Below are 144,179 nucleotides of genomic sequence, written 5' to 3' on the forward strand. Positions count from 1 at the left end.
CCCCCATTGCAATCTCTCCTCTCTCCATTCCACATCTGGACTCCATTCCAGGTGGAATATGGTAAGAGGGGGAACGGAAGGAAGGAAAGGTGGAGGGACCAGCTGAGAAGCTGAAGATCTGAGGAGAGAAGAGTGAGATTCAGTGTTGAAAGAGGTCGGGTGGAAGTGACGTCAGGATGGAGTAGGAATTTGATGATCCCTCTTGGGCATTTCCACTGGCTCTTCCCAACCGCACATTTACACACCAGCACAACGAGCACTGTCGTATTCAAAGTGGCTAACACAATCACAGGTTTCTATAGCCGTAACAAAACAAGTTACTAGATACAGTATCTTCAAGAAAATAAGGTAGAAATTATCTTAGCATTACTAACAGTGGTAACCATTACAGTGTAAAACTAAATACAAACTACTGCTGGACTGTATCATCATGAGGTCTGATGTTGTTCCTTTCTTGAGGAAGCTATGACATCTAATGGTGGATTTAATGACAACATTGAAGCTGCTAATGGCTGACTTCCATGCAAAACCCACAGGAACCACACCCATATATCCTCAACCTAGACCACTGAATCTGTGGGATTATTCCAGTTGCTAAAAACAATACATATTAATACTTAAAATGTCTTTATAACCACTATCTATTAAACAACTTCATTGTGGACATCTCATCATTGGCTGCCTTGAAGTTATTGCACAACAAATAATGAGTAAAATAGTGTAGTACAGTAGCGTACAGTACTTGAAGGTATTGGATTGTATACATTTTTGTGAATCTGTTGGTCTTTTAACACTATTTACTTAAGAGTTTTTTTTTTACAAGTCCTACTACACAGAATCACCATACTGTGTTGTAAACCCCAGTACAATACATACCAAAGATGATATGTCGGACAGCCTCAGTATAATGCAAAACTTTAACTGTGACAACATGGCCCCCTTCTGGGAGGAAGATAAAACAGCAGTACCTGTGAAAAACAGTCTTAAGTATAAATGACCATAGTCGCAGGAAGTAGAGAGGCTGAGGGTCAAATAACATGGAAAACATCCACTTTTTACACAGTATTAATTTACCATCCTTACAAACCACTCAATGTACATTACTGTATAGTACATAGGCTGGTCATCTAGGTTTGTACCTGTAGACTTTCCATCACCATGAAGAACAACAATGCACAAGACAGTAATTGAGTACAGTGAGACATCAAGTGCTTTGTGATGGTGGCTCAGTTGGTAGAGCATGGTGCTAGGGTTTGATTCCCACAGGGGACCAGTATGAAAATGTATGCACTCACTACTGTAAATTGCTCTGGATAAGAGCGTCTACTGAAAAGGAATGAATAGACCATTTCTGTTTTCACATAGAAATAAGTCGCATTTGCAAAGTATAAATAAACAAATCTGGAAAACATATTCAACAAGTATTATCAGATGAACTATGTTGTACAGATAATACTTCCCTTATCTCTGTAAATGACAGACGGAGCACAGTGCCTAAAGGAATGCTTTAAAGCTTACTGCCTTCAAGTCATAGCCATTTTATGTGTGGGATAAAAGCCTATATTTTATTTTGATTCACTGATATTACCTTTCCTCAAATAAAAAGGTACATGTGTGTTTCTATTAGATTTGCATCACTTTTCATATATAATCACAATTACTTGGCCACATGGTTCATGCAAAAGGTCTAAGGATATTTGAGTCTACATGCATTACATATTTAAGAAATCTTACAAGCATGAGATCCATTTTAGGATCTGTAGGTAACACAAAATGACCAATTCAACTCAAAACCCAATTTCAAGAGCATCAAAGATACTATTTATTCTTACAAAACATAATGCAGAAAAAATCTGCTCATCACCAATTTACAGAGAATAGAAGACCTTCTTCCAAGCTCGTTTTATAAATTCTGAATGTTGTTCCCAGTACAGCCAGGTTATAGTACAAATGAACCTGACTGTGTGTCCACAATGATTTCGCAGGTAGACAGACAGAGGTGGGACCAGTAGGCCAAATGTACCCATCTATAGGATGATCTACAGGATGAGAAGGGGTCCACATGGTGTTTATTGTCCAGGGAGCTGGAAGGTTTAGCCTACATGACATCATTTTCAACAACACAGGCTGTTGATGGTACAATTGCATAGCTAACTATACAAAAGGCCAAGCAAGATACATGTAGTTTTATCCTTACATATTTTTCAAAAACATTGATGTGTTTTTATGACACTGTCTTTCTGTGGGTGCTGCTGTGAAGAAACAGAATATACAGCAATAGCATCAGCAAACCTCTTCACACTAAAATAGTACTACAAGTCATGCAGCCCTGTGCATACACATGTCATCAGATGTCATATGATACAGTACTATATATTGTTCTATAAAAGAAACATTCACAAAAATGTTTTTATTTATACATCACATCTTTATATTCCCTTATTTCAAATTTTAAAAAGCAATAAAGCAAATACGCATTTCATAATTCCAACTAAACTGATGTGCTACCACGAGGCAAAAACAAACCCAACAGGCTCGGCCTGACATTCTAAAGCTGAATCCACTGAAACCTTTCAATAGTGATCCCAATAGCAGGGGGAAATGGCAGCAACGCAGGCACTTAAACCATCACTTCAAAAGGAATGATCAAAACTCTTACTCAAGTTGAATTCCACAAACACACGCACGCAAGCACACACACACACACACACAAATGCACACAACCACAAATATAGTACAAATTTTGACACAGATGAAAGTTCTCCCTTTGCATATGTAGGTCTTCTGTCTTTCAAATGCCTTGGAATTCAAATGAAGAGTTTATTTCCCTTCCTCCGAACAGGTCAGCAGGAAACTCAATGCTGTTTAAAGGATTAAAATGTTACGCTCTGTCATTGATCTGATTCATATACCAGTTCTGTTTTGTAATAAGTTGGTGTAAATACGGCAGGTGTAGTAGCCCACTAAGTTGTCTGAATGAGATGTTATATTATTATATCTATTTTTTTTTAAACCTTTATTTAACTAGGCAAGTCAGTTAAGAACAAATTCTTATTTTCAATGAGGCCTAGGAACAGTGGGTTAAGTGCCTTGTTCAGGGGCAGAAAAATAGTTTTTTACCTTGTCAGCTCAGGGATTCGATCATGCAACCTTTCGGTTACTAATCCAACGCTCTAACCACTAGGCTACCTGCCGCCCGATACAGCTGTACATTAGCGATAACAATACATCTATAAGGGCTAAACCGGGAGGGCCTGGGAAAAGAAAAGTTCCATCCAAACCTCATAGTAACTGAATTAGAAACCTGGAGAGAATAGTTAAATGCTATAGAAAACGCACAACCTCTGATGTGTTGGCACTCCCACTCCCGTTCCCCAGCCCATGGTCTATTGCTCTGAGCCTCAGTGGCGGGGTGAGACGGTGGCACAGGGGGCAGTGCCAAGGCCCTGGTAATTCTCGCGGGCATGCTTCTCACAGAACATCTCCTCTCCCACCCAGAAGTGACCTCGCATCTTCAGGTTGAGTCCGCACTCTGGTGTAGAACAGGTGTAGCACTCTGGGTGGCGGAAGCGGTCGTGCATGATGCGCACCGCCTGTGTACTGCAGACAGATGGACACAGTCGTACTCAACACAAACATTGTTTCAGCAGCTTATTGTTACTTATTATTTGTCATCAGTTACGCAATTACCCCTATGGGCAGAGAGAACATGTCACAATTACCCCTGTGGGCAGAGAGAACATGTCACAATTACCCCTGTGGGCAGAGAGAACATGTCACAATTACCCCTGTGGACAGAGAGAACATGTCACAATTACCCCTATGGGCAGAGAGAACATGTCACAATTACCCCTGTGGGCAGAGAGAACATGTCACAATTACCCCTGTGGACAGAGAGAACATGTCACAATTACCCCTGTGGACAGAGAGAACATGTCACAATTACCCCTGTGGACATGGAGACAGCATGTGACATGAGGTGACTCTTACACAATGCTGGTGCCACACTTCTCACAGGTGTGGTACTTGGGGACTCCGCCCCCGGGTGATGTGGGTTTGGGAGGGGTGGGTTTGGGCGAGAGTCCTGGAAACCGCACAGTTGCCTCTGCATAGAACAAACCAGAGAGCAACAGGAGAGCAGAGTCAGACAGAGCCGACACCGTTTGTCTGAACACCACCAGTTTATGATCCGGGTCACACACTTCATGACACCAGTGACATATGCTGGTTGTTATCACTTCATAAAACTTTTATTACCATCTCCGCTTGTAAAAGTAAAAACAACAACACTCACACTCTGCTGTCCATTGAAAACAATGCTCTAAGTCAGAGTTTGTATGCAAGAGTTTCCTTATCGGACTTTATTTCTGCTCTGGACCAGGGGATGGCCTGATGTTTCTATCGATATCAAATAACTGTCTGAGTATCCAGAAAAGAATACAAGGTTGATGAAACAATTGAGTAAAACCCTTGTAAATTGTGTTGAATTTGACAATAACCGTTATCTACAAATAACCTCTATCGACCTCAGAGTTGACCCATCAAATAGGTTTCAAATGGGACAGTACATCCTAAACACCTGTTTATTAGACCAGAGAGACAGAGAGACAGTGAAGACGAGTGTGTTTATGGGAGGATCTGCTCACCCTTCTCATCGGCCTCCAGAACCTCCTGCAGCATGTGGAAGGTGTTGGACTGTCGAGGGGCCGTGCGAGACTCCTTGTTCTCCTGGATCATCTTGTAGACCTCTGAATCCCGGTCAAACCGCTGCATGGCAAAGTCCGAGCCAGAACTGCAGTGGGAGAGAGAGGGGATGTAGCTATTACCTATTACGTAACCACTCTGATAAATAGACTGATCAGTCAATCCATATCTATATACATTCCATGTACAATCTATGTTCTATGTACTGTACATGTGTACATTCCGTGTACGGTAGACGGTGTAATAATGTCCACATATGTTCAAGGCGATGTGTACATTGTGGAGAACTTATGTGGGGTTAGTTTGAGAGAATCCAGAGGAAATTAAGATAGGGGCAGCAGTCAGCTTTGTGACTGACCTTCCAGCCCAAAGTCTACATTGCATACCCCCAGGAAAGTCACCAAAGCCAGCCTCCAATCGCAGTCCAAACATTCACAACTGAACTGGATCACCTTGCTATCCACTTACAGCAGCAACTGCTCTAGTCTGAAAATGTCCCGCAGGCAAGGTAAAGAACACATATTGAAAATGCCTGTGTAGAGTAGACGGTGCCATGTTATCAACTAAGTAGCATACATTATTGGTGTAGTGTTTGGGTATTAAGGTGAAGACATTCTAGCTTATGGCTAGTAAAGTAGAACTGTGGCTAAAGCCTTCCTGATACCCACCACCACAGCAGCAATGATTGGCCAAATAAAGTGGGCAATCCGGCTGTTTGACTTTTATTTTTAATTTTTATTTCACCTTTATTTAACCAGGTAGGCTAGTTGAGAACAAGTTCTCATTTGCAACTGCGACCTGGCCAAGATAAAGCATAGCAGTGTGAACAGACAACACAGAGTTACACATGGAGTAAACAATTAACAAGTCAATAAGACAGTAGAAAAAAAGGGGGAGTCTAAAAACATTGTGTGCAAAAGGCATGAGGAGGTAGGCGAATAATTACAATTTTGCAGATTAATAACACTGGAGTGATAAATGATCAGATGGTCATGTACAGGTAGAGATATTGGTGTGCAAAAGAGCAGAAAAGTAAATAAATAAAAACAGTATGGGGATGAGGTAGGTAAAAATGGGTGGGCTATTTACCGATAGACAATGTACAGCTGCAGCGATCGGTTAGCTGCTCAGATAGCAGATGTTTGAAGTTGGTGAGGGGGATAAAAGTCTCCAACTTCAGCGATTTTTGCAATTCGTTCCAGTCACAGGCAGCAGAGAACTGGAACGAAAGGCGGCCAAATGAGGTGTTGGCTTTAGGGATGATCAGTGAGATACACCTGCTGGAGCGCGTGCTACGGATGGGTGTTGCCATCGTGACCAGTGAACTGAGATAAGGCGGAGCTTTACCTAGCATGGACTTGTAGATGACCTGGAGCCAGTGGGTCTGGCCACGAATATGTAGCGAGGGCCAGCCGACTAGAGCATACAAGTCGCAGTGGTGGGTGGTATAAGGTGCTTTAGTGACAAAACAGATGGCACTGTGATAAACTGCATCCAGTTTGCTGAGTAGAGTGTTGGAAGCAATTTTGTAGATGACATCGCCAAAGTCGAGGATCGGTAGGATAGTCAGTTTTACTAGGGTAAGTTTGGCGGCGTGAGTGAAGGAGGCTTTGTTGCGGAATAGAAAGCCGACTCTTGATTTGATTTTCGATTGGAGATGTTTAAAATGAGTCTGGAAGGAGAGTTTACAGTCTAGCCAGACACCTAGGTACTTATAGATGTCCACATATTCAGGGTCGGAACCATCCAGGGTGGTGATGCTGGTCAGGCGTGCGGGTGCAGGCAGCGAACGGTTGAAAAGCATGCATTTGGTTTTACTAGCGTTTAAGAGCAGTTGGAGGCCACGGAAGGAGTGTTGTATGGCATTGAAGCTCGTTTGGAGGTTAGATAGCACAGTGTCCAAGGACGGGCCGGAAGTATATAGAATGGTGTCGTCTGCCTAGAGGTGGATCAGGGAATCGCCCGCAGCAAGAGCAACATCATTGATATATACAGAGAAAAGAGTCATTCCTGCATTCCTGGATGGAAAATCACAGAGACGTGTCATTTCTATCATGTACCACTACCCCTCTCTCATGCCATCATTACATTTATGACCCACTGGAGCCAATGGACACCTTTTAGCTTTGAGGCAAGATAACTTACGAGGCAACTCAAGCCAATGCATGTTTTGTTGCCATTTTGGACCAATGGGAGTGCTTGTGATGGGACATAGTCTTAAGAGTAAACCCCTCAGGGTAGTTTCTCTGCTGCCTAGCTAATTAGCAGACTAGCAGGCAGCAAAGTAGCACTGCACTTACAGGTTTATGAGCACCACATTCTTAGCCACTGGGGTGGTGGATTGAAAAAGTGGTTCACTTTATTGTTCATTCAACAGCAACTGTGTGTGGTTGCCATTGTTATATTTTCATTGCCTAGCAACAACTGAAAGAGAAAAAAAATGGACAGAAAGATGACAGTCAAATGTACACACGGACCTATGCACAGAATACTGTGGTCAACATTGTTTGCCTGGAGGGAGCATTTCAGTCAGTCAGGTTGTGTGTGAAACCGGTCAGACAGACCCTCAGTCCACAGGTGCAGTGTATTGCCCTTCACCTGCAGAGAATTGAGCAGAACATCCCTGCTAAACTGTCAGTAAAAGTCTGCCAATTCTCATCAGCTGGATCTCTCTCTGTGTTATCATATGCCAGGTTACAGCACATCTGTCAAAAACACTGACTGTATAAATTCCCCCTGTGCTGATTTAATCTAAGACAATACCATGGAAAATAATAATCATTCACATGGAAAATCCTGTTTAAGGCACTATGGAAATGGAGAGATGTGTGTGTGCATGCATTCATGTGGACTGGAGTTCGTGCCTGCCTTTCATCAGCTGAAACAGGAGATGGCAAAACGATGAGACAAACCTCAATGCTTAAACTCTTTCCTTTGCATTATAGAACATGGTTTAAATTGAAAACAGACTCCAACACACCCTCCAAGACTTCATCATGCTCCACTCCACCCTGCTAAATCCATTTCCCTTTCCGCCTCATTCACATTACATCTTCAAACCAATGGGCATACTGGGTCAAATGTACTAAGAGCACAAAAGCATGGGAGCAAAGCAAACATAATGGCAGAACAGTGAACTGCAGAAACATACAGATGGAGGGAAATCTGTTACAAAAACAGCCATAACTTGCCTAAGCTATATCATAATATACTGCATGTATGCATACTCAAAAGAAGAGTACAACTGGAATAGGCTACACATAACACACAGTATCTGGAAATAATATTGTTAGTTGGCTTTCCAGTAAGTACTTTGTGGACTCCACAACAGTCAGAATGTTTTTAAGAAACCACTCGAGAAATGTGCACATGGAAAAAGCGTCCTTTTCATGTTTCCACAGCCACAGAGAACACCTGATCTTCTTCGAGTGAAAATGCATGTCTTTAAACAAGCCTCAGTCAAAACAGATGCTATCACTGCTGCCAGCTCCAACAGCATTCTCCAGTGTGAGAACAATAGGGCTGTTGGTGTTGTGTTGGTGTTGTTTGCATTGCTTCATTCAAAAACACTGCCATACTAATTAAAGCCAGTTGCCCCTAAACTCATTACCAAATACAATAAAAGTCAGAAATAACTCACCTCAAAAATAAAGAGGGAACAAAGAGGAGAATTCCTTTACAACTAGATAATCTTTGCTTTCAGATGTAACAGTTGTTCTTGGCTGCATGTCTATCCTCAGCTGTGGTAACCCAGCAAACACACAAAAACACAAGCACACACGCAGAGGCACACACCTATGTATATACACACCAAACAGGAGCAGGAGAAGATTGAGTTTCGGGGTGAAAAATGTGCCTTTCGGCTGCCACTCATTGGCCTGGAGAGAAAAGAAGTGTCTCATGGGGTGTCTCTTAGCCTGTGATTGGCTGAGTCAGGGGGGGCTTGATGTGAAGCCTGGGGACTACAGAGAGGGGGGCCAATTAAGGGAAGAATCCCTCTCATTCTTGCCAGAGACATGACCAGCAGAAAAGACACCCCCCAACCTTTCCAGAAGGGAGGAACACTGAGCACGGCTAAAAACAGACTACCTGAGAGGCTTTGTAAGGAACAGGTTTGAAAAATCTCTACTTTCTTCTTTTTGGCTGTTGAGTAAATAGCACTACAGTATGAGAGCACTGACTCTCAGAGTAAGGTACAATCAAAATGTCTAATCAATTAAGTCAATGTTTGATGAAGACAGCTGAATCCTTCAATGCACACTAAAATAGTCTGACTTGTAGCTCCAAGATCAACCACATCTGTTTTGGTTAACTAAGTGCTGCGTTATGCGTTTTTACACGTTACTGAATTGCTACAGGAGTTTGTTTCACCCTAAGCCTGTTTGTAGTAAGTCATAATCGCATATTCAAAATACACAACATCAACATACGTTAGAGTGGGTAAATTTGTACTGTACATCGTGGTAGATCTGTAGAGGAGCCGAGGATGGAGAATGTTCTTACCTGCGTCTGGGGGAGACAGACAGCTCGCGGTCAATAGGGCTGTGGGGCGAGTAATGTCCTGGAGGGGTGGGGGTTCGACTGGTCACAGAGTTAGTCCTGAAGTCCGGAGAAGAGAACTCCTGTGGAGACAAAGAGATGTACAGGTCAGACTGGTCTGATCTGCATGGATCATCTTCTTCTGCTCGGTCAAACCACCTGCAGATGCTGAAACCCAGACATGCACTTTATAGAGTGGAATGAGTTTATAGAGTTGAGAAACCTGATGAGACCATGAGAAAGAAAGCACCATGTGATGCAATATCTCAATAAAGAAGTCAGATAAAGAAATAGCTATATTCCTTTCACTTACTGGATTTTATTTAATGTTGTTTCAAAAACGTTGCTTCATCAAGGGTGGATTGGCATTGAAGAAAATGTTCTGAAAAATCACAACAACTAAAGAAAGAGATGAGCCTGGATGGGGAAAACGTTCTTTAAGCGAATAGACAGACAAAGAGCTGGACAGGTCCACATGAATAGGAACAGTCAAGGTCAGAAAGGGAGGGCTCTATGTGAACAGGTGACAGAAATGACCTCCCGGGGCCAGTTCAGTTGGGTGCAATGATCATGTACCAGTGTAAAGGTTTGAAATGATTATGTTTTTGTCAAATACAATATATTTGTGGGCGTCTTGGGTTCATTTGCAGGGTACAAATTATTTATAATTATATTCTGGCCCCCAGACCATCCGCTCAAGAAACAAATCGGCCCGCGGCTGAATCTAGTTGATGACCCCTGCCCTAGTGGCACCGACTTTAAGGACAATCCACAAAGCAGATTTACCTAACCTTGGTGGAAATTTAAGAGATCTCCAGGGTTAGCCATCCCTGAGTCCGGGTCTGGTAACGTATACATCTGAAGGTTAACAAAGCTATGGTAAAGCTATGGCAGAAGTTTACGTAAGAGGGCTTTAAAGATCAACATACGTTAGAGTGGGTAAATTTGTACTGTACATCGTGGTAGATCTGTAGAGCACAATGCATCGATCTACAAAACTCAAGGCTTACTTTCTGATAGAAAATACAATGATGAAATGTATTGTGTGGATTGGAACCAATAGGATTGTCTGTCATGTAGAATCAAGTCAGCTCTATTAATTTCATTCTACAGTATCTGTTAAGTTTTACCTTACTGAATACACCCCAGATGTTCAGAACACACACACACACACACACACACACACAGACACACCTTCACTTCCTCAACCTTATTTGTGTACAGTAATGAACCAACCGTTCTAATTCTGGTAGCCATGGCGGAAGGTTGCTACAGTCACCATGACTGGTGCTAATAAAGGCTCTGATTTGTCATGGTTTTCCTCCTGCCCTTCCCATACAATGGAGTGATCATGAGACACTCCCAGCATTCCTGTCCTTTACCTAACTCGTCCCTCCTTATCAAGCTTTCATTTATCTCCCAGCCCTAACTCCACGTGCAGGCTGCCTGCCTGCCTGCTTTTGTCAACCTTGTTAGCTTTTGATTGCTATTTATATCTAAGCTGGGACTCAGGCCCCAGGCCTGATGACGGAGATGCTGTTCGCATGGCAACAGATGTTTGGCATTGGCTCTCTTGTTTGTTTGAATAGAAGGGGAGAGCCAACGTGTACTTCCATCGTGGACGCCAGATGTCCTACAATTATGCATGGCAGTTATAAACCATTATACCGCATTGGGAAAGAGCAAATGGCAAACTTTAGCAACTTATTCACCTCGGCATGATATGGTTTACTGACAATGCTTCCTACTTCCATTACCTAACTGCTCACTGCTAGAGTACCAGCTTGGCAGGAAGCTACTGCCAATGATGGTGGATTATGAATGTGTCTCATTATGGCCGTTTACCATTGAAAGAAAATGGTCAAGGTTCCCGTCTGTGTAAGTGGTCTATCCTTCCTTCGGGTGAACATACAGTTCCTTCATAATCTCTGGCAAACTCACTAGAGAAAGGGAACACCCACTGACACAGACAGGATTTTTTTCAATGTGAAACTGCCCAATAACACCTGCCCAAAAATGAGCCTGTGAGATGTCTCGCCTTCTCTTCGGTCTCTAGCTACTGCTTTTATTAAGCCACAAGAGGGAGCTAGAGTGACATCATTGGTTACAGCCAAGCAGTAGATCCTTAGAGATCCTGAAAACATGGGACTGAATGGCTGTGTGTGTATGCATGAGTTTGAGCATGCGTTTGGTATGCACACGTGTGCAAGTTTAATGGTATTATGCGTTTCCTATGTGGTGTCGGTTCGAAGAGAATTTCACCCCAGGGACATGGGGCACCCAGAACACAGTGCACACACCTGGTCCACTTCTGAGCAACTCATAACTCAGCCCAGACACTTTTACTGTCAGGAATCCCAGAAAACAGTTTGATTTTACTACAGTGCTATGCACTGCATCTAACTGTGACCACCTGAGATCCAATTCTAAAAGTCTCTCAGACACGCAACAAAATATTTATTTTCTATTGGGTAATTCAGTTAAATCAAAAGTGAAATGAAGCTTGAAAAGTGAACACTACAAAAAAGATCAGTCACTTTATTTATGCTCTACAGATGGTCATACCATCAAACTACATGCTGATAAGCAACTGCTTGCTAAGGTTAGGGTAGGTTAGGGTTAGGGTAAGGGTTATGGTTAGGGTTAGAATAAGGATCAGGGTTCACCAAAAGGCGGCCCACGGGGTAAATTTGTCCCATGGCTGATTTTATTTGGCCCCTCAATTTTTCAGAGCAAAATAAATAAACAGTGCATTCAGAAAGTATTCAGACCCTTTGATTTTTTCCCCATTTTGTTACGTTACAGCCTTATTATAAAATGTATTAAATCGTTTGTTACCCCTCAATTTAAACATAATACCCCATAATGACAGAGCAAAAACAGTGCTTTTTTTGCAAATATATTAAAAGTCAAAAACTGAAATATTACACTTACATAAGTATACAATCCTTCACTTAGTACTTTGTTGAAACGACTTCGGCAATGATTACAGCCTGGAGTCTTCTTGGGTATGACGCTACAAACTTGGCACACCCGTATTTGAGAAGTTTCTCCCATTCTTCTCTGTATATCCTCTCAAGCTCTGTCAGGTTGGATAGGGAGCTTCGCTGCACAACTATTGTCAGGTCTCTCCAGAGATGGGGTTCAAATCCGGGCTCTGGCTGGTCCACTCAAGGACATTCAGAGACTTGTCCTGAAGCCACTCCTGTGTTGTCTTGGCTGTGTGCTTAGGGTCGTTGTCCTGTTGGAAGGTGAACCCTCGACCCATTCTGAGGTCCTGAGCGCTCTTGGAGGAGATTTTCATAAAGGGTCTCTCTGTACTTTGCTCCGGTCATCTTTCCCTCGATCCTGACTAGTCTCCCAGTGCCTGCCGCTGAAAATCATCCCCACATCATGATGCTGCCACCACCATGCTTCACCGTAGGGATGGAGCCAGATTTCCTCCAAATGTGACACTTGGCATTCAGGCCAAAGAGTTCAATCTTGGTTTTATCAGACCAGAGAATCTTGTTTCTCATAGTCTGAGAGTCCTTTAGGTGCCTGCAAACTCCAAGCAGGCTGTCATGTGCCTTTTACTGAGGAGTGGCTTCCGTCTAGCCACTCTACCATAAAGGCGCAATTGGTGGAGTGCTGCAGAGATGGTTGTCCTTCTGGAAGGTTCTCCCAACACCACAGAGGAACTCTGGAGCTCTGTCAGAATGACCATAGGGTTCTTGGTCACCTCCCTGACCAAGGCCCTTCTCCCCCGATTGCTCAGATTGGCAGGGCGGCCAGCTCTAGGAAGAATCTTGGTGGTTCCAAACATCTTCCATTTAAGAATGATGGAGGCCACTGTGTTCTTGGGGACCTTCAATGCTGCATAAATGTTTTGGTACCCTTCCCCAGATCTGTGCCCTCGACACAATCCTGTTTCTGAGCTCTACAGAGAATTCCTTCGACCTCATGGCTTGGTTTTTGCTCTGACTTGCACGGTCATCTGTGGGAACTTATATGGACAGGTGTGTGCCTTTCAAAACCATGTTCAATCAATTGAATTTACCACAGGTGGACTCTAATCAAGTTGTAGAAACATGCAAATGGTGATCAATGGAAACAGGATGCACCTGAGCTCACAGCAAAAGGTCTGAATACTTTTTTCTAAAAACCTGTTTTCACTTTGTCCTTATTGGGTATTGTGTGTAGATTAATGAGGAAAAAACAAAAAATGCGTAACATTTTAGAATAAGGCTAACATAACAAAATGTGGAAAAAGTCAAGGGGTCTGAATACTTTCTGAAAGCACTGTATAATGTGAAATAGTACAAATATAAGCGCCCACCTAATTATTATTATTTATGTGACTCCCTTTCCATCCTCGTCATCAGTTGGCATCAATGCCCCCACAAACCCATCCCAGGAAAAGCTGTGTCTCCACCCCTCTCCACTCCAGCAACAGAACAGGCCTGGGGCCTGAAGCTGACTGAGGCATGGGCACTGGTGGAGCCAGGGACTCTGTCTCCATAACCACCAGCAGCCGCTTCCAATTCAGCAGCTCTTTGAACAATGGCTCTGCTCTCAATCGGTCCAGTTTTCCATTTATTTTTCCAGTGCTTGTGCAGATCACTGCTCACTGCTCTATGCCAGGAAGCTTTTACCCGGAACGATCAGTGGCATTCCTCACTGTAATTCCTCTCAGGGTCATTATTTCCCCAGAAACAAGGGCCATATATTGTTAGTTGTCACCTTCTCCATGTCATCTTTGAAAAAGTGCAGAAAACTTCTCCCTTCTCCTCCTGCTATTGGCTACAGTAGTCAAAATGTCAGTCTTTTCCTATTGAAATCGTTTCTAACGGCTACATGTCATCTTGGGCTAACCTGTAGTTGTACTTTCATAAACATCTTGCTAATGAAGAAGTAAGAGTCCAAAATCAGGGAGCGTTACATCATAGAGAACATCGTTATTTCCTCTGAGATTCGATGAAGCCTCCTGTCAGTATCAGATACCAACTGAAGCCATGTTTTCAGAAACAAGTTTTATTTTAGCTAGTCAAGTGAGTGAGCACTTTAATTACAGCTGTGATCCATGAGGCATGAGAGGAAAGAAGGAATAAAGAAAAAAGTTCAACAAAAGCAACAAACAGGCAAGGAAAAACAAAGGTTGGACGACGACAGGGACTAAGCAGCTGTGATTGAGTTTGACCATAGATGGGCTCGGCAGCTTGGTATGGAGAAGTAGTGGAGTTTGGGCATCAACAACACCGCTCCATTCTCCTGACCTTTTATAGAAGCAGCCATGTCACCTCAGATTGCAGCGAATCCCCCTGCGGATGCCACTCACTGGCAGAGGGGTACCGCCAGCTGGGCACAATGGTCATTTGTCTTGGAGAAGGTGAATGGTTTTGGGGATGTCAAAAGCCAGGGGAACATAACATTTGGGGAGGAAGCCCTCCCTGATTACACCTGCTCTGAACTGTGATCATAAGCTCTTAACTAGCTCTGGGTCATCAAAGAGCCTGCCTGCCTGTTGCACAAAGCGAGTTGGGCACAGGACAAATTACACTTCAAAGCCAAACTTTGAACTTGAAGTTAACTTTTGAATCTACATGCCACTCAGACGATGCCACTCTCGTCTTGCTGCGATTTTTAATTTTGACACTGAAATCTGCTGTCATATTTGATTAAAGAAATCAACTACAGCGAATACAGTTATGTGCTTATTCCAAATGCTCTAGGAAAAACCTAAGGAAGAAAGACAATCCAGGTCCAAGCCATATCTCAATCCCAGGACATGGAAGGAGGATGGAGTTAGTGAGTGAATTATAATAAAGGAAAGAGAAAGAGACAGAAAGAGAGAGAGTGACAGAGAGAGGAAGAAAAAGCATGAGTGAGAGAGCACAAAAGAGAGTTCTGAATCTGACACACAAACATGCCTCAGTCTGGGATTGGAGACACAAACATGCCTCAGTCTGGGATTGGAGACACAAACAAACAGGAAATGGAGAATTGGAAGCGGGGGCAGCTGTTTCAGATCAGGGCCCATGGGAGACACGGGACATTGGCATCTCTTTTACATTTTGGGAGAGGAGAAGCTCTCTGTCTGGCTCCAATCGGGGCCACTGAGCATCGTCATCATTATTACCACCATGCAGCTTCAAATACAGGGCATGGGCCAGCAGACAGGGGTAGATGACACACAGAAGATGATACAACTATATTTTGGGGACTGCTGTATGAAAACACTTTACATGAACATAAATATGGGACAATTATCCAGGGGGTGGCAGGAGTCCCCGGGTTTGAAGGGAGATATATGCGTACTGTATATATCCTGCAGTATGTGTACTGTTTATGCATGGAGGTCTCCTGTAAACACCTGAGGCAGACTAACCTGCTCTTTATCCTCCGTCACCACTGCCTCAACTCTGTTATTACGGTTACAGTATTCAGAGGTGAACTACTGTACCAAAACACCATACTGAGCTAAATAAGATTGATGATACTCCTAAGTATTTGAAAGAAATAGATGGCAATCCATCAATCCAAGATGGCGTAGCAGTCAGACGTCTTTGTCCTGTCGTGTCCCTTGTATATATCTTTTTACATCCTTTTCTTCACATATCTTTTAAAAATATTTTCCTAAACCTCAACTTCTAAATACTCTCCTGCAACCCGCCTCACCCAATGTGGTGTGGAGCTGTTTTTCTATTTAATTCGGATCTGGAATCCCTCAACTGAAGCTAGCCAGCTAACTACCTACCAGTTATCAGTCAGCAAACCATTGCTAGCGGTCATCAGCTAACCTTTAGCTCAGAAAGCTCTCGCCAGTTCGAACAACGTGACTCAAACCAGAGCACAACGTACCTATTATTATTTTAATTTTTTTCCCCACATATCCCCGGATTCCTACCGCAAACTCTGAACATTTTCATCTGGATCTTCGAAACTAGCTAAACACAATCCCGGGTGACTACTCCTGGCTAGCATTTCCATCCTGGAGCAAGCACCAATTAGCCTGAAGCTAGCCCGGCCAGGGCTCCTGTGATACCACCGAAGCCCACTCCTGGGCTACAATATCCAGACCCCTTCTACTGCCGGTATGGGGCAGAAACGGGGCGTAACCCCGCCAATCCTCTACGACTGGAATACCGACATAATCTGCCCGAGGATTCCAACAGGCCCCTCAGGCGCGACGTCCGCTGAAGGCCCATTCTGCTTACCGCGGCCTACTAGCTACCTGGAACCCTACTAATTCCACGACTGGTCTATCGACATCACCACACGAAGAGGCAAAAACAGACTTACCACCATCGCGACGTCCCCCAAAAGGCTAACTTGCTAGCACCGGTCTGTTAACTGCTAACTCGCTTGCCCTGGTCTGCTAACTGCTAGCTTGCCTGCTCCGCTCTGCTAACTGCTGGCCCCGGTCTGCCGAAATGCTTGCTTGCTAACCCGGTCTGCTAACTGCTAGCTTGCCAGCCCCGGTCTGCTAACTGCTAGCTTGTTTAGCCCCGGCCTACTAACTGCTAGCATCGGCCTGCTAACTGTCTGAATCGCTGTGTCCACAGTCAGCCCAACCACTCACTGGACCCATATGTTCACTTGGCTACTCATGCCTCTCTCTAATATCAATATGTTTTGTCCATTACTGTCCTACTTAGTGATTGCTGTCTTATTTCACTGTAGAGCCTCTAGCCCTGCTCAATATGCCTTAACCAACCATGTTGTTCCACCTCCAACATATGCGATGACATCACCTGGTTTAAACGTCTCTAGAGACTATATCTCTCTCATCATTACTCAATGCCTAGGTTTACCTCCAATGTACTCACATCCTACCTTAATTTTGTCTGTACATAATGCCTTGAATCTATGCTATCGTGCCCAGAAACCTGCTCCTTTTACTCTCTGTTCAAAAAGTGCTAGACGGCCAGTTCGTATAGGCTTTAGCCGTACCCTTATCCTACTTCTCCTCTGGTGATGTGGAGGTTAATCCAGGTCCTGCAGTGCCAAGCTCCACTCCCATTCCCCAGGTGCTCTCATTTGTGGATTTCTGTAACCGTAAAAGCCTTGGTTTCATGCATGTTAACATTAGAAGCCTACTCCCTAAGTTTGTTTTACTCATTGCTTTAGGACACTCTGCCAACCCGGATGTCCTAGCTGTGTCTGAATCCTGGCTTAGGAAAACCACCAAAAACCCTGAAATCTCCATTGCTATTTATAACATTTTCCACCAAGATAGAACAGCCAAAGGGGGCTTTGTTGCAATCTAGCATGCAGAGTTCTGTATTACTATCCAAGTCTGTACCCAAACAATTCGAGCTTCTACTTCTAAAAATTCACCTTTCCAGAAACAACAACACTGTTGCCGCTTGCTATAGACCTCCCTCTGCCACCAGCTGTGCCCTCGATACCATATGGGAATTGATTGCCCCCCATCTATCTTCTGAGCTCGTGCTACTAGGTGACCTAAACTGGGACATGCTTAACACCCCGGCCATCCTACAATCTAAGCTTGATGCCCTCAATCTCACACAATTTATCAATGAATCTACCAGGTACAACCCCAAATCCGTAAACACGGGCACCCTCATATACGTCATCCTAACTAACTCGCCCTCCAAATACACCTCTGCTGTTTTCAATCATCAAGATCTCAGCGATCACTGCCTCATTGCCTGCATCCGTAATGGGTCTGCGACCAAACGACCACCCCTCATCACTGTCAAACGTTCCCTAAAACACTTCTGCGAGCAGGCATTTCTAAATCGACCTGGCCGGGGTATCCTGGAATGACATTGACCTCATCCCGTCAGTAGATGATGCCTGGCTATTCTTTAAAAGTGCCTTCCTCACAGTCTTAAATAAACATGCCCCACTCAAAAAAGTTAGAAGTAGGAATAGATATAGTCCTTGGTTCACTCCAGACCCGTCTGCCCTTGACCAGCACAAAAACATCCTGTGGCATTCTGCATTAGCATCGAATAGCCCCTGTGATATGCAACTTTTCAGGGAAGTTAGGAACAAATATACACAGGCAGTTAGAAAAGCTAAAGCTAGCTTTTTCAAACAGAAATTTGCATCCTGTAGTACTAACTCAAAAGGTTCTGGGACACTAAGGTCCATGGAGAATAAGAGCACCTCCCCCCCAGCTGCCCACTACTCTGAGGCTAGGAAACACTGTCACCACTGATAAATCCACTATAATTGAGAATTTCAATAAGCATTTCTCTACGGCTGGCCAAGCTTTCCACCTGGCTACCCCTACCCCGGCAACTGCCCGGCACCCTCCACAGCAAACCGCCAATGCCCCCACCATTTCTCCTTCACCCAAATCCAGATAGCGGATGTTCTGAAAGACCTGCAAAATCTGGACCCCTACAAATCAGCCGGGCTAGACAATCTGGACCCTCTCTTTCTAAAATTATCTGCCGAAATTGTTGCAACCCCTATTACTAGCCTGTTCAACCTCTCTTTCGTATTGTCTGAGATTCCCAAAGATTGGAAAGATGCCGCGGTCATCCCCCACTTCAAAAGGGGGTGACACTCTAGACCCAAACTGCTACAGACCTATATCTATTCTACCCTGTCTTTCTAAGGTCTTCGAAAGCCAAGTTAACAAACAGATTACCGACCATTTCGAATCTCACCATACCTTCTCCGCTATGCAATCTGGTTTCAGAGCTGGTCGTGGGTGCACCTCAGCCACGCTCAAGGTCCTAAATGACATCATAACCACCATCGATAAGAGACATTACTGTGCAGCAATATTCATTGACCTGGCCAAGGCTTTCGACTCTGTCAATCACCACATTCTTATTGGCAGACTCGACAGCCTTGGTTTCTCAAATGATTGCGTCGCCTGGTTTACCAACTAGGGCCTGTTCTCCGGACCTCTGGCAGTCTCTATGGGTGTTCTCGGGCCGACTCTCTTCTCTGTATACATCAATGATGTTGCTCTTGCTGCTGGTGATTCTCTGATCCACCTCTACGCAGACGACACCATTCTGTATACTTCTGGCCCCTCTTTGGACACTGTGTTAACTAACCTCCAGACAAGCTTCAATGCCATACAACTCTCCTACCGTGGCCTCCAACTGCTCTTAAACGCAAGTAAAACTAAATGCATGCTATTCAATCGATCACTGCTCGCCCTTCCAGCATCACTACTCTGGATGGCTCTGACTTAGAATACGTGGACAACTACAAATACCTGGGTGTCTGGTTAGACTGTAATCTCTCCTTCCAGACTCACATTAAGCATCTCCAATCCAAAATTAAATCTAGAATTGGCTTCCTATATCACAACAAAGCATCCTTCACTCACGCTGCCAAACATACCCTCGTAAAACTGACCATTTTACCGATCCGACTTCGGTGATGTCATCTATAAAATAGCCTCCAACACTCTACTCAACAAATGGAATTCAGTCTATCACAGTGCCATCCGTTTTGTCACCAAAGCCCCATACACTACCCACCATTGCGACCTGTACGCTCTCGTTGGTTGGCCCTCGCTTCATACTCGTCGCCAAACCCACTGGCTACAGGTTATCTACAAGTCTCTGCTAGGTAAACCCCCGCCTTATCTCAGCTCACTGGTTACCATAGCAGCACCCAGTCATACCTGCTGGAGTGCATGCTACATCTCACTGGTCACCCCCAAAGCCAATTCCTCCTTTGTTCATCTTTCCTTCCAGTTCTCTGCTGCCAATGACTGGAACAAACGGCAAAAATCTCTTAAGCTGGAGACTCATATCTCCCTCACTAGCTTGAAGCACCAGCTGTCAGAGCAGCTCACAGCTCACAGATCACTGCACATAGCCCATCTCTAAACAGCCCATCTATCTACCTCATCCCCATACTGTATTTACAGTGCCTTGCGAAAGTATGCGGCCCCCTTGAACTTTGCGACCTTTTGCCACATTTCAGGCTTCAAACATAAAGATATAAAACTGTATTTTTTGTGAAGAATCAACAACAAGTGGGACACAATCATGAAGTGGAACGACATTTATTGGATATTTCAAACTTTTTTAACAAATCAAAAACTGAAAAATTGGGCGTGCAAAATTATTCAGCCCCTTTACTTTCAGTGCAGCAAACTCTCTCCAGAAGTTCAGTGAGGATCTCTGAATGATCCAATGTTGACCTAAATGACTAATGATGATAAATACAATCCACCTGTGTGTAATCAAGTCTCCGTATAAATGCACCTGCACTGTCATAGTCTCAGAGGTCCGTTAAAAGCGCAGAGAGCATCATGAAGAACAAGGAACACACCAGGCAGGTCCGAGATACTGTTGTGAAGAAGTTTAAAGCCGGATTTGGATACAAAAAGATTTCCCAAGCTTTAAACATCCCAAGGAGCACTGTGCAAGCGATAATATCGAAATGGAAGGAGTATCAGACCACTGCAAATCTACCAAGACCTGGCCGTCCCTCTAAACTTTCAGCTCATACAAGGAGAAGACTGATCAGAGATGCAGCCAAGAGGCCCATGATCACTCTGGATGAACTGCAGAGATCTACAGCTGAGGTGGGAGACTCTGTCCATAGGACAACAATCAGTCGTATATTGCACAAATCTGGCCTTTATGGATGAGTGGCAAGAAGAAAGCCATTTCTTAAAGATATCCATAAAAAGTGTCGTTTAAAGTTTGCCACAAGCCACCTGGGAGACACACCAAACATGTGGAAGAAGGTGCTCTGGTCAGATGAAACCAAAATTGAACTTTTTGGCAACAATGCAAAATGTTATGTTTGGCGTAAAAGCAACACAGCTCATCACCTTGAACACACCATCCCCACTGTCAAACATGGTGGTGGCAGCATCATGGTTTGGGCCTGCTTTTCTTCAGCAGGGACAGGGAAGATGGTTAAAATTGATGGGACGATGGATGGAGCCAAATACAGGACCATTCTGGAAGAAAACCTGATGGAGTCTGCAAAAGACCTGAGACTGGGACGGAGATTTGTCTTCCAACAAGACAATGATCCAAAACATAAAGCAAAATCTACAATGGAATGGTTCAAAAATAAACATATCCAGGTGTTAGAATGGCCAAGTCAAAGTCCAGACCTGAATCCAATCAAGAATCTGTGGAAAGAACTGAAAACTGCTGTTCACAAATGCTCTCCATCCAACCTCACTGAGCTCGAGCTGTTTTGCAAGGAGGAATGGGAAAATTTTTCAGTCTCTCGATGTGCAAAACTGATAGAGACATACCCCAAGCGACTTACAGCTGTAATCGCAGCAAAAGGTGGCGCTACAAAGTATTAACTTAAGGGGGCTGAAAAATTTTGCACGCCTAATTTTTCAGTTTTTGATTTGTTAAAAAAGTTTGAAATATCCAATAAATGTCGTTCCACTTCATGATTGTGTCCCACTTGTTGTTGATTCTTCACAAAAAAATACAGTTTTATATCTTTATGTTTGAAGCCTGAAATGTGGCAAGGCACTGTATCTTGCTCCTTTGCACCACAGTATCTCTATCTACCATTCCAGTGTTTAATTGCTATATTGTAATTACTTCGCCACCATGGCCTATTGACTCTGGCTGTGCTCGGACACGGTGGGGTGTCAATTCCAATATCACGGTCACCATGGTGTCTTCAAAGTCTCTCAGTGGTCAATACATAGCATCAGCAATTCAGGGTAAATATACATAATTGGTTCTGACAGGACCCTGCTTAGTCACAATGCGAACATGTCTAAGAGGCTGATGGACTCAAAAGCTTAACACCCACCTGAGTGATGCACTGCAATCTCTCTGGGCCAACAAACTTTCTAGCAGAGACTGTGTGAGCTGTAGGAGTGTATGTTTTTCCATTACCACCAGCAAAGTAGCATCATTAGACTGAGGAAGAAAGGGCATTTCAGATCATAGTCACAGAGTCCTTATGGGGATGATTACTTTAAATAGGAACTTCGCCCCCAACTTTGTGGCTAGCTTCTCATACACACAGAACTTGAGCTCCCCTAAAACTCTTGTCTTTAGGCAAAGCCCACTCATGTTATTGTGAGATCATAGGTGGTCTCATATACTGTAACTGGTCTCATAAGGGGAGCAGTCCAGCCAGCCATCAGCCGGGCTGCCACCAACAGGCCCAGATACAGTGAGAAAACCGATGCCAGGCAGGCCGAGAGAGTTTATTTATCCTTGGAGGGAGCTATGAGCAACACATTTTTCAACCCTATTAAATTCCCCACAAGGCTCCAACTGAAGCTGCATATCAAACTCATCTGGAGCTCATTATGGTTTTGTTAAATCGTTGGACATTTAATTTATGATCGGCAATCAATGATCGTCAGAATCCACCCTTTCATATACAGTGCATTTGTATTCAGACCCCTTATTTCCACATTTTTACGTTACATTTTATTCTAAAATTGATTAAATAAAAAAAACATCCTCATCAATCTACACACTACCCCATAAATGCAAAGTTAAAATTATTTTTATTATTTTTTGCCCCCAAAATACTGAAATATATAAGTATTCAGTATTCTTATTTATAGAGGTATTCAGACCCTTTGCTGTGAGACTCAAACTTGAGCTCAGGTGCATCCTGTTTCCTTTGGTCATACTTGAGATGTTTCTACAACTTGATTGGAGTCCACCTGTGGAAGATTCAATTGGACATGATTTGGAAAGGCACACACCTATCTATAGAAGGTCCCACAGTTGACCGTGCATGTCAGAGCATAAACCAAGCCATGAAGTCAAAAGGAATTGTCCGTAGAGCTCTAAGACAGGATTGTGTCGAGGCACATATCTGGGGAAGGGTACAGAAAAGTTTATGCAGCATTGAAGGTCCCCAAGAACACAGTGGCCTCCATCATTCTTAAATGGAAGAAGTTTGGAATCACCAAGACTCTTACTAGAGCTGGCCTCCCGGCCAAACTGAGTAATCGGGCAAAAAGGGCCTTGGTCAGGAAGGTGATTAAGAACCTGATGGTCACTCTGACAGAGCTCCAGAGTTCCTCTGTGGAGATGGGAGAATCTTCCAGAAGGACAACCATCTCTGCAGCATTCCATCTGGTAGTGGCCAGATGGAAGCCCCTCCTTAGTAAATGGCGCATGATGGTCCGCTTGGAGTTTCCAAAACGCACCTAAAAGGACTCTCAGACCATGAGAAACAAGATTCTCTGGTCTGATGAAACCAAGATTTGGCCTGAATGCCAAGCATCACATCTGGAGGAAACCTGGCTCCATCCCTATAGTGAAGCATGGTAGTGGCAGGATCATGTTGTGGGGATGACTGGGAGACTAGTCAGGACTGGAAGACTAGTCAGGATGGAGGGAAAGATGAATGGAGCAAAGTACAGAGATCCTTGATGAAAACCTGCTCCAAGCGCTCAGGACCTCAGACTGGGGCAAAGGTTCACCTTCCAACAGGACAACAACCCTAAGCACACAGCCAAGACAACACAGGAGTGGCTTCGGACCAGTCTCTGAACGTCACTGAATGGCCCAGACAGAGCCCGGACTTGAACCTGATCGAACATCTCTGGAGAGACCTGAAAATAGCTGGGCAGTGACACTCCCCATCCAACCTGACAGAGATTGAGAGTATCTGCAGAGAAGAATGGGAGGAACTTCCCAAATACAGGTGTGCCAAGCTTGTAGCGTCATACCCAAGAAGACATGAGGCTGTAATCGCTGCAAAAGGTGCTTCGACAAAGTCCTGAGTGAAGGGTCTGAATACTTATGTAAATGTTATATTTAAAAAATTTTGCTTTGTCATTATGGGGTATTGTGTGTAGATTGATGAGGGCAAAAAAAACAATTGTACACTGCATAACAATGAGAGGCACCACTGAAGAAAAAAAACAAGATGCACATACCAATATTACATTTATTTAATATCCCATTACTTCTAAAATAACCTATTTTAATGAGTGGAGAATTTGGAGCAATCTTCATAAATCAATATTTCTGCTGTTTCCTCATTAATCCCATGGCTAGTATTCAACTGGACGGACATTTACAGTATGACTGACTACAGCAACGTTGTGCTTTACATTTGTACCTGGAGGGACACTTTTACCAGACTAACAATTATTATGATTTATGACAAACAAATGGATCCATGACAACCCTTATCCCAAATTCAAGGTGATATCCTGCGTAAACTAGAGCATATATGCTGACGTGTCAGTTTCTGCTGGAGCAAGGGGCAGTTATCCACACGGTTACCTTGACAACAACTTACGGAATGTTCACATACCATTTGAACGCCTGAGCAAACCGCACCAACTAATAAAAAGGTCCATCTCTCCTGGCCAAAATCCCCCCATAAAGCGAGTGGGGCCTGCATCGTCCCCGGCTCGGTGGAGAGTGAGCCCAGCCTAGGGGCCTGGGAGGCAGACAAGGCGAACCTGAAGTGTCCCAGTTAACTTTTCCACTTCAGGGGAAAGAAAAACAATGGTGCTGATCAATCAGTGGGGATGTGGAGAGGCATGCTGCCCGCCGAGGGGCCACAATGGACCCTGGCTTAATGGGCAGAGCGGCCAGAGCCCACGTGAAAAGGCCTGGCTCTGTCAGCTCACAGCCCTCACTCCGTGGAGAAGAGAAAACATCCCCCTCCCTCATACTCCACTCTCCTGCCTCCACCACCCCCACACTAGCTTTAGCCTGCCCGTCAGACAGCACACCCCAGGCCTGCCAAGCCAGACAGCAGCTCTGCTCATGTCAGACCTGAAATAGCACATCAGTCCCAGCGATGTCTTCTCAATCTGTTTGGATATGGTGGTGGGGAGGAAGAGCAGGGAGACTGGGGGAGATAGCAAGGAGGAGAGGGGAGACTGATTGAAGGCAAAGGTATATTTTAAACGTTGATCTGGAAGAGCGCTTTCTGAATTTATTTATTTTATTTTTTATCTCAGGCTAAAGAAAGCAGAGAGTAATTTAAAGTAAAAACCTTGGACTTGAACAACATCTAGTGACATTCCTACTGCTGTATGCCAAGCCGCCATCTCTCTGCTCCACAGCAACAACCACAACTTGCACTCCAACCTGCCACACCCCCCAAAATAGACTGGGGTGAAACCAGTGGCTTGTGTGAAGGCTGGGCTGCTGCGAGCCGGTCTGCCCATCGGGACGTACAGTATGGGTGGAAGGAGGGATAGAAAGATAGATGGAGGGATGGGAGGATGCAGGGGTTGTCCTCCCCTGGATAAAGATTTTAGTGTGGAACATGGTGAGTGTCACAGTGCAGTTGGCCATCCCCCAGTATGATGGTTTATACAGTAACCATCCCATCCCTGACACAGGATGAGGCAGCCCACCAAGGCTACCCTCAGGAACCGCAGAGTGTAGAACTGGAAACCCAGACCGGTGATCCTGCCCCTAATGGCCCAATGACGAGCCATGTCTTCTGAAAAAGAAGCTTGGTTTTGGCCTGGCTCGTCCCAACAGGGATGCTGTTGTGGTCACTTGATGTTATGAACAGACATGCTGCTTCCTACTGATTCCTGGAGGTGGCCAGCAGCGGGGCCAACTCAACAGCTCCAGGCTTGGCTCAGGGTATCCTGGGAGGAATCCGGGACCTGATCCAACTGTCGTCTTTAGTAGGCTGGTCTCTTCCTTTTGTCATGGTGTGCTGGTCCAGCAGATTGGCTAGCTAGTAGCTAGCACAGGGCAAAAGCAGTCATGCACCATGACAAAATGTGGCAAAATAAGATAGAAAGTTGTTCCTGCAATCTAAGTATGTTCTGTATTTCAATACATGGAAATTATCTCCACCCATCAATTTGGGAGCCAGGCTAATGAATCATCCAACCCAAAACAAAATGAAGCTTTTTTGTGCATTAACATAACTGTACATTTGATATCTTTATCAAGCGCATTATCTAGCTCAATGGAAGGCTATTGTCATCAGTAATGGTGGCTGAATATGGGCCTATACACAGCTACTGTGCTCTATGTTCTGGTTTCAGCAGGAGCCAGATCTCTGAATCCATTGTGCATGAGTGACGTATGATGCTGTCAACTCCGCTCAGTCTCCTCATCGTTCCAGTGTGGGTTTCTGGGTCGGGTACAATGGGTATCTCTGTGCTGGAGCTGGTTGTATCGTATAAGGGAGGGGAGTGATGGTTCTGGGGAATTGTTTGGGAATGGCAGAGGCCCTCCCATGTCCCAAGTGTCCCTCTGCCTCTCTCCACCTTCCTTGCCCATCTCCTAGAGCTCCCCAAGTGCCCAATCACACAACGGCAGGCCTTGTAAGGCTGGGGAAAGCCAACACCAGCCTCCCAGAGGCCCTGCCATCAGAGCCACTATTGTACAGGGCATTTTCTCAGGATATCCAACACTCCAGTAAATGGGTGATCCAGCACATCCCAGTTTCCTCACTTGGAGAGCCAAAACATGGGTGGAAAAGCCTTTTAGACGCTTTTCAGAGTGGCTGATCACCTGATACAGCAGTACTCTGCACCTCTCAGGCGGGACAGAGGGCCTTGTCAGGGGAGCGGAGGCCCCGCTGCTCACAGGGCTGCAGTGTTCCTGCCAGCAAGTCGAGAGTAGCACAACACTACAACACAGTGTGTCCATGCAGGCAGGGCAGTGCTCTTCCCAGCCGTATACCCATCGAGCATACTGAAAGGGCTCCACTCACTAATCCCACATCCTGGGTGGGAGGCTCGTCTCCTCTTTCAGACCAGAGAGACCTCCACTGGAGGAAGAGCCCCACCAAAATCCCCTCTCATCCACCGGTGTGGATCCTAGTTAACAGCAAGCTGTCAGGCTTTGAGGAGAGGACAGAGAGAGCTCTACAAGACAGGCTCCAGCCAAGCCACAGTGGAGATAGAGTGGGTGAAGTGGTGACTGAGGGCTCCCAGGGTACTGTCTGTAAACAGTAGGTCAGCCCTGTCAAACCACAGCAAGGAGAGGACACTAATACTGTTAACATGTGTTACATGTACAGGTCTGACAAACAACCAAAAACATGTATCTAGCATGTCATGTCTCTTCAGTTCAAAAACACAGTAACACTCCAAACATTTGGTTAAACAGGGGGACAAGTTGATGCTGGAGTGAGACAGAAGGAATGTGATGGCTCCCAGAGGGGGTGAGAGAGGGGAAATGGATTCCAAACTTGAGATGAAGAATGAGGGGAAAAGGAGAGCTTATCCTGAAATTGTCCAAAAAAGTTGAGTAAAGATTCTAGACCCTTTGGCCCACCTGCCTTCATAAATACCACATACATGTAAGGTCATCTCAGAGAGCCACGAATGACAGAGGAGCATGTATGTCAGTGCATTCATTAAAGGCTGCAGATAAAGATCTCAGACAACTAAATAGTTCTTAATAGTCGACACCCCAGTCTGCCTGGGGCGTCTGTGATACATAGCTTCAAAAGTTCACAAAGAACATCTCATAACAAAACAGTGTCCTTAGGAACGGTCTGCTCTGCACGGTGTTCCAATCAGGAAACTGATTCATGTCTGCACAGACAGGCATCTCTGCACCCCTCCCCTGCTCAGCACAACCTTTTGGAGTATGCCAACATGCACAGCTAATACTCTTAAATCACGTAAGATAGTGTGACTGAATTTGACTGAAATTGAAGGAATGCAGCTTGCAACATAAGCTGATTTATTTCCCAGTCAAAAACTCCTGTTCTAGAAATAGGACAGACAAACCAAAGGGGAGAGGATTGACCAGACCCCCAAAGGAGTGTTGACAGACAGCTTGATAGTGATGATAATTGTAACGTCTGTCAGCTATGTGCTCTCAGAGAGATCATTAGAGTATACTGAACAGTACAAGTTACTTGGCTGGCAGCGATGGGACCAGACTCATCATTAAAATAACTCAAGAGAATATCCCATATCAGACCAGAAGTTTCAGAGTGGCCTCTGCTCAAGTCATCTGCCCCTTAGATGAAGAGCTTAGTTCAATCTTCATTTTCCAGGCCAAAGAGACCATATTTATCTAGCTCCAAGAAATATTCACAGAACTTATAAAATGAATGGAATTCCATTCCCTGTCTCCCAGCCATTAAAGGTCTTGTCTGTTTTTCCTGCTCTGTCATCTCCCATGTTGTGTCTTCTGTAAGGCCAATGCTTGGGACTGGGGCCGTTATACATAGCTGGAATATCTTATGATGAACTTTCCCACAACATTCGCTCTCCTTTGGCTCACTTTCCAGACGCCTCTTTTAGTTGCTGGAATAGTAAATAAGCAGAGTGAATTCATGAAGAAATCAGCTTATATCCCAACCCCATATTTTACTGCTAGTGAGACAAGTTAATATTGCACTAATGAGTCTAATATACTGTAGCAAACCACTAAAAGGTCAAGTATATTGTTTCACTGAGAGCTAATCATTCTCTTCCTTACATTGCTATTTGAACAAACCATTTCCAGATTGTATCCCAACGTAATGTCAGATCTTTAAAAAGTGACCTTTCAGTTCCCCGGCAATGAAAATATCAAATGATGTCTGCATCCTGTCTTTCTTGCTGTGAAGTGTCTCCATTGTAACGTACAATGGCCTTGGAAACTTCAATCATCAAGCTGTGCAGTTCTTTGGAGGTCTACGTTTACACTGATGGGTTTTGTACGTTGAAATAACATAGGAAGAAAAGGGTCTGCTATGGGACCTTGTCCCCTAGTATGAGACAGACCTACCTGTGACAGTGGTCTGGACAGTCTGTGACTCGATGTCTTCTCTTCTGGAGACCACGAACGCAGCTGGATGCTATGAAATGAGAAAGATTACACTGATAATGGTGTTTGCCATCTCATCCAAAATAACCATAATGGTCTCAATCAAAATACATGACCCAAATGTAATAAAAAGTGCTTAAAAATGGATAACATGGTATAACACTTCTCATTACCTTTCATATTCATTTATAAATGTGCGTGTTTAGGGTCATGGGATCATATTTACTCGGTCTCAAGATTACTACAACAGGAATAGATAAGTATAGTCGAGTGCGAGTGTTCACAAAGGCTTTTTATGTGTATTTTGGGATTATTTAAGAAAGTATTTGATGAGGTAGGGTTTCAGGTTTTCAGAAAATGGGCAGGGACTCTGATATCCTAACTTCAGGGGGAAGCTGGTTCCAACTTTGGGGTGCCAGGACCGAGAAGAGCTTGGACTGGGCTGAGCGGACGCTGCTGAGGGACAAAAGACCAGAGGTGGCAGAACGGAATGATCTGTTTGGGGTGTAGGGTGTGAGCACAGTCTGAAGATGGGGAGGGGCAGTCCCTCTTGCTGCTCCATGGGCAAGTACTATGGTCTAGTAGTAAATGCAAGCTTCGACTGGAAGCCAGTGGAGTGTGCGGAAGATCGGGGAGACATGGGAGAACTTGGGAATGTTGAACACCAAACAGGCTGCAGCATTCTGGATAAGTTGCAGGGGTTTGATGACACAAGTGGGGAGCCCAGCGAACAGCATGTTGCAGTAGTCCAGACAGGAGATGACAAGTGCCTAGAATAGGACCTGCATCGCTTCCTGTGTGAGGTAGGGTCGTACTCTACTGATGTTGTAGAGAATGAACTTGCAGGTGCAAGTCAATGCTTTGATTTTTGATGAGAACGACAGGGTGTTGTCCAGCGTCACGCCAAGGTTCTTTGCACTCTAGGAGGGGGACACCGTGGAGGTGTCAAACATGATGGAGAGGTCTTGGAGCGGGCAGGCTTTCCCCGGGCGGAAGAGCAGCTCTGTCTTGTCGAGGTTGAGCTTGAGGTGGTGGGCCAACATACAAGTTCAGATATCTGCCAGGCACGCAGAGATGCGTGTTGCCACCTGGGTCAGAAGGGAGGAAGGAGAAAAGTAGTTGATTGTCATCCGCATAGCAATGATAGGAGAGACCATGTGACGGTGCCGAGTGACTATGTATAGAGAGAAGACGAGGGCCTAGAACCGAGCCCTGGGGGACACCAGTAGTGAGAGTACTTGGTGCAGACACAGATCCTCTCCATGTCATCTGGTAGGAGCGGCCTGCCAGGTAGGATGCAATCCAAGAGTGTGCAGAGCCTGAGACGCCCAGCCCTGAGAGGGTGGAGAGGAGGATCTGATGGTTCACTGTGTTGAAGGCAGCAGATAGATCTAGGGGGATGAGAACAGAGTAGGGTCACCTTTGGCATTGAGGAGAGGGTCCATGACACAGAAAAGAGCAGCCTTAGTTGAGTGACACATCTTGAAGCCTGACTGATTAGGGTCAAGAAGATAAGTCTCGGAGACATAGTGAGAGAGTTGGTCAGAGACAGCCTGCTCAAATGTTTTGGAAAGAAGGGATACCGGTCAGTAGTTTTTACATCAGTGGAGTCAAGTGTTGGTTTCTTGAGTGGGGGAGCAGCTCAGGCCATTATGAAGTCAGAGGGAGGAATGGGAGAAGGTCTCCAGAGATGGTCTGGAGAAGGGGGCCGGACCTCACTAGTCGCAGGATTTCATTTGGAGAGAGGGGGAAGATGTCAAGGCGTTGGGTAGTTTGTCAGGCATTCAATTGACCCAGAGCAAAATAAGGTTTGAACTGTGACCTACAAAGTGACTCAGGAGAATAGAAGCTAGGCCTACAGACAGAGCAGAGCAGAGTGGTGAATGTTCCACAGCCTGGCCCTTTGTTGCTGTGAATTAACAGAGGGGAATGTGATATGCTGTGCACATCCTTTGTTACTACCACACAATCCCATGGCTCCATTTTCTGCCAGTTACTCTTGTACCTATTCACTCTGGTCCTGTGTGGGACTCAAAGGAGCACTTACAATAAGTAGATGCTCTAGTAGTCTACCCTACCCCCATCTCCAACTTATTTAAAAGCACCTGGATAACTGTGGAAACCTACTATCACTGACTATCCATTCAGGTATTCACTCTTCTATTCTCAAGCACACATGCATCTCCTGGTCCTTTAGAGGGAGGTCAGATTGTGGTGCTGGTGGATGCTGTAGTGTACCTCTTGGTGCCGGTGGGTGTGAGCCTCTCTCTCTTTCCCTCAGGACTGGACGGAGCCTCTGGGGAGTAGAGTCCAGGTGACAGAGAGGCTGGGCTGGAGATGGAGTACCCTCTGTAGTTCTGGTTCTCATCTCGACTCACCAGCACCGCCTCCTACAACAGAACAGGGCATGACAGACAGTCTGCATGATACAATTTAATGTACTTATCCAGACAAAACTGTGACAAACTGCTAATATTCCTAAAATAACTTGTCTTGCAACCATGTTTAAGAAATGGATTCACGATGTAAATAAAACATTTGTCTCATTGCACTTTTAGTGGGTGTTCAGACGTTGTTGATAAGGTGTTTGAGATAAAGTATAAGTCAAAACTTTGGGAACACATACTCATTCAAAACGTTTTTCTTTATGTTTACTATTTTCTACATTGAAATAACACATGGAATACGTAGTAACCAAAAAAGTGTTAAACAAATCTAAATATATTTTATATTTGAGACTCTTCAAAGCAGCCACCCTTTGCCTTGATGACATCTTTGCACATTCTTGGCATTGTCTCAACCAGCTTCATGAGGTAGTCACCTGGAATGCATTTCAATTAACAGGTGTGTCTTGTTCAAAGTTCATTTGTGGAATTTCTTTCCTTCTTAATGGATTTGAGCCAATCATTTGTGTTGTGTCAAGGTAGGGGTGGCATACAGAAGATGGTCTTTTACCAAATAGGACTAAGTCCATAATATGGCAAGAACAAATAAGCAAAGAGATCAAATAAGCAAAGAGAAACGACAGTCCCTCATTACTTAAAGACATGAAGGTCAGTCAATACGGAACATTTCAAGAACTTTGAAAGTTTCTTCAAGTGCAGTCGCAAAAACCATCAAGTGCTATAATGAAACTGGCTCTCATGAGTACCGTGACAGGAAAGGAAGACCCAGAGTTACCTCTGCTGCAGAGGATAAGTTCATTAGAGTTAACTGCACCTCAGATTGCAGCCCAAATAAATGCTTCACAGAGTTCAAGTAACAGACACATCTCAACATCAATTGTTCAGAGGAGACCGCGTGAATCAGGCCTTCGATGTCGATTTGCTGCAAATAAGCCACTACTAGAGGACACCAATAAGAAGAAAATACTTGCTTGGCTAAGAAAAACGAGCAATGGACATTAGACCAGTGGAAATCTGTCCTTTTGGTCTGATGAGTCCAAATTTGCGATTTTTGGTTCCAACCAGCTTGTCTTTGTAAACACAATCTCATCTGGTTTGCACTTAGCGGGACTATCATTTGTTTTTCAACAGGATAATGACCCAACATACCTCCAGACTGTGTAAGGGCTATTTGACCAAGAAGGAGAGTGGTGATGGAGTGCTGCATCAGATCACCCAACCTCAACCCAATTGAGATGGTTTGGGAGTTGGACCGCAGAGTGAAGGAAAAGCAGCCAACAAGTGCTCAGCATATAACTATTTTTTCATTTCACCTTTATTTAACCAGGTAGGCAAGTTGAGAACAAGTTCTCATTTGCAATTGCGACCTGGCCAAGATAAAGCAAAGCAGTTCGACACATACAACAACACAGAGTTACACATGGAGTAAAACAAACAGACAGTCAAAAATACAGTAGAAAAGACTATATACGATGTGAGCAAATGAGGTGAGATAAGAGAGGTAAAGGTAAAACAAAGGCCATGGTGGTGAAGTAAATACAATATAGCAAGTAAAACACTGGAATGGTAGATTTGCAGTGGAAGAATGTGCGAAGTAGAAATATAAATAATGGGGTGCAAAGGAACAAAATAAATAAATACAGTAGGGGAAGAGGTAGTTGTTTGGGCTAAATTATAGACGGACTATGTACAGATGCAGTAATCTGTGAGCTGCTCTGACAGCTGGTGCTTAACACTAGTGAGGGAGATAAGTGTTTCCAGTTTCAGAGATTTTTGTAGTTCGTTCCAGTCATTGGCAGCAGAGAACTGGAAGGAGAGGCGGCCAAAGTAAGAATTGGTTTTGGGGGTGACCAGAGAGATATACCTGCTGGAGTGCGCGCTACAGGTGGGTGCTGCTATGGTGACCAGCGAGCTGAGATAAGGTGGGACTTTGCCAAGCAGGGTCTTGTAGATGACCTGGAGGGACGAGTATGAAGCGAGGGCCAGCCAATGAGAGCGTACAGGTCGCAGTGGTGGATAGTATATGGGGCTTTGGTGACAAAACGCATGGCACTGTGATAGACTGCATCCAATTTATTGAGTAGGGAATTGGAGGCTATTTTGTAAATGACATCGCCAAAGTCGGATCGGTCGGATGGTCAGTTTTACGAGGGTATGTTTGGCAGCATGAGTGAAGCATGCTTTGTTGCGAAATAGGAAGCCAATTCTAGATTTAACTTTGGATTGGAGATGTTTGATGTGAGTCTGGAAGGAGAGTTTACAGTCTAACCAGACACCTAGGTATTTGCAGTTGTCCACATATTCTAAGTCAGAACCGTCCAGAGTAGTGATGCTGGATGGGCGGGCAGGTAGCGATCGGTTGAAGAGCATGCATTTGGTTTTACTTGTATTTATGAGCAGTTGGAGGCCACGGAAGGAGAGTTGTATGGTATTGAAGCTCGTCTGGAGGTTAGTTAACACAGTGTCCAAGGAGGGGCCAGAAGTATACAGAATGGTGTCGTCTGCGTAGACTCACCAGCAGCAAGAGCGACATCATTGATGTATACAGAGAAGAGAGTCGGCCCAATAATTGAACCCTGTGGCACCCCCATAGAGACTGCCAGAGGTCCGGACAACAGGCCCTCCGATTTGACACACTGAACTCTATCAGAGAAGTAGTTGGTAAACCAGGCGAGGCAATCATTTGAGAAACCAAGGCTATCGAGTCTACTAATGAGGATGTGGTGATTGACATGTCAATGAATACTGCTGCACAGTATTGTTTCTTATCGATGGCAGTTAAGATATTGTTTAGGACCTTGAGTGTGGCTGAGGTGCACCCACGACCAGCTCTGAAACCAGATTGCATAGCGGAGAAGGTGCGGTGGGATTCGAAATGTTCGGTAATCTGTTTATTGACTTGGCTTTCGAAGACCCTAGAAAGGCAGGGTAGGATGGATATAGGTCTGTAACAGTTTGGGTCAGGAGTGTCCCCCCCCCTTTGAAGAGGGGGATGATCACAGCTGCTTTCCAATCATTGGGAATGTCAGACGACGCGAACGAGAGGTTGAACAGGCTAGTAATAGGGGTTGCAACAATTTCGGCAGATCATTTTAGAAAGAGAGGTTCCAGATTGTCTAGCCCGGCTGATTTGTAGGGGTCCAGATTTTGCAGCTCTTTCAGAACATCAGCTGACTGGATTTTGAAGAAGGAGAAATGGGGAAGGCTTGGGCGAGTTGCTGTGGGGGGTGCAGTGCTGTTGACCGGGGTAGGGGTAGCCAGGTGGAAAGCATGGCCAGCCGTAGAAAAATGCTTATTGAAATTCTCAATTATAGTGGATTTATCGGTGGTGACAGAGTTTCCTATCCTCAGTGCAGTGGGAAGCTAGGAGGAGGTGTGTGGGAACATGTGGGAACTCCTTCAGGAAAAGCATTCCAGGTGAAGCTGGTTGAGACAATGCCAAGACTGTTCAAAGCTATCATCAAGGCAAAGGGAGGCTACTTTGAAGAATCTCAAATATAAAATAGATTTTGGTTACTACATGATTCCATATGGGTCTTTTCATAGTTTTGATGTCTTCACTAATATTCTACAATGTAGAAAATAGTAAAAATAAAGAAAGACCCTTGAATGAGTAGGTGTGTCCAAACCTTTGATTGGTACTGTATATGCTTCATAAAACTCTTCAAAAAGAGGGTAATGCACATCAGGTATAATGTAGTCATGTTAGAGCTGCACATCCTGAGGTAAGTAAATACAGGTTTGTGGAAATCAGATATGTAATATCCCCATGTTAGAATGACGACAGTCAGTATTCTTTCCTAAGCCTTGGGCCTGGCATTGGCTTGTATTCTGCCAGTGTTACCACGGAGATCCAGCAGTAGTTCTGTCGCCCTATAAAACACAGGAACATCAGCTGATTTACAGCATCCCCTGGTTCCTCTCCCATGTTTCCACTGTCACAGGGGCACAGAGTTATCCTAGAGTTATGGAATATACAGTCACACTAGGATGTCTCATTCCAGCTCATCTGGACCTCTAATAAATCATTGATAAGCAGACACCATGCAATCTGTGAATATGAAGCAGACTCAGCGTCTGCATGGCTCTCAGGCATCAGCCATGAAACAAAAACATTAAGACAGGAATAATAATGTAGAGATATGATGCTGATGTAACAAAATACCAGAAGATACTGGGATAAAAACTATATCAAATAATGTCTCCAAAAGGTCACTCAATGAAGGCCTAAGGACTTTTAATAGGCCTTACATCCATCATATGCCCATCAACAAAGTGCTGATTCACAAATGAAGTGTTTAACATTATAGTGAAACTTTTCAGCATGAAAGCTGTCCTAAAGGGAATTTACAGACCAAAGATGGAAGCTCCTGCATAAGGAGATAGATAGAGAGCATGGGTGACTGACCTGGAAGCGTCCAGTGAGCTGTTCTGGGGTGGTGGTTCCATTGGTCTGTTCAGGGATGGGGGGCTCAGGCCTGTAGAAAAAGAGACACACTGGAGTTTAATGGACGACACACATGAACAAAAGCATACCTAACCTTTAATCAAGCAGGAGAATGGTCGCCACATCCTAGGAGAGGGCAAGACTGGCCCAGTAGAGAAACATGGTCTTCAGTACCACATAATTCACCTAAGTCACACCCTAAACAAATACTCAAAACCATGATTGCTTAACCTTAGTTGTTAAAACCATGAGTAAGAAAGCTTGCAGACATTACTGCATTAAAGGATACAAGCCAAAACCCCACATTAGACCAAGCTGTACTTCAAAAGACATGGACCAAGGTCAACTACAGTAACTTACACCAGTGATTCTAATCAGGTCTCTTAGATGACTTGAACCATGTCAAAGTATTCCCTACAATGATAGCTTGGAAGCTCTGATAACATAATTTTCTGTAATGTCTCATATTATTCATTATCATGTTGAGTAGAATGGTCTGATTTGATTTGGCTATATCACTATACACAGTGAAAGAGTTGGAAAGATGAGGCTCTGCTAGGAGAATCATTTTAACCTGTTGAGTGTAGGGGGCAGTATTTTGATTTTTGGATGAAAGACGTACCCAAATTGAACTGCCTATTTCTCAGGCCCAGAATCTAGAATATGCATATAATTGTCAAATTAGGGTAGAAAACACTCTAAAGTTTCCAAAACTGTCAAACTATTGTCGGTGAGTATAACAGAACTGATATTGCAGGCGAAACCCTGAGGAAAATTCAACCAGGAAGTGGCCTCTATTTTGAAAGCTCCATGTTCCATTGAATGCCTTCCCTCCATATACAGGGATATCAACCAGATTCCTTTTCCTATGGCTTCCCCATGTTGTGAACAGTCTTTAGACATAGTTTCAGGCTTTTATTTTGAAAAATGAGCGAGAAAGATCACATTGCGTCAGTGTATAGCTGGGTGTCCCCAGAGTTTTGCTTGCGCAACAGTTTGGAGCAGCCATTGTGTCTCTCTCTCCTATTGATGAAGCTAAAGTCCCGGTTGATATATTGGAATTAGCCGCCAGCTGTTTCTAATATTTTGTCTACGGAGAGAGATGTTCTTACATAAACGCTTGGATAGCTTTCACCGAAAAGCTTTATTGAAATCTGACACGCCAGGTGAATTAACAACAAGCTAAGCTGTGTTTTGCTATATTGCACTTGTGATTTCATGAAAATTAAATATTTGTAGTAATTTAATTTGGCGCGCTGCAATCCAGCTGATGTTGACGTAAATGATCCCGCTAACGGGATGGGTGCATCAAGAAGTTTTAAAGAACTTAAAAATGGTTTTGAAGGTTATTTTTTCAAATCAAAACGACATACAGTACTTTGGCATAGGGGAACCAAAATAAGGTGTCTGATTCGAAGATTCTTTAGACTTTTGCCAGTGTGCACTTGCACATCAGTGCTTTCTCACTCTCAGGTTTTCCGTCATTGTTAGATCTCGTGACATAATATGCACGTACACTTTTCAATTCAGATATTTTGTGAGTGCCGGAGGACATGTGTGTGTGTGTGTGTGTGGTGTGTGTGTATATATATATATCTCAAGTCACAAGAGATAAGAGTGAGACTGAAAACCTGAGTGAGAAAACACTGATATGTAAGTGCACACTGGCAAAAGTCTAAAGAATCTTCGAATCAGACACCTTATTTTGGTTCCCCTACTTTTGGTTCCCCTACGCCAAAGTACTGTCAGTACAACCTCTGGTATCTCAAGAGAACCTTGAAAACAATTCAAGCTCTTTAACATTATTCTCCTAGCAGAGCCTCATCGTTCAAACCTCTTTCACTGTGCTCACTTTAATGAAACTTATACCCAGTTCTGAGTGGAACATTTTGGACTGTATGACCCAATGTAAACAACTACAGTAGTGTCCCCCCTCACTGTAGGACTGTAGGACTGCCTGTCTCTCCTCTCAGCTAAGCCTCAGTCCAGGGTAATGAGGCGCACAGGAAGGCCCTGGATGCCTGTGGTAAATCGCCCAGAAACACACCTCTAACAGCCCAGACCTTGGCCCTGCTGAACAGTATCTGAATACTCCACATGTGCTGCAGGGGCACATCCAACCAGGAGAACGGCTGGAAGAGGAAAACAGGCTCCTCGTGCTACAGCAGTGAGAAGATGTGAAACTTAATGGATAAAACAGAACATAATGGATGGTAAATTGGGCTTCAAAATAACTTCCCTGTAAGGAAATGACTGTGTTTTCACTTGGAATTCACAAATTAAAGTAACATTTCCGCTATATGTATCCAGTTCAGCTCCTCTGGTTGAGAGAGATGAGGATAAAGTTAACTTATGTCCTTCAGACAATGAGAGGCATACAAGGTTAACTACTAGGCCTTATATAATGTGACCTGTAATCTAACCATGGCCTTCTGTCACAGGCCTCATGTACAGCAGTAGATGGATGAGCACGGGCAGAGAGTGGCGGCTGTTGTCATAAACCATGGAGAGGTGAAGATGCTCGTCTCTCTTCTAGAGAGCTGTCTGATCTCTGCATGGAACAGGGACGTAACATCACCGATCAGCAAAGGAACAGCATGTTGATCTTTGTCATAATTGGGTACTGGGAGTTTGCCTGCCAAGCATTCTTCAGACAGATAGGAATCTATGCAATCTATTCTGTCTGCCCTCTGACCTTCAGATTAATGATGAAAACAAAACAGAGCAGATTAATAGAAGAGAACAGTGACAATACAGTGAACTATTAGAATAAACATACCACTGTCTTGTCTTATCCTATCCTCTTGAATTCCATTCACACACTGTTCACATTGAGAAGTGACGTGCCTTGGTCACTTGTACAGTATGCACAGACCTGAGACATTGAATGTGGTGCCAAAGATTAGAAAGAAACATGACTGAATAGGGCTGCCTATATAGAGTGGGGCAAAAAAAGTATTTAGTCAGCCACCAATTGTGCAAGTTCTCCCACTAAAAAGATAAGGCCTGTAATTTTCATCATAGGTGCACTTCAACTATGACAGACAAAATGAGAAGAAAAAAAATCCAGAAAATCATATTGTAGGATTTTTAATGAAATGATTTGCAAATTATGGTGGAAAGTAAGTATTTGGTCAATAACAAAAGTTTCTCAATACTTTGTTTTATACCCTTTGTTACACAGATCAGTCGTCCTGGTCCCTTTGCAGAAAAACAGCCCCAAAGCATGATGTTTCCACCCCCATGCGTCACAGTAGGTATGGTGTTCTTTAGATGTAACTCAGCATTCTTTGTCCTCCAAACACGACGAGTTGAGTTTTTACCAAAAAGTTATATTTTGGTTTCATCTGACCATATGACATTCTCCCAATCTTCTTCTGGATCATCCAAATGCTCTCTAGCAAACTTCATACGGGCCTGGACATGTACTGGCTTAAGCAGGGGGACACGTCTGGCACTGCAGAATTTGAGTCCCTGGCGGCGTAGTGTGTTACTGATGGTAGGCTTTGTTACTTTGGTCCCAACTCTCTGCAGGTCATTCACTAGGTCCCCCTGTGTGGTTCTGGGATTTTTGCTCACCGTTCTTGTGATCATTTTGACCCCACGGGGTGAGACCTTGCGTGGAGCCCCAGATCGAGGGAGATTATCAGTCGTTTTGTATGTCTTCCATTTCCTAATAATTGCTTCCACAGTTGATTTCTTCAAACCAAGCTGCTTACCTATTGCAGATTCAGTCTTCCCAGCCTGGTGCAGGTCTACAATTTTGTTTCTGGTGTCCTTTGACAGCTCTTTGGTCTTGGCCATAGTGGAGTTTGGAGTGTGACTGTTTGAGGTTGTGGACAGGTGTCTTTTATACTGATAACAAGTTCAAACAGGTGCCATTAATACAGGTAACGAGTGGAGGACAGAGGAGCCTCTTAAAGAAGAAGTTACAGGTCTGTGAGAGCGAGAAATCTTGCTTGTTTGTAGGTGACCAAATACTTATTTTCCACCATAATTTGCAAATAAATTCATTAAAAAATCCTACAATGTGATTTTCTGGATTTTTTTCCCTCGTTTTGTCTGTCATAGTTGAAGTGTACCTATGATGAAAATTACAGGCCCATCTTTTTAAGTGAGAGAACTTGCACAATTGGTGGCTGACTAAATACTTTTTTGCCCCACTGTAAGTGCCATTGGGCAATATTCCGATGCCCATCTGCAGTTGCTCAGTAACATCACATTACAATGACCAATAAGATCAGAGGGACATGACATCATGCCCACATGGTCAGTGAACAATGGATTCATTAAGAGGCAGCTGAGGACAATGGAGGATAAATGACAGTATGAATGACAAGATACTGGTGTTTTTCTTTTTAGTGTCACAGTAAAATCTCCACTCAGCTGCAGATATCAATCTGAAATCAAAAAGTACCTCAAAGAGTGCACAAGTCAGGTTATTGTACATATGGGTATTTGGTGCAGTTCCTCAGTTTAAGACAGGCACGCCTTAACCAACACTCCTATTCTAAGGGTGAGCTGATGCCAACTTCTGCCCATGGGCAAACCCAGCTGTAATCCAGCTGCAGTGATCTGCAGGGCTGTAAACCCATTTACCAGGTTCCTCTCTTACACTATACTTCAGATCAGACATTACACTGCATAATATGTGTGTAGTTTTCATGATTCTTCATGGGAGTTAATTTACTGTTAAGAACAACACATTGCATAATGCTGCAGATTGACCAACAAGGGGGGAAATACTGTAGTTGATTGGAGGTGGCTAGAGGGGTGCTTGACTAGTATTGATAAGAGAGACATGGTTCTGCCTGCCATCTAAAGACAGTAGGGCCTTGATAGTGCAAACCACCCTTCACTACCTTTCCTATCCTGTTTGCCTCTGCCAGTAGAACAGTGGGTCTAGGGGCAGATGGAGCAGAGTGGCTGGTGGAGCTACAGAGTGCCATTGTCCTGGGAAGCCAGGGAGTCACAGAGTTGTTTCTGGCTCGGAAGGAGACATGAGGTCAGCAGGGAAAAATCCACTCACATGGACCTGGGGCATGCAAAGAGGAAGCGTGCATGTGTGTGTGTGTGTGTGTGTGTGTGTATGAAGAATTTAGTGTGAGAATTCACTTAGAGAGGCAGAGACAGAAAGACAGAGAGAGCAAGGACTCGCCAACCAATAGCCTCACTTCACAGGAAAGGGTCCATTGTGGAGCCAATTCTCTGCCACCCTAAAAAGTTCTCAGCTAACTTTTAAACAATGTTTATTAACATGGGAAATGGAACAAACAGTTCATCTTGGCAAGATAATTCTGACACATTGTGGTATTCCCCCAGAATGAAGCCACGGGTCCTTTGTAGGGAGAGAGAGATGGGACATCTTAAGACGTTAATAACAAACACTATAATTGTGGAAAGTAGGAGGGAGGATGTGGCAACTGTGGCACTAGCACAAATATAAGCAATCAGCAGATGTAAGCTGACCAGAGAGCACAGATGTGGTCTGTATGCCACGGTGTGGTGACCCCATCTCAGTGGCGACCCGTCACTCAGGGCAGGTGAGGCAGAGCCCCAAATGTTTAGCTAAAAAAAAAAGGCCCGTTTTGCATTTTATTTTGACATTAATTCTCGTTACATATCAGTTTACAAACAATGTAAAAAATATCCTTGTGTTAATAAAGCCGCATACTCTCTTGAGTAAGGCAGCTACAAAATGAGAAGGCGGTGTGTCACAGCATCATCGGACTGAGCTTGTTGTCATTGCAGGCACTTTCAACGCTGTGCTTTACAGGGAAGACATCCTCCTCCCTTCCTGCAGGCTCATCCTGACAAGACCCTCCAGCGTGACAATGCCACCAGCCATACTGCTCGTTCTGTGCGTGAGTTCCTGCAAGACAGAAATGTCAGTGTTCTGCCATGGCCAGCGAAGAGCCTGGATCTCAATCCCATTGAGCACGTCTGGGACCTGTTGGATCGGAGGGTGAAGGCTAGGGCCATTCCCCCCAGAAACATCAGGGAACTTGCAGGGGCCTTGGTGGAAGAGTGGGGTAACATCTCACAGCAAGGACTGGCAAATCTGGTGCAGTCCATGAGGAGGTGATGCACTGCAGTACTTAATGCAGCTGGTGGCCACACCAGATACTGACTGTTACTTTTGATTTTGATCCCCCCCTTTGTTCAGGGACACATTATTCAATTTCTGTTAGTCACATGTCTGTGGAACTTGTTCAGTTTGTGTCTCAGTTGTTGAATCTTATGTTCATACAAATACGTTTCTTTTTTTGCTGGGTTTAGATACAGTACAATAGGGTTGGAACTAGAAGCACAAGCATTTCACTACACTCGCAATAACATCTGCTAACCATGTGTATGTGACCAATACAATTTGATTTGAACTGTGCACTGTAGTGAACCCTACCTCTCCACCAGCATCTGCAGCTGAGTTTTGGAGTTTTTGATCTTGTTCTGGGCCTCCACATTGAGCATGTCCACTGTGTTCTCTCCATTGATCTCCAGGATGACATCACCAGGCTGCAGGGCGGCCAACTCGGCCTTGCTGCCCCCATTGACCTGTGGGCCAGAGGTAAGAGATGCAGTCAGACTCGCTCTACGGCCTGTGGACTTGGTGCAGACATGATGCTATCAGCAACGTAAATAACCAGCAAGCCTGAACGAAATGCTGCATATCGAGTGTTGGAATTTTTGTCAAGGGCTGACAGATACACTGATGAACAATCATTATGACAAAACAGTGAAGACATGATTGTAATAACATGAGACTGTGGCTGTGATGAAGAGATGGGTTGTTTTCCTCAGTTTGCCTGCCAGGTGTCAATCAGTTGTTACAGGGCTCTAGCTGGTGATTACATTATATTTGGGTTGCAATAAACGTTAGCAGACACCACAGCTCTTCACGCACATGGCACACCTCGACAGTGTGAGGATTCATGACACCTTGAGAGAAAAGTCATCAGTGAGACTGTGGGGTTGACTACTCTGGCCTGACCTTTGCCTCCAACCTCACCACATGCCAATGGTCTACTGCCTGCATTAGGGGGAATTCCAGCCTAATGGAACAAACACACACCAGCAACACTCACTCAGTCAGTCTCTCTCAGGCACACACAAACACTATACCACACCATACAAACACAAAAGCCCAAATTAGGAGTTTAAATCAGGATAATTGAGCACTTGTGAGCACTTAAAGGGTAGGAAGCATGAGTTTCTACTCACCAATGTAACAACACAATTCAACATCTCAGACACGAGATGTACTGTATGTAGCAGGGTCTACAGACAATCACAGACTACAAAAGGAAAACCAGCCACATTGCAGACACCGATGTCATGCTTCTGGACAAGCTAAACACCTTCGCCCGCTTTGATGATAACACGGTGCCACCAACGCGGCCCGCTACCAAGGACTGTGAGCTCTCCTTCTCTGTGGCCAACGTGAGTAAGACATTTAAGCATGTTAACCCTCGTAGGGCTGCCAGCCCAGACGGCATTCCCTATCTGCGTCCTCAGGGCATGCGCAGACAAGCTGGCTGGCATGTTTACGGACATATTCAATCTCTCCCTATCCCAGTCTGCTGTCCCCACATGCTTCAAGATGGCCACCATTGTTCCTGTACCCAAGAAAGCAAAGTTAACTGAACTGAATTACTTTCGCCCCATAGCACTCACTTCTATCATCATGAAGTGCTTTGAGAGACTAGTCAAGGATCATATCACCTCTAACTTACCTGTCACCCTAGACCCACTTCAATTTGCCTACCACCCCAATAGATCCACAGACGATGCAATCGCCATCGCACTGCCCCATCCATCTGGACAAGAGGAATACCTATGTGCAAATGCTGTTCATTGACTATAGCTCAGCCTTCAACACCATAGTACCCTACAAGCTCATCATTAAGCTCGAGGCCCTGGGTCTGAACCCCACACTGTGCAACTGGGTCCTGGACTTCCTGACGGGCCACCCCAGGTGGTGAAGGTAGGAAACAACACCTCCACTTTGCTGAGCCGCAACACTGGGGCCCCACAAGGGTGAGTACTCAGCACCCTCCTGCACTCCTCTCCTAATACTCTTCACCCATGGCTGCGTGGCCACGCATGCCTCCAACTCAATCAAGTCTGCAGACGACAACAGTAGTAGGCTTAATTACCAACAATGACGAGACAACCTACAGAGAGGAGCTAAGGGTGGTGCCAGGAAAATAACCCCACACTCAACATCAACAAAACAAAGGGGCTGATCGTGGACTTCACGAAACAGCAGAGGGAGCACCCGCTATCCACATTAACAGTACCGCAGTGGAGAAGGTGGAAAGCTTCAAGTTCCTTGGCGTACACATCACTGAAAAACTGAAACGGTCCACCCACACAGAGACTGTGATGAAGGCGCGACAGCACCTCTTCAACCTCAGAAGGCTGAAGAAATTTGGCTTGGCACCTAAAACCCTCAAACTTTTACAGATGCACAATTGAGAGCATCCTGTCAGGCTGTATCACCACCTGGTACTGCAACTGCACTGCCCGCAACCGCAGGGCTCTCTAGAGGGTAGTGCGGTCTACCCAACACATCACTGGGGGCAAACTACCTCCCCTCCAGGACACCTGCAGCACCCGATGTCACAGGAAGGCCAAAAAGATCATCAAGGACAACAACCACCCGAGCCACTGCCTGTTCACCCCACTATCATCCAGAAGGCGAGGTCAGTGCAGGTGCATCAAAGCTGGGAACAAGAGACTGAAAAACAACTTCTATCTCAAGGCCATCAGACTGTTAAATAGCCATCACTAGCACATTAGTGGCTGCTGCCTATATACATAGACTTCAAATCACTGGCCACTTTAATAAATGAAACACTAGTCACTTTAATAATGTTGACATATTTTGCATTTGTCATCTCATATGTATATACTGTATTATATTCTACTGTATCTTAGTCTATTCCGCTCTGACATTGCTTATCCATATATTTATATATTCTTAATCCATTCCTTTACTTATATTTGTATGTATTGTGTATATGTTGTGAAATTGATAGATATTACTGCACTGTCGGAGCTGAAAACACAAGCATTTCACTACACCCACAATAACATCTGCTAAACACGTGTATGTGACCAATAACCTTTTATTTTATTTGACAGTGTGGTCAAAGACTTAGCAACTTAGTTGTAGTCACGATCTGGTTACCTATAACTACAAACAGTTATGTTTTAGCATTTTTGCATATTTATAAACTTGTTTCTGGATATATTGGAACTACCCACAATGCACTATTTCTCAACATCATATGGAGAAGCTAGTTCTAGCTAGTTCCAATGTTAGGTACTAGCCATGCTAGCATGTAAATGCATTTCAAACCAAGTGTTTGCACTGGTGAACTACTATGTACATCCACAATAAAGAAACCCTATAAATTAATGTGAAAAACTGCAAATCTTTTTCTCCTGTGCGTTTTTGGTAGTGATAGTCGAATGAGCGTAATTTGTAGATAGTGCAGTAATACTCACAAGGACAGGGTTATGACTAATTTCGATGCCCAATCCTTTGTGGCCCAAAAATAAGAAGCAAGCTTTGAAGTTGGAATGGTTTGTCCGGTTGAAGCAAGCAGATTGGAGAATGGGAACCTTGAGCGTCGCATACAGTAGACATGCGCATTTCACCCTGGAGGACTTCGATAGCTTAGTTTAAGGGAAGGGGATACCTAGTCAGTTGTACAACTGATTGCCTTCAACTGAAATGTGTCTTCCACATTTATGACGTCTTCCTCTGAATCAGAGAGGTGCGGGGGACTGCCTTAATCAACATCCACGTCTTCGGTGCCCGGGGAACAGTTGCTAAACTGCCTTGCTCAGGGGCACAACAACAGATTTCTACCTTGTCAGCTCAGGGACTCAATCCAGCAACCTTTTGGTTACTGGTCCAACGCTCTAACCACTAGGCCAGTGGAAGGCAGGATTCGAAATGAGACTCAAATCAGGTGCTGTGCGGAGCGTGAATGTGATACCTGCAACCTCAATTTTCTCCCGACCTACCGGCAGATCGTAAGTGTCAGCAATGATGGAAATAAACCGGGTAAATTCAATGTGGATTTACCTCACTATATCGCTATTGGATTAGCTAGCTCCCTCTGAAGGCCTCTCCTTGTCTCTTCTTTGACTTTGGTACCTAACTCAGCCGTCAATCGATAAGTTTCCACTCTCTCTACTTTATGTCGTTGGCTTTTTTGTTGTTGTATGCGTGTTCTGTGGCTTTCTGCCTATGCTAGACTAGTTGTTCTCTGGCTTACTACTTAGCTATGCAGACCGTGGTGGTTGGCTAGTTAGTTATTTTATCATGCTAGCTAGCCTAGCCAACTAACTTTAGCTGGCTGGCTAAGATAATTGCATATAGGGGTAATATTATTTGGTTAGATGGCATTATGTATTTCCAAAACTTTGGCTTACTTTAATGTAGCTGTAAGCTAGGTGTTGATGGCACTGCGTGAGTCAGTCAGCCAGTTGCTAACATAGCATTAGCAGGCCAGTAGGGCTAACATTAGCAGACTAGTTGGCTAGCAACCTTGTAAGCTGACTTGTAATAATACATTAAAAAGTATTTGCTTGTAAGTGGGCTGAAGATTTTATTGAAACTGATCAGTTTTATGCACTAACTCAAATAGAATAGTGTGGTATAACTTTGCATTGGGACTTTTAATATGTATTCTAATGCAAAACCATATATTACATGTGGTTACGTTTATGCTACCTACCCTTTTAGAGCAGCATCAACAAGGCTGGCCCAAAATTAAAAACAGAAAGAGGAAAATTAAAAAGACACAATCAGTGAAGATGAAGAGGTCTCCTTCATACATCTCCAACAGAAACATGGCAGATTGCAGAGAGAATGCCAGGCTGCAAGGCGTTTGTCCCTTTTGCGAAGCAAGATGGCAGAGGTGTCATGTCTGTGGGTCTACTCAAGTGGCAATTAAGCGTTGCTCTGGCAACCCACAATGATACATGCCTTTTCTGATCAGGGCACGCCTCACTTCACATAAACTAAGGGTGCAGATTTTTACAGGGGGCTATGCCCTGCAAAAACATTGGGAAGCTCTCTTCTCAGGCCAACAGAATGGGAAAAGATGGGGCATCCATGTTGTTTCAGTGCCAAGATGCAACCACTTCAGACAGTCCAAAGCCATAGCTGCTTAACCAGAGAGGAGGAGGGAGGTGGAGGGAGGGAGGGAGGGAAACATGTTGCTTCTCCAAGTGGGTTTTACAACCACTTTCACTGATGAGGTCTCCCGCACAGCATGGACCCCTGTTTCTTCTATGAGACTGTTTGATATTTGAGACACAGTTCCCAGTGTTCCCTGCATGCTGGTGTTGTTGGCTACATGGTAGAGGGAGTGAATGAGAAGGAATGCCCATCATCACAAGAAAACAGCTATTTTTGTCTGTGGCTGTGGCGGGGGCAGTCTCCCTGGGTTTCAGAGTGGCTGTGGCAGGGAGCAGTCTGCCCTGGATATCCTGAGTCTGTTTACAGAGTAGAACTCTGCTAATATCTTGCCTTCTACAGCTCGATCTTCCTGTTGTTTCCTCACAAGCTTAGAAAATCAAGAATAGTAAAACAACATGTGCACTAACACACACACACACACACCACTCAACCCTAACTGTAATAACTAGTTTTCTCCTGATGTAGCTTTTACTCCAATCTGACTGGATACAGTTGTTAAGGAAACAGGTAGAAGGCAGCCAATTGAGAAACAATGAGAGGAGCAAAGAAGTACAGCAGAGACTGAGGAAGTTGAGTAGGCATTGCATGTTTTCCTTTACAGAGGATATGGTGTGACTGAGCATTAAGGTCGTTAGCGATTACCTTGGAAACTGTTATCACCTTCTTGAAGTCTCTTCCTCCGTATATTCTAAAGCCCCATGGAGACGGACCAATCAGGTTTACTGTCAGCGCCATCACGTGACTAGAGGTCGCCACCCACTGCCTGCTCAAACCCTGTGAAAGAGAGCGAGAGAGAGAGATTCCGTCATCAGTCATGCTTTTTTGCTGCAGTGACTATATAAGATAAATACGTTAGAACTGAGGTCACCTGCAACGTCTGCCTTTATCTCCTATTTGATTAGATCCTCTTGATATAAAAGAAATGGGCGGAATCTGAAAACCAACGACACGACTAGATTAAAAAATATTTTTTTAACCTTTAATTAACTAGGCAAGTCAGTTAAGAACAAATTCTTATTTACAATGATGGCCTAGAAACAGTGGGTTAACTGCCTTGTTCAGAGGCAGAATGACAGATTTTTACCTTGTCAGCTCAAGGATTTGATCTAGCAACATTTCGGTTATTAGCCCAATGCTCTAACCACTAGGCTACCTGCCAACGACATTGAAGTTCTTGCACACCCTCAATTTCAAAAAAACACACACACATCCCAAAAAAAGTTGTATTATACCACAGTAAAATAATATTCAAACATTTATGTTTAGTAGATCCACATACACCACATGACCAAAAGTATGTGAACACCTTCTAGTCAAACATCTCATTCCAAAAATCATGGGCATTAATATGGAGTTGGTCCCCCTTTGCTGCTATAACATCCTCCACTCTTCTGGGAAGGCTTTCCATTAGATGTTGGAACATTGCTGCGGGGACTTGCTTCCATTCAGCCACAAGAGCATTAGTGAAGTCGGGCACTGATGTTGGGCAATTAGGCCTGGCTCGCAGTCGGCGTTCCAATCCATCTCAAATCAAATTTTATTTGTCACATACACATGGTTAGCAGATGTTAATGCGAGTGTAGCGAAATGCTTGTGCTTCTAGTTCCGACAATGCAGTAATAACCAACAAGTAATCTAACTAACAATTCCAAAACTACTGTCTTATACACAGTGTAAGGGGATAAAGAATATGTACATAAAGATATATGAATGAGTGATGGTACAGAGCAGCATAGGCAAGATACAGTAGATGGTATCGAGTACAGTATATACATATGAGATGAGTATGTAAACAAAGTGGCATAGTTAAAGTGGCTAGTGATACATGTATTACATAAGGATGCAGTCGATGATAGTGTACAGTATATACGTATGCATATGAGATGAATAATGTAGGGTATGTAACATTATATTAGGTAGCATTGTTTAAAGTGGCTAGTGATATATTTTACATCATTTCCCATCAATTCCCATTATTAAAGTGGCTGGAGTTGAGTCAGTGTCAGTGTGTTGGCAGCAGCCACTCAATGTTAGTGGTGGCTGTTTAACAGTCTGATGGCCTTGAGATAGAAGCTGTTTTTCAGTCTCTCGGTCCCAGCTTTGATGCACCTGTACTGACCTCGCCTTCTGGATGATAGCGGGGTGAACAGGCAGTGGCTCGGGTGGTTGTCGTCCTTGATGATCTTTATGGCCTTCCTGTAACATCGGGTGGTGTAGGTGTCCTGGAGGGCAGGTAGTTTGCCCCCGGTGATGCGTTGTGCAGACCTCACTACCCTCTGGAGAGCCTTACGGTTGTGGGCGGAGCAGTTGCCGTACCAGGCGGTGATACAGCCCGCCAGGATGCTCTCGATTGTGCATCTGTAGAAGTTTGTGAGTGCTTTTGGTGACAAGCCGAATTTCTTCAGCCTCCTGAGATTGAAGAGGCGCTGCTGCGCCTTCTTCACGATGCTGTCTGTGTGAGTGGACCAATTCAGTTTGTCTGTGATGTGTATGCCGAGGAACTTAAAACTTGCTACCCTCTCCACTACTGTTCCATCGATGTGGATAGGGGGGTGTTCCCTCTGCTGTTTCCTGAAGTCCACAATCATCTCCTTAGTTTTGTTGACGTTGAGTGTGAGGTTATTTTCCTGACACCACACTCCGAGGGCCCTCACCTCCTCCCTGTAGGCCGTCTCGTCGTTGTTGGTAATCAAGCCTACCACTGTTGTGTCGTCCGCAAACTTGATGATTGAGTTGGAGGCGTGCGTGGCCACGCAGTCGTGGGTGAACAGGGAGTACAGGAGAGGGCTCAGAACACACCCTTGTGGGGCCCCAGTGTTGAGGATCAGCGGGGTGGAGATGTTGTTGCCTACCCTCAACACCTGGGGGCGGCCCGTCAGGAAGTCCAGTACCCAGCTGCACAGGGCGGGGTCGAGACCCAGGGTCTCGAGCTTGATGTCGAGCTTGGAGGGTACTATGGTGTTGAATGCCGAGCTGTAGTCGATGAACAGCATTCTCACATAGGTATTCCTCTTGTCCAGATGGGTTAGGGCAGTGTGCAGTGTGGTTGAGATTGCATCGTCTGTGGACCTATTTGGGCTGTAAGCAAATTGGAGTGGGTCTAGGGTGTCAGGTAGGGTGGAGGTGATATGGTCCTTGACTAGTCTCTCAAAGCACTTCATGATGACGGAAGTGAGTGCTATGGGGCGGTAGTCGTTTAGCTCAGTTACCTTAGCTTTCTTGGGAACAGGAACAAAGGTGTTCAAAGGTATACAATGGGGTTGAGGTCAGAGCTCTGTGCAGGCCAGTCAAGTTCTTCCACACCAATCTCAACAAACCATTTCTGTATGGACCTCGCTTTGTGCACGGGGCATTGTCATGCTGAAACAGGAAAGTTTCTTCCCCAAACTGTTGCCACAAAGTTGGAAGCACAAAACAATCTAAAATGTCATTGTATGCTGTAGCGTTAAGATTTCCCTTCACTGGAACTAAGGGGCCTAGCCCAAACCATGAAAAACAGCCCCAGAACATTATTCCTCTTTACAGGTGGCACTATGCATTGTGGCAGGTAGCGTTCTCCTGGCATCCGCCAAACCCAGATTGTCGGACTGCCAGATGATGAAGCGTGATTCATCAATCCAGAGAACATGTTTCCACTGCTCCAGAGTCCAATGACGGAGAGCTTTACGCCACTCTAGCCGACACTTGGCATTGCGCATGGTGATCTTAGACTTGCTCGGCTATGGAAACCCATTTCATGAAGCTCCCAACGAACAGTTATTGTGCTGACGTTGCTTCCAGAGGTAGTTTGGAACTCGGTAGTGAGTGTTGCAACCGAGGACAGACCATTTGTAAGCGCTACGCACTTCAGCACTTGGCGGTCCTGTTCTGTGAGCTTGTGTGGCCTACCACTTCGTGGCTGAGCCGTTGTTGCTCCTTGACATTTCCACTTCACAATAATAGCACCTACAGTTGACCGGGGCATCTCCAGAAGGGCAGAAATTTGATGAACTGACTTGTTGGTACCACGTTGAAAGTCAACGAGCTCTTCACTAAAGCCATTCTACTGCAAATGTTTGTCTATGGAGATTGCATAGCTGTGTGCTCAATTTTATACACCCGTCAGCGGGTGTGGCTGAAATAGACAAATATACTAATTTGAAGTGGTGTCCACATACTTTTGTATATATAGTGTAACTCATTTTTAACCATGGACGTCCCTTGTATTTTAATTGGGATCATAGCACAGGATGCTGCTAGGATGTCTGTTTTACAGTAAGGTCTATGCGTCAGCTGGGTACAGTATACAGTTGGCCCCCATAATTCTGCCCTTCTCATGCATAGTGTTGGCTGTAGTGTTTTTCATTTGCACTTGTGTTGAGACACTGACAACTCTCCTGCTCTTTGGTAATTCATGCTGTGGTGAGGAGACGAGGAGGAGGTGGAACTCCGGCCCGACCGGCAGACACACAGACCCCACCACAGGGCAGCATAGTTTCTCTTTCTCGCTCTCACACACACACACACACACACTGCTGCTGCTGCTTTAGTAGAGAGGCACCTCAACTACACAGCAATGCTCTTATTAATACCTGGTTAAGTGCTACCACGACCATACAACTATTCACAACACACCATAAAATAAGGAAAAGCACTGTTGCAGAAAACAGAGAAACAGAAAGGGAAATAGTGTCATTATTAAGTCTATTTAATTCTATTTAATTTAGCTCAATTAATTCAATTTCACATATCTGACAGCAGCCATATTGCAGAACATCAAGGTAAATATAGAATTGAAAGCATGCTCAGTCTCGCAAATATGTATTGAGAAATGAAGACGTTATCTGGTTTGAGTCTCTGTTGAAATCTGTGAACTTCTGACAAAACATGTTTGACCAAGAAGAAAATGCTGACAGATCCTACAACAAAAAGCTGATGTTTCCCAATTCTGTCTTCACAGGCCCCTGTTATGTAACTTTCCAGCATTACTGTGTATATGTAGGTCAGAGTTTGAGACAAAACATACTTGGTCAGATCAATAACTGAACCTTGGTGCACCACATGGCCGCAGGCTTAATCTTATCGTCATAGGCAACGAATCTGGAATAAGAACTGATCATTGGTGGAGAATGCACTGTGACTGGACATGCTCTCACTGGTCTTAAATCTTCCTGTAAATATGATCCGTCTAGTTCCATACACCATAGTGTTAGAATTGAAGGGATCCTCTACCGTTAGGCCCCAAGGCTGGTTCCACAGCTATCCATACAGAAACAGAGCAAACAGTGAACCCAGTCAGGATCTGGGACATCTCTCCCTCCCTACACTGGCCCATTTCAGCCATCTACAGCCGTCTGTCTGTACATTCCACAAGGGTCTGGAACAATCAGCACAAACCCACCCAGTCATTAGCACATTCAGGCAATTAGCGTGGTTACCAGGCTCACCATCATTAACCGCCCTTAATTGCTGTGGACATGAGAAACAGCCGAGGCGCCAGTTGTTGTTCCTGCTGTAATCCCTGGGGACAGACAGACACCCTAACGTTCTCAGTCTCTGGGCTGTTTAATTAGTCCAATGGGCCAGGATCAGCATGTCTTCTGCTTAACTGGAATCATTATCAACAAGGCACAGAGCTAATTTATGATTTATGGAACAACTGCTATCACTGTAAAGCTGCTTGCTATTTATTGTCAGGCAGTGTAAGGGTGATAGCTGCTTACCTTTGGAAGAGCACTATTGACCTGAAACTCTCCAGTTGTTACCAAAGAGATCACTATGATAATACATTTGCACCAGGTGTTAAATGGAGCTTTAAAAAATAAGCGATGAAACGCAATATAATTAATGTTTTATAGTATAGGTACAAATTTCAAATGCATAGGAAAAAAAACATTTTTTAAACTGAGCCCAGTGGTGGATTATATTCTGGTGAGAACTCGTTGCTTTGGCTACCAAGCAGCAATGGCAGCACAATAAAACACACCCACACAATGAGGAGAAATTATATCAAGTAGGTATTCCATCTGGCTCACATCTCCACACATCAGGTAACCACAGTTCAGAAGAACTAGAAACTGTCGGTCCAGTCAAATACTCTCACTTCCGCTGTGCTACACCGGTCTACCTAATACCATAAATATTTGATCATGGTATACCATATATTGCCATGGTCTACTCTACAACACTTTATCATCCAGAGTTTCAGTTGTAAAATCTAGAGTATCAAAGGTGAATGAAGCAATAATGACTTTGATTAAGGTTGTTGAAATCAATTGCACAGACAGACTTGAAGGCTGCATTCAGTTTCCAAGTGGAGAATGATCTCTATGGAGAGTTCAAACTGTCATACTCTACATGAAAAAGCCCTCAGGCACTTGTCATGTCTTTGAGAGAGCAGCCCCTTCGGGTAAAGGTAGGAGAAACACAGAGGAGAGTGGAGAACAGCTCTCGTATCCAGGTGCTGGGTTCCAGACTGTTGCTCAATGCTCAAACACGCATGGTGCCAGCAGTGTTCAACAGACAAGCAGATTACAGTCAATTAGCCTCATCTCGCTGTACATTCTCCTTTGTTAACCGTCACTTCAAACTACGTAATTGTGAATGTGTGTGTGAGACCTGCTAAAACAGGTCTGTGAAATCATCAACAGTTTAGCATAGGTAAGCATAGTAAGATTACTCTAACACACCCTTGGGTGAGTCTTGGGTTTCATGCGTGTGTCGCTAAACCACAATTATGGCAGGGTTGCTCTACTCTGATTATGCGCTTTGAAGACAAGTCTTGCTGGCTGGCACAGAGAAGATGCCAGGCCTGGATATGAACATGTCTGCTTATGTACCATACTCAGCTCACACTCTTCACCTTTCACCTGGTTATTGCAGAACCAGGTTATACCCAGGCCTGAACTGTAGGAAACACACACCATCCACTGTTGTGGTTGCAGCGGAATGCTCTGTGTATGATTCACACTTTACAAATCTCTTGCTTCTGGCCATTTAGCTCTGTGAACTTCCATAGCTTTTGTGAGTGCTCTTGTTTGGCTGATGGCTATGCCCTATAATGTTTCCAAGCACACTCCTTTTCGTGAGGAGGAATGTGGTTGATAGGACACCTGTCCTGCTGCCTGCCCGGTCACACACCCACTGAATAGACAGAGGAATGCCATGGAAAGCCTCTCCCCATGTTAAATGATGTGGAATAACATTCTCACACTAACCACACAGTGATTTGATCAAGTAAAATTGCCATCACTAAGGTGATGACAATAACAGATGCGATATTAAAAGAACGGGGTGTTGTTGAAGGAAGATGAGTGACTGAGACGTTCCTAGGTTGTGAGACTCCTATTATCGTCGAAGAATGAGCTGCAGGTTCCTCACACTTAAAAGGAAAAAGTGACAGGTTAAATGTATACGCTAATATATCTCTCTAATAAATTAGCTCAGGAATTTCATTGATTTCAATGTAATCATTCATTGAACCGGTTATGAAAGGGACTTAATTATTGGATCAAATATGTTCTTTATATCTTGTCATCAAAACTGTGGCAATAGTGTCAAAACAATAGAAGCTATTGTTACGGTTGTTACTACTAGGTACATTAGCCATGGTTGTCAGTGGTGTGGCTTCAGAAAGAACTGGCTCCACTTCTCTCTCAACAGCATCGTCTGAGGATCATGTTACTGGTGTTAGCACTAAGCAGATTCAGACAGACTCCCCACTTTGCACAGCAATCAGGCCATCTTACCACATCCCCTACACGGGCCATTAAGCCTTCAGATCCACTGAGGGAGACACAGGAAAGTTTACCACTGCTTTATCATGTTTATCACATGCACGTTTTCAAAATTGTTTTGCAATGATGTATCTCCGCAGCCCATTCAAACTCTAAAGCCATCTCAGGCAATGGTCCCAATGGTCACACAAACACTGAGCAGAGCAGCCTACTAAGCATTTACCATCAAGCATTATCCCCGGACGTTGATTTTTGGTCCGTCTAAAATTGGTTTAGATTTGACTTGGGCTGGGCCGGCCTTCATGTCAACATCCACAAACATAGACATCTAAGATTGGTTCAGATTTGATCAGGTCCGGACAAAATCTGAACCAATCATATACTGTGCTGTTCAAACTTGGGAAACATAGACATTGGTCCAGATTTGGTCCAGTCCGTGCTAGCCTTAATTTGGCCCTCAAAAAGATGTCTTTTGATTGGATCAGATTTGGTCCGGTCCGGCTTTGATTTGGCCCAAATATAGACATCTATAATTGGTCCAATAGGGTGTTTGCCTTTCACGCCACGACCCGGATTTGTCATCCGCTACATTGGTGTCAGAAATGGGATGGCAGCCATGACTGTGAAACATCATGACTGCCCACTAAGCATTTAGTAACAGCATCTTAAATTTTTTGGGGGTGGGGGGGTGCAGTCCGGACACAAGACATCTGTTCGACGTCCGGCTAAAACATCTTCCAACCTTTCATTCAGCGCTTGAAATGGACATGATGTCAACATCTGGAAAATACCTCTAAAAGACGTATTTTCAATGTTATTTTTCTTACTGGGAGACATCTTACAGAGAACAGGAACTGTGCTATTAAAGGAGGCAGACAGAAAGTCTATGAATGTATATTGAACTGAAACTAGATGTGAAAAGGACTCGACATGAGGCAGTCATCCAGTGACACGCATCCGTCTCGTCAAAGACAGACACTGAGAAAACCACAAAGCTATCAGAAACAAGAAAACAAGCAACAGTGAAGCTTTCATCATACAAACTCCACCAGATTGTATCGGAGTGTAACTTCCGGCAGAACAACAGCATACCAGTTAATGATTCTCCTTGTGATTCAGAGAAAAAGCCCTATGCAAAAGAGCATATAACAAACTGAGTAAGGGCTCAGGAGAAAACGTCCTTATTCAAACCATACAAATTATATAGTGGCATGGTTAGCATATTGAAAAAACAAGAGGAATGGCCAAACAAATAAAATGTTTCCACAAAGTCGTGAGCAGCTAAATTCGTTGGCCATTGTCCTGCATTCTCTAAAACGCTACTACTTGTCCAAAATTACAGTGGTCTGTTTCAGTCTGTGGATTGTTTGTGGTGCCACGGCCCTGCACACCCAGAACAGCAGAGTCATCAGGAAACAGACAATTGAAAACAAGAGGGGGGTTGGGTACAGCAGGCACATGGAAGGTTGCAGAGAACAAAAACAATGGAGAGGTACTGGTACATTGCAGCACAAACGGCAGTCAGGGGGTGGGGGGTATAGGGGCCGGGATTTGAATGGTGCTTGGGCAGCACGTGAGTCCTGCGAAACACATCCAGCCTTTTCCCACCCATTCAAAATACCAAATAATAGTCTGCACATTACAGGTTCAATTCAAGTTGTCTGAATGGCTTGGTTTGGGCATATCAGAGGTGAAACATTTCTGAGATGCTGGCTTGAACTTGAGCCACAGGGTTGTTCCACAAATGTGTTTAATTTATTTGATTTCACCTTTATTTAACCAGGTAGGCCAGTTGAGAACAAGTTCTCATTTACAACTGCGACCTGGCCAAGATAAAGCAAAGCAGTGCAACAAACAACAACACAGAGTTACACATAAACAAACATACAGTCAATAACACAACAGAAACATATATGTATAATGTGTGCAAATGTAGAAGAGTAGGGAGGTAGGCAATAAATAGGCCATAGAGGCAAAATAATTACAATTTAGCATGAACACTGGAGTAATAGATAGTGATACTGGGGTGCAAAAGAGCAAGAGGGTAAGTAATAATATGGGGATGAGATAGTTGGGTGTGCTATTTATAGATTGGCTGTGTTACAGGTACAGTGATCGGTAAGCTGCTCTGACAGCTGATGCTTAAAGTTAGAGAGGGAGATATAAGACTCCAGCTTCAGTGATTTATTTAATTCGTTCCAGTCATTGGCAGCAGAGAACTGGAAGGAAAGGTGTCCAAAGTAAGTGTTGGCTTTGGGGGTGACCTGACCAGTGAAATATACCTGCTGGAGTGTGTGCTATGGGTGGGTGTTGCTATGGTGACCAGTGAGCTGAGATAAGGCAGGGCTTTACCTATCATAGACTTATAGATGCTGGAGCCAGTTGATTTGACGACGAATATGTAGTGAGGGCCAGCCAACGAAAGCATACAGGTCGCAGTGGTGGGTAGTATATGGGGCTTTGGATGGCACGGTGATTGGCTACATCCAGTTTGCTGAGTAGAGTAGAGCAGTACAAATATATCCTACAGGCAACCCTTTCAACAACGCCCAAGACGCTGCCAGAACCCTGCTGAAGTGGGCGTGTACACCGTTAGGTCATTCCTGCCATATGCCAGTGGGAGAGACGCTGCTTAAAAAGCGCTCTACCACAAGCAGAATTAGCAAAACAGTCAAAAAGTTGATCACACAAACAGACACCCCTGGTCTGCTCAATCTAAATGCGTAACACTTGTACCGGACACAGTGAATGTAACCTCCACTGATCCTCATAAGGAGGAGGAGACAAAAAGGGGAAAGTCTCAAAAGCTAGAGACCTGTAGGACTTAGTCATGACCTTAGGGGTGAAGACCGTATTAGGGCGTAATGTCACCTTAGAGTCGCCAAGGGCAAACTTTATACAGGAGGAGTGAACAGATAACGCGTGGAGATCTCTAATGTCATAAGTCATAAGCAGAGCGGTCTTGTAGGAGAGGATCTTCAGATCCACAGACTCCATTACTTCAAAGGGGTCCTCAAACAGCTCATTCAATACCTAAGACAGATCCCAAATGGGCACAAAAGGTTGATAAGAAGCTGGCCTGAGACGGCACACAACTTTTAAAAAACACACCTCCAGGGGATGAGCCCCTGAAGTGGCACCATCAATTCCCACTGAAATAGCTGCCATATACACCTTCCGGGTGGGAAATGAATGACCCTGCTCGAAAACCCCCTGTAGGAACATTAAAATGTTCACCAGACAGCTCTGAAAGGGAACAATTCCTTCGCCACCAAAACTCAAATGCCCGCCACTTCAGAGGTAGACCCATTGCAATCAGATTAGACCTTTCAGGGGCCAAGCCCACAGATTCCAAATCTCCGGCTGCCAGACCTGAGATTTGCTCCTGGGTCAACAGGTCCCTGTGCAACGGGACTTGCCACGGGTCCCCAACTATAAGATGAGACACAGAGAGCCACAAGGATCAAGGACAAGCCCTTTCGAAGTACCCTCCCCAGCGTGGACTGAATCAGCTCCACAGAAGGAAATGCGTAAAGAAGGGTCTGAGGCCACTAGTGCACGAGAGCATCCATTCCCAACGCTCAGGCCCCTTATCAAGAAAAACAGCCGACATTGTGCATTTCTCGCGATGTGTAAAGATTTACGTCGGCCTTGCCAAACATTTCCCATATCTAGGAGACCACTTAGGGGTGCAACCGCTACTCCCGAGAGCAGGCCCCACCCTGGATAGCAGAGCTGCACCCGTGTTGGGGCACCCAGAGATACTCGTTGCATTGGGCCAAGCAAGAACGCACTCCACTGAGATGGAGTCAAACAGAGACTTAACATGGGAAACCAGCATGGATGTGTGTAACACCACCTGCTCCCTCGACTCAGCCAGGTAGTCCATTATCCTGAGCCCCAGACACTTCATAGGTGCGAAAACCATCTCCACAACTTTCTGTGAGAGGGATATATGGCCACATGAAAGTACACATACATCAGGTTGATGGAGGGGAACCAATCATCCTGTGGCGCACTGCATTGTAGCACCGGCTGTACATTAGCATTCTGAATTTCTAGACCCTGATCTGCAGTTTTTCAGGGCACAAGCTAGCTCAAAAAAAATGGGATCCAAAGCTCCTGCAAAAAGTTTTGGGAACCAGGAAATACTGTCTGTACCAACCATCCTGGGCCTCTGACTGCACAGACTAGGCAACACTGTCACCACCGATAAATCTACAATAATGCGAGCATTCCAATATTTCTCACAGCATTTCTCTAGCCCAAGATAGGGCCGAGCCAAACAACCCCGTAGGAGAAATCGGCTAATCCATGTACAACAGCCTCTCTCTCTCCGGAACCTACAACAGAGCTGAACCAAAGTCAGCCCCCATGCTTCTCCCAAAGCCTGAGACGATGCAACAGGACATGCAAGAGACGTACAAATCAGCTGGGCTAGACAACGAATCTCATCTAAAAGTGCTTGTGGGGATCCACAGAATCATATCATATCGTATCATCTGAGATCCCTAAAGATTGGAAAGCTGCCACGGTCATCTGCCACACTCTAGACCCAAACTGTTATAGACCTATATTCATTCTGCCCTGCCTTTCTAAAGTCTTCGAAAGCCAAGTTAATAAACAGATCACTGACCATTTCGAATCCCACCGTACCTTCTCCGCTGTGCAATACGGTTTTCGAGCTGGTCACAGGAACACCTCAGCCACACTCAAGGTACTAAACGATATCATAACCTCCATCGATAAAAGACAGTACTGTGCAGCAGTCTTCATGGACCTGGCCAAGGCTTTTGACTCTGTCAATCACCGTATTCTTATCGGCAGACTCAACAGCCTTGGTTTCTCAAATGACTGCCTCGCCTGGTTCCCCAACTACTTCTCAGATAGAGTTCAGTGTGTCAAATCGAAGGGCCTGTTGTCCGGACCTCTGGCAGTCTCTATGGGGTACCACAGGGTTAAATTCTCGGGCCGACTCTTTTCTCTGTATATATCAAAGATGCCGCTCTTGCTGCGGTTTATTCTCTGATCCACCTCTACACAGAGGACACCATTCAGTATACATCTGGCCCCTCTTTGGACACTGTGTTAACTAACCTCCAAACAAGCTTCAATGCCATACAACTCTCCTTCCGTGGCCTCCAACTGCTCTTAAAACGCAAGTAATACCAAATGCATGCTTTTCAACCGCTCGCTGCCCGCACCCGCCTACCATCACTACTCTGGACGGTTCTGACCTAGAATATGTGGACAACTACAAATACCTAGGTGTCTGGCTAGACTAAACTCTCCTTCCAGACTCATATTAAACATCTCCAATCCAAAATTAAATCTAGAATCGGCTTCCTATTTCGCAACAAAGCCTCCTTCACTCACACCACCAAACATACCCTCGTAAAACTAACTATCATACCGAACCTCGACGATGTCATTTACAAAATAGCTTACAATATTCTACACGGCAAACTGGATGCAGTCTATCACAGTGCCATCCGTTTTGTCACCAAAGCCCCTTAAACCACCCACCACTGCAACCTGTATGTTCTTGTCGTCTGGCCCCCGCTACATATTCGTCGCCAGACCCACTGGTTCCAGGTCATCTATAAGTCTATGCTAGGTAAAGCTCCAACTTATCTCAGCTCACTGGTCACGATAACAACACCCACCCGTAGCACACGCTCCAGCAGGTATATCTTGCTGGCCATCCCCAAAGCCAACACCTCCTTTGGCCACACTTCATTCCAGTTCTCTGCTGCCAATGACTGGAACTAATTGCAAAAATCGCTGAAGCTGGAGACTTATATTTCCCTCACTAACTTTAAACATCAGCTATCTGAGCAGCTAACCGATTACTGCAGCTGTACATAGCCCATCTGTAAATAGACCACCCAATCTACCTACCTCATCCCCATATTGTTTTTATTTACTTTTCTGCTCTTTGCACACCAGTTTTTCTATTTGCACATCACAATCTGCTCATCAATCACTCTAGTGTTAATTTGCTAAATTGTAATTACTTCGCAACTATGGCCTATTTATTGCCTTACCTCCTCATGCCATTTGCACACACTGTATATATACTTTTTTTCTAATGTGTTATTGACTTTATGCTTGTTTATTCCATGTTTAACTCTGTGTTGTTATTGTGTCGGACTGTTTTGCTTTATCTTGACCAGGTCACAGTTGTAAATGAGAACTTGTTCTCAACTAGCTTACCTAGTTAAATAAAAAGGTGAAATAAACAAATATTAATAAATAAAAATGAATATTATTCAAAGATATGGTGAAACCGCATGACTGTGGGCAAGGTTGTGAAGTCGAACCCCGGCTTAACAGCCTTTGTTCGTGCTAGTCATCTTACTTACAATCAGTTAGAGTGGCTAAACAGGCAAACGAATAACTAACACATTTGTAGGGAACTTCACAAAAATAGTTACCAAACTTTCCCACAAAACGTCCAGCAGGACGAAGCATCCATTTAAGTTGGAGTAAAGCCTGGCACATCTTGCATTCCAATGTTTGTTTTTGAAGAAATGTGTGAATTGTTCTGCCCAGCTCGAGGTGAAGAGTGGAAGAATTTAATGAATGTATCCGTGCCTCGGGTTTCACCTGTGGAAGGCAGGGCTTTCAGTGATGCACTGTGTGAAGCGTGGGATCTTAAGTTAATTTCCCTTCGTAATCATCAGTCAACATGGAAGTACATTATGCTACATTGAACACATACTGTACCAAGCATCCATCATGATCCTACTGTACCAAGCATCCATCATGATCCTACTGTACCAAGCATCCATCATGATCCTACTGTACCAAGCATCCATCATGATCCTACTGTACCAAGCATCCATCATGATCATACTGCATCACTGTATCCACAGTTTCACCCACCTAATGTGTTTCCATGCCATAATGAAATATAATGTTGGTGGCAACTATTCCTCCTGGCAAACCAACTGTCAAACAAACTGATGAGGGTCTAAGACAGAGGCAAGGCTGTTATGAGTTTGGGTATAAATCCAAGATACACAAAACAAAAATGTTCCTGTTCAGATGGCTAGGGCAACTAAAAGTAGCAATCAAGCGAATAATTACATCAACCAGGGTGTACAGACAATTTGACAACATCACCAAGAACCCTTGTATCCAATGTTCATAGGTATAGGCCTTTAAAAATTGCAGAAATTCAAATACATTTTTTTAAATTGTTTGAGTAAATAATGTGAATTACCAAATAATTGAATGAAATGAATGTTGCCCATTATTAGCGTGAACTGACAGGTAAATGAGAGACTCACAGAAGTAGCCTATAGCAATTACCTAAACCTTACCTAAATCAAGGCAGTTGATCAGCAATCAGTAATAGTCGAATTGTGTCCGTACACCTGCAGATCCAACAACGGTGCTCTCCTGAAGAATATCTCAAGTGAAAAACTCATAGGCGACACCACCAAAATACCCGAAAAGAGCGCACGACCAGAAAAACTCCACCCCTTGCGCGCGAGTCGCTGGGTTAATGTTAATGTTTCCTTCTTTCTGTTCCCAAAACGCCCACAGGAATCTCATATGCCTCTAAGAGCGATTCGTGCTGCTATATTATTAGATCAAATGCTCTAGACACCTGAACTGCACTTCTATTGCTGGGGACTATTGGATAAAGAAGAACCAATATGAAATCACCTGTGGACACCCGCTCTGAGGAATGAGCTCACAGTGACACGTGCTGTTATCAAAATAATTGCATGGGCGTGTCAGGATACAGCGAGGGTGGGCAATAATTGAGATATTACAGAATGGCCGTAGGGCCTTGCAAGTGTGTCTTAGTGCGCCATCTGCAGACAAAAAATGGCATTGAAGATGTATCAATGATAGGGACCACAACTACAGACAATGGGCCTACATGCCTACAGGATGGACTGGTGTAATTGTCAGAGGTTTATGAATCAATTCGAAGCCTGATTAAACAATGAAGGATTGTTGTAGGCCTGGGTGAGGATGGTAAAGCAGGTATCTAGCTCTGTGAATAGATGGGAAGCAGCATGCTTTGTGTCAAAGGGTACTGTGTCTCAGTACTAAGGGAGTTGATAGTCACGGAAGGCCAGATGATTTGCAATTGGTGTGGGATTTATTGAATAGCCTAAAGGTGCAGAGAGTAATCACAACTGCATTCATGCCATCAAGATCCAATAAAAAAATAAGAAAATATACTTTGGCTTAGTGTCATTTCACACTTAAGCCGATTTATTTAGCTACTATTTAAGTCAGCCCAAACTTGACATGGCGTAGCCTACCATTCACGTGTCTGACTCCAATGGCTGAAACCAACTTGTTGAAAATTCGGTTTAATTATACTTTCCTGTGTATATATTGTCTCAAATCCCTAACCACAAAAGGACCAACCACGCAGCCAACCTGTAGAGTAAGTTCAAATGTACAGTACCAGACAAAATTTTGGACACACCTACTCATTCTACAATGTAGAATAATAGTGAAGACATCAAAACTATGAAACAGAACACATGGAATCATATAGTAAATAAAAGTTTTAAACAAATCAAAATATCTTTTATATTTCAGATTCTTCAAAGTAGCCACCCTTTGACTTGATGACAGCTTTGCACACTCTTGGCATTCTCTCAACCAGCTTCATGAGGTAGTCACCTGGAATGCATATCAATTAACATGTGTGCCTTGTTGAAAGTTAATTTGTGAAATGTATTTCCTTCTTAATGCATTTGAGCCAATCAGTTGTGTTGTGACAAGGTAGGGGTGGTAAACAGATGATAGCCCTATTTGGTAAAAGACCAAGTCCATATTATGGCAAGAACAGCAAAGAAAAACGACAGTCCATCGTTACTTTAAGACATGAAAGTTCCAGGCAGACTACACTGCTCACGCAAGCCAACGAGCTTCTGCGTTACAAGGGCTAAAATAGAATCACGCTGCAAGTCCTGCCTCTCCCATCTCCTCATTGGTTTATAGAAGCACGTACCCATGTGCCATCTCCTCATTGGTTATACCCACGTGGGTGACTGAAAGGCGAAATAGCTCGGTGGCGGTAATGCACCTAATTTACGAAAGTTGCCCAAAGCAACATAAAGTCAAGAGAAGAAAAAGCCTGGTAGGAGGAGAGATGACTAGAAACGATTCGGGTGACCATTTTATGTGTGGATTAATTGGTGGAGTACAAGACCTTGTGCATTACAGGTAAAATAACAACTCAATGTTTATATCCCAGGACAAATTAGCTAGCAACAGCAAGCTATCTAAATAGGACAAATTAGCTAGCAAGTGCAAGCTAGCTAGCTAAATTGCCATAAATGTTTAATACTTTGACTTGTTATAACGTCCGTCGTTAAATGAAGACCAAGGTGCAGCATGGTAGGCGTACATTTTCTTTTAATTATAAACGTTCCACCAAAAACAATAAACAACTCAATGAACATAAAGCTAGGAGTGCAAACACATGCAACAACCAAAGACAAGATCCCACAACAGAAGGTGGGAAAAAGGGCTGCCTAAGTATGATCCCCAATCAGAGACAACGATAGACAGCTGCCTCTGATTGGGAACCATACTCGGCCAACAAAGAAATATAAACATAGATTTCCCACCCTAGTCACACACGTGACACCTGTCCCCAAATTAATATAATTGGTTCAGAGTTTGTTTTGATATTTTAACCTGCGTGTCGTGATCACATTTGGTGTGGGGGGACAAAATACATTTATGCATGGTGGCGCACACACACAGCCGGTTTGGGTTCTGTGTCAGTCAATCACGAACATTTAAAAATCCATCAAGCGCTATGATGTAACTGGCTCTCATGAGGACCGCCACAGGAAAGGAAGACCTAGAGTTACTTCTGCTGCAGAGGATAAGTTCATTAAAGTTATCAGCCTCAGAAATTGCAGCCCAAATAAATGCTTCATTGAGTTCTAGTAACAGATACATCTCAACATCAACTGTTGAGAAGAGACTGTGTGAATCAGACCTTCATGGTCAAATTGCTGCAAAGAAACCACTACTAAAGAACACCAAAAAGAGGAGACTTACTTGGCCCAAGAAACACGAGCAATGGACATTAGATCGGTGGAGATCTGTCCTTTGGTCTGATGAGTCCCATTGTTTGAATTTTGGTTCCAACAGCCGTATCTTTGTGAGATGCAGAGTAGGTAAATGGATGATATCTGCATGTGTAGATCTACCGTGAAGCATGGAGGAGCAGGTGTGGGTGTGCTTTGTCAGTGACTTATTTATAATTCAAGGCACACTTAACCTGCATGGCTACCACAGCATTCATCTGGTTTGTGCTTAGTGGGACTATAATTTGTTTTTCAACAGAACAATGACCCAACACACCTCCAGGCTGTGTAATGGCTATTTGACCAAGAAGGAGAGTGGTGGAGTTCTGCATCAGATGAGCAGGGGTCTCATTTATAAAACTGTGCAAAGGATTCACGTCAAAAGGTGGTGTAAAGGACAAAACACAGAAAGTGCTTATGCACAAAAATATTCAGATTTATAACACAGTGCGCATGCACGTCCCATGCAGGTTTCCCTTTATAAATCACAATCAACATGAAATGTGGCGCACGTGAGCGAGCATCTTGTCCCACCCTTTTTAACGTCCGTAGTTGCCTATAAATAGTCAGTGAAACGCCCCTAATTAATATTTATCGACACTGACTGCACGAAGACAGTGACGGCAAATCCCTACAGAAAGGCTAAAAAAAAGACATTTCTTGTAGGGGAGGTTGAAGCAAGATTATTTATTTTTTTGGTGGACACAGTTTGGGCATTACAAATGCCAAAAAGGCGTTAGTGGCAGCATGTGGCGGACTCTGTGAATGCTGTTGGCTCAGAAGGTCAGACCCTCTCAGAAAAAAAAGACGTGGTCCGACATAAAAGTGGAGGCCAAAAGGCACATATCCTTACACAGACGAGGTGTTTGTGCCACGGGATACCGGAGCTTGCCAGTGTTATAGGGGAATCGCTCCTGAGTGGAGTAGCGACGGAGGTGGAGGGGGACACGAACATGCAAGACGCACGGGATGATCCAAGTATGTAATTAGTATTCCCTCGTTAGAAAAGAGTAAACCAAATGCATTCAAGTTACATGTTCTATTGTTTTTAGTCGCTGTGTGTTCCAGCGGGGTTGGTGGTGCTGCAGCTGAGCAGGAGCTGAGTGTTCCACCGGGGGAGTGGTGCTGCAGCTGAGCAGCAGCTGAGTGTTCCACCGGGGGAGTGGTGCTGCAGCTGAGCAGGAGCTGAGTGTTCCACCGGGGGGGTGGTGCTGCAGCTGAGCAGGAGCTGAGTGTTCCACCGGGGGAGTGGTGCTGCAGCTGAGCAGGAGCTGAGTGCGCCCAGCCCCGGGGTCTCCACTTCACCTCGTGCATCACAACCCTCCAGCGGCCGTGTCCTCACAGATGCAGTCCTGCAAACGCATTGACGCTATTAACGAGGTTGCCAAGGAGTTGAAGTGGGACAAGCACTGCTTGGTTTCTGCGGGTGCTTCTCTGTAAAGCTGGGCCCAGTACAGCACAGATCCAAAAGAACAGCTCTTGGTAATTGGAACTGGCTCATAAGCACTCTTCATCATTGGCCAGTAAATCTTGCTGGTCTCTGAAAATTCGCTCTCTCCGAATTCTTCCATTCAAATATTCCAACTGTGCCAAAGCAACCATTGTGCGTCATTACTCATTGTAATTGCAGACCTTTTTACTGTCTTACTGTTCACTTTATTATTTATTAGAATACATTTCATAACATGCAAGTATTGTTTAATAATTACATATCCATTTACATATGATTCCTGATTAAACTGTACAACATATTTGATTGGTTATTTTGCAAAAACAGATATCTCCATTTGTATTTATTATCCTAAATCATGTTTTTTTGTGTGCACGCCAGGGAATTCTTCATATATAATACATGAGAGGTAATATTTCAATTTTATTTTACACAATGGTATCAATTTCAAAGCGTTTCTCGAGTTTTATCCTTTTGCCATCAGTCGCAGTTTCTCATTTCCCCAGGTTATGTGTGTACGTATGGGTCAAAGTGTCTGTGGAGGACCACGCATTCTCCCGTCAAGTCAAGTTTTTTTTTTTATAAATCCCAAAGTTTGCTTAGAAAGTGGCATACGCCTTTTGTGCCTACACAACGTTTATAAATTACTTCACAATCTCCCAACCTCAACCCAATTGAGACGGTTTGGGATGAGTTGGACCACAGAGTGAAGGAAAAGCAGCCAACAAGTGCTCAGAATATGTGGGTACTCCTTCAAGACTGTTGGAAAAGCATTCCAGGTGAAGCTGGTTGAGAGAATACCAAGAGTGTGCAAAGCTGTCGTCAAGGCAAAGGGTGGCTACTTTGAAGGATCTCAAATATAAAATATATTTTGATTTGTTTAACACTTTTTTTAGTTACTACATGATTCCATATGTGTTTTTCATAGTGTTGATGTCTTCACTATTATTCTACATCGTAGAAAATAGTACAAATAAAGAAAGACCCTTGAATGAGTAGGTGTGTCCAAACTTTTCACTGGTACTGTATATACAATATATAATACAATATTTTAAATTCCATCAGTCTTTAAAATGACGTTCAGCAGCAAAAGATTTTCAATAGATATTTTTTATTCATCAAAAAAATATATATATATATTACTTGGAATATAATATTGGAATGGAATTTAACTAATAACATCAACATAATATAACACTTAATAACAATAACTTAACTAATTAATTCAGTGCAACATTGACGTGGCAACTCTCTTATGCTCTGCTATTGCACAGTCCTAATTTGTACATAGGTCACAAATAAAGTTGTCCCCAGTAAAATTGGAGCACAACTCATGAGCCCACCTCCTACACTGCTCACACCTAATCCAGTCCCCACCTGTGACTGAAAATGAGGAGAGATGCCAATGAAAAGCTCTCTCTTAAAAACGTAGCAAGCTATCTAGCTATATGACATAAAATTCTGCATAAAACAGCTAAAAGGCTATGAAGTCACATTAACTCTAAAGCTATCAGTCACTAGTGGAAACATTTACAACTGCAATTAATTTACATTATCTTTTTAATGTATTTTACATCAGACGATCTGGTAGTTAAGGTTGCTAACTAGCACTCCTAGCAACTTATGCTAGCTGGCTAGCATTTACTGCTAGTGAATTTGCTAGCTAGCAAGTTAGCATAAACTAGCGCTAACTGGGCTAGTCATTGTCTAAATGACAGGTAGAAAAACATTCACAACCATAAAGAGGCAACTGACCCCCAGCAGCCAGTACCCCCTAGTAAGTGGGGGCGAGCTGCCCCCATTACACTCATCCAAAACAGTGCAATAATATCTAATAATTCCACAACAATACACACAATACTCCCAAGTGGCACAGCTGTCTAAGACACTGCATCTCAGTGCAGGAGGCGTCACTACAGTCCCTGGTTCGGCTGTATCACATCTGGCTGTGATTCGGAGTCCCACAGGGCGGCCCACAATTGGTCCAGTGTCGTCCGGGTTTGGCCGGGGTAGGCCGTCATTGTAAATAAGATTTTGTTCTTAATTAACTGACTTGCCAAGTTAAATAATGGTTAAAAAAAATATATACATATATATTTTTAAAAATGAGAATTTAAAAAAATGCACACAATACACGCACATCTAAAGTATAGGAACGGAATTAAGAATTTATAAATATTTGGATGAGCAATGTCGTAGCGGCTTAGACTAAAATACAGTAGAATAGAAAACAGTATATACATATGAGATGAATAATGCAAAATACATGTATGTTTAAATTTTTTTAAGTGTCTAGTGTTCCATTATTAAAGGGGCAGGTGATTTCAAGTCTATGTCTATGTATATAGGCAGCAGCCTCTAATGTGCCAGTGATGGCTATTTTTAACAGTCTGATGGCCTTGAGATAGAAGCTGTTTTTCAGTCTCTCAGTCCCAGCTTTGATGCACCTGTACTGACCTCGCCTTCTGGATGATAGCGGGGTGAACAGGCAGTGGTTGTTGTCCTGGAAGGAAGGTAGTTTGCACCACCAATGATCCTTTGGGCAGACTGCACCACCCTCTGGAGAGCCCTGCGGTTGTGGGCAGTGCAGATGCCGTACTAGGCGGTGATACCATCCGACAGGATGCTCTCCATTGTGCATCTGAAAAAGTTTGTGAGGGTTTTAGGTGCCAAGCCAAATTTCTTCAGCCTCCTGAGGTTGAAGATGCACTGTTGCGCGTTCTTCACCACACTGTCTGTGTGGGTGGACCATTTCAGTTTGTCAGTAATTTATACGCCGAGGCTCATGCCTGCTCAAGCTTTCCCCCTTCTCCACTTTGGTCCCGTCGATGTGGATAGGGTGGTGCTCCCTCTACTGTTTCCTGAAGTCCACGATCAGCCCCTTTGTTTTGTTGACGTTGAGTGAGAGGTTATTCTCCTGGCACCACACTCCCAGGGCCCTCACCTCCTCCCTGTAGGCTGTCTCGTCATTGTTTGTAATCAGGCCTACTACTGTTGTGTTGTCTGCAAACTTGATGATTGAGTTGGAGGTGTGCTTAGCCACGCCGTCATGGGTAAACAGGGAGTACAGGAGGGGGTTGAGGATCAGCGAAGTGGAGGTGTTGTTTCCTACCTTTAACACCAAGGAGATGGCGCATCGGGAAGTCCAGGACCCAATTGCAGAGGGTGGGGTTCAGACCCAGGGCCTCAATCTTAATAATGAGTTTGTAGGGTACTATGGTGTTGAATGCTGAGCTATAGTCAATGAACAGCATTCTTACATAGGCATTCCTCTTGTCCAGATCAGATAGGGCAGTGTGCAGTGCGATAGCGATTGCATTGTCTGTGAATATATTGGGGCGGTAAGCAAATTGAAGTGGGTCTAGGGGCTGTCAGGTAAGGTAGAGGTGATATGATCCTTAACTAGTCTCTCAAAGCACTTCATGATGACAGAGGTGAGTGCTACGGGGCGATACTAATTTAGTTAATTTACCTTTACTTTCTTGGGTACAGGAAGAGTGGTTGTCTCCACTTGAAGCATGTGGGGACAACAGACTCGGATAGGGAGAGGTTGAATATGACTGTAAACACTCCAGCCAGCTGGTCTGCCATGCTCTGAAGGAATAGGGATGCCCTCTGGGCCGGCAGCCTTGTAAGTGTGAACACGCTTAAATGTCTTACTCAGGTCGGCCACGGAGGAGAGCCCACTGTCCTTAGTAAATGGCCACATTGGTGGCACTGTGTATCCTCAAAGCAGGCGAATTAAAGGTGTTTAGCTTGTCCGGAAGCAAGACATCAGTGTCTTGTCTGTAGATGCTGCCACATGCGTCTCGTATCTGAGCCGTTGAAATGCAAATCCACTTTGTCTCTCTACTGACGTTTTGACTGTTTGATTGCCTTACTGAATCCGTATTCAGCCATATTCCCAGTCACCTTACCATGGTTAAATGCAGTGGTTTGCGCTTTCAGTTTGCGCAAATGCTGCCATCTATCCAAGGTTTCTGGTTGGATAGATTTGAATAGTCACAGGGGAACAACATCTCCTATATATTTCCTGATAAACTCCGTCACCGTATCTGTGTATTTGTTGATATTATTCTCAGAGGCTACCCAGAACATATCTCAGTCCATGTGATCAAATCAATCTTGAAGCATGGATTGGTCAGACCACCGTTGAATATTCTGTAGCACAGGTAATTCCTGTTTGACTTTCTGCCTATAGAAAGGGAGGAGTAACTGGCTTTATCAATAAGTGCATCGAGGACGTCGTCCCTACAGTGACTGTACGTACATACCCCAACCAGAAGCAATGGATTAAAGGCAACATTCGCACTGAGCTAAAGGGCAGAGCTGCCGCTTTCAAGGTGTGGGACTCTAACCTGGAAGCTTAAAAGAAATCCTGCGATGAACCATCAAACAGGCAAAGCATCAATACAGGGCTAAGATTGAATCATACTACAACGGCTCCGACGCTCGTCTTATGTGGCAGGGCTTGCAAACTATTACAGACTACAAAGGGAAGCATAGCCGCGAGCTTCCCAGTGACACGAGCCTACCAGACGAGCTAAATTACTTCTATGCTTGCTTCGAGGCAAGCAACACTGAGTCATGCATGAGAGCTTCAGCTGTTCTGGACGACTGTGTGATCACGCTCCCCATAGCCGACGTGAGTAAGACCTTAAAACAGGTCAACACACACAAGGCTGCGGGGCCAGACGGATTAACAGGACATGTGCTCCGGGCATGTGCTGACCAATTGGCAGGTGTCTTCACTGACCTTTTCAACATGTCCCTGATTGAGTCTGTAATACTAACATGTTTCAAGCAGACCACCATAGTCCCTGTGCCCAAGAACACAAAGGTAACCTGCCTAAATGACTACAGACCCGTAGCACTCACGTCCGTAGCCATGAAGTGCTTTGAAAGGCTGGTAATGGCTCATATCAACACCATTATCTCAGAAACCCTAGACCCACTCCAATTTGCATACCGCCCAAACAGATCCACAGATGATGCAATCTCTATTACACTCCACAATGCCCTTTCCCACCTGGACAAAAGGAACACTTATGTGAGAATGCTATTCATTGACTACAGCTCAGCGTTCAACACCATAGTCCCCTCAAAGCTCGTCACTAAGCTAAGGATCCTGAGACTAAACACCTCCCTCTGCAACTGGATCCTGGACTTCCTGACGGGCCGCCCCCAGGTGGTGAGGGTAGGTAGAAACACATCTGCCACACTGATCCTCAACAACACTTGCTCAGTCCCCTCCTGTACTCCCTGTTCACACACGACTGCATGGCCAGGCACGACTCCAACACCATCATTTAGTTTGCAGACAACACAAGAGTGGTAGGCCAGATCACTGACAATGATGAGGCAGCCTATAGGGAGAGGTCAGAGACCTGACCGGTTGGTGCCAAAATAACAACCTATCCCTCAAAGTAACCAAGACTAAGGAGATTATTGTGGACTACAGGAAAAGGAGGACAGAGTATGCCCCCATTCTCATCGACTGGGCTGTAGTGGAGCAGGTTGAGAGCTTCACGTTCCTTGGTGTCCACATCACCAACAAACTAGAATGGTCCAAACACACCAAGACAGTCATGAAGAGGGCATGACAAAGCCTATTCCCCCTCAGGAAACTAAAAAGATTTGTTCCCCCCCAAACCTTCTTTACGCTACTGCTACTCTCTGTTCATCATATATGCATAGTCACTTTACCATATCTACATGTACATACTACCTCAATCAGCCTGTCTAACCGGTGTCTGTATGTAGCCTCGCTACTGTTTTTCAAGGTCTTTTTACAGTCTTTTTTTATTTCTTTACTTGCCTATTGTTCACCTAATACCTTTTCTGCACTATTGGTTAGAGCCTGTAAGTAAGCCTTTCACTGTAAGGTCTACCCGGACTATTCCCTGTCGTATTCTTCACAAGTGACAAATAAACCTTGATTTGATTTGAAAATGGAGTCATGATCAGATTTGCCGAAGGGATGGTGAGGGGGTGGGGGGCCTTGTAGGCATTTCGAAAAGTTGAGTGGCAGTGGTCCAATGTTTTCTCTGAGCGAATGCTACAGTCAATGTGTTGGTAGAACTTAGGGTTAGGGTTAGGGTTAGGGTTAGGGTTAGGGTACGAACAAAGGATCCAATTCGGGAAATTCGTATTCCTGGTTGTAATGCTGCTAATGCTGGTGAGATATCGCCACTTGCATATCCTAAAGTTATTTCAGGTTGTATGTATTAATACAAAATCATTTCTTGGCTAAGAATGATTTTGTAGCACGGCTGCTCTATCTGTCGGCGCCATCTCACCATCAATTACTAGCCTGCTATTCAGTGGAGTGGGTTTGTGGTCCAAGTCTGGGTTTAAGGGTCTTTTTTCCAAGTTTAAAAGGATAAATATTCAACATCATGGGACATAAAAGGTTGAATACATTGGCCGTGCTGTCAATCCAGCATGACTTCTGCCGCGTTCAAGACAACTGGGAACTCAGAAAAAAACGAGCTCCGACTGGGGAAATATAACTCGGAATTCCAAGTCAGGAACTCGGGCCTCTTTTTTAGAGCTCCAACCTGAAGATCTCTGACTTCATGATTTGACCTTGTTTTTTTCAGAGTTCCCAGTTGTCTTGAAAGCACCATAAATCCAGGGATTGCCCGACTTTGATGACAAAGTTTCATGACAGAAATTGCCCACGAAGGACCGCCGCAAAACCTTCCTGTTCAAGTGAGTAAAGGACAACAAGGTGAGTCAAAAAAATGTATTGTATGCTGCTGCATAAATGATGCAATATGCCAGGGAGATATATATACTGTAGATAAGAATGCAATACTAAGTGTGTGTAGTAAACAGTTAGTAGCCCATATGCCTCACCCTAATAATTTGGTCCCGTTAAAGAAATTTCAAGAAATGTAATCATTGAATATTGTAAGAGCTTTTGTTGTCTGCTTATATGCCCTCTTTATTTATCCTACGGTTCTGACTTGGTATACAGGGAGAATAGTGTAAGAATGGCCAATGTTCTGAATTCTGTCGCTGTGCATTTCAAAGTACTGAGCAAATAGTTATATTGACTGCGTCCGTCGTAGCTTGCTCATTTCTGTCGAAATTACGGATTGCCTCTTATTCGCTTGTCGTCCCTTTATGCCATAGTTTGTGCATCTCAATTGTCAGCAGAAACAACATTTGTTTGAGCAAGTCAGCCATATCAGCTATGTTTTAAAAAAAGCAGTAAATGAGGCTGAATGAACTGTTTCGCTGCCACACAAGGCTCTGATGATAGCCAGGTGTGGCAGTGTTACTGTACACTACATGGTGCTGAAAAGAAAGCTCTGCTTTCGGGGACAGCTTTAAGTAGGCCATGTGGGCACCGTTTGTCACCGTTATAGTGCAATTAATGTATTGTTTAGTGTTGTGTAGTGGCTTTGCTGGCATGTGTCGAAAACATTTTTTGTGGTTTGCCCCAACAAGATTTACATGCAAAATCACCACTGCATACAGCATTTGCAATCAATGCATGTAGGCCTAATCAACTAATGGACATTAATGGCAACAAAGGCTGCAAACCCCGTGTGGCTCAGCTGGTAGCACACAGCACTTGCAACGGCAGGTTTGTGGGTGTGTTTCCCACCACTGAGCAGTATGAACAAATATGAAAATGTACTGTAAGTCGCTCTAGATAAGAGTGTCTGTAAAATAACTGAAATGTAAAACACTCAACATGTTTTCAGTGTAGGGCATAAAGTATTCTACACATTTTATCAGAGAATGTCCAACTGTCTTTCACAACGCGAGAAGCAGAAATGGTGCCATAGTCAAGTGTGCCTCTGGGCTCATTATCACACCAGAGATACTGGATATAATGACGAGATGCTTGTGTCTCCATCCTAACAATGGGATTCGTTGTCCACAGAGCAAAACGGTGGGCTGTCAAAGTCCCGCCTGTTCCTTTGTTTGGATTGATGGATACATCTTGTTGTTTGAATACATTTTTCAATATTCTATTAAGGGTGTTAATATCAACCGTATGTCTTCAATGGAGAGTGAGATGTTATGCTAGCCTAATGAATATGGATAGACCGTCTCGAATTTCAACAGGGACAACTCCGATATTAAGTATTTTTTCTCAAAGTTGCCAGGATGTAATGTGCATCATACACATCAATACACCCCTAGCAACCTAACCATTTCAAAACGTATATTATATCAAATAAGTCTCACGTATCAAAATAGCAAGTCATTTTTATCTTGACTAGATTTGACACTCTCTCATTGCCTCCCATACAAAAACGCCTCTGTTGATTAGTAATGAATGATCTGCTTAATGTGGACAGATCTTGGGCGGAGTAAATCCTCTCACCTCTTCCTCTCTGGACACACTTTGCAATAAAATAGAAAGTCCTCATAGAGATAGAGGACTCATCTTTGTATCTGTGGCGTCTGACAGGAAGGGCATCTCCATTTCAAAGTAGTAAATGTTCTTCTTTTGTTTGAAAAAATCATAAAGCTAATATTGGTGATTTACCACCACCTGCAGTGCTGAATCAAAACTTGTCAATAATTTATTGTAACCACTAGATGGCAGTGATATAGCTTAAAGCCATTGACAAACCATAGACAACACAATTTGAAGAACACAATGCTCTGATCACTGGCTGATTGTTCACAGCCCATAGGAATCCCCACCCAGTTGACTACTTTAAAATGGTGGAAGCCCTCAATGGCAATGTCCATGCTAAAACGGGTTATATCCAGCTAGGGACCTCTGTCTGTCTATCTCTATGATAGTCCTCCAGTTATGAGCTTCTACGCCATCCTGGGTTTGAACTGTGAAATCATGTTTATTAACTAAATAGAGGTAGGCCTAGGTTACGCTACTTCACTAATGTCAAACATCTTGGGAATCAATTTGAGTTACACATCAAAACAGTTTTATCATCATTCTGTATGGTTTATTTGAACTACATAGTGTGTATCATAGATGAGAAATTGCTTGGTATTAAAGGAAATATATTATATTTGTTATCTGATACATAGTTAAAACCCTGTACATTTTGTTGCTAGAAAAGGTATGGTGCAGTTTTACAATGGTAACAATGAACAAAGCAGAGAAATAGTTCAGTTGGCAACATCATAATAGGGGTTTGTAAAAGTTCATAAATGAAAGGACTGCTTAATTGCTTACCATATTATATTTTCCATTGGTTACACTTGTACTGTATGCACACCTCCGATTAGCTCTTAATTTATATGTAAAAGCAAGTTTGTTAATTTGCAAAGCAACAGATTATAGAAACAGTAGTAAACAAACAGTTTTCAGTGGAAATGAGCTACCAAATCATTTTACTGTTTACCATTTTACTGTTCTGTCCTTTTGAAATGTTTGAACACCATTGTGGGTTTGATGTTGTAGGATTCTTGTTTTAGAAAAGATCTGTGCTCCAAAGTGAAGCAAATTGAGGCATCTCTTTTTGTTATCCCATGGGTCGTGGCCTAAAAATGGCAGAGGTTCCACTGAATTGATACAATTGATGTAGCTCCACTTCTGTTTTGTCAAGACTTTCCATGTTGCATTCATTTGGGGGTTATGTCAACAGATCTTTATAAAGATACCTCCGCTTCTCTTCCATTGTATTAAACTTCCACTTTGACACTCAACACTTCCTGTTCTCAACAGAAATACAAACTGCACAAATGGCTGAATCATTACCTGTGTGCTTCATTAAATACGTTAGTAGCTAACAATAACACACTGAAGGACATGAATACATTGTTTGCTCTGCTTGCATACAGTACTTATACAGGCTTTAACAATTGTTTTTAACAGAACTAAGTAACACATATTTTATGGCATTGTTCAAAACAATAGAGTAAGTGATCCCTTCATGTATATTGGACGGTCATATCAGTGTTGTGGTGGAGCCTTGGACACACACAGGACATTGTTATAGATCTGAAATCAAAGTGGAGGAAGACATTTCAAAGGCAACATTCATGCTGTCATTACGTTATAGAGAACGTCAGACTAATGATATTTTCTGGCATTTGCGTCTGTGATGGCACTTGGGTGACAGAAAGAGGAGCAGGTGCATGCTAAGGGGGACACTCCATAAGAGGATAGCTGGAGGTCCATTGCTGTATAAAAGCAGTAGCTTAAATGTTCTGAAGGAATGTCATTTGAGTTGTCGCTATAATAAACGATTGTAGTCAATGAGGACAAAGTTATTTCTTTACACCTGGAACAGTATCATCATCAGCATTAATTCTATCCGAATCAAGCAGTGTCTGTGAAAACTCCAAGTCTATTCAGTGATGGAACACACATGCTGGGGGTGGGGTGTCAAAACAACACGGTCTTCCTGCCTCCATCGCCACACTGGCCAACAGCTGTGGTCACTGGCTGACGTGAACATGCACACCTGACTTAACCAGGTTGGTGAAAGGGGGAGGACAGGGGGTGTTGGGGTCAGGGGTTGATCATATGGCTGCTGGAGTGATTTGATGTGCTGGTTAAAGCAAGCTGGTCTAAATATGTCCAGCCCCCAAGTGGTTGTGGAGTGGACAGGCAGAGTGAAGCAGTTACGCTGGTGTCACATAGTTCCCTGGGAAAGTCCCAAAGGCATGTGTCCTTTTTGACGTACCTAAGGAAAGAGCAGAGCACAAAATAAACCAAAAGGTTGTTCTCTCATACTGTACACTTTACAAATACTGTATGAAAATTAAACCCAGTCATCTGAAGTCATACTTGTAATGTCATGCCCAATAGAGGGCGCACTTCATTTGTCTTCTGAATATAAGGTTTGTGTAAATTCCTTACCTACAAACCAGCCATCATCACACTTCTCCATCACTTGTACTATGTCCCCCTCTCTCAGTTCCAGCTCATCTTTGTTCTGTGGTTTGTAGTTGTAAACTGCTTTGTATCTGAGTGAGAGAGCACAGGCCGGGGTTTTGGATTTGATTTTGGGCAAGATTAATAGACTGTGGCAATGAAGAATGAGGGACAGTACCCTCAATCACGAAGTCTAAAATCACATTTTGATTGATTACAAGTTTTTACTCACGGTTGGTGCTGCATCACTGTTGAGCCAGCATTGTTGGTTGTATTGGTCGGGGCTGCTACTCCCCTGTGGGCAGATGGTGATATCTGATTGGATGGTGAAACAGCTCTGCCAATGGAGTTGTGCAAAGCCGGGTGTGCTCCTCCCCAGTGGTTGTTCTGGGTGGTGGGGAATGCAGCCCCAGAAGTGGGGTGTGGCCAGAGATTGGGTGCTTTTTTGGATAGTGAGGGCTGGGGGGATGAGCGTGAATGGGAAGCTACAATCCCATGGGGTATGGGTGAGGACGGCTTCAGGGGGGAATATCCTGGTTCAGGGCTGCGGGACGAGGGGGTCAGACTCAGAGGCGAGCGGGTCAAAGGCGAACAAGGTGAGTGTATAGGGCGTCCTGGACTCATTGGCTCTGGGGATGTGGGTGACATGGGGCATGCAGGGTAGTCATCAGAGGATGATTTGATGCGGGGTAACTTGTTAACCTGGACGTAGTTGGTGGGGAAGATGCCACTCCGGCTGGTCCCTGGGATCCGGCCCTCCAGCCACCTGTCATCCACACGCCTGGTCACACAGATCACCTCGCCCTTAGACAAGAGGGGAGCACAAATATGGTTCATGACATAAGTATCATTCAGATATCAGGTACAGTAGTCATCCAGTGTTTCCCCTTTATCAATTTAGTAGTTGTGGCCTACCGCTGCTGAACTGTTGCCACTGCTGCAAGAAATATGTTATGTTTTGTATATATACACACAGTGCCTTCAAAACATATCCAGACCTGTTGATGATGTCCACATTTTGTTACCTTTCAGCCTTATTCTAAAACATATTAAAATTGTATTTTTCCCACATCAGTCTACACACAATATTGCATAATGACAAAGCAAAAGCAGGTTTACATAAGTATTCAGACCATTTACTCAGTACTTTGTTGAAGCACCCCTGGCAGCGGTTACAGCCTCGAGTCTACATAGAGTATGACGCTACAAGCTTGGCACACCTGTCTTTGGGGCGTTTCTCACATTCCTCTCTGCAGATCCTCTCAAGCTCTGTCAGGTTTGATTGGGGCATTGCTGCACAGCTATTGTCAGGTCTCTCCAGAGATGTTCGATCGGCTTCAAGTCCAGGCTCTGGCTGGGCCACTCAAGGAAATTCAGAGACTTGTCCCAAAGTCACTCCTGTGTTGCCTTGGCTGTCTGTTTAGAGTCGTTGTGCTGTTGGAAGGTGAACCTTTACCCCAGTCAGAGGTCCTGAGTCCTCTGGAGCAGGTTTTCGTTTGACTAGTCTCCCAGTCCCTGCTGCTGAAAAACATCCCCACAGCATGATGCTGCCACCACCACCATGCTTTACCGTGGGGATGGTGCAAGGTTTCCTCCAGACGTGACACTTGGCTTCAGACTAAAGAGTTCAATCTTTGTTTCATCAGACCAGAGAATCTTGTTTCTCGTGGTCTGAGTGTCTTTTGGTGCCCTTTGGCAAACTCCAAGCGGGCTGTCATGTGCATTTTACTAAGGAGTGGCTTCCGTCTGGCCACCCTATCATAAAGGCCTGATTGGGGGAGTGCTGCATAGATGGGAGAACCTTCCAGAAAGACAACCATCTCCACAGAGGAACTCAGTCACTCTGACAATCGGGTTCTCGGTCACCTCCCTGACCAAGGCCCTTCTCCCCCGACTGTGCCTTGACACAATCCTGTCTCGGAGCTCTACGGACAACTCCTTCGACCTCATACCTTGTTTTTTTTCCTGACATGCAGTGCCAACTGTGGGACCTTATATAGACAGACGTGTGCCTTTCCAAATCATGTCCAATCAATTGAATTTACCACAGGTGGACTCCAATCAAGTTGTAGAATCAATGAAAACAGGATGGGCCTTTGCTCAACTTCAAGTCTCGTAGCAAAGGGTCTGAATACCTATGTAAACACTGAAAGGCAAAAAAAGAATTTGGTGCAAATTTTCAAATAATCTGTTTTCTATTTGTCATTATTGGGTATTATGTGTAGATTGTTGAGAAAAAAATATCAATTTTAGAATAAGGCTGTAACGTAACAAAATGTGGAAAAGTCCAGGGGTCTGAATACTTTCCAAAGGCACTGTATATTTCTGCTGAGACGAGCTTTTAAATGGATAGTCATTGGCTCGTTGATTTGAAGTCTATGGGAACCTCTACCCTTTCCACCACTGCTGGGGAAGTGGTTTTGTAGGGCAAACTGTGTCAATGTTGCAGGGTATCTCAGTGAATTTAACCCATGCAATGTGAGAAATACGGTATAGGTACAATACTGGAAATGATTCGATTGGAAATGAGAATCAATGTCCTAAAGAGTACATAGTAGGATGCTCACTTTGCGGAAGGACAGCTCAACAGGCAGGTCTGCATTGAAGGAGAACAGAGCCACTGCCTCTCCATAGTCCAGCACCTGGATGGTTGGAGACTTGATGGGCGTGGGCTTCTCTGTAGGAGGAACAATCTGGGGGCAGAAATGAGAGACGGGTGAGGCTCAGAATGATATGTGGAGCACCTCATATAAGACCCATGCTCAGAAGTTAGATGGATGCACACCAACCTCCACATAGGTTGTGGGGAAGATACCGGCTCTCCCATGATGCTCTCCTTCAAACCAGTTGGTGTCTACCTGCCTGTGGATGTAAACTATGTCCCCCTTCTGTAGAGACAGTTCCCTAGGAAGAGAAAAAAAAGGTCAAACTATGGCACGATGGACATCCATTAGATTAAAGGAAGAGGTCTGCTTTTTTGTAATCCTTTGTTACAAGGGTTTGTTTCTAGTAATTCTGTATTAACATTTACGTTATTGGGCTTGCTGAGAAAAATGGTTTCGTGCAATTACATTTGGCCGCCCTAAATGTGATATAATTACAGTGTGTGCTTCTTTTTACTGACAATATTGTTTAACAGATGTGTGAGAGGGCAAATGGTTTGCAGGCGATCAGTAGGCATTATAACTCACTTGGGTGACTGAGCCTGGAAAGTGAACTTGGCTCGTGCTGCTTTCATCTACATAAACACAAAACAGTTTATCGGCAAGATTCAAAGGAAGTTTGCTTTTCACAAGGGCACAGGCTTCTTTCTCCTTGCAGTTGTTGATAGTTATTGCAAGATCCTAAATCAGGGCAAGTTCAGCTAACAGAAAATAAAACAATACACTACATGGCGGCAGGTAGCCTAGTGGTTAGAGTGTTGGACTTGTAACCGAAAGGTTGCAAGATTGAATCCCCAAGCTGACAAGGTAAAAATCTGTCATTCTGCCCCTGAACAAGGCAGTAACCCACTGTTCCTAGGCCGTCATTGAAAATAAAAATTTGTTCTTAACAGACTTGCCTAGTTAAATAAAGGTAAATGGCCCTGGATGTCTGAGTCCAGCTCAGCCTCAAAACAACTCAGCTCAGAGAGCAGAGACTCCTGGCCAATGCAGCACAGTGGTTGGAAGGAATTAAATCAGCCAAATTATACAAAAGTATGTCGATACCCCTTCAAATTGGTCAATTCAGCAATTTCAGCCAGTCCCGTTGCTGACAAGTGTATAAAAATTGTCCATGCAATCTCCATAGACAAACATTGGCAGTAGAATGGCCCATACTGAAGAGCTCAGTGACTTTCAACATGGCACTGCCATAGGATGCCACCCTTCCAACAAGTCAGTTTGTGAAATTTATGCCCTGCTAAAGCTGCTCCAGTCAACTGTAAGTGCTGTTATTGTGAAGTGTAAACCTCTAGGAGCAACAACGGCTCAGCCACAAAGTGGTAGGCCACACAAGATCACAGAACGGGACCTCCGAGTACTGAAGCAAGTAAAAATCGTCTGTCCTCCGTTGCAACACCCACTACTGAATTCCAAACTGCCTCTGGAAGCAACGTCAGTACAATCACTGTTTGTCAGGCGCTTCATGAAGTGGGTTGCCTTGGCCAAGGAGCCACACACAAGCCTAAGATCACCATGTGCAATGCCAACTGTCAGCTAGAGTAGTGTAAAGCTCGCTGCCATTGGACTCTGGAGAAGTGGAAACACATTCTCTGGAGTGAGGCATCGCACTTCACCATCTGGCAGTCCGATGGACAAATCTGGGTTTGGCGGATGCCAGGAGAACGCTACCTGCCCGAATGCATAGTGCCAACTGTAAAGTTTGGTGGATGAGGAATAATGGTTTTCATGGTTCGGGCTAGGACCCTTAGTTCCAGTGAAGGGAAATCTTAATGCTACAACATACAATGCCATTTTAGACGATTCTATGCTTCCAACTTTGTGGCAACCATTTGGGGAAGGCCCTTTCCTGTTCCAGCATGACAATTCCCCTGTGCTCAAAGCGACATCCATACAGAAATGGTTTGTCAAGGTCGGTGTGGAAGAATTTGACTGGCCTGCACAGAGCCCTGACCTCAACACCAATGAACACCTTTGGGATGAATTGGACGGCCGACTGCGATCCAGGCCTAATTGCCCAACATCCGTGCTCAACTTCACTAATGCTCATGGCTGACCGGAAGTCCCTGCAGCAAAGTTCCAACATTTAGTGGAAAGCCTTCCCAGAAGAGTGGAGGCTGTTATAGCAGCAAAGGGTGTATTAATGCCCATGATTTTGGAATGAGATGTTCAATGAGCAGGTATCCACATACAATACATGGCCAAAAGTATGTTCATAAATACAGATTCCTGACAGAGCACAAAAGATAAAGCACAAAAGCCTACTGCGAGGAACCTCACTCCTCAAATATAATCGCTACTTTTTCAAAATGTTCTGACATTGTGTACAACACAGTTACCTATAGAGGTTGGATATCCCAATAACCAAGAAAGAGAAATAAATTTACCTGCTTCTCCAATCTCTTGGGTGGGAACTCCATGGCTTCAGGTGCAGGGGAGAGGCGTTCTACTGTAGAACAGCATGAGGAGGTGGAGAGAAAAACAGGGGTTAGTGACAAAACAAGACAGATGGTATAGGGCATTCCATGGTAACCGAATTGCACTGAGACTTTTTATTTCAAAATGTATGCCAAACAAAAACCATTCATTTCAAAGTTTAACAAACCATATAACTCTATGTACAAGGACTACACTTAACCATTTACACTTTTGACATTTGACAAAAACACATACTGGAAGAACTGTGCAGATACAACGTTTGGTAACAGAATTTCGGTAAATCTCACTCAGTTTTGTATATGACCGTGTCTTCCAAAAACTACTGCACATAACAGTAGAGTAGTGTAGAGTTCAATACAGTACTGTAAAGTGGAGTATAGTTCAGTACATTAGTGTACTCAACTCTAGTTCTCTACTGTGTACTGTACTGAACTCTTCACTCTAGTCTACTCTACAGTACAGTCCTAAACTATACTCTACTTTTCTGTACTAAACTGCTCTTTTATTTACTGTACGGTGCTGTGCTGAGTTGTCCAAACTTGTGAAACACAGATGTCTATGATTGGTTCAGATTTGGTCTGGTCTGGACAAAATCTGAACCAATCATGGACATCTATGTTTGGGGCAAATTAAGACAAAAGAAATGATGTCTGTGGACATTGAAATCAAGGCCAGGACGGACTGACCAAATTTCAACTACTTTTCAATGTCAATGGGCGTTCAGTGTTGGTCGGTGCTCAGTGGGTGAGTATGCTTGTTACAGTAAATGGAAAGAGAGGGGGCTCATGGGTAGGTGTGAGTAAGAGCCAGGAGAGGAGACATCATTGGAGAGAGAGAGCGAGAGAGAGAGTTCTGTCACCACCAAATGACAGAAAGACAAAGAAAACAGTTATGAGCTGAACATACCAGAATGCCAGCCGAAGGGAGGACAATAGCAGGTGGCCCAACTGTTGTTTGTGACTATGATTTCCCATTGTAGCCAATTCAAATTGCAGAAATTCCATTACCGATTTTTCAGAAATTATGTTACAGATTTGGTAACAGAATTTAGAGTTTTAATCACTTAATTCATAAACAAAATTGATATCAGTAAAAACACTATAACCAATTGATAGGTCTACCTTTACTTGTTACTTCTGTGAACTTCCATTGTCCTCCCTCCTCATGAGGGAGATAAATCAGAAAATATCTTCAAGATTGTGGGTTTTTGGTAACGGAATTTGAAGGCACAAGGCAATGTTTTTTAAACTTACAGAAGGCAGAAAAAAAATATTCTATACTAATTGTAAGTGTTGGTATTAGTTGGCGGTCGTCTTTACTTCAAAATTGTGTTTTGATGTATATCTAGTACCTTGAAATACTTTTTTTGTTAGATGTTTTCTAAGATCCCTTTTCCATCTCTTTGACAAGAAATCAAAGCCTTTGCTTATTCCAAATTCTTGGAATGGAAAAAATGTATATGCCTTAATTTCTCTAAAATATTGACTCTTAGCTTTCATTTGACATCCAATTTGACATGCTCATTTGAACTTCACATGTTGGTGCTCATGGGTCCTTTTACATGACCTGTAGCAGAATCACAATGTGTGATTGACTTGGAGTTACATTGTGTTGTTTAAGTGTTCCCTTTATTTTTTTGAGCAGTGTATATAAAGTGTAAAAAAAAACAATTGTTTCCAGATTTGTTTAAGACAACCAAGAAACACTCCGTGTGACCCTGATTTAGCCCACTGCAGTAAAGGTTATTAAAAGAAGCCAAACTTTTGTGCTGGCTCTTGGACTAATCGCCAAGAAAAACAGTTGGATAAAGCTAATCTATAATTAAGACTTCTGGCCCGAAGTTCCAATTTTTTTGCTTCCTCCCCACCCTGACACTACAGATCTTTCCATACTAAATGTAAGAAACCTCTCCTCTCACTAACCCAGATCAGTTTCATATCAAATTTGTTCACACAGATCAGGTAACAGACTACAGGAAATCACAAGGAATCAAAAGACTTCAACAATAGTCCCGTATTGAATTACTGTATTCTGTTAGTAGAGGCTGTTTTTCCATGGACTTTTCACTGATTAGACTATAGAAAGTACACTACAGTATATACACATGACATTATGTATATTACCCACTTTTAAATTAAGCAATTCCTATTACAGAATTCAAGTACATAGCAGTATTATGCCCAACCTACTGTTACTAGTCTTTACTGAACTATTTTACTGAGACTGAATGTTGTGTCAAGGATCATATTACCTCTACCTTACCTGATACCCCTAGACCCACTTCAATTTGCTTACCGCCCCAATAGATCCACAGATGACACAATCGCCATCACTCTGCACACTAGCCTATCCGATCTGGACAAGAGGAATACCTATGTAAGAATGCTGTTCATTGACTATAGCTCAGCATTTAACACCATAGTACCCTCCAAGCTCATCATTAAGCTTGAGGCCCTGGATCTGAACCCCGCCCTGTGCAACTGGGTCCTGGACTTCCTGACGGGCCGCCCCCAGGTGGTGAAAGTAGGAAACATCACCTCCACTCCGCTGATCCTCTACACTGGGGCCCCACATGGGTGAGTGCTCAGCCCCCTCCTGTACTCCTTGTTCACCCATGACTGCGTGGCCAAGCACACCTCCAACTCAGTCATCAAGTTTGCAGATAACACAACACTAGTAGGCTTGATTACCAACAATGACGAGACAGCCTACCGGGAGGAGGTGAGGGCTCCGCAAGTGTGGTTCCTGATCTCGTGTATGTGACCAATCAAATTTGATTTGAGTGGCGTAGCCATAGCACCACTCTTTCTGAATGCTTGGATCCAGGATCAACTCCTAATCTTACCATGTGTGGGACTAAGGGCTGCCCTCTGAGCAACAGCTGATGTGGGGACAATGGGACAATGGAGAGGTTGCTTTGAATCAGTCAAGGAGCTGGAAAAAAAAGATAGCATGTTTACTTTATGACTGTATGCTCCCACAAACTCCTGTCAATAAGATTTTTCCAAATCTTAACAGCCCACATGGTGGAGCTCCACACAATATGAGAGGACAGAGTGCTGTGTGCTGCAGTAGACACATTTGCCATGCAGACTTGGCCTCTGGCCACAGCTGATGGTTTGCATGTAAAGATCAAATAAACATGAAACAGATGCAGAATCAGATGACTCAAGCGTGAGAGGGGAGACTCTGGGGACCTTCTGTCTTTGGAGAGAACTTTTAGTCATCATCATAGTCACTGACATTATTACCATGTTGAAATGACAGGGAAACTTCATCCAAAACATAACAGCGTGAGCAAATCAGTGTCATTATTAAAACAAACATATCTGAGAAAGTGCATTAGGTCGCTGGGCTAAAACATATGTTTCGCAAACAACAACTAGGAGAAAAACTGTCCAAGAATGTATTAAGCTAGGTAAGGTGCCCTCTTGAACTGACATATTGGACTGAAACTTGTTAAAGGTATATAGCTCAACTTAAGTAATCTATAAGTGTCTAGGCAGCAAGAGTATAGTTACTTTGTCAAGTTATCATGTCTTAACTACTAGGGAACCAACGACTGTAAAGACTAATTTATGGCAACAGTAGTGAGATGGACAAGATTAAGAACGTGGGAGTTAGGCCAGGGACTTAACCATTAACCTTTCTTGTCCTGGTGTTACCTCCCCCTGCAGCTCACACTGGTGCCATGCTGTCCATTGACAGGGAAATCTGGGATCATTCTGAAGGATATCTTTAGAAAGTCACAAGATTTTTTTTCTCCCCTTTTAGAAACTGTTTTGTTCCAGGTCACTGTAGAATGGTTATTTCACATGCCTGCAAAAATGTATTGACTGCAATAATTTGAATTGTAGTTTGAGACTTGCTTCATCTGTCTGCACTGGTTATCAAGCCATGGTCTATAGACTCTTCAATGACAACATTGATTCAACTAATGTGTGCCGATTGGGTTTCACCGTTTAGTACCAAGACCACCGCAATCCAAATGGTTGTGAGCAGTCTTGTAGATGCATAGTCATTGAAAACAGTCATTCAACTGTAATGACCAAGTAATGCCATTGACGTGGATCTTATAGAAACAACAGGTTGATTTGTTACTCATAGACAAGTGGTATGAGGTGTCAGAAATGTGTTGCCTTTGTGGGACAATAAAGTTGTAAAATACTTTCATGGTCTGAAAACAAAGCACAGTTTCTGTCAGATCTTTGCCTCCCAAAAAATATTTCTGGATGAAAAAAAACTAACAAGAATGATTGAGAGGCAAAAATATTTGCGGAGTAAATATCTCCTCTGTTATGAACAGTTTTGTAAGAGCAAATGAAATAATAGTGTGTGAATTACATGGTTTTGAGGACACACATCAGTAACTATAGGAGCAGTATACAACAATAAACAGTATAATAACTGTTTCCTGTATCAACAACAATCCCTGCACATATTTCACAACAACAAGTGATACAGCTCAACCAATGACCTACCCTGTACAACTTGAGACATAATTTTACTGTTTGGGATAAAAACCATTGTATGTACAATCACACCAACACACAGAGCCACAACTTTGTGCAGACCTGACCCATAACTCACCTGTTGTCCTGTGTTGTCCCTGTCCCTGCAGCAGTTCCTGGATCAGCATTTCTGGCAACCTGGAAGCAGAAATCACATTAAAGGCTGTTGTTCTCTCTTGAAGGAAATCTCAGATACTTAGACAGAGCAGAGGTGGTGACCACTCCCAAAGGAGCCAGAGGAAGACAGAACTCCCCTGGGTCCTACACTCCTTTGAATACAATGATAAAATTGATAATGGTATTTTAATCTGAGGTATCTTTGATTGAGGAGTAACAACCACATACAGCTGATGATTAGATGAGGTGCAAATGAAGGTTGTGAAGAGAATCAGCGTCAACATTTGAAGAGTGAAATCAAATCCTTGAATTCAAACGCATACAAGTTGTGCTACAACTGAACCTCTGTTTCTACTGACAGCGAGAGGGAAAAATCGAACAAATGCTTGTTGGATTTACAAGCAGATGGGGGGGGTTGGAGGCATGTGATTTGAGTCAGACACATCCAAGTGCAAGGCAAGCAGGCATGTCCTGGGGGCGTGAGTAAGGTCACAGGGCGGTGTCAGGGTTGGCATGCAGGGTTGTCTGTCTCAAACAGTTCTCAGGAGGGGAGATGCTCCACAGCTGGAAGGGACTATCATCAACAACAGATAGACTAGTCAATTGAAACTAGGGGAAGGTTCTGGTATAGCATTGGGGAAGTCTTATTACTGTATTGCAACAAAGAAAAGTAATGATGCTGTCTGTGGATAAGCCCTGCTTATGATAACATGGATTTATGATATTGACTTATGCATGCAAGTAACCAGACCTCATTGCTAGAGGAGTGAGAGAGGGGGTTACAGGCAGGGTAGCAGGGAGGAGTGTTGCTTCAGCAGAGTCACAAGAAGGGCGTCAGTACCTCACCCCGGCCTCGTCGTGTCTGCTTCTTCTGGGAAAGTCTTCTCTCCAGACCCTGGATGTCTGAGTCCAGCTCAGCCTCAAAACAGTTCAGCTCAGAGAGCAGAGACTCCTGGCCAATGCAGCGCAGTGGTTGGAAGGAATTAAAATCAGTCAAATGATACACTATATATACACAAACGTATGTGGACACCCCTTCAAATTTGTGGATATGACTATTTTAGCCACACCCGTTGCTGACAGGTGTATAAAAATCGAGCACACAGCCATGCAATCTCCATAAACAAACATTGGCCTTACTGAAGAGCTCAGGGACTTTCAGTGTCACTGAGCTCACAGAACGGGACCTCTGAGTGCTGAAGCACGTAGCTCATAATAATAATTTGTCTTCGGTTGCAACACTCACTACCGAGATCCAAACTGTCTCTGGAAGCAACGTCACCATTGGACTCTAGAGCAGTTGAGTGATGAATCACACTTCATGTGGCAGTCCGAAGTACGAATCTGAATTTGGTGGATGCCAGGAGAACGCTACCTGCTCGAATGCGTAGTGCCAACTTTAAAGTTTGGTGGAGGAGGAATAATGGTCTGTGGCTGTTTTTCATGGTTTGGGTTAGGCCCATTTGTTCCAGTGAAGGGAAATCTTAATGCTACAGCCTCCATAATCAGCTGTGGACCAGATCCGGAACTGGGTCAATACAGACCGCAGGTCCCAAAAAAAAGTATACAAAAATATATATACAGTACCAGTCAAAAGTTTGGACACACCTACTCATTAAAGGGTTTTTCTTAATTTTTTATATTTTCTACATTGTAGAATAATAGTGAAGACATCAAAACGATGAAATAACACATGGAATCATGTAGTAACCAACAAAGTGTTTTCTTTAGAGTAGCCACTAATTCCTTGATGACAGCTTTGCAACCTCTTGGCATTCTCTCAACAAGCTTCACCTGGAATGATTTTCCAACAGTCTTGAAGGAGTACCCACATATAGTGAGCACTTGTTGGCTTCTTTTCCTTCACTCTGTGGTCCAACTCATCCCAAACTCTCTCAATTGGGTGATTGTGGAGTCTAGGTCATCAGATGCAGCACCCTCACTCTCCTTGGTCAAATAGCCCTTACACAGCCTAGAGGTGTGTTGGGTCATTGTCCTGTTGAAAACACATGATAGTCCCACTAAGTGCAAACCAGATGGGATGGCGTATTGCTGCAGAATGCTGTGGTAGCCATGCTGGTTAAGTGTGCCTTGAATTCTAAATAAATCACAGACAGTGTCACCAGCAAAGCACCCCCACATCTCCTCCATGCTTCATGTTGGGATCTACACATACAGATATAATCCATTCACCTACTCCGCGTCTCAAAAGACACAGCGATGGAATCAAAATCTCAAATTTGGACTCATCAGACCAAATGACAGATTTCCACCGGTCTAATGTCCATTTCTCATGTTTCTTGGACCAAGCAAGTCTCTTCTTATTAGTGTCCTTTAGTAGTAGTTTCTTTGCAGCAATTCAACCATGAAGGCTTGATTCACACAGTCTCCTCTGAACAGTTGATGTTGATGTGTCTGTTACTTGAACTCCGTGAAGCATTTATTTGGGATGCAATCTGAGGTGCAGTTAACTCTGCAGAGGTAACTCTGGGTCTTCTTTTCCTGTGGAGGTCATCGTGAGAGCCAATTTCATCATAACGCTTGGTAATGGTTTTTGTGACTGCACTTGAAGAAACATTCAAAATTCTTGAAATGTTCCTCATTGACTGACCTTCATGTCTTAAAGTAATGATGGAATGTCATTTCTCTTTGCTTATTTGAGCTGTTCTTGCCATATTATGGACTTGGTCTTTTACCAAACAGGTCTATCTTCTGTATACCACCCCTACCTTGTCACAACACTACTGACTTGCTCAAACACATTAAGGAAAGAAATTCCACAAATTAATTTAATTTGGCACACCATTTAACAAGGCACAACTGTTCATTGAAATGCATTCCAGGTGACTACCTCATGAAGCTGGTTGTGAGAGTGTGCAAAGTTGTCATCAAAGCAAGGGGTGGCTACTTTGAAGAATCTCAAATATAACACTTTTTTGGTTACTACATTATTCCATATGTGTTATATCATAGTTGTCTTCACTATTATTCTACAATGTAGAAAATAGTAAAAGAATTATGAAAATGAGTAGATGTGTCCAAACTTTTGACTTCTACTGTATATATTTTTTAGTCATTCTGTGTTTCGACCGCTAGTATATAAACACGCATAAGACATGGAAGAATGCATAGAATTGCAGGAAATTAGCTTTAAAAACAGCAACAACAAAAACATCTCTGCCCAATGCAAAATGTGTAGTATTGCAAGAAATTAGCTTTACAACTGCAACATTTTCTCTCTGCCAACAAGATGGGTGTGAACAGTTGGGGTCGTATGGGTTGCGAGGTGTGGACCTTTGCCACCTAGGACATTTATGTGACCGGACCTTCTCAAATACTACTTGAGTACCCCTGTGCTACAGCATACAATGACATTTTAGATGATTCTGTGCTTCCAACTTTGTGGCAACAGTTTGGGGAAGGCCTTTTCTTGCACAAAGTGAGGTCCATACAGAAATGGTTTGTCGAGATCAGTGTAGAAAAACATGACTGGCCTGCACAGAGCCCTGACCTCAAATTGGAAGGACGACTGTGAGTCAGGCCTAATGGCCCAACATCAGTGCCCGACCTCACTAATGCTCTTGTGGCTGAATGGAAGTAAGTCCCTGCAGCAATGTTCCAACATCTAGTGGAAAGCCTTCGCAGAAGGATAGAAGCTGTTATAGCAGCAAAGGGGGACCACCTCCATATTAATGCACATGATTTTGGAATGATAAGTTCGACGAGCAGGTGTCCACATACGTTTGGTCATGTAGTGTACCACTGAATACAGTAATTCTCCAAAACATTGTTGGCTCCATAGTTGTATAATCCTGGTAAGATTCTTTCCTTATTCTTTGCTAGCTCATTAAAACAATCATTGCACTTGGCCATCAAGGTCAAGGTTATGACAGCTATCATATCACTGTGAGCACTCACCTCGAAGGCGGATGGCTTAGACGGCTTCTCTATGGGGGACCATGGTTCCTCTGTGGGTCTGTGCTGGGGCGGCTGCTGGGACGGCTGTAGTGGAGGCGGCTGTGGCTTCTGCACCGGCTGACCCTGAGGCTGGGAAACAAACATAAAGACTTTGAACACACAGTTAGACAGGGAGTACAGAGATTTGGTCAGTTGGTTATAGTAGACGTATCAAACAGTAAAGGACTGTAGAGGTTGCATCCTTATAGGTTCCTTATAGCCCTAGCATTTCATCCAACTGGGTCACTTCGTTTACACTTCATCCACATCAACAATTTAATAGCCAGATGAAACAGAACTCATTCCCTCATTAAGAAGACATACTGTTTGTCCCAGTTACTGACACCAGAAAGAATTGCATCAAGCTACACTCTTTAAAAAAACTACAACTTCCTAACTCTTTTTCATGTTCCTTGAAATACCTTGGCAGAGTGAGATCCAGTTATAGCCAAAGTATTCTCTCAGACAGTAGTTATCACCGGAATCACAGGCCATGATGTCACTTAGGAGTGCAGCAATTGATATGGTCTGTGTTCTCTGATTGTGTGATTCTCTGTACACAGGCAGGCCTGGTCGAAGGAGAGAAGTTGCTGGAGGTAGAAGATGTTCCTAACCACAGATCTAGGATCAGATTACACTACTGTACCGCCACTCTTAACTTTAACCATTAGGGGGATTAAAAATAGGCCGTGGCTGCGGAACCATAGATAACCGCCCTGTTCCGCCCCCCCTGGATCCCCTGGAAAGCTTTGTATCACGTTCTGGTCATGTGTTTCTTTACCTCTACTTTATGGACACATGTGTGGTCTCCCTCTTTTCCCATTTTTCACTGTCAATCGAGAATGATAATTCTTCAAGTTTTACCGGTAAAATGTCCATGCACATCCATGCAGCGTCTGCATGCCAACCATTTGATTTCAATCAGTTACATGGGAATATGCATTTCGATCGTTTCAGTTATGTACAGTGTTTCGAATTATGTCCAGTGGAATCATTTTAGAGCAGATGGTGTTAACTTCTTATGGCTGGGGGCAGTATTGAGTAGCTTGGATGAATAAGGTGCCCAGAGTAAACTCCCTGCCATGCAGGCCCAGTTGCTAATATATGCATATTATTAGTATATTTGGATAGAAAACACTCTGAAGTTTCTAAAACTGTTTGAATGATGTGAGTATAACAGAACTCATATGGCAGGCAAAAATGTGAGAAAAAAATCCAACCAGGAAGTGGGAAATCTGAGGTTTGTAGTTTTTCAACTCTTTGCCTATCGAATATACAGTGTCTATGGCAGGGGTGTCAAACTCAAATACCCAGTGGGCCAAAATGTAAAACCTGAACAAAGTCACGGGCCAACATTGAACAAATTAACCTTTTAATATGGACCCAAACAAGTTTTGCTTTAACATTGAATATGGAACAAGCATCGCTTATTACCATACAATATATAATTTAATAGTGGAGACATGCAAAATCGAATTTCAAATGAAAAAACACATCAATGGCATTCATTTATTAAATAAATAAAATTTAAATAAAAATTGTATGCCTCTTTCTATTTGCAGCCTTCTGATTTAAATACCAAAATGAACTTTTTCCACTGGCTAATAATTTTACAAATAAAATGATAATAAATCAATCAACCATTCAAGCCCATGCCTTGTAGCAAGAAAAAGTGCATAAAGAAAACGTTAATTAGTGCACACTGGTCTAATCTGATGTGCCCAAGCCAGATACCTGGCATCTCTTCTTGGATGCTAGTTCATCAATGTCTGGGCTCAAGCTCTGAGCTGAAGAAATCCTCAGTATCGAGCGAAGATGTTCATCAGTCAGACGTCTCCTGTGAGTTGTTTTGGTCATCTTCATCGAGGAGAAAAGTTGCTCGCATAGATAAGTGCTGCCGAACATGGAGAGCATCTGAGCAGCTTGGGTGCGGAGCTGAGGCATTGTGTCAGGGATGAACCGTGGAAACTGTGCGGCGCCCACAGCATCATACTTTGACTTCAGCGTGTCGTTGCACTGGAGTTCAATCAGCTCCATTTGGATGTTGGTTGGTGCATTTTCCACATCAACTGCGAAGGGATTACTAAGCAGTTCAAACTTGCATTTCTGGGCATCGAAGTCGGCAAATCGCCGGCTAAACTCAGCGGCGAGAACACTGAGTTTTTCAGCAAACTGTGCGCATGGGAACACGGCGGTAGAGATCTGCGCTTTTATGGATTGGCAGCAGGGAAAATGGCAAGGGTTTCCTTGCAGCATCTGATTCTCCCACAGGCACAGTTTAGTTTTGAAGGCCCTCACTGCAGCGTACATGTCTGTGATGATGCGCCCCCGCCCCTGAAGCTGCAGGTTCAGCGCATCGAGATGGCTCGAGATGTCACAGAGAAAGGCCAGCTCACACAGGAACTTTTGCTCCCGGAGCTCTGCTGTATCCTTCCCTTTGGTTTCCAGGAATTGACATATTTCCTCACGCAGCTCGAAACATCTGTTCAGTACTTTTCCTCTGCTTAGCCATCTCACCTCTGTGTGATACGGCACGTCTGCGTATTCGAACCACACTCCTCCAGAAAAGATTTAAACTGGCGGTGATTTAGACCTTTGGCTTTTATAAAGTTAACTACCTGTGTTACTGTGGTCATAACATGTTCCATCTTTAGGGCTTTGGCACACAGTGCTTCCTGATGTATGATGCAGTGGTAAACAGTTAGCTCACCTGCACAGTTCTCTTCCCGCATCTTCTCCCGAACCATGCCCACCAGTCCACTCTTTTTACCGCACATCGCTGGCGCACCATCTGTCGTTAATCCAACGAGTTTATCCCACGGCAGCTTTATTTCAGTTACACATTTGGAAACCTCCTCAAAGATTTCCTTTCCTGTGGTTGTGCCATGCATTGATTTGAATCCTAATAGCTCCTCCGTAACACACAGATTTGAGTCCACTCCACGGATGAAGACTGACAGCTGAGCAGTATCAGATGCGTCGCAGCTCTCATCCACAGCGAGGGAGAACGCAACAAAATCTTTTCCCTTTTCCATCAGCTGGTCATACAGATTGGTGGCAAGATCACATGTGCGATCAGCTACTGTGTTCCTGCTCAGGCTCACGTTTGAAAATGCTTGTTTTTTCTCTGGGCATACGAGGTCACAAACCTTCATCATGCACTTTTTCATGAACTCTCCCTCATTAAAGGGCCGGGCTGATTTTGCGTTCTCTGCTGCCACTATATAACTAGCCTTTACAGCAGCCTCGCTTTGTGATGTGGCTTTTTTAAACATATTCTGGTGTGAAACCAAACTTCTTTTCATCTCCTCTACTTTCTGGCTCCTTTGAGTCATGTCCAGGTCCTTGTATTTGTCATGGTGTTTCGTTTCATAGTGTCGTCTAATGTTGACTCCTTACTTACAGCCACGTTGACTCCACAAACAAGACAAACAGGTTTGTCTTTTACATATGTAAACAGATATTCTGCCTCCCACTTGTCCAGAAAGCTCCTGTTTTCTGCCTTTCTTTTCGCCATTTTTGGGAAGGGTTAGCTCGCTGACAGTTGTAGCGTCTATGTTGCTATGACTACTGTCACAGAGGAGAGAGCGTTTCTGGGTCCTGTCCTGATTGGCGCGCGAAAACAGCAGAGCATTATGGGATTCGTAGTATTAGTGGTGAATGCGCTGTATAATACCGGCGGGCCAGCTCTAGTAGTAATTTGGTATTGTCTCGCGGGCCAAATTTGGCCCACGGGCCAGAGTTTGACACCCATGGTCTATGGGGTCAAATTGCACTTCCTAAGGCTTCCACTAGATGTCAACATTCTTTAGAACCTTGTTTGATGCTTCTACTGTGAAGGAGGGGGGAATGGGAGCTGAATGAGTCAGTGGTCTGGCAGAGTGGCATGAGCTGGTCACGCGCGTTCATGTGAGAGTTAGCTTGCGTTCCATTGCATTTCTGAAGACAAAGAAATTCTCCGGTTGGAACATTATTGAAGATTTATGATAAAAACATCCTAAAGATTGATTCTATACATCGTTTGACATGTTTCCACGAACTGTAATATTACTTTTCTTCTGAACTTTCGCCTGGACCTGCCAGCGCATTGTGAGTTTCGATTTGTGAACTGAACGCGCTAACAAAAAGGACGTATTTGGACATAAATGATGGACTTTATTGAACAAATCAAGCATTTATTGTGGAACTGGGATTCCTGGGAGTGCATTCTGATGAAGCTCATCAAAGGTAAGTGAATATTTATAACGCTATTTGTCTTGTTGTCTGAGTGCCGTACCCAGATTATTGCATGGTGTGCTTTTTCCGTAAAGTTTTTTTGAAATCTGACACAGCGGTTGCATTAACCAGTTATGCATTAGGAAGCGCTATTAAAATTTTGGGATGAAAAACATTCCCGTTTTAAACAAGATATTTTGTCACGAAAAGATGCTCGACTATGCATATAATTGACAGCTTTGGAAAGAAAACACTGACGTTTCCAAAACTGCAAAGATATTGTCTGTGAGTGCCACAGAACTGATGTTACAGGCGAAACCTAGATAAAAATCCAACCAGGAAGTGCAGCATTTTTTGAAACCGCCTCATGCCAATGACTCCTTATATGTCTGTGAATGAGCTACGAATGAGCTTACGGTTTCCACGTTTTCCCCAAGGTGTCTACAGCATTGTGATGTCTTTTTAGGCATTTCCATTGAAGAATGGCTGTTAGGGACCATATATAGCATGTGGTCACATGGTGTCTCCCGCAGAAAATCTCGCGTAAAATACTGAGGTAGCCATTTTTCCATTCGCTTCTTATGAGAAACCAATTGCCTCGACGGATATATATGTTAAAAACACCTTGAGGATGGATCCTAAACAACGTTTGCCGTGTTTCTGTCGATATTATGGAGCAAATTTTGAAAAAAGTTTGGCGTTATAGTTGCAGCATTTTCCGGTCGATTTCTCAGCCAAGGATGATGAAGAAACGGGAGCTATTTCGCCTACAAAAATAATATTTTTGGAAAAAAGGAACATTTGCTATCTAACTGGGAGTCTCCTGAGTGAAAGCATCTGAAGTTCTTCAAAGGTAAATGACTTAATTTGGTTGCTTTTCTTATTTTCGTGAAAATGTTGCCTGCTGCCAGCAGAGCCTAGCATAGCATTATGCCATGATAAACTTACACAAATGCTTGTCTAGCGTTGGCTGTAACGCATATTTTGAAAATCTGAGATGACAGTGTTGTTAACAAAAGGCTAAGCTTGTGTTTGAATATATTTATTTCATTTCATTTGTGATTTTTTTGCGTATTTATGTCCGCTGCGTTATGCTAATGCGTTTGAGGCTATGATTACGCTCCCGGATACGGGTTTGCTCGTCGCAAGAGGTTAATTAAGGAGAAGAATATATCTAATTCTGTGCATAACACTTGTATCTTATATTAAAGTTTATGATTACTATTTCTGTAAATCGATGTGGCTCTCTGCAAAATCACCGGATGTTTTGGAAGCAAAACATTACTGAACGTAACGCGCCAATGTAAACTGAGATTTTTTTATATAAATATGCACTTTATCAAACAAAACATACATGTATTGTATAACATGAAGTCCTATGAGTGTCATCTGATGAAGATCAAAGGTTAGTGATTCATTTCTCTATTTGTGCTTTTTGTGACTCCTCTCTTTGGCTGGAAAAATGGCAGTATTTTTCTGTGACTAGGTGCTGACCTAACAATCGTTTGGTGTGCTTTCGCTGTAAAGCCTTTTTGAAATTGGACATTGTGGTGGGATTAACAACAAGTTTCTTTAAAATGGTGTAAAATACTTCTATGTTTGAGGTATTTTAATTATGAGATTTCTGTTGTTTTTAATTTGGCACCCTGCACTTTCACTGGCTGTTGTTGTAAGCCATAAGAAGTTAACTGTAGCATACCTGTGGTTTGTTTCAATCAAAGTACATCTTTTTTTGGGCGGCACTATTGAGTTGTGGCTGCATGAAAGAAAAACAAGCACCTTTTCCCAGAGTAGCTTCGGGACCTTTAAGCTCCGAAAAATAAAATAAAAAAACCTGGGTCCAGAAAAAATATCTGACCCTGTATCAGTGAGTTGACTTTTACCTAATCTAGAGGAATCCAAGCTATGACCTCCTGAGGAAATGCAATAAGCCTCCACGCTGTGAAGCATTACACACCACAAGAGGTTAACAGGCATAATCAGTATCACAAGACGCCTGGCCCCGTGGGGGACTCTACTGTGGCAGATTGGAAACAAAGATTTATTTTCTTCCCATTATGAGACGCCAGGCTCAATTTGCACCAGATCTGGGACGTGGTGACAAGAGCCATTCACAACTTCAGCCCAGACAAACACAGTCCACTCTAAATCATTCAAGGTATTTTAACAGACATTCAGTGCTCACAGGGCCTCACACTCACACACACAAACATGTATGGGCAGTTAAAAGAGTTACCTTATTTATTTTAGTAAGATAATAAATTACCCAGGGAACACATGCATCACAAACAGCAATACTAACACTGTTGACCACCCGGTAGTTCACGGCAGTTCATGGTAAACAAACACTTTCTTCATGTTATTTTGCTTGTTCCAAAAAATTCTCGCAATTAAGAAGGAAACCGGAAATACACCTGGTGTTGGTGTGCCATTGTACCAGTGACCGCATTAACAAGTTCCTGAATACCTGGCGTGAGATGCTTGATTGATTGAATTCATTAGATCATTAAAAGTCGTAGCTTGAGACAACATTACATACATTAAAAATGAACATAAAAACACCTGGAGGGTTATTTTGATTGTGCTCTCAGCTGAGAGGCATTCCAGGGTATTGACACAAACTAATCCTCATAGGAAAAAGATTAGGTCAACGCTGTCACAAGTAGCTCTTGAGGGCAGCCCACCCCCACACTAGTGAATACAGCACATAGTTCTGAGGCTAAGCCACAAATCTTTTGAAAACTTCAATGAAAAACAAGTTGTTTTACAATCAGCAATTTTGAATCTAACTTCAAGAAAATATGTGCAACAGTGCTACCGTTCAACAGAAACACTATGTCCAGGTGCCATCTAAATTCCAGTGTGCAGTAATGCTGCATGTTAAATTAAAAAGGGTGTGAGGCTTTACCTGACTCTGGACCTCTGATGTGGTGCTCTGTCCAGGCTCAAAGTCAAATATGCTCCTGGGCTGTGGAGGGTGCCCCCATCGGTCTGAAAGCGTATCTTTAACCCCCAGCTCACTCCTGAAACACAATCCCCAACATACACGCAAACAACTTAAATCATGGATTCATTGTCAGTACTTGTAGGAACAGATCCAAACTTGTCTATCCGGCACTTGTTTTTGTCTCTCCCAACTCCTTGCATTTGGACTGGGTTAGAATTCACACATATAGCCATTCACCCAAGTTGCATGTACCTCGTGTTTCACAATGACTGATCACATGCATCTGATGTGCTGTGAACTTAGTCATGGTTATACAGTAGTAGAAACAAACACATCTTAACATTCTCAACAGGAATTCTACTGTTGTTTTAAATAAGGAGGTTGAACATGAACTCGCACAGTCGCCTTCATCAGTCTCTCAGTCTCACCAGTCAGGGAGGGCTCCATAATTGTCCATATGGGTCAGAGTCTCCTGCCGACTGGCTGAGTCAGCAGCGAGGGCCCGGCTCCCTTAAGATCAGTAGAAATGAGTGTTAGGAAATACTGGTCATCTAAATAGAGTAGATTTGTTACAGTTCAGAACATGAAACCTGATATTTCCTCTGCACTCACTTTCAGCAGACCATCGCTCAGAGTCCTCGTCAGTTTCTATCAAATGGGCAAAGACAGCAAAGAGAAACAGGGATTTAGATAACAGTAATCATAGTAAGCCCTTCCCCATTGAGAGGAGGTCTGTAACATGTACGCTGGGAGTCGTGAAACAAGTTCAGGGAGTGACCTTTAATAATAAATAACATAAGGAACAAACAAGAAACATGAGTAGCGTACAGACATGAAACACAGAACAGAAACAATAAAAAATATATATATTTAACCTTTATTTAACTAGGCAAGCCAGTTAGGAACAAATTCTTATTTACAATGACGGCCTACACCGGCCAAACCTGGGCGACGCTGGGTCAATTGTGCTGCGCCCTATGGGACAACCCAATCACAGCCAGTTGTGATACAGCCTAGATTCAAACCAGGGTGTCTGCAGTGACGCCTCTACCACTGAGATGCAGTGCCTTAGACTGCTGCGCAACTCGGGAGCCCCAAATAACGCCTAGGGAAAGAACCAAAAGGAGAGACATATATAGGGAAGGTAATCAGGCAGGTGATTGAGTCCAGGTGAGTCTGATGATGCGCTGATGTGCGTAACGATGGTGACAGGTGTGTGTAATAATGAGCAGCCTGACGACCTCAAGTGCCGGAGAGGGAGTATACATGATAGTACCTCCTCCCTTATGAGCAGCTCCAGCCGCAGGACGCCGACCAGAGGGACGGTCCCGAGGAGCAGGCCAGACACTTCTGCCGAGGCGCGGGAACCTGATGAGCCGGCCGAGGCACGGGAACCTGACAAGCCGGCCGAGGCATGGGAACTGGGAACCTAACGAGCCGGCCGAGGGAAGCTGACGAACCGGCCAGGGGAAGCTGACGAACCGGCCAGGGGAAGCTGACGAGCAGGGCCGAGGCGCGGGAAGCTGACGAGCAGGGCCGAGGCGCAGGAAGCTGACGAGCTGGCCTAGGAAGGGGAGCCCGACGTGACGAACCGGCCCGAGGCGGGGGAGCCCGACGTGACGAACCGGCCCGCTGAGGCATCCTCGGTAGACTCGGCAACAGACGCTTGAGGGGACAACCAGGTCTTGTAAACCTGACGAACCTGCTGAGGCATCCCGGTAGCGGCCCTCAAACACGACGTCATCTACACTCACAAAAAAAGAAATACACACCAAAAAATCTCCCTGTTGCTCCCCTTTGGTGAGGCCTTATTCTGTCACGTATACACTGGGAGTCGGGAAGCAAGTTCAGGGAGTGACTTTTAATAATAAATAACACAAGGAACAAAACAAGAAACATGAGTAGTGTTCAGACATGAAACAATAACGCCTAGGAAAAGAACCAAAGGGAGTGACATATATAGGGAAGGTAATCAGGCAAGTGATTGAGTCCAGATTAGTCTATTGATGCGCTGATATGCGTAACAATGGTGACAGGTGTGCGTAATAATGAGCAGCCTGATGAACTCGAGCACCGTAGAAGGAGTATACGTGACACGGTCATGTAGATGAGGAACATCCACCCATTTGCTCTGTTGATTTGTGATCATCTCAAACCTTTAACTCATAATTATGATGCTATATTCTATTCAGTTGTTGCATTCCAATGCCATTATCTTTGATATGTGAGTAGTGCAAATATTTTGTGGTCTGCCAAAAGAATCCATCACCTGCACAATAATCAGGTTGGTGCCTGATCATACACAATATTACACTCCCACAGTGGTGGGACTGGGCCTCTGAGGAAAGATCAGTAGCTGTGATACCTGTTGGGGTTTAAAAGCCAACTGCCTGCAGAGTGGTGACACCTGAGAATCAGTTTTAAACCAAGATCCATCCTGGACATTCCGGTCATCTAACCCTGAGTATCACCAAGCATACACATAACCATGAATAGACTACTGATATACAACTGGAGATGAGGACCGGTATAAAGGAATAGACTACTGATATACAACTGGAGATGAGGTCCGGTATAAAAGGAATAGACTACTGATATACAACTGGAGATGAGGTCCGGTATAAAAGGAATAGACTACTGATATACAACTGGAGATGAGGTCCGGTATAAAAGGAATAGACTACTGATATACAACTGGAGATGAGGTCCGGTATAAAAGGAATAGACTACTGATATACAACTGGAGATGAGGTCCGGTATAAAAGGAATAGACTACTGATATACAACTGGAGATGAGGTCCGGTATAAAAGGAATAGACTACTGATATACAACTGGAGATGAGGTGTATAAAAGGAATAGACTACTGATATACAACTGGAGATGAGGTCCTGTATAAAAGGAATAGACTACTGATATACAACTGGAGATGAGGTCCGGTATAAAAGGAATAGACTACTGATATACAACTGGAGATGAGGTCCGGTATAAAAGGAATAGACTACTGATATACAACTGGAGATGAGGTCCGGTATAAAAGGAATAGACTACTGATATACAACTGAGGACCGTTATAAAAGGAATAGACTAGATATACAACTGGAGATGAGGTCCGGTATAAAAGGAATAGACTACTGATATACAACTGGGATGAGGTCCGGTATAAAAGGAATAGACTACTGATATACAACTGGAGATGAGGACCGGTATAAAAGGAATAGACTACTGATATACAACTGGAGATGAGGACCGGTATAAAAGGAATAGACTACTGATATACAACTGGAGATGAGGACTATAAAAGGAATAGACTACTGATATACAACTGGAGATGAGGACCGGTATAAAAGGAATAGACTACTGATATACAACTGGAGATGAGGACCGGTATAAAAGGAATAGACTACTGATATACAACTGGAGATGAGGTCCGGTATAAAAGGAATAGACTACTGATATACAACTGGAGATGAGGTCCGGTATAAAAGGAATAGACTACTGATATACAACTGGAGATGAGGACCGGTATAAAGGAATAGACTACTGATATACAACTGGAGATGAGGACCGGTATGAAAGATGTAGGATGGAGTTAGATATGTAGAGAAGTTGGAATGACTGGGTATAGATATCAAAATGGCTTGAGCGTTCTCTCCTCTCATTGGAATAATCTGCACCCTGGATCAGCTTTCTGGAGGCTGACATTGACAGACAGGAATTGTCTGTGTGGGCTGGTGTGTGTGAGAGAAGGGGCGAGGGAGGAGGGGTCATACCTTCTGGCTTCTTGTGGATCTGTCTGAACATGCTCCTGTACCAGTCTTTGGGCTGGTTCACACTCTGGTGTGAGAAAAGGGAAAATGACAAAAACATGTTTGTAGACATAGAAGTTTGTAGACTCACAAGTTTCAGAGTACATAAATTAGAACATTTTGGCTCCACATAAATGACAACTAGGAGCAGACCAAGGAGTTTTTTCTGTGTGAGTGACCAATTTAAGATAAACTCTGCACCCTAGGACCATATGTGTATAGTGACTCTTGAGCTCCACTGACGAATGCTGCTGTACACTGTGTGTATCTTACTGATCTGGAGGCGATGGGCATCCCTGTCTCATCCACTGGGCCGATCCCAGAGAATTTGATAAGGCGCTCCTCCCTCGTAGCAGCCCTCCGGGGCAGAGTGGAAGAGCCCCTGGTCTGGACTCCATTAGACAGACCCCCTGTTACAGAGAGAGAGGACAGCACAGGTCTGTTATCAAAGGCAGTTTAAACTGTCCTCATTCTTCCTCTACATTTCAGCTGAGTAACAGTGAACATTCAAGCTGCCTTCATCATCATTGCCACTGGGTGGCCATAGAGTGCCACTGTGAAATGGAGTTTGATTTAATTTATAAAACACTTTTGTTAATTGTGTGGTTAATATCCTACATCATATAATTTATTTTAGGGTGATAATAACATGATTGTAAAGGCTTGATTGAAGCTGGTTATAAAAAAGATCTGTCCTTCAGTGGTACATAAAGCTTTGACACATGAAAAAATATTTTTGCACAAGATTCAACCCATGCTCTACTTGGCGTAAACACTGGGAAGAGACTACATCACATACAGTATTAGTCATGTCTCCCTTGAGGGTACTACTTTCACCAAAGATCCCATAAAATTTGTCACTTTAAGATGCACTATGCAGAAATCACTCTGCCATTTCCTGGTTGCTAAAATTCTAATTGTTTGCCTAGCTTCAGTTTATCTGACAAAACAAGCGAGTCTAGTGTTGTACCATCCAAACCGCTGTGAAATACAGTACCAGTCAGAAGTTTGGACACACCTACTCATTCAAGGGTTTTTCTTTATTTTTACTATTTTCTACATTGCAGAATAATAGTGAAGACATCAAAACCATTAAATAACACATGGAATCATGTAGTAACAAAAAAAAGTGTTAAACAAATCAAAATATGTTATATTTTAGATTCTTCAAAGTAGCCACCCTTTGCCTTCATGACAGCTTTGCACACTCTTGACATTCTCACAACCAGCTTCATGAGGTAGTCACCTGGAATGCATTTCAATTAACAGATGTGCCTTGTTAAATGGTGTGCCAAATTAAATTAATTTGTGGAATTTCTTTCCTTCTTAATGTGTTTGAGCCAATCAGTTGTGTTGTGACAAGGTCCTATTTGGTAAAAGACCAAGTCCATAATATGGCAAGAACAGCTCAAATAAGCAAAGAGAAATGACAGTCCATCATTACTTTAAGACATGAAGGTCAGTCATTAGAGTTAACTGCACCTCAGATTGCAGCCCAAATAAATTCTTCACGGAGTTCAAGTAACAGACACATCTCAACATCAACTGTTCAGAGGAGACTGCGTGAATCAGGCCTTCATGGTCGAATTGCTGCAAAGAAACCACTATTAAAAGAACACCAATAAGAAGAAGAGAAACACGGCCAATGGACATTAGAACGGTGGAAATGTGTCTTTTGGTCTGATTTGAGATTTTTGGTTTCCAACTGCTGTGTCTATGTGAGACGCAGAGTAGGTGAATGGATGATCTCCGCATGTGTGGTTCCACCGTGAAGCATGGAGAAGGAGGTGTAATGGTGTGGATGTGCTTTGCTGGTGACACTGTCAGTAATTTATTTAGAATTCTAGGCACACTTAACCAGCATGGCTACCACAGTATTCTGTAGCAATGTGTCATCCCATTTGGTTTGCACTTAGTGGGACTATCATTTGTTTTTCAACAGGACAATGACCCAAAACACACCTCCTGGCTGTGTAAGGGCTATTTGACTAAGAAGGAGAGTGAAGGTGCTGCATCAGATGACCTGGCCTCCCCAAACACCCGACCTCAAACCAATTGAGATTGTTTGGGATGAGTTGGAACACTGAGTTAATTAAGAAAAAGCAGTCAACGACTGCTAAGCTTATGTGGGAACTCCTTCAAGACTGTTGGAAAAGCATTCCTCATGACGCTGGTTGAGAGAATGCCAAGAGTGTGCAAAGATGTCATGAAGGCAAAGGGTGGCTACTTTGAAGAATCTAAATCTAAAATATATTTTGATTTATTTAACACTTTTGGGTTACTAAATGTTTCCGTTTGTGTTATTTCATAGTTTTCTGCAATGTAGAAAATAGTAAAAAAATAAAGAAAAACCCTTGAATGAGTAGGTGTGTCCAGCTTTTGACTGGTACTGTATATTTTCCATAAAAAAATATATTGTCACACCCTGACCTTTTATTCTATAATTTGGTTAGGTCGGGGTGTGACTAGGGTGGGTACTCTAGTTTTTCTATTTCTATGTTGGCATGGTATGGTTCCCAATCAGAGGCAGCTGTCTATCGTTGTCTCTGATTGGGGATCATATTTAGGCAGCATTTTCCCCACTGGGTTTTTGTGAGATCTTGTTTTTTGGTTAATTGCCTGTGAGCACGCCATTAGCTTCAAGTTTCGTTTGCTGTTTATATTTTTTGTGAGTTTCATTCTGAATAAACATGTGGAACTCTGCGTATGCTGCGCCTTGGTCAGTTAATTCCACAAACGATCGTGACATGTATTTTCAACATTTTGAAGCTGGTGTACAATACCGAAAGTAAACGACTCAAAAACAAAAGTTAATAACTGGAAGCATAGAAAAAGCTCACATAGAACCAATCTACCGCTTCTTAGACTTGCTTTCAATGAGAATGACAGATTTATAACAAACCATTTCTTTGTGAATTTGGTCGGTTTGCCCAAAAAGTTACATATTGCAGCTTTAAATTTTAGGGATAGGGGGCAGCATTTTCACTTTGGATGAATTGTGTGCCCATAGTGAACTGCCTCCTATTCTGTCCCAGATGCTAATATATGCATATTATTATTGGATAGAAAACACTCTGACGTTTCTAAAACTGTTTGAATTATTTCTGTGAGTATAACAGAACTCATATGGCAGGAAAACTTCCAAACAGGAAGTGGAAATTCTGGGGCTGGTTGATTTTCAACTCATCGCCTATTCACATCCCAGTAAGATATGGATCTGTTTGCACGTCCTACGCCTTCCACTAGATGTCAACAGTCAGTAGAACGTGGAATGACGCCTCTAGTGTGTGGGGCCGGATGGGGGCTATTTGAGTCAGTGGTCTGGCAGAATGCCAGTTCCTGGTCAGGCACATTTCTCATGATATCGCCATACGTTCCATTACTCTGTAGACAAAAACAAATGCTCAGGTTGGAATGTTATTGGATATATACACTGCTCAAAAAAATAAAGGGAACACTAAAATAACACATCCTAGATCTGAATGAATGAAATATTCTTAATAAATACTTTTTTCTTTACATAGTTGAATGTGCTGACAACAAAATCACACAAAAATTATCAATGGAAATCAAATGTATCAACCCATGGAGGTCTGGATTTGGAGTCAAAAAACCACACTACAGGCTGATCCAATTTTGATGTAATGTCCTTAAAACAAGTCAAAATGAGGCTCAGTAGTGTGTGTGGCCTCCACGTGCCTGTATGACCTCCCTACAACGCCTGGGCATGGTCCTGATGAGGGATGGGGATGAGGGATGGTCTCATGAGGGATCTCCTCCCAGACCTGGACTAAAGCATCCGCCAACTCCTGGACAATCTGTGGTGCAACGTGGCGTTGGTGGATGGAGCGAGACATGATGTCCCAGATGTGCTCAATTGGATTCAGGTCTGGGGAACAGGCGGGCCAGTCCATGGCATCAATGCCTTCCTCTTGCAGGAACTGCTGACACACTCCAGCCACATGAGGTCTAGCATTGTCTTGCATTAGGAGGAACCCAGGGCCAACCACACCAGCATATGGTCTCACAAGGGGGTCTGAGGATCTCATCTCGGTACCTAATGGCAGTCAGGCTACCTCTGGCGAGCACATGGAGGGCTGTGCGGCCCCCCAAAGAAATGCCACCCCACACCATGACTGACCCACCGCCAAACCGGTCATGCTGGAGGATGTTGCAGGCAGCAGAACGTTCTCCACGGCGTCTCCAGACTCTGTCATGTCTGTCACGTGCTCAGTGTGAACCTGCTTTCATCTGTGAAGAGCACAGGGCGCCAGTGGCGAATTTGCCAATCTTGGTGTTCTTTGGCAAATGCCAAACGTCCTGCACGGTGTTGGGCTGTAAGCACAACCCTCACCTGTGGACATCGGGCCCTCATACCACCCTCATGGAGTCTGTTTCTGACCGTTTGAGCAGACACATGCACATTTGTGGCCTGCTGGAGGTCATTTAGCAGGTTTCTGGCAGTGCATGTATTGTGTAACATGATGTCCTATGAGTGCCATCTGATGAAGATTATCAAAGGTTAGTGATTAATTGTATCTCTATTTCTGCTTTTGTGACTATCTTTGGCTGGGAAAAATGGCTGTGTGTTTTTTTGGATTTGGTGGTGATCTAACAAATATATGTTGTGTTTGCGCTGTAAAACATTTTAAAAATCGGACATGATGGGTAGATTAACAAGATGTTTATCTTTCATTTGCTGTATTGGACTTGTTAATGTGTGAAAGTTAAATATTTCTAAAGAATATTTTGGAATTTCCCGCGCTGCCTTTTCAGATGAATGTTGGGGGGGGGAGACAGGTTAAACATAATACCTATTTAAATCAAACTGTGATGCTCTATATTAGAATTGTCTTGAAATTATAATCTTACCATTTGATTGAGCAGGGCCATAGTATGATCCAAAACGAAGGGGGTCAGTAAGAGGGCCACTCCCATTGACCTCGGAGACCTATGATGGAAACCCAGTCAGTCCAATATTAGCATTAGTTGGAGAGCATTTGACTGAGTATTGTCGCAGTCAAATGGAAAATTAACAACTTAGTGTGTAGTGCAGAATACATTAGCATATATTGCATTATCCAACACAAAGACAGGACCACTATCAATATCCAGTACATTCCATTCCAGTAGCATAACATTGAACCTGTGATAAAAGACAATTCCACAGGGAGAAGCAGCTGTCTGATGAATATGACATGTGGTCTCTAACCCTAACCCAACCAGTAACCTCAGACAAACGGCTGTTATCATTGCAGTGCTACAATAACCAGTTGTATCTCCTTGAAAGTGTTGCTTACCTTAATTTGCTCCACAGGTGGCAGTCTTGTGGAACGGAAGGGGCTGAGAGGGGGGGTGGGGAGCTCCGGGGAGATGACCACCACCTCCTGGGTCAGGTCTGGAGGGGACAGGTGATGCTGCTGACTGGAGGAGGGACCATCATCAGAGAAGACGATACAAGAGCCATTCAGATGGTCCCGGACTTCCACACGATGCTACAGGAGAGACAGTAGAACACTATATCTAAATACAGCCATGTCATGTTGTCAGTGGGTCATGTCATGTTGAGATGATCACTTCACCCTTCTGTCTCTCTGTGAATGTTTATGTTCATTTGTCTTCTCTCTCTCTCTCTCTCTCTCTCTCTCTCTCTCTCTCCTCTCTCTCTCTCTCTCTCTCTCTCTCTCTCTCTCTCTCTCTCTCTCTCTCTCTCTCTCTCTCTCTCTCTCTCTCTCTCTCTCTCTCTCTCTCTCTCTCTCTCTCTCTCTCTCTCTCTCTCTCTCTCTCTCTCTCTCTCTCTCTCTCTCCTGTTGAAAAGGCCTCGAATTTAACTAAAGCAGAGTAGCAGAAGGAAGTGTTGTTCCATCCACTTCATCATCTTCCTTGCAGAGGCTGGAGAAAAGGCCCATTCAGGACCTAAATCAGGGGGCTGAAATAGGAGAGGCACATTATAAACCCATTAACCATCCATTCAGCTGGGCTGCGTATTCTCCAACCAGGGGGCGTGGCCCAGGCCGAGGGGGTTGCTGATGTTGACCACAGTGAAAGTGCACCACCGTTAGCGATGCTCCCAAAGCCCTCCCCTGCCCTCTTCCTTTCCATAGCGGGTCCGCCCCCCCCCCTTGCTGCCCAAAACCACCCATCCTATCCAACTCCTGTGTGTTTGAATGCATAAGGGGGGCATTTGAGCTCTCCAGTGTGGACTCTGGGGGTCATGGGAAGTTCCTGTGCCTCTTACACAGTGTGAAACTGTATCTAGTTAAATCAGAGAGATTCCATTGTGGAGCCAGGACTGGGGCATTTTCATGGAAATTCTAGCCCGTCCATAAATAGCTGTTATTTTCATTCTACCTTGTACGTGTTAGTGTTTTTCCTTGTTGTTTAGCATATTTAAAAGGCCTCCCTCTGTGTGCTGTTCATGCCAACTCTGCCAAGGCAGACTTCAAAGATAAGAATTATTGGCTCTGACAGAGCAAATCTTTTTCTTTTTAACTTCTCTAGCAAACCTTCAATGCTTTGAGTCTGCCTGAATATGTTATTTCATATAATTCAGATCTACTAAGGATCTAGCTCTCTTCCTGTGTGTCTTACATTATAAATTATTTGTGAGTTAGGGCGCATGCCAAAATGCCTGTACCTGAGACTTCATGTCATCTGTTATGGTCCTGGATAGTCTCGGATGTCCAAATCTTTGTGCAGATGCCAAAGTATCCACCTGAGATAAACAAAACACACATAAAAGGTTAGATCATGACCAATAATTGATGTCATGCTTACTCACACACAGAGAACAATCACATCACGGCAGCATATTCTCTTACACCCCCAAAGGAGACAAAGAGATTCATAGTCAATTCCCTCTTAATCCAGAGACAATTGCATTATGCCTCTGAGCTGGGTCACGTCGAAGTATTGAAGACCGATAAAGGAACTGACCAAAAAGCTCAGGAGATGCAATAATGAAAGCAACCTAGAATGTCATTCAACCAGGGGAATCCAGGTGAAAGCTATGATCCCTTATTGATGTCACCTGTTAAGTCTACTTCAATTAGTGTAGATGAAGGGAAGGAGACAGGTTAAATAAGGATTTTCAAGTCTTGAGACAAATAAGACATGGATTACGTGAATGGGCAAGACAAAAGATTGAAGTGCTTTTGAACGGCGTATGATAGTAGGTACCAGGTGTACCGGTATTGTAAGGACCGACGCCGGAGATGAGAAGCAGATACGGGAGTCAACATTTAATAAGGAACAGACATGAAACAAGACAGGCACAGCGTCAGCACACGGGCAAAACAACGACAATCAATGCAGCAGCGGGGGAAAGAGATGGGGAACTGACAAATATAGGGGAGGTAATAAACAGGTGATTAAGTCCAGGTGAGTCCAATAATACGCTGATGATGCGCGTGACGGGGAAAGGCAGGTGTGCGTACTGATGGTGGCAGGAGTGCGTAATGCTGGGGAGCCTGGCACCCTCGAGCGCCAGGGGGAGGAGTGGGAGCAGGCGTGACAGGTATGAGTGTGTCAAGAACTGCAACGCTGCTGGGTTTTTCACGCTCAACAGTTTCCCATGTGTATCAAGAATGGTACACCACCCAAAGGACATCCAGCCAACTTGACACAACTGGGAGAAGCGTTGAAGTCAACATGGGCCAGCATCCCTGTGAAACGCTTTCAACACCTTGTAGAGTCCATGCCCTGATGAATTTAGGCTGTTCTGAGGGCTAAAGGGAGTGCAACTCGGTATTAGGAAGGTGTTCCTAATATTTTTAGCACAGTGTATTTCCAGCAACAAACAGCTTTTCCACTTTCACAACAGTTATTGGTTAATTCGTTATGCATGCTGAGAATCACTCCCAGAGATCTGAACCTTGATACACTTCCCGGCAGAAGAGCACAGAAAGATGAGTGAACTCATTCCAGATGAAAATAGCATTACTGTCTAGAAAACGTTGCATGGAAGATTTAACATTTAATCTCTAAGTCATTAGTCATCTGCCGAACAACCTTTTCTGCCATAAATCAAAACTGTCCTGAGCAGAGTTGACTGAGATTCCATAAACCCATTGTCCAGGCATTCTGAAAGTGGAAAGTTTGTGTTATCCTCCTTTCCCTGTTACCACAGCAGATGCCATTCAAAACAATCACAATGAGTCACAAGTCTCCCTAAACTCTTCCATAACATAAAGCAAAGAGATATGTGAGAATGGACAGTGTAGAGAAAGTGAGCTATGTCAGACTGAAGTCAGGTCCTAATCACCGGCACCTTGGAAAATGCTATTAGGAGAGCTGTTTCTACATGAAGGAGATAGGGACTCTCGTTGGAGGCACCTCTCCTCTACAGTGGCTCAAAACATAATAACAGAGATGGCATGGAAACTCAAGACCTGAAAACCTCTACAACTGATACTATGGGACTTGAGAATTGATACATGATTCTAAAGGTGAACTTTCTCCAATTTGGGCCTTGGCCAGGTAAGGTTGAGAGCTGTCCAACAGTATTTGGGTTGATGGGTTTTCCATGTGGCCCATGTAACTGAACATTAGAGACTGTAATCATTATGGTCAGTGCTCAAAGACAGATACAGTGCCTTGCGAAAGTATTCGGCCCCCTTGAACTTTGCGACCTTTTGCCACATTTCAGGCTTCAAACATAAAGATATAAAACTGTATCAACAACAAGTGGGACGCAATCATGAAGTGGAACGACATTTATTGGATATTTCAAACTTTTTTAACAAATCAAAAACTGAAAAATTGGGCGTGCAAAATTATTCAGCCCCCTTAAGTTAATACTTTGTAGCGCCACCTTTTGCTGCGATTACAGCTGTAAGTCGCTTGGGGTATGTCTCTATCAGTTTTGCACATCGTGAGACTGAAATGTTTTCCCATTCCTCCTTGCAAAACAGCTCGAGCTCAGTGAGGTTGGATGGAGAGCATTTGTGAACAGCAGTTTTCAGTTCTTTCCACAGATTCTCGATTGGATTCAGGTCTGGACTTTGACTTGGCCATTCTAACACCTGGATATGTTTATTTTTGAACCATTCCATTGTAGATTTTGCTTTATGTTTTGGATCATTGTCTTGTTGGAAGACAAATCTCCGTTCCCAGTCTCAGGTCTTTTGCAGACTCCATCAGGTTTTCTTCCAGAATGGTCCTGTATTTGGCTCCATCCATCTTCCCATCAATTTTAACCATCTTCCCTGTCCCTGCTGAAGAAAAGCAGGCCCAAACCATGATGCTGCCACCACCATGTTTGACAGTGGGGGTGGTGTGTTCAGGGTGATGAGCTGTGTTGCTTTTACGCCAAACATAACGTTTTGCATTGTTGCCAAAAAGTTCAATTTTGGTTTCATCTGACCAGAGCACCTTCTTCCACATGTTTGGTGAGTCTCCCAGGTGGCTTGTGGCAAACTTTAAACGACACTTTTTATGGATATCTTTAAGAAATGGCTTTCTTCTTGCCACTCTTCCATAAAGGCCAGATTTGTGCAATATACGACTGATTGTTGTCCTATGGACAGAGTCTCCCACCTCAGCTGTAGATCTCTGCAGTTCATCCAGAGTGATCATGGGCCTCTTGGCTGCATCTCTGATCAGTCTTCTCCTTGTATGAGCTGAAAGTTTAGAGGGACGGCCAGGTCTTGGTAGATTTGCAGTGGTCTGATACTCCTTCCATTTCAATATTATCGCTTGCACAGTGCTCCTTGGGATGTTTAAAGCTTGGGAAATCTTTTTGTATCCAAATCCGGCTTTAAACTTCTTCACAACAGTATCTCGGACCTGCCTGGTGTGTTCCTTGTTCTTGATGATGCTCTCTGCGCTTTTAACGGACCTCTGAGACTATCACAGTGCAGGTGCATTCATACGGAGACTTGATTACACACAGGTGGATTGTATTTATCATCATTAGTCATTTAGGTCAACATTGGATCATTCAGAGATCCTCACTGAACTTCTGGAGAGAGTTTGCTGCACTGAAAGTAAAGGGGCTGAATAATTTTGCACGCCCAATTTTTCAGTTTTTGATATGTTAAAAAAGTTTGAAATATCCAATAAATGTCGTTCCACTTCATGATTGTGTCCCACTTGTTGTTGATTCTTCACAAAAAAATACAGTTTTATATCTTTATGTTTGAAGCCTGAAATGTGGCAAAAGGTCGCAAAGTTCAAGGGGGCCGAATACTTTCGCAAGGCACTGTATATGTACTCTGTGTGTAAACAGTAGTACAACACAGGACCCAATGTAGCAGAGAGAGCCAAGCAGTGTTCCTGGTTCCAGACAATGATGTCACTCTCTGACTCCTCAACTATGGATAAACCAGATTACATAAGAGGGAAAATAAGGGGATCCTTATCTATGATGTTTATGTGAGGGACACTGTACCAGTATATCAAATTTTCCAACCGTGTAAACTAGTTCGGCCTTCTGGTTGTTGTATCTGTGGTATTTCAACATAAACACTCACACTTCCAATGGCCTTTAGGGCAGGCAGCATTATAGATGTTTGACATCATGTTGGTTTCTCGAAACTCTGTGGTCATTATGACCCTCAGGGCTGGTTCTTTGTGATGCTCTGTGTTTTGACATTCACTCTGAGATCCCATCTCTCAGATGCATTGACATTTTAGACAAACAGCCATTCCACACAGAAGGACTGTTTAATCTAATACTCCAAAATGGCAAACAACTGAGCTCCTTTTTGTTCCAAACACTGCTGCCATTCAGGTCTTAACGTCAATCGCTGGAGTAATAGGGCTGTCTTTTGTTTCTTCTTTTCATGTATAAATATTATAAATTGTGTTATCGCAGGAGAGACATACTGTATCTAATCATGATCAATTAAGAGTGGGATCAACTGTAACAATCGTTGTCCTCCTCGGATGAGGAATAGGAAGGATCAGACCAAAACGCAGCGGGGTAAGTGTCCATGTTAATTTTAATAAATAAACTGAACACTGCAATAACCAAAAAACAACAAAGATAGAGCGTGGACGAAATGAAACAGTTCTGTCAGGTGAAGACACACAAAACTGAAAACAACTACCCACAAACAGAGGTGGGAACAGGCTACCTAAGTACAGGTGGGAACAGGCTACCTTCTCAATCAGAGACAACGATAGACAGCTGCCTCTGATTGGGAACCATACCAGGCCAAACACAGAAATACAAAACATAGAACAAAACAGAATTCCCACCCCAACTCACGCCCTGACCAAACCAAAAATAGAGACATAACAAAGGTCAGGACGTGACATCAACATGCAAACTGTTTTGTGACAGACTTGGAAAGAAAACAGTTGAAGACAAACATCCTCTCAGTTCACAAACAAACACCACTACAATATCTACTCTGAGGGAGGGATCAAGTCAAACAGCCACTGTGGCACACCCACCCCCACTGGATACCGCATAGGCACAAGTAACTCATGCACTGCAAAAATGCATGCTTTTATTAGAAAAGTCTAATTTAAAGATATTCTCCGGTACTTTTGCATACTTTTTAGCCAGTAGTTCTGAAAGTAGCACTTACAAACCAAAAGTGGTCCCCGAAAACTGCGTACTATGTCACATATGTGCAGATATGTGCACCACGTCATTGATCTCTCGCTCTCTCTGCTGTGTCCACTGAGACGTTGGGCCTGCCCTGCAACCACATTGGATCCTGCTGGGAAAGCCTCTTGCTAGCTGTCACTCAAATGCGAGGGGGTGAAGCTCATTAGCTAGAACTCGCATTGCTAGGGGGCTGGCCCACGTGAGGGCAAATGTACGGAAAATGGCATGGCACAGTTTCAAGAAGCTGTCGCTTTCAAACTAGGGATTTCATGGCTTTTTGAGGTAAGACAGTAATTCTGCTCATAGATTATGCATATATATATATACTACCCCCCACTGCGACCTGTACACTCTCGTTGGCTGGCCCTCGCTTCATACTCATCGCCAAATCCACTGGCTCCAGGTCATCTACAAGTCTTTGCTAGGTAAAGCCCTACCTTATCTCAGTTCACTGGTCACCATAGCAGCGCCTACCCGCAGCACGCGCTCCAGCAGGTATATTTCACTGGTCTGGTCACCCCCAAAGCCAATTCCTCCTTTGTTCGCCTTTCTTTCCAGTTCTCTGCTGCCAATGACTGGAACGAACTGCAAAAATCACTGAAGCTGTAGACTCACCAGCTGTCAGAGCAGCTCACAGATCATTGCACCTGTACATAGCCCATCTGTAAATAGCCCATCCAACTACCTCATTCCCATACTGTATTTATTTATTTATTTTGCTCCTTTGCACCCCAGTATCTCTACTTGCACATTCATCTTCTGCACATCTATCACTCCAGTGTTTAATTTTTCTACTATATTATTGACTGTATGTTTGTTTATTCCATGTGTAACTCTGTGTTGTTGTATGTGTCGAACTGCTTTGCTTTCTCTTGGCCAGGTCTCAGCTGTAAATGAGAACTTGTTCTCAACTAGCCTACCTGGTTAAATAATGGTGAAATAAAAAATATAAATAAATATAAACTACACATTGACACATCCAGCCCAAAGCAGAAGGTTTAAAAATACTTTCTTAGTTTCCAAAATACCAGAGCCCGACTGGGCAAAAACTGGTTGAATCAACATTGTTTCCACATAATCTCAACCAAAAAAATCTGTGAAAACATTGTATCACTGTGGAAAACTGATTGGATTTGCGAAAAGTCTTAAATTTAAGGCCATTTCGTCTTTTGTTCACCTAACTTTTTTCCCCGTTGAATTCACATTAGTTGGAATTCACATTAGTTGTAAATGAAAACTAGACGTTGAACTGACGTCTGAATCCAGTGTGGCATGTCTTTAACATTGCCTGATTCACTACATTACTTCAAATGCACTTCCAATTGCGGCAGTAACAATATCGCTTCCATAGAATTCCAGCCAAGGTCTTTTTAGTATCTTTGGCAACGCAACATTAACATTAAAATAAAAACCGTAGCTAAAAGTATCTCCACCGTATGCTTTTCTCTGTGTCTGTGCATTTGGCCTCCACCGTTCTCATTCCCTAATGGAGGATGGAGGACTAAATACTCAGAAATCAGCCAGAGCTGAACACATTCCCACTCCTAGATTGCCACACAGCCTAATAAGGCAAAATCAGCTGTGATATCTGGTGAAAAATCCTGCTCCAGATCATTGCTGCTTGCTGGAATATGTTGACTTTAAACACCCCACACATTCTTATCGGATTACAAGCGTGCAAACACCATGGATGGGATTCCTCCAACAGTAAACTATAGAATAATTAAATAAAAACAGACACAATTTTACTCATCTAAATGCAATATGTAGTACATGAGTAAAATGACAAATTATCTAGCAACAGCAAGCTGGCTAAATAGGACAAATTAACATTAGCTAGCAAGTGCAAGCTAACTAGCTAAATTGCCATACATGTTTAATGCTTTTCGACCTGTCCCCAAATTAATGTAATTGGTTCAGAGTTTGTTTTGATATTTTAACCTGTCGTGTTGTGATCGCGTTTGGTGTAGGGGGACAAAATAAATTTATGCACGATAGCGCACGATGGTGCACGCGTGCAGCCGGTTTGGGTTCCGTGTCAGGGAGGATACACTTAAGTTCCACACCAAAAGGAGGCTATCGAGGAGGGGAGAGGACGGAGGACAAACGTTTTCCCAAATGAGAAAAGGTCTGTGAACTTGACTTCCGAGATATTTCTTGTACTCTGGATACCATGATTAAGTCGCATATAGTTTGGAGTGCTCTATTCACCTTGGACATTTGTCACAAATGCAATATATTTCCCCTACATCTGCACCGAGCTAAAGGCTAGCGCTGCCACTTTCAAGGAGCGGGACACTAATCCGGACGCTTATAAGAAATCCCGCTATGCCCTCAGACAAACCATCAAACAGGCAAAGCGTCAATACAGGACTAAGATTGAATCCTACTACACCGGCTCTGACGCTCATCGGATGTGGCAGGACCTGAGAAATATTAACTATAAATATTGACTATAAAGGGATACCCAGCTGCGAGCTGCCCAGTGACGTGAGCCTACCAGACAAACTAAATGCCTTTTATGTTCGCTTTGAGGCAAGCAACACTGAAGCATGCATGAGAGCACCAGCTGTTCCGGAGCACCGTGTTATCACACTCTCTGCATGGCCAAGCACAACTCCAACACTATCCTTATTAAGTTTGCTGACGAAACAACAGTGCTCTGTAGACCTGATCACCGACAATGATGAGACAGCTTATAGGGAGGAGGTCAGAGACCTGGCAGTGTGGTGCCAGGACAACAACCTCTCCCTCAATGTGAGCAAGACAAAGGAGCAAATCGTGGATTATAGGAAAAGGAGGGCCAAACAGGCCCCCATTAACATCGACGGGCTTAAGTGGAGCAGGTCGGGAGTTTCAAGTTCCTTGGTGTCCACATCACCAACAAACTATCATGGTCCAAACACACCAAGACAGATGTGAAGGTGGGCACGACAACGCCTATTCCCCCTCAGGACTTCTAAAAAAAAATTGCCATGGATCCCCAGATCCTCAAAAAGTTATATAGCTGCACCATCGAGAGCATCCTAACCTGTTACATCACCGCCTGGTATGGAAACTGCTTTTTGTTTTGTATTGTTATGTAATTTTCTTGTGTTACTTTTTGATATATATTTTTTAACTTAAGTTTATTTAGTAAATATTGCTTATTTAGTAAGTAACTCTATTCCTTGAACTGCATTCACGGTAAGGTCTACACTTATTGTATTCGGCACATATGACAAAAAAACATTTGATTTGATATAGTTCCGGTGAAGGGAAATCTTAACGCTACATAATACAATTACATTTTAGACGATTCTGTGCTTCCAACTTTGTGGTAAAAGTTTGGGGGAAGGCCCTTTCCAGTTTTAGCATGACAATGCCCCCATGCACCAAGCGAGCTCCATACAGAAATGGTTTGTCGAGAACGGTGTGGAAGAATTTGACTGGCCTGCAACAGAGCCCTGACTTCAAGCCCATCGAACACCTTTGGGATGAATTAGAACACTGACTGTGAGCTAGGCCTAATCACCCAACATCAGTGCCCGACCATTTCTCTACACTCGCAATAACATCTGCTAACCATATGTATTTGACCAATAAAATAACATCTGATTTGATTTGACCTCACTAATGCTCTTGGAACATTGCTGCAAGTCCCCGCAGCAATGTTCCAACATCTAGTGGAAAGCCTTCACAGAAAAGTGGAGGCTGTCATAGCAGCAAAGGGAAGAACAATTCCATATTAATGCCCCTGATTGTGGAATGAGACAATCGACGAGCAAGTGGCCACATACTTTTGGTCATGTAGTTGTTCACACACTCAGCTGTTAGATACAGAGATCAGTAGAGACATGTAGACTAATTAGATTGTGTTGAGACAACATACTACTTTGTAGAGAGAGAGAGGAAGACAGTGTTGGTGTTAGTTACAGGGACATTGGATAATTATGTAGTGAGTCAGAATAGTGTTAGTCAGCATGGGGTCACTGAACTTCACCACACCCTGCTGCTGACTCCCAAGAAATCTATGGGACTTTTCCCTCACGGCCCAGAATAGCAACTGCGTAACTGAATAGAAAAGAGATGCTCAAATACAGTCCATAGGTCACATCAATAGATGTGTGTAGTCGACGAAGATCAAGGGACCGACCCAATAACGTAAGGTTGCTGTACGTAACCCCGGTTCTATGACAATATGAGTAAAGTCACTCACTATGGGTTAAGCCTTCAATGGATGTGGTCAATAAGGAACTCCTATCATACAATGTGTGTCGTAGACAGACCTCACACATATAAATCATAGAACTAGGATTATGTTAAGTAAACCATTTCAAATAATAATTTGGTCACTCAGTATGGGATATGGCAAACTCAAGTAGCATTGGTATACTCTCCAAAACCAGCTAATCAACCCTCAGAGGCCCCAAAACTAAGCAACGCACATGCCAAAGAGGGTGCAGTGACGTCCAGTCGGTAGAACCTCATGAAGGTATGGACGGTGCCCCAACATGCTAAATTGCAGATGTCTTGCACAGGGATGCCTTTGAACAGTGCCCATGACGCACCCATACCTCTGGTGGAATGAGCCCTTAAGGATGATACACCCTTGCTTTTATAAGCATTTATAATAACATCCGCTATTAAGACAAATTGTATTGGAATGAAGAAATATATAAATATTAGGACGAGCAATGTCGGAGTGGCATTGACTAAAATACAGTAGAATACAATATGTACATATGAAATGAGAAAAACAGCATGCAAACATTATTAAAGTGAATAGTCTTACATTTTTTATACACAAAATATAATGTATTCTTCCCGCAAGATATTCTATGATCTGTGTGGGCACCAAACAGCTCTTATCTGATTGATCGTGAAATCTAGCTCTGTGACGAGGGTTGTAAGGATAGCTGTATTTCTCACTGCTTGCTGCTGTGTCTGGGTACAGAGCAGGTAACCATCTATGTAGGCAGAGATTCTGAGCCCCCTGGACCTCAGAGGGGTCAGTGCCACATCCACACATTTGCTGAAAGTCAGTGGGGCTAGTGAAAGGCTGATACTCATCGGGCTGGACCTGAAAGGCGAACCTGAGAAATCTCCTGTGTGCTGGCAAAATGTTGATTTGAAAATAGGCATCCTGCAGATCAACTGTAGTGAACCCTTCGCTTTGACGAATGGAGCAAGACAGCACGTTGTGCATAAGCATACAGAACGTGAGCTTTTTAAAATAGCTGCTGAGGACCCGTAGGTCCTTTTGTTAACCAAAATGTAGCGAGTGTAGAAGCCTAGTTGGCTTTCATCTGCTGCTATTGCTCTGATAGCCCTTTAGGTGAAAATAGAGGAGATTTCCTGCTCTAGTATTTGAGCCGAGTTGCGCTCGCTACTGACAACACCATTCTGATAAAAACAGGTAGTCTTCTGTCAAACTTAACCCTTGGTAACCCTGGGCAAGACTGCATATTTGCACCAGTTCTCCACACTTGTGGCAAAATGGCTACGGACCGTAGCGCCCCTCTGGTGGCATTATAGGGATTCACCTTTTGGTTGTACTCATGTTCTGTGCCCTTGGCAAGAATCTTGTGTGCAACAGTGGTATTTGTTTATTGAAAAGGCAGTGTTTGTGCACGGAACGGGTACAGTGCTTTGTGGCAACTGCTCCCCAGTGCTTAATTTGTAAATTGGGAGGTGCCGGAACAAAAAGTGAGTACGAGAGGGGGGTGACCTGAGGAGCTCTGAGGTACCGGAATGCACGAAGAAAATTAAACCTTTAAAATAAAGCATTGCATGCATATAATCACATTTGCATAGTGGCATAGAGCAGTGGAGTAGAGGCACTTATGGAAGTTGCACACACATTTTTAGTAGCCTGGGGTCTGGGAAATGTGGCCTTTTCTAAACGCATTTCATGCAATTGTACAGAATTTTACATGACTGGAGACTTTGGGAGGATCTAATTTTGGAGCTAAGATAGGCGATTAGCATGAGGTTGTAAGTAACAAGAAAACTTCCCAGGACATAGACATATCTGATATTGGCAGAAAGCTTAAATTCTTGTTAATCTAACTGCACTGTCCAATTTACAGTAGCTATTACAGTGAAATAATACCATGCTAGGAGAGTGCACAATTTTGAACATGAAAAGTTATTAATAAACAAATTAGGCACATTTGGGCAGTCTTGATACAAACAGAAATGCAATGGTTCAATGGATCAGTCTAAAACCTTGCACATACACTGCTGCCATCTAGTGGCCAAAATCTAAATTGCACCTGGGCTGGAATAATACATTTTGGCCTTTCTCTTGCATTTCAAAGATGGTACGATAAAATTACAAAAGAACGGTTGTTTTTTTCTTTGTATTATCTTTTACCAGATCTATTGTGTTATATTCTCCTACATTTCCACAAACTTCAAAGTTTTTCCTTTCAAATGGTACCAAGAATATGCATATCCTTGCTTCATGGCCTGAGCTACAGGCAGTTAGATTTGGGTATATAATTTTAGATGAACATTGGAAATCCTTAAGAGGTTTTAATACAGCAGAAATAATCGAAATGACAGGCTACTTTGTCACTGACAAACTGAGAATCTGAGATCAATAAAAACAACCTTGTCTTGAATCCATCATTAGCCTATGCCTAGGTGTGTGGAGACGCATATTGTAAACTACAATATGAGGAGGAAATTGTAGTCCTAAACATGCTTTTCACTTTCAATGACTCACCCAATGATGCACGGCTTACTCGCCGGTGATGGCCGATGCGCTCGTGCCAAAAGGCAATCTCTCTCTTGCTTTACTTTGTAAAACAATATTTGGAATTTGATATAATATTTTGGCAGCCTCTACAGAGAGATTTGTCTTGTCATTTCAGTAGGAGCCATTTACTTTCCAAACTGTTTTTCCCACGATTGTATTTGAAATATTGCCAAAGGCCTGTCTTGTCTGCAAGCTGTTCACTGACAGATTTGCCGTGCATTCCCAACTGTAAACTGAGCCTTGTTATTGGGCTACACACAATCCATAGCTAGGCACATGTTTTAAAGAAGCTATTGATAGTTGGTGGTTATATAATAAGCCTTCTTGTGGTGCAGTAGGGTATTCTGAATTATTGAATTTCTTTCTGAACAGACAACAGTAATTCTATAACTTTAGTAAATGTATTTCAATTTATCAGGGGTGCTCTGCTCCTCCAGAATCCTTCGCGCGTATATGCTTGTATAAGGAAATAAATGATGAAGTGCGGTGAGAGTTGCAGGCTCATGTCTATCAGAGCAGAGAGAGGGAGATATATAAAGTGAGTCTCATTCTAGTTCTGTGAGAGATACCGGCACACTTCTTACAAAGCCACAGCCACACATTGGTCTCAAACAGCGGTTACAATGTTGCGCAAACCAATTAATCAAGAGGCAACTCCAATGAACATGTTTTTATTCAAATTTGTGTATTGCTAAATAATGTTACATAATGTACTGGATCCGGCTAAATAGGTTCCGGAACAAAACAGTCCAAAACGGAGAAGTACCGGATCCCGAAGAGAGTATTCAGAAGTATTTTGACCTCATAAGGAAGAACCAAGTGAGGTGTGATGGAGCAACAGCGCGTTAGAAAGGAGTGGGGTCCCCCCTATTGGCTGTTGCTCCTGTCTGTCTACGGCTTTGCATGAAATTAGTTCCTTATTGACCACGCCCAACGAAGGCGCTACCCATACTAAATAACCAAGCAATTATTTGAAATAGAACTTACAACAAAGCCATGCCTATATTAGCTTTCATCTTCGCCGGTAACTTACAGGGAAACTTTTAATATATTAACTCTAATCTGGAAACCCAAAAAATAACTGTTATTACAAGAAAGTGTTTCACAACAGGATTTCTCTCACCAGCTGTGTTTTTGAGTCAAGTGTTGCATCAGGATGATCTTATGAAAAATGAGTTGGCACTCTATGTTTCTCTATGCACTGTCACCCAGACCTCTCCTCCTCCTGTCTGTGGTAGGAGGTTTTCTGTGACTGGGTCCAGCTCTAATCTCCTCCACTGCATTGTTATCCCAGGAAGTATGGTTGTCAGGACAGCCACAAATGACACCTTATGAGTTGTAGAACCTCTGCTACCAACAGTATCCACCACAACAGGCAGCCTGCCAGAGCCCCGCCTGGGTAGAGGGAGTGTCTAAGGCCAGGTGAAGTAACAATAGCTAAACTTTCCCTTATATTGTCCTCATACCAAACATCAGGGAAATATGTTTCAGCTTGAAAGAGAATTGGCGGAACTCAACAATTGGTACAGTGATACAAACATTTGACGTTATGTGACATAAATCCATCATAATGAGGTGTATTACCAAAAGGTACAGTACAAGGTAGTAGCATAGCTTCAGTATAGTGAATTGGTGTGCAAAGTCACTTTATGGATAACTCGATTTGACCCTTAAAAAAGTGCACACAACTAACCAAACTAGTGACATCCTCTCTATTGATTGTATTTCTATGACTGTCCTCTTCCATTGGTTTCTGTGTGTAGGGCTGTGCTGAGCAGAAAGAGCAGGTTAATCATTGGCTCCATAATGTTGTTCCCAGCCATGAGAAGTCCTGCTCAGAGTTAGACTATTAAGGACACAGACCAACCAAAACACAGACATGTTTGCTTAAGGTGGTGATTTTGTTTGTAGTGCTATACAGGTCCTAAAAACTTCTGGCCTTTCCTTAATATCAGGCCACATAACATCCCTTCATCTCTATCCTTTAATGGAGATGTTTCATTTTTGGGGGGAAACAACACTCATGTCTACTACACTACTACTCTCCAGATGAGTGGGAGGCAGGTAATGCCTTATCACATAATCTCACACAATGTAGTATATTCCAGGGGATAAATTATGTAAGAAAGCAATAAACCTGAAATGATCATTAGTATGTTTTTACTTGAACAGGATGTTGGAAGATAATCACAAACAATCTGATCTTTTTCAAAAACCTGAGGGGTGACTCATCATCAGGTTGTTATTATAAAGATGTTCTCTAAAGGTTAATCACACACTACTGCTTTGTCTCCAGACTGCAACTTGGCACATGTGAACACATTGCCATAGACCATACAAGGACCTGGACCCGTCCTGTTTATTACATGCGCTTATTGAGGGATACACACATTTATCAGAAAGAAACTATTCTGCCTCCTTGTATGGTGCTCCCTCCCCTCAGCCTGCTGCTTGGGGGAGCCAGGGCTTCCGTGTCACTTGTCAATAGAGACACTATACAGCCTCACTTTGAGGGGGCCAATAATAATATGACTGCTAAACTAGAGAGGGATTGGAGATTTCAGGGAGGTTACTGTACTCATATTAGAGCTCACACAGTGCTATGCAAGGTAGTTCAGCCCTTACACAACTACAAAAGAACAATCACAACCTTACACAGTGTAGGCAAATATGCCATCACAGGACACACAAAAACACTCACACAGCCATATGGGTAGCTTTTTGTATATATGCAAAGCAGAGTGAGTATAGGCTGTGGTGATGGAGCAAGAGATCTCAGGAGAACTCAAAGAGGATCCGTGCAGGGTATAGAAATCATCCTGACATCCACAATAAGCCCCAAGATGAAGGGTGAACATGTCTGGAGCCAGAGGGCCAAGGAGCCCTGTGTTAAGGGCATTGTCCATGATAGGGATATCTATTTCCACACTGTTAATAAGGTAGCCCCCATGATTATAGCACAGTATATCCAAACCCATGGATAGAGCAGTGAGTAATGACCATAATAACACAGCCCCCTTCTCTCATTCACACCCTCTGTGTTCCTGTAATGTGGCAGGGGTGCATCAGAGCTGCCCTCTCCTTCTCTCATTCACACCCTCTGTGTTCCTGTAATGTGGCAGGGGTGCATCAGAGCTGCCCTCTCCTTCTCTCATTCACACCCTCTGTGTTCCTGTAATGTGGCAGGGGTGCATCAGAGCTGCCCTCTCCTCCTCTCATTCACACCCTCTGTGTTCCTGTAATGTGGCAGGGGTGCATCAGAGCTGCCCTCTCCTCCTCTCATTCACACCCTCTGTGTTCCTGTAATGTGGCAGGGGTGCATCAGAGCTGCCCTCTCCTCCTCTCATTCACACCCTCTGTGTTCCTGTAATGTGGCAGGGTGCATCAGAGCTGCCCTCTCCTCCACTCATTCACACCCTCTGTGTTCCTGTAATGTGGCAGGGTGCATCAGAGCTGCCCTCTCCTCCTCTCATTCACACCCTCTGTGTTCCTGTAATGTGGCAGGGGTGCATCAGAGCTGCCCTCTCCTCCACTCATTCACACCCTCTGTGTTCCTGTAATGTGGCAGGGGTGCATCAGAGCTGCCCTCTCCTCCACTCATTCACACCCTCTGTGTTCCTGTAATGTGGCAGGGGTGCATCAGAGCTGCCCTCTCCTCCACTCATTCACACCCTCTGTGTTCCTGTAATGTGGCAGGGGTGCATCAGAGCTGCCATCTCCTCCTCTCATTCACACCCTCCAAGGAGCCCTGTGTTAAGGGCATTGTCCATGATAGGGATATCTATTTCCACACTGTTAATAAGGTAGCCCCCATGATTATAGCACAGTATATCCAAACCCATGGATAGAGCAGTGAGTAATGACCATAATAACACAGCCCCCTTCTCTCATTCACACCCTCTGTGTTCCTGTAATGTGGCAGGGGTGCATCAGAGCTGCCCTCTCCTTCTCTCATTCACACCCTCTGTGTTCCTGTAATGTGGCAGGGGTGCATCAGAGCTGCCCTCTCCTTCTCTCATTCACACCCTCTGTGTTCCTGTAATGTGGCAGGGGTGCATCAGAGCTGCCCTCTCCTCCTCTCATTCACACCCTCTGTGTTCCTGTAATGTGGCAGGGGTGCATCAGGCTGCCCTCTCCTCCTCTCATTCACACCCTCTGTGTTCCTGTAATGTGGCAGGGGTGCATCAGAGCTGCCCTCTCCTCCACTCATTCACACCCTCTGTGTTCCTGTAATGTGGCAGGGGTGCATCAGAGCTGCCCTCTCCTCCTCTCATTCACACCCTCTGTGTTCCTGTAATGTGGCAGGGGTGCATCAGAGCTGCCCTCTCCTCCACTCATTCACACCCTCTGTGTTCCTGTAATGTGGCAGGGGTGCATCAGAGCTGCCCTCTCCTCCACTCATTCACACCCTCTGTGTTCCTGTAATGTGGCAGGGGTGCATCAGAGCTGCCCTCTCCTCCACTCATTCACACCCTCTGTGTTCCTGTAATGTGGCAGGGGTGCATCAGAGCTGCCCTCTCCTCCACTCATTCACACCCTCTGTGTTCCTGTAATGTGGCAGGGGTGCATCAGAGCTGCCATCTCCTCCTCTCATTCACACCCTCTGTGTTCCTGTAATGTGGCAGGGGTGCATCAGAGCTGCCCTCTCCTTCTCTCATTCACACCCTCTGTGTTCCTGTAATGTGGCAGGGGTGCATCAGAGCTGCCCTCTCCTTCTCTCATTCACACCCTCTGTGTTCCTGTAATGTGGCAGGGGTGCATCAGAGCTGCCCTCTCCTTCTCTCATTCACACCCTCTGTGTTCCTGTAATGTGGCAGGGGTGCATCAGAGCTGCCCTCTCCTCCTCTCATTCACACCCTCTGTGTTCCTGTAATGTGGCAGGGGTGCATCAGAGCTGCCCTCTCCTTCTCTCATTCACACCCTCTGTGTTCCTGTAATGTGGCAGGGGTGCATCAGAGCTGCCCTCTCCTCCACTCATTCACACCCTCTGTGTTCCTGTAATGTGGCAGGGGTGCATCAGAGCTGCCCTCTCCTCCACTCATTCACACCCTCTGTGTTCCTGTAATGTGGCAGGGGTGCATCAGAGCTGCCCTCTCCTCCACTCATTCACACCCTCTGTGTTCCTGTAATGTGGCAGGGGTGCATCAGAGCTGCCCTCTCCTCCACTCATTCACAAACCACAACTAAGACTGTTTCTCTAGGACAGTTCACAGCACAGACCTCATCACTGAGGGTAGCAGAATAAAATAGCCTTCTTCTGTCAGAATGAGACAGCCGTAACTTCAGGTACACTATACTGTACTGGATCTCGCTGTGTGACCATCCTCTCAGTTTGCTGAGTCTCTTTTAAAAAAAACACTGACAAATTTCTGGGAAAGTCTGCTGCACTAATCCTGTGAAGCAAGCAAATAAGCCCGGAGCAGATAGGCAAACAGGCAGGTTACTCAACCCTTCAATAAAAACAGAGCAAAGCAGAACCTACCACAGCCCCATGATCACATAGTTAGTTATTGTGTAAAATATCTGGCTATGTTGACAAGTGTATCTAAAGTTATTTCATCCTACTTCCTCAGCATGGGAAAAGTTTAGGCTACTCACCTCTGATAAAGAATCCCAGGGAACACCACACCTCTCAAAGTTCTATCTTCTCCGTGATGCATGTAAGCCCAATATGTTGTGGGCAGTCCCACTCTACGACCTCGCTCACTCACTGCCTCTCCCTCTCCCTCTCTCTCTCTCTCTCTCTCTCTCTCTCTCTCTCTCTCTCTCTCGACTACCTCCTCCTGTGACGGACTTCCCGGTTGACAGGCATTGCCGTGGCAACCCCTGGACCCTGTTCAAAAGGCACCCTCCTTTTGGCTTGTCAGCGCGGGGCTTCTTCAATGACGAGTGCTCATCGTAGTGATATTTCACACAGTGCAGGGTTAACCAAAGGGGAATGCAAATAGTTAATCACCTCCACCTCCCCAATACCCCACACTGCCCCTCTCTCTATCACTCACTCTTTCTCTCCCATGACTCCCTCTCTTTTGTGCTGCTGTTTGTGTCTTTTCTGGGGGCACATACAGGCCAGGTCTCTTTCCAGTTAAAGAGAGACGGGAGTGAAGAGGAGGGGAGAAAAATAACTCTCTCGGTCCAGGAGGGTTCTCTGAGGGTCCCCTGACATCATTAGTCTTTGAGGTGGTCAACCCCCATGGATCGCACTGACACTGGACCCACCACTTGACTCACTCACTCAGACACAGACAGACAGATAGACATACAGAGCTTGTCTTTCTCACATCCCCTGCCCTTCCCCAGATCATTTATATCCAGCTACAACAGCTTAGACTGAGGGGCATGATGACTAGAGAGAAACTATATGTGAGGGGAGGTGAATCCATTTGAATTTGCTTCAACCACTGACAGCTGATATACAGAATAATCCAGACATTCTGTATTCAGATATCTAGATTGCCTTTCATAATATGTAGCCCTTGGAGCATACAGACCATAGAACAAGTACATGAGAGAATACAGTAAACGGAACTAGACAGTGTTAAACTACAAGCAGAGTGAAACACATGCTCTCAAATTCCTCAGTTGTTCTCGCTACCATACATGGCAAATTAGAACTAGGTTTTCCAGGTTGTCTGCAGTGTTTGCCAATGGAGAGAAACAGGATACAAACCTGATGATTTACATGCTGACATAACTGTTTCTGTCTCATATGTCTCAGGAACTGAGTTAGCCTTTACATGTTTCACATTGCAGGTGGTAGTACACTCACCTTTATTGCACTTTAACCTTTTAACCAGTCACACCAGCTAAAAAATAGACATTATTTGGTAAGCAGTGTGTGTGTGTGTGTGTGTGTGTGTGTGTGTGTGTGTGTGTGTGTGTGTGTGTGTGTGTGTGTGTGTGTGTGTGTGTGTGTGTGTGTGTGTGTGTGTGTGTGTGAAGCCCCATGCCTCAGAGAGTTTCAGGTTGGAATCGAAGGAGTCAGCTCTTTTTGAATAATTCAGCGGTCTGGCTTGGGACAGTGAAACTCAGGCAAATACCAGGCAGTGTCCATTTACTGAGTCTGCATCGCTGCTCCAGAGATTGTTTTTGCCAAAGGAAAATTTTGTTTTTCACCCCTAGAAGAAGGAACGCTTCTGGATAGTTTGTGCTGTAGTGGAAGAGGCTATAGGGCCCAGTTAGAGCAGTCAGACAGGCACAGTCCCCCGCTGTGACCCAATCCTACACCCTGTCACTCTGTGGCTCAATGAGGTGCAAGAGGTGATTGCTGCTTTGGCCGAGGACCCAGCACCTCTCTCACAAACACACTCCCCCCTCCCTCTCTTCTTCTCTCCCATACACATTTCTCTTTCCATCACTGTCATTTTGTCTGTACCTCCCTCCAGTGATAAATATTATATTTGGAGGGATGGGAACTGTAGCCTGTTTTTTCCACTGTCCCGCCGAGTCCATAGTGTGGTATTTGTAACAGTGGTGGGATTCTAATGAATCAACCTTAGCAACTCTCAGCTCTGTGCCAGAGTAGTAAATCCCGCCTAGCAACTTTCAACTTTCAAACACATTCAAACCCTGTTCTGTCTCTGTGGTATGTTCCAATATGTTCCGTATGTTTCTATGAAGCAATCATACCCATTGCATGGGTCATTAAAATCCCATGCAACAACCAAAGACCATACCAAGTGAGGGAATACATCATGACAGAAAGCACTGTTACATAACAGTCAACTACCTAACTTGATGATGGCTAACGGCTGGGTACTTTTTCTACTGGTTGGGGAAAACATTTCCCAGTGAAGCACTAAACTATCTGAACATTCATCATGCATTTGGAAACAAACTGCCTATAAAACAAGCCATTTGGTTTCAATCAGGCATTCAGATTTTTAGAGAGATCTAATAACTAAGAGTTTAATGTAACTAAATATTGCTTAACACTGAAAGACATCCAATAAAGTGAAAGAACTGTCAGTTCATCTGTTTTTCTTTCTTATGCGATCTTTGCCTACATCAGGGGGTTCCCAACCTAGGGGGCGGGACCTTCCTTGAGAAAAAAGTAATAATAATAATCATCATAATAATTCACAATTGTTTATACCGAGCTAAAACGATACATAATTCCACAATGCTTTAGGCTAGAAACATGCCAGCAGCATACCACCCTGCATACCACTGCTGGCTTGCTTCTGAAGCTAAGCAGGGTTGGTCCTGGTCAGTCCGAGGATGAGAGACCAGATGCTGCTGGAAGTGGTGTTGGAGGGACGGTGAAAAGCACTCTTTCCTCTGGTCTAAAAAAATATCCCAGTACCCCAGAGCAGTGCTTGGGGACATTGCCCTGTGTAGGGTGCTGTCTTTCAGATGGGATGTTAAATGGGTGTCCTGACTCTCTGAGGTCATTAAAGGTCCCATGGCACTTATCGTAAGAGTAGGGGTGTTAACCCTGATGTCCTGGCTAAATTCCCAATCTGACCCTAAAACCATCACGGTCACCTAATAATCCACAGTTTACAATTGGCTCATTCATCCCCCTCCTCTCCCCTGTAACTATTCCCCAGGTTGTTGCTGCAAATGAGAATGTGTTCTCAATCAACTTACCTGGTAAAATAATGGATAAATAAAAAAAGCTGTAAAATGCCAGAGAAAGACACAGCTCTGATGCACTTGGAAATATAATTTAAGAAGCTGAGCTATGACCTAAATTTGAGGAGTAAAATAAATGCTTTGACTCTTGGGAAGTAATCTTATATAATGTGTGACTCTGTCACTATCAATTGATCTAATCACTTTCTATAAAAGAGAATATGTATAATTAAATTGAAGGTTCATATAAATTATTATAATAAAATATATTTGGTAGCAGAATATTATTTGGAGAAATTGGGTCTGAACTTGAATTTCCTTGTCCATTATTATTAAAATATGTTTTTTATTTATTTTACCAGGCAAGTCAGTTAAGAATAAATTCTTATTTTCAATGACGGCCTAGGAACAGTGGGTTAACTGCCTGTTCAGGGGCAGAACGACAGATTTGTACCTTGTCAGCTCGGGGATTTGAACTTGCAACCTTCCGGTTACTAGTCCAATGCTCTAACCACTAGGCTACCCTGCCGCCCCATGAATCTTGTTACTACATAGAAACTACATAGAATTGCAGGAAATTAGCTATAAAACAACAACATTTTCTAGGTCCCTCAAATTAAACCAAATCAAGCTCGTGGTGTTTTTAATATAGGCTAACTCAGTAAGCAATAATAAAAAGGCGGGCCTTGGGAAAAAAAAGGCTCGAAACCCCTGGCCTACATGATCATCACCGTCACCCATACAGCCAGATATACACAGTGACAGTGTTGTTAAAATGCCTTTCAGAAGGACACAACAGCACCATAGGGGTTGTTTGTTGCTTTGCATGTAAACAACACTCTGGTCAGCGGTCGGTGCATCCCACAACCGTATGAGCCATACAGACTGATGAAGCCAACCATTCCCATGCATTCCTCTGCCTATATTAGACTCTCCTCTGGGGGAATGCTTGTCTCCTCTGGTATGGGAGGTAAGCTATGATAAGAACCCTCTCTCTTTCAGCACCAGAGCTTACAACCCTCATGCACACTGAGTATCAGAGTAGACGAATGGACACATGAAGATATGCATGTCGTAGTTGTTGGCCCAAAGAGGAAATCCAGTATAAAGCTACTTCCAGTATAAAGAGCCCAGCTAAACAAAGACAACAGGGACCACAAACATAGAAGTGGACATTATGGTTTAAAATACAGATGTGGGATCTTAATTTGAGCCAGTTTGCTACAGCAGTAAGGTAATCCTGCAGCAACAGGAAATGTGAATTATTAGGTGGAGTATAATTAGTGGACATTTTTGTATGGGTTGATACATTTTTCTCAGCAACAAAAGAGAGATCAAATGAAGATCCTACTGTACTTCTGTTCTTGAAAAGCCCTTAGATGGGTTAAGTTCCCTTTACGTTTGTTAATAAATGTATCATGACAAAACACTGATGTGTTGAATGAATGGACATGTTAATGTATACAGTATGTACAAATGAACATGCACAGTATAACCAGAGGAGCAGTACTGAAGTGGTTACTTTCAGCATAGCTCTCAGCCCAAAACAACAGCCACAACATCAGAAACCTGTCTTTCCGTGGAGGAGGTCTGATTCCTATCTGCTCAACCAAAGACAGATAGCTCCTTCCTAAGACAATGTTAGAACCCTACAAGAACAATTCGTCTGCAACTCAACTGTTGCACAACAATGTTCAGAAAGAAAAGTAATTGACACGCATGGAGAACTAAAGATAAACACAGTTCCATTTCCCACAGTTCAAGTGTATAATCCGGTCATTACGCTCCTGATCTCTTCAGCCCTCTAGGTGATAGAGCCAGAGCGAGCGGGAGACTCTGACAACATGAACTGTTTGTGTTTTAGTCTTGGCGTGGAGCAGCAGAGACAGACAGAGAGAGTTGTACTTACAGATCAGTGCAGCGCAGGCCGAGTAGAGAGGTCTTCTTGGTATAGTACAGAGGGAGAGAGAAAGAGAAGGAGGGAGGGAGAGAACCACTGCTGCTGGCCAACAGGGTGTCTTTTATCTTCTGCGAGTGACTCAGCTTGTGTGTGTGTGTGTGTTTTGTGTGTGTGCAACACCCCTCACTCCACTCTACAGCTCATCAGGGACTCTGTAATAGTTTCCATCTGCAGCTGGAAATAATAGAAATTCCCATGCAGGCACAGCCTCAGTGGAACCACACTTTTGTTTTTCATGAGCAGGAACAGAGGAGGCCATTTTCACATCAACCTAAATATACAGACTTGTGTTTGAGATCAATCCAGTAGTAGTGCGGTGTCCATTCAGAGTCAGAGGCCTATTTGAGAGAAAGATATGCAGATTTGCTAAACTAAACTGTAAAAAAGGCCCTTCCTTCCAGCCAATCAGGGTGCTTGAATTGACATTTGGACTTGGGCTCTGCCCACTCTAGCTCAGAGAGTTTTTAGTCATCAACAGAAGAAGACACAAGTTTGGTTTGCAACCAAGCTTTAAGTGTTTATTCTAATAGGCGCTTTATATTGTTGGGGGTTGTTTAGGATTAATGCATGCTACTGAAACCTTGCAAGTGTTAGTTATCTTGTTAAATATAACTTAATACCTGTGTACAGAATGCATGGTTGGATTTATTTATAAATTATTTATAAATGGTTGGATTTATCATTATGTGCATGTTACTATTACAGCAAAAGATTGTGCTATATGACAGTTTGGTAAGTAAATTCTGGAAGATTCTAAGCGGTATGGTGCGCATGCTCACTTGATTCATGGCCAACCAGATAATCAATCAATCAAATATATTTATATAGCCCTTTTTACATCTGCAGATGCCACAAAGTGCTATACAGCTGCTGTTCCTTCACTCTGTGGTCCAACTCATCCCAAACCATCTCAATTGGGTTGAGGTCGGGTGATTGTGGAGGCCAGGTCATCTGATGCAGCACTCCATCACTCTCCTTCTGTCACGCCTGCTCCCGCTCTCCCACTCTGGCGCCCGAGGGCGCCTGGCTGTCCTTCATAACACACACCTGCCACCATCATTACACGCAGCAGCGCTCATTGGACTCACCTGGGATCCTTCCCTTTGCTGATTGCCCCGTCTATAACTGTCTGCTCCCCCGTTTGTTCCCTGTGTCTGCATCGATCACCCCAGTGTTTAATTTGCCATACTGTAATAATTTCGCCACTATGGCCTATTTATTGCCTCGCCCCCCTTATCCTACCTCATTTGCACACACTGTATATAGACTTACTCTATTGTATTATTGACTGTATGTTTGTTTATTCCATGTGTAACTCTATGTTGTTGTTTGTGTCGCACTGCTTTGCTTTATCTTGGCCAGGACGCAGTTGTAAATGAGAACTTGTTCTCAACTAGCCAACCTGGTTAAATAAAGGTGAAATAAATTAAATATAATAAAAATGTACGTTATGTGTTCACGTTCAGACGCTGTCCTGTCCTGTTCAATATCCGTCGCCATTAAATGTTCACTCCCTGTACCTGCTTCTTGTCTCTACCAGCGTCGACCCAAACACATTCTTGGTCAAATAGCCCTTACACAGCCTGGAGGTGTGTTTTGGGTCATTGTCCTGTTGAAAAACAAATGTTAGTCCCACTAAGCGCAAACCAGACGGGATGGCATATCGCTGCAGAATGCTGTGGTAGCCACGCAAGTTAAGTGTGCCTTCAATTATAAATAAATCACCATCACACCACCTCCTCCATGCTTCATGGTGGGAACCACACATGTGGAGGTCATCCGTTCATCTACTCTGCGTATTACAAAGACACGGCGGTTGGAACCAAAAAGGACCGATTTCCACCGGTCTAATGTCCATTGCTCGTGTTTCTTGGCCCGAGCAAGTCTCTGCTTATTAATGGTGTCCTTTAGTAGTGGTTTCTTTGCAGTAATTCGACCATGAAGGCCTGATTCACCCAGTCTCCTCTGAACAGTTGATGTTGAGATGTGTCTGTTGCTTGAACTTTGTGAAGCATTTATTTGGGCCGCAATTTCTGAGGTGCAGTTAATTCTAATGAACTTATCCTCTGCAGCAAAGGTAACTCAGTGTGACACAAACAACAACACAGAGTTACACATGGAATAAACAAATTTACAGTCAATAACACAATAGAAAAAGCCTATGTACAGTGTATGTAAATGGCGTAAGGAAGTAAGGCAATAAATAGGATGTAGTACAGCCATCACTAACATTGAGTGGCTGCTGCCAACATACTGACTCAACTCCAGCCACTTTAATAATGGAACATTTAATGTAATAAATGTATCACTAGCCACTTTAAACAATGCCACTTCATATAATGTTTACATACCCTACATTACTCATCTCATACGTATATACTGTACTCTATACCATCTACTGCATCTTGCCTATCACTCATTCATATATTTTCTTGTTTATGTACATATTCTTATTCATTCCTTTACACTTGTGTGTATAAGGTAATTGTTGTGAAATTGTTAGGTTAGATTACTCGTTGGATATTACTGCATTGTCGGAACTAGAAGCACAAGCATTTCGCTACGCTCGCATTAACATCTGCTAACCATGTGTATGTGACAAATAAAATTTGATTTGATTTGATAGTAGCGAAGTAATTACAATTTAGCAAATTAACTCTAGGGTGATAGATGTGCAGATGATGTTGTGCAAGTAGAAATGCTGGGAATATTAGTGTGCAAAAGAGCACAGATAGCTGATGCTTGAAGTTAGTGAGGGAGATATAAGTCTCCAACCAGCGATTTTTGCAATTCGTTCCAATCATTGGCAGCAGAGAGCTGTAGGCAAATGCGGCCAAAGGAGGTGTTGGCTTTGGGGATGACCAGTGAGATATACCTGCTGGAGCGCATGCTACGGGTGGGTGTTGTTATGGTGACCAGTGAGCTGAGATAAGGCGGGGCTTTACCAAGCAGAGACTTATAGATGACCTGGAGCCTGTGGGTCTGGCGACGAATATGTAGGGAGGGCAAGACGACGAGAGCATATGTTACAACTTCCACCGAAAGCAGTTCCTCTCCCTGTTTGGGCGGCACTCGGCGGTAGGCGTCGCCGGCCTACTAGCCATCACGATCCCTTTTTCCTTTTCTGTTTGTTTTGTCTTTGGTTCTTTCACACCTGGTTTCAGTTGCCTTAATCTCTGTGTGTATAATTTACCCTGTTGCCTGCCTAGGTTTGTGTGGGATTATTTTAATGTGATTGCTCGGTTCAGTTGTGCCCATTTTTTGTTTCACGCATTTATACTGAGTGTGTATAAATGTAGGAAATGTGTTTGTTCCTCCTTTCATGATTAATGGGTTTCTCTGTTGTCGAGGGCGTTTGATTTTTGTATTGTGCCTTACCTGTATTTGGTGGACTTGCCCATTAAAAGTACGCATCTCGGACATCTCTGCTCTCCTGCGCCTGAATCCTTCACCTACCTCCTAACGCAATATTGTCACAGCATACAGGTCGCAGTGGCGGGTGGTATATGGGGCTTTGGTGACAAAACGGATGGCTCTGTGATAGACTGCATCTAATTAGCTGAGTATATTGTTGGAGGCTATTTTGTAAATGACATCGCCAAAGTCGAGGATTGGTAGGATAGTCAGTTTTACGAGGGTATGTTTGGCAGCATGGGTGAAGGAGGCTTTGTTGCGAAATAGGAAGCCAGTTCTAAATTTCATTTCGGATTGGAGATGTTTAATATGAGTCTGGAAGGAGAGTTTAGAGTCTAGCCAGACACCTAGGTATTTGTAGTTGTCCACATATTCTAAGTTAGAACCGTCCAGAGTAGTGATGCTAGTCGGGTGAGCGGGTGCAGCTAGCAATCAGTTGAAGAGCATCATTTAGTTTTACTAGTGTTTAAGAGCAGTTGGAGACCACGGAAGGAGTGTTGTACAGCATTGAAGCTTGATTGGAGGTTTAATTAACACAGTGTCCAAAGAAGGGCCAGATGTATACAGAATGGTGTCGTCTGCATAGAGATGGATCAAGGAATCACCCTAAGCAAGAGCGACATCTAGAAAGAGAGGGTCCAGATTGTCTAGCCCAGCTGATTTGTATGGGTCCAGGTTTTGCAGCTCTTTCAGAAAATCTTCTATCTGGATTTGGGATAAGGAGAAGCTGGGGAGGCTTGTGCAGGTAGCTGCAGGGCAAGTAGCTGCAGGGGATGCAGAGCAGTTGGCCGGGGTTCGGGTAGCCAGGAGGAAAGCAGCCGTAGAGAAATGCTTATTGAAATTCTCTACTATCGTGGATTTAACGGTGGTGACAGTGTTTCCTAGCCTCAGTGCATTGAGCAGCTGTGAGGAGGTGCTCTTATTCTCCATGGACTTTACATTGTCCCAAAACTTTTTGGAGTTTGAGCTACAGGATGCAAATTTCTGTTTGAAAAGCTAGCCTTTGCTTTCCTAACTGACCGTGTGTATTGGTTCCTGACTTCCCTGAAAAGTTGCATATCGCGGGGACTATTCGATGCTAGTGCAGTCCACCACAGGATGTTTTTGTGCTGGTCAAGGACAGTCAGGTCTGGAGTGAACCAAGGGCTATATCTATTCTTAGTTCTACATTTTTTGAAAGAGGCGTCCTTATTTAAGATGGTGAGGAAAGCCCTATTAAAGAACAACCAGGCGTCCTCTACTGACGGGATGAGGGCAATATCCTTCCAGGATACCCGGGCCAGGTCGATTAGAAAGGCCAGCTCGCAGAAGTGTTTTAGGGGCCATTTGACAGTGATGAGGGGTGGTCGTTTCACCGCTAGCGGGTGCAGGCAATGAGGCAGTGATTGCTGAGAACCTGATTGAAACCAGCAGAGGTATATTTGGAGGGCAAATTGGTCAGGATATTATCTATAATAGATTGAAATGTATTGCAATATATACAAAGACAGAAAAATAAAAAAATTACACAGGCGAACAACAAACAATGTCTACACTGCTACACCTACCTTGTCACAACACAACTGATTGGCTCAAACTCATTAAAGAAGGAAATAAATTCCACAAATTAACTTTTAACAAGACACACCTGTTAATTGAAATGCATTCCACCTCATGAAGTTGGTTGAGAGAATGCCAAGAGTGTGAAAAGCTGTCATGGAGGCAAAGGGTGGCTACTTTGAAGAATCTCAAATCTCAAATATATTTTGATTTCTCTAACACTCTTTTGGTTACTACATGATTCCATATGTGTTATTTCATAGTTTTGATGTCTTCTACAATGTAGAAAATAGTAAAAAATAAAGAAAAATCATGGAATGAGTAGGTGTGTCCAAACATTTGACTGGTATTGGCGATCTAAATTCATTTAAAAATTCAAGATCCGTTGGCGGAACTCCAAGAGCAAACTTGCAATGTAATCGAGGCTTAAAAGTCCTCTGAAGTTTTCAATTTTCACCTCAAAATCTCCAACCTGAATCTCAGCATATACCGTAGAGTTTAGTTTCTATTTTTTTTTCTCTTTCAATAGTGGATTCAGTTAGCATAGCATCTATTGATGATTGCTTGGTCTGTGGGTGTTCTATGAATCAATTTAGCTTACCTTGTATGATTCATAATCATGTTTTATGTTGGATGTGCCCTCACAATTAATATAATTGTTATTTGTCCAATGATTCATTCTTTCTTAAGGGTATTTTTAAGGAGTAGTGGCACAGTGGGCCGGATTCGAACTCATGCCGTCTGAGGTCACTAATAATTTATTCTGACTATTTCTTGCTTTGAACGTAATAAAACAATTGATCTAAAAAGCAGATTTTCCAGAACAAAAAATACATCTAAGCCCTACAAATATGTCAATTTATTATATTCCACAAAATAATTCACACGAGAGGCACATAGGCTACAGAGGCTACTTGAACTGGCGCCCAGTGGACGTGCAATCTTATGGGCCTTACACTCTTCACGCTAAACTATGCAAACGCAATGATGGAGCGTCATTGTAGCTACGTACATTTGTGTGGCTCAACTTTTGTAACGGACCGAATATAATCAAATCAAATCAAATGTTATTTGTCACATACACATGGTTAGCAGATGTTAATGCGAGTGTAGCGAAATGCTTGTGGCTCCATCTCTCTGTTTGTTTATGTTTCCTTCATTTATAGAACCACAACCACAAGTCCATTCTAAATAACTGAAGAGAGTGTGTGTGTGTGTGTGTGTGTGTGTGTGTGTGTGTGTGTGTGTGTGTGTGTGTGTGTGTGTGTGTGTGTGTGTGTGTGTGTGTGTGTGTGTGTGTTAAAGTCCCCACAAGGATAGTAAAACAAGGAAAACATTTCCCACATCCCCATGGGGACAAAGGCTATGTTAAATTTAGGGGTTAGGGTTAGAATTAGGGTAAGGGGTTAGTAGTTAGGTTTAGGATTAGGAGTTAGGTTTGGGTTAGGGTTAGGGATATAGTAAGGGGAAGGGTTAGAGGTTAGAGTTAGAGGTTAGGGAAAATAGTATTTTGAATGGAAAGTAAGTTTAGGTCTCCATGAGGATAGAAGAACAAAATGTGTGTGTGTGTTAATACTATGTGTGGTGGTGACAAAGATAAATTCAAGTCCTGGACTGAGAAACATCCGTACTGTTCTTGACGAACAGAATATAGTGAGTCAGAACCTTAACGATCAGTACTAAGCACATAGTGGGTGAGGGCTCAAAAGCGAACCGCTCAAATGAGCTCCAGCTTGCCTTTTTTTCATAAATGTTGGTTGACACAGAGCAATACATACACGGCTAGGGTTGCACTCCACACAAATACACAAATTCAAAATCCAGACCTGGGCTCACGCTAACAAACTTAGTCACACACTCACATACACACATGCCCACAGCTGGAGGAGAGGAATCAGTGTTTCCACAGTCTGCTCCAAGAGCAGCCATGCCCATGTTGCAAAGGCAGCCTCACTTGCCCACCCAGTTTGGAAATGAGTGTGTGGCAGAGGAAACTACTATAGTATGTAGATTGCAGTGGACACTTTGGTAAATGCTTTTAATTCTAGAGTATCAATAATGCTGAAGAACAATTAACACATTCAGGTACACAGTAAAGGGTGTCATGCACCCATTATTTTAGAGAAGGCACAAGAACATGGGGGGGTGCAGCTTTTTGCAGATTTTACCTGCATTCTAGAGCCATAATCATTATGCCTAGTTTGCTGGGGGAAAAAAATCTGCATAGGTTATCTAAGCATATCTCTATACCTGTTCAATTGTCATTTTTATTAATGCCACACTGGTATATTGTATCATAACCCAATAATTAAAGCGATTTTTGTTTTTTTCTGAAGTCTAGCAACCTTGCCAGTAGGCATGGCAGCTAAAATAGTTGGACACGCTACTCTAACTCGATTGATAGCCAGAAATGGCTTGGGAGCTAGTTATGAGGTTGGGAGATTGGAAACCTAGCTCGCTGGCTAGCTAAAGCCAACTTCATAAAATCAAATCAAATTTTGTTTGTCACATACACATGGTTAGCAGATGTTAATGCGAGTGTAGCAAAATGCTTGTGCTTCTAGTTCCGACAATGCAGTAATATCCAACGAGTAATCTAACCTAACAATTTCACAACAATTACCTTATACACACAAGTGTAAAGGAATGAATAAGAATATGTACATAAAAAAATATATGAATGAGTGATGGTACAGAACGGCATAGGCAAGATGCAGTAGATGGTATAGAGTACAGTATATACATATGAGATGAGTAATGTAGGGTATGTAAACATATAAAAGTGGCATTGTTTAAAGTGGCTAGTGATACATAAATTACATAAATAGCCAGGTGGCTAGTGTTACAGATTAACAACAAAACGTTTTAGATGTATTTATTCAGTAGCCACGATCAAATTAATTTACAATCATAGCACCTGCGAGTCCTGCACATCACCTGCAGCTAAAATCAAATCAAACGCTGTGTGTGTCACTCAACACTTTCTCTCCTCCACCACGGATGATAATGGCCGTGTCAAAAAAAACATACTAGCGTACTACATACAGTACCAGTCAAACGTTTGGACACACCTACTCATTCAAGGGGTTTTCTTTATTTTTCTATTTTCTACATTGTAGAATAATAGTGAAGACATCAAAACTATGAAATAATACCTATGGAATCTTCAAAATAGCCAACCTTTGAATTGATGACAGCTTTGCACAATCCTGGCATTCTCTCAACGAGCTTCATGAGGAATGCTTTTCCAACAGTCTTGAAGCAGTTTCCACCTATGCTGAGCACTTGTTGGCTGCTGTTCCTTCACTCTGCGGTCCAACTCATCCCAAACTATCTCAATTGGGTTGAGGTCAGGTGATTGTGGAGGCCAGGTCATCTGATGTAGCACTCCATCACTCTCTTTCTTGGTCAAATATCCCTTACACAGCCTGGAGGTGAATTTTAGGTCATTGCCCTGTTTAAAAAAAAATGCTAGTCCCCCTAAGTGCAAACCAGATGGGATGGCATATCTCTGTAGTATGCTGTGGTAGCCATGCTGGTTAAGTGTGCCTTGAATTCTATATAAATCACAGACAGTGTCACCAACAAAGCACCCCCACACCATCACACCTCCTCCTCCATGCTTCATGTTGGGATCTACACATGCAAAGATCATCCGCTCACCTACTCTCACAAAGACACGACAGTTAGAACCAAATATCTCAAATTTGGACTCATTAGACCAAAGGACAGATTTCCACTGGTCTAATGTCCATTGCTCGTGTTTCTTGGCCCAAGCATGTCTCTTTTATTATTGGTGTCCTCTAGTAGTGGTTTCCTTGCAGCAATTCGACCATTGAGTCTCCTCTGAACAGTTAATGTTGAGCTTTGTCTGTTACTTGAACTCTGTGAAACATTATTTGGGCTGCAATCTGAGGCTGGTAACTCTAATGATCTTTTCCTCTGCAGCAGAGGTACAGTGCCTTGCGAAAGTATTCGGCCCCCTTGAACTTTGCGACCTTTTGCCACATTTCAGGCTTCAAACATAAAGATATAAAACTGTATTTTTTTGTGAAGAATCAACAACAAGTGGTACACAATCATGAAGTGGCACAACATTTATTGGATATTTCAAACTTTTTTAACAAATCAAAAACTGAAAAATTGGGCGTGCAAAATTATTCAGCCCCCTTAAGTTAATACTTTGTAGCGCCACCTTTTGCTGCGATTACAGCTGTAAGTCGCTTGGGGTATGTCTCTATCAGTTTTGCACATCGAGAGACTGACACTTTTTTCCATTCCTCCTTGCAAAACAGCTCGAGCTCAGTGAGGCTGGATGGAGAGCATTTGTGAACAGCAGTTTTCAGTTCTTTCCACAGATTCTCGATTAGATTCAGGTCTGGACTTTGACTTGGCCATTCTAACACCTGGATATGTTTATTTTTGAACCATTCCATTGTAGATTTTTCTGTATGTTTTGGATCATTGTCTTGTTGGAAGACAAATCTCCGTCCCAGTCTCAGGTCTTTTGCAGACTCCATCAGGTTTTCTTCCAGAATGGTCCTGTATTTGGCTCCATCCATCTTCCCATCAATTTTAACCATCTTCCCTGTCCCTGCTGAAGAAAAGCAGGCCCAAACCATGATGCTGCCACCACCATGTTTGACAGTGGGGATGGTGTGTCCAGGGTGATGAGCTGTGTTGCTTTTACGCCAAACATAACGTTTTGCATTGTTGCCAAAAAGTTCAATTTTGGTTTCATCTGACCAGAGCACCTTCTTCCACATGTTTGGTGTGTCTCCCAGGTGGCTTGTGGCAAACTTTAAACAACACTTTTTATGGATATATTTAAGAAATGGCTTTCTTCTTGCCACTCTTCCATAAAAAGGCCAGATTTGTGCAATATACGACTGATTGTTGTCCTATGGACAGAGTCTCCCACCTCAGCTGTAGATCTCTGCAGTTCATCCAGAGTGATCATGGGCCTCTTGGCTGCATCTCTGATCAGTCTTCTCCTTGTATGAGCTGAAAGTTTAGAGGGACGGCCAGGTCTTGGTAGATTTGCAGTGGTCTGATACTCCTTCCATTTCAATATTATCGCTTGCACAGTGCTCCTTGGGATGTTTAAAGCTTGGGAAATCTTTTTGTATCCAAATCCGGCTTTAAACTTCTTCACAACAGTATCTCGGACCTGCCTGGTGTGTTCCTTGTTCTTCATGATGCTCTCTGCGCTTTTAACGGACCTCTGAGACTATCACAGTGCAGGTGCATTTATACGGAGACTTGATTACACACAGGTGGATTGTATTTATCATCATTAGTCATTTAGGTCAACATTGGATCATTCAGAGATCCTCACTGAACTTCTGGAGAGAGTTTGCTGCACTGAAAATAAAGGGGCTGAATAATTTTGCGCGCCCAATTTTTCAGTTTTTGATTTGTTAAAAAAGTTTGAAATATCCAATAAATGTCATTCCACTTCATGATTGTGTCCCACTTGTTGTTGATTCTTCACAAAAAAATACAGTTTTATATCTTTATGTTTGAAGCCTGAAATATGACAAAAGGTCGCAAAGTTCAAGGGGGCCGAATACTTTCGCAAGGCACTGTAACTCTGGGTCTTCCTTTCCTGTGGCGGTCCTCATGAGAGCCAGTTTCATCATAGCGATTGATGGTTTTTGCGATTGCACTTGAAGAAACTTTCAAAGTTCTTGAAATGTTCCGCATTGACTGACCTTCATGTCTTAAAGTAATGATGGACTGTCATTTCTCTTTTCTTATTTGAGCTGTTCTTGACATAATATGGACTTGGTCTTTTACCAAATAAGGCTATCTTCTGTATACCACCCCTACCTTGTCACAACACAACTGATTGGCTCAAACGCATTAAGGAAAAAATAAATTTCACAAATGAACTTTTAACAAGGCACACCTGTTAATTGAAATGCATTCCAGGTGACTACCTCATGAAGCTGGTTGAGAGAATGCCACGAGTGTGCAAAGCTGTCATCAAAGCAAAGGGTGGCTACTTTGAAGAATCTCAAATATAAAACATATTTTGATTTCTATTAACACTTTTTTGGTTACTACATGATTCCATATGTGTTATTTCATAGTTTGATGTTTTCACTATTATTCTACAATGTAGAAAATAGTAAAAAATAAAGAAAAACCCTTGCATAGGTAGATGTGTCCAAACTTTTGACTGGTATTGTACTTCAATCAAATGCATGTATAAAACCCTTTTTACATAAGCAGATGTCACAAAGTGCTATACAGAAACTCAGGCTAAAACCCCAAACAGCAAGCAATGCAGATGAAGAAGCACGGTGTCTTGGAAAAACTCCCTAGAAAGGCAGCAACCCAGGAAGAAACCTAGAGAGGAACCAGGCTCTACTTAAACGGCATACTATGTACTCATCATCACATAATATTTTGCACGTACTGTTTAGTAAAAAGTATGCATATGCCATGACCTCAACACAATGCATTGTGGAAAAGTGTGCATCAAATTCTACTAGAAATTAGTAAAACATCCTGGCATTTGAACCATATTAAATAAATTAAAAAATCACCTACTATTATTTTTGCATACTGAGAATGCGTCATGCGCAATTGCGTTGTTTCCCATTCGTTGATTCTGGTAGGGCATCCCCATATCTAATTGATCAGCTTTTGTCAAAGCCGAAAAGAGTATGACATTGGGGCATTTAAAGTATACTCAATTTTCAAAATGTTGCATACTATTGAACTTATCAAACAGCCTACTATTTAGGATGCAAGTATGGGTATTCGGACATGACAAGTGTCTGCATGCACTAGAGCAGGGATTGGCTACTCCAGTCTTAGGGGACCTGATTGGTGTCACACTTTTACCCCAGCCCTAGATAACACATCTGACCAGGGGTGCAACTTTCACTGGGGACGGAGGGGACATGCCCCCCCACATTCTAAAATTGCATTTTAGTCCCACCCAGTTTTATCATTGGAATGTGATACCACCTCCAAGCGGTCGGGTAGGCTGTTCGGAGTGTTTATCCGACTGGATAAAAAAAATACAAATAATAATAATGAAGTTATGTCCCCCCCACTTCTAAAACCAAAGTTGCGCCCCTACATCTAACTATAATAATCAACTAATCATCATCTTCAGTTTAGAATGCAATTAGTTTAATCAGCTGTGTTTGCTGGGAATGGGGATACTCTTTGCCTGGTCCAGTCGGTGTGGCCCCTCTGCGAAATACAGCTGACAGATCTTTTTATAAATAATGATGATAAAACAATGGCTTAAAAATGTATTTTAGTAATTAATTCAACATCAAAACGTTTTTTAAACAGGACAAATCTGAGGTGGCATGTGCCCTTGTGCCCCCTATGGGCATGATAAGTTATTGCTCTTGTGTCTGTCCACAGAGTTTCCTTATTTCTGTTAGTATTCCTGTCAACCTAGTTGAGTGGCTGGCTGGTTCTTCTGTCTTTCCCAGTGTCTGACTCAGTCTTCAGATATTCCTCAGGCCTATCGGACTGGTGAATTCTTCCTTTCTCTGACTCTCTCTATGTCTTGACTGCACCCAACTCTGGTCTGCCATCCAAGATAAATATTGAACAACTTGTGAGATCAACAACCAAAGGTCACATCCCTCTCTGTTCTCCTCTCTCCACATCATCTCCTCATCAGAGAAAGCCCACGGTTCCAGACTTTCATCATCATGGCACAAGACCATCACCCGAGTCACACTAACAATACTTTAAAAAGGTCTATGAGATATTTAGTGGGTTATGGCATTGGCTTCAATGTGGCTCCAGTCACGTCACTGGTTGTGGCTTTGTTCGATTGTTAAACTCATGGGTTTGTGAGCTACCTCTTGAATTTAGAAGTTCTCACAGATTGAAAATTGTAAGCTATTTAACATCATGTTGTTCTAAAAAGGACAAATCATTGACTCTCCTTGAACACCTCCCTGTATTTTAAGTCTCCTGCCATGTGGGCATTTGTAGGAATAAATCAACAATCATTGGGCACTGGTGGATGTTGACTGTTGTTCTTCATTAACACTGCTTAACGGTCATTTAATTAATCCAAAATAATTTCTAACATGTTGCCTAAAGTAGAAATTAGGGTTAGATAAGGGGACTGAGGTCTGTTACACACAAGGGAGACAGGGTGCACGGGCACATAGGGACTTGACCAACTCATTTTATAAACCTCTAGTTAAAAGAACATTTCTACAAGCTGTTAAGAGTGCATGGGTGGTGATCCTACAGAAAGCTCCAAACTCCGACCCGACTCAATAAAGAGTTCTCTGTAGTGTATACAAAGGGCCACTAGATGGCAGCCTATGGACACAGGTGGTCCAAATGCATGAAGCTCATATTGTACGTATTCAGGAGCTGTGGAAATAAAGTCCAATATAAGGCCTTTTTGCTGGGAGAAGAGACCACAACAGAAATTAAATCTGTAAATATCTAGACCCTTAAAGATGCACAATGCAGAAATCGCTCCGCCATATCCTGGTTGCTAAAATTCTATAATAGTTTCACTAATTTCGGTTTATGTGACAAAACAATCAAGTATCGTGTAGAGAGTCATCGTACAATCTAAACCGCTGTGAAATACTTTTTCCATAAACAAAAATATTGTATTTTCAGCTGTTTGAAGCTGAAACTGAAGAATGGGAAGTACAGAAACATAGAACAGATCTACCACTTCTCAGA

General features: G+C 43.5%; 2 protein-coding genes across 10 annotated transcripts; both read right to left on the reverse strand.

Moving 5' to 3' along the window:
• Nucleotides 1–1,794: 1,794 nt before the first annotated feature.
• LOC112248480 (PDZ and LIM domain protein 2) lies at nucleotides 1,795–62,382 on the reverse strand. 4 transcript variants are annotated; one of them, XM_024417543.2, is made up of 12 exons: nucleotides 62,012–62,382; nucleotides 61,121–61,292; nucleotides 47,837–47,901; nucleotides 47,611–47,742; nucleotides 42,151–42,302; nucleotides 35,709–35,778; nucleotides 31,134–31,285; nucleotides 28,857–28,926; nucleotides 9,208–9,326; nucleotides 4,647–4,792; nucleotides 3,991–4,105; nucleotides 1,795–3,600 (listed from the first exon to the last, which is right to left on the reverse strand). In XM_024417543.2, exons 4-12 carry the CDS (start codon nucleotides 47,701–47,703, stop codon nucleotides 3,402–3,404), a joined length of 1,116 nt encoding a protein of 371 aa, XP_024273311.1. In that variant the 5' UTR covers nucleotides 47,704–47,742; nucleotides 47,837–47,901; nucleotides 61,121–61,292; nucleotides 62,012–62,382; the 3' UTR covers nucleotides 1,795–3,401. The 4 variants fall into 4 exon arrangements, with proteins under 4 accessions (XP_024273311.1, XP_024273310.1, XP_024273312.1 ...); XM_024417542.2 differs by lacking the exon at nucleotides 61,121–61,292; XM_024417544.2 differs by lacking the exon at nucleotides 47,837–47,901.
• A 12,747-nt stretch (nucleotides 62,383–75,129) lies between these two features.
• Nucleotides 75,130–130,614, reverse strand: LOC112248482 (vinexin). Of its 6 annotated transcripts, none has more exons than XR_002953234.2 (21): nucleotides 125,594–125,729; nucleotides 108,328–108,405; nucleotides 106,991–107,185; nucleotides 106,563–106,641; nucleotides 101,964–102,100; nucleotides 101,655–101,718; nucleotides 98,496–98,531; nucleotides 98,312–98,393; nucleotides 97,845–97,959; nucleotides 90,683–90,811; nucleotides 87,606–87,716; nucleotides 86,727–86,785; nucleotides 84,982–85,070; nucleotides 82,085–82,146; nucleotides 80,226–80,272; nucleotides 79,824–79,938; nucleotides 79,602–79,727; nucleotides 77,737–77,838; nucleotides 77,267–77,329; nucleotides 77,020–77,126; nucleotides 75,130–76,155 (listed from the first exon to the last, which is right to left on the reverse strand). XR_002953234.2 is itself a non-coding variant. In XM_024417546.2 (20 exons), exons 2-20 carry the CDS (start codon nucleotides 108,337–108,339, stop codon nucleotides 76,782–76,784), a joined length of 2,199 nt encoding a protein of 732 aa, XP_024273314.1. In that variant the 5' UTR covers nucleotides 108,340–108,405; nucleotides 130,482–130,614; the 3' UTR covers nucleotides 75,130–76,781. The 6 variants fall into 6 exon arrangements, 4 of the variants coding, with proteins under 4 accessions (XP_024273314.1, XP_042176515.1, XP_024273316.1 ...); XR_002953233.2 differs by having other exon boundaries at nucleotides 75,130–76,843; XM_024417546.2 differs by lacking the exon at nucleotides 125,594–125,729 and adding an exon at nucleotides 130,482–130,614 and having other exon boundaries at nucleotides 75,130–76,843; nucleotides 77,267–77,838.
• Between the last annotated feature and the right edge of the window lie 13,565 nt (nucleotides 130,615–144,179).

This window comes from Oncorhynchus tshawytscha, linkage group LG04 (assembly GCF_018296145.1).
Source record: "Oncorhynchus tshawytscha isolate Ot180627B linkage group LG04, Otsh_v2.0, whole genome shotgun sequence".
In the NCBI taxonomy this organism is placed as follows: Eukaryota; Metazoa; Chordata; class Actinopteri; order Salmoniformes; family Salmonidae; genus Oncorhynchus; species Oncorhynchus tshawytscha.

Bases quoted from the DNA above. Each gene is read 5' to 3' on its own strand.
- LOC112248480 (XM_024417541.2), bottom strand. From the start codon at position 47,703: ATGGCGCTGACAGTAAACCTGATTGGTCCGTCTCCATGGGGCTTTAGA. The intron at 31,286-35,708 runs GTCAGTCACCCA...GTTCTGTTGTAG, and splicing joins AGCTCACTGGACGCTTCCAG to GAGGCGGTGCTGGTGAGTCG. The intron at 28,927-31,133 runs GTACACTACAGC...CTCATTTCATAG, and splicing joins ACACCCACCGGCACCAAGAG to CATCCAGCTGCGTTCGTGGT.
- LOC112248482 (XM_024417546.2), bottom strand. The intron at 82,147-84,981 runs GTAAGATTAGGA...GCTGTTCTACAG, and splicing joins AGCCCTTAGTCCCACACATG to TAGAACGCCTCTCCCCTGCA. The intron at 79,939-80,225 runs GTGAGTTATAAT...TTCTCTTCCTAG, and splicing joins TTCCAGGCTCAGTCACCCAA to GGAACTGTCTCTACAGAAGG.